The following is a 122102-nucleotide window of genomic DNA, read 5'->3' on the forward strand; positions in this document are numbered from 1 at the left end:
CACAAGGAGATTGAAACAAATATTTAACAAGATACTTACACATCACACATTAACTAACCTGCAGCAGAAATTCAGGGTCTTTGGCAAAAGAGAAAAACTACTGTTAATATGCAATCAGATCGCCTAGCACAGTAAGGGACAGAGCCAAGCCAGGCTGCTCCATCAGCTTTAATTGCCTTTTCCTAATGCTGCTGTTGCATTTTACATATGTAGTTCTCCAAGATAGAAAGAAGAAAACAAAAGCCTCAGCAAAATTGTCCCGAATGGATTTTATTGCTAGTGTTGCTGCCTGCTTCACAACAGAAGGATCTGTCCATCTCCTTTGCTGTATAACATTTGAAGGAGTGAGAAGATTAAGCTTAACCATTCAATTTCACTGCCACTTGCTAATTAGGAAAATGACCACCTACACAACCTTAAGAGTTCTCCACTACGTCTGTCACAACCCCAGTGCCACACTGTCTCCCTGTTTGGTTTGCTCCCCCAGAAGTCAGTTCAGTATCCATGCCAACTGCTGTTCATCCACCACACTCGCTCAATGCCACTTTCCTCCTCCTCTTCCAAACACAAAGCTGCAGACCTGCATACCAAGCCCAGCCACAGCTTTTACCAGATGTCCTAACCTGACCTATGCCCTCTTTGCTTCTGTAGCTCCTATACCTCAGCCTACTGTTTCTTCTCTTCACCATTAACATCTCAGGCACCATCTGTAAACTCAGAGTCCGACCAGGACTCAGCTACCAGATCCTACAGCAAAACCTATGAAGAATGGAACCTTTGGTTCTTAATTCCTTTCAAAAAAGAGAAACGCATTTTCACAGCGTTCTTATCAAAGACATGCAATTATTTTCCCAAGTAGAACGACCTTCACCTCCTCCAGCCTTGCTCTCCAGCAGCGCAGAAGTTAGAATATGTGGCTGAAGGAGATGAAAGTGAAAAACAGTGAAGTTATTCAGCCTGAGGTAGATCTCAGTGATACGGGCTAGTAAGTATTTTAACTGCCTAAGTGCTATTTGGTGATTTGAAAACAATGAAGAATATTAGTAATGGGAAGACCTTGTTTTCCCTTTAATATTAAAACATCATAACAAGGCTGAAGCAATAACAAAACCTATTACAAGTTATTCTGTCAAAAAACTACTACCTTCTCCTATGCCGGCGTATCTCATTGAGGGAGATCTGGGATCCTCATTCCATATATCCCACTTCAAAAAGACCTACACCTTTTAAAGGCAGCCTTCATCTGCTCAGGCAGCAAAAATCGCTGCCAGCATAAAAAAAACCACAACAGGACACCTGAAAAACGAAACTACCAAAGAAAACCAACCCCCAAAAACAGGCACCTTAGAAGTTACGTTTTTAATCACCATTCCTTCAAGCTCAACACACATTCCTGCCAACTTTCAGTGCGGGCATCAGCCCACCATTCACCGCAGTCCAATAGGAACTGTTTAAATCCAAAGGGTTTCTAAATACAACTCCAAGTTGGCTCACAATGCAAACTACTTCATACAAGGAATGCTGCACTATACAGATAGATACACAGGTGCCCGCTGCCCTGGGCAGCCATACATCCTCCTCCTCCTTAAGGATGCTCTCACAAAGCATACGGAAAGGCACGGTACTGAAAATTATAAATAGGAAGAAGTCAGCTCGTAAGAAATGGAACACAAAGTTGCAAGCAAAACAGAACAACACAAAACAAAAGCACAAGGGTAACGAATCTCTCCCTTCGGGCAGCGCTCCGCCGGAAAGAGCGAGCCCTCACGGCGAGGTCCCCCCGTGCGGCCGCAGCACCGTGTTGACAGGAAGGGAGCCGCTCGAGGGGCGGAGAGGCCGCAGGCTCCGCACGCTCCGCCCTCCGGGCCCGGGCCTGGCGCGGGGCCCCCGCCGCAGGGGAAGGGAGGGGCCGCGGCCGGCCCGGCGGAGGCGAGACACACCTCCATGCGGCTCGGCCCCGAGGAGCGGGTGCCCCGGCGGCCCGATCGAAGCGAGGAGCGCAGCCCCCCCCCCCCGGGCCCACCCCGCGCGGCCGTCCGCCCGCCCACCCTTCCGCCGCCCTAGCGGGGCCTCCGCGGGGCCGCGGCCCGCAGGCGGCGATTGGCCGGAGCCGCTCCTCGCCGGGCAGGCCGCGGAGGGGGGGGGTGTGTCCCGCTCGGTGCCGGCCCCGGGGCCGCCGATCCCTTACCTGGCGCCCGCCCCCAGCGGGACTGGCAGGAGGCGGCTCCGCGGTGCGGCGGGACCCGGCCCCGAGCGCGGTGCTCCTCAGCCGCGGGAACGACCGCCCTGAGCGACGGTTAGGGCCGCGCGACGGTCCGTCCCACGGGCCCGCCCCTTCCCGGCGCCAAGCGCGCCGATTGGCGGGGAGGGGCCGTTTGAATCGCTGCCGGCCCCACGCCATTGGCTGCCGGGCGATGGCGCGGTACTCGCGCCCGGCGCCGTTCCGCTGCCGGGAAGGCCGCCCCCTGACGGCGGCCGATAACGGGCCGGAAGAGCGGGGCGGGAGGGCCGCGGCCGCCGTCGGCACAGCGCCGGCCGTAAACAGCGCGGGGCCGGGCGGACGGAGCGCCTCGTTGAGGCGGGGATGGCGGGAGTTTGACCGGGAAAACAGCACGTCCGTAACGGTTACAATACGCACAGTCTGTGTACCTGCTTTAAAGGCCCTCCGCGTTGTCTGTGTGGTGACACGTGAAAAAAAGGCAGCTAAGTGAGGTTAAAGCCTCAGCAAAAACAGCCATTGAGACTGTTTGTTATCGCCAGGTTTGCTGGCAGGGTTGGAATATGGATATATGGATCGAACCATCTCTGCTCAGCTGTTAGATGGAACAAATAGGAAACCAGTTAGACCATCGTCTTCTAAATAGGCCTCTGCCCTGCTACCAGACAAGCTCTCTATGTCTGCACAAAGACCTCAGAAGCAGAGAAATCTGCCCACCAACACAAAGTGTCTTGTTCTCAACAGAAAACTGACTAAAGGCTTCTCCAGCTTTTCATATAACAATAAACGTTAAGCACTGCAGTATCACATCCACCTGAGAACACCAAGACAGCCCTGTTCCCTTCAGATTGCATTCCTTCCAACCTCTTGATTTCACTAAGAGACTAAGAGGGATCTGAGAGGCTATTGCTGCTGCTGGAGAGTGTCCCATGGAGGGTATCTATCTGCCACCTTCCCCTCAGCGTCATCCTAAAACGCTCCTCAGCTGGAGGTGGGAAGAAGAATGAGGAACTGGAGATTAATTGCAGGAAAGAAATCTAACTTAAATGTGACTATCAGCTATGAACGCCTCCATATACTGTGCTTGCTCACATGATTTTACTTACATATGTAGCCCTGGGAAGCTGAGATACACCAGCTGGTTTGGGTCAAACAGGGGACCTCTGTCCAAATACTGACTGTGGAACTGCATTCAGGTAGTATCCAAACCTGTCTGCTTTATTTAATGATCTGTAAACACTTCCTGAAACAAAGTTTTGCTACAAGTCCTTTGACCTTTAGTTTTCATTGCTACATAATAGCATTTAGATATACAATGCCTATCTTGCATCTTTTCATCTTGCACAAAAAAACCCAAAGCAAGTTGAGAAACATGACGATAAATGCCTTCAGCAGAGGCTTCAGAGGTGGGTGGGGTAATTGGCTTCTATTTCCTCTCCTGATTAGCTCTTTGCTTCTGTGGAAGAAAACACTCATAGGGCTCGCTGTATTACTAAAAAAACCCACCTTACTGTAAAAACATACATTTATAGAAAAATATGTGCTATATATGTAAATATTTATATTCATATATATACATACACTCACACTATACATGTGCATATGTTATATAGACTACAGAAGTCATATACCCGCTATGTTTTTTCTCTTTCTCTAGCAACGCATATGACCAAAACATCCCAGCTTGTCTTGTGAGAAGATCTCAGCTGTTTGCAGTAGAGGAAGAAACTTCACCAGTGGCTGCTGCCTTCACAACGTGCGTCTGGGAATTCAATACGTGCAGCGCATGTTTTGGAAAAAAGAAAAGAAAAAGAAAGACAAAGAAAAGACTGTTCTATGCATTGCCAAAAAAAACACCATCTCTTCTCCTCAAACTGCTGTTGGAAGACTAAGGTTGGTCCATATTTTTAAAGCTTTTGTCAAAATGAAGGCACGGGAACATGCACAGGCGCTTTGGGGGTTGTTTCGATCAGTTTATGCTGATTGTGACAGAAGTTTCTCGTTATGTATTAATTTTCAGTACATCGAATTTGAACTTCAAGCCATGCAGAGGAGCTGCACTCTAACAAACGGTGCGGATGGGAATTAATGAAGCAGAGCATTTGCGTTCTGGGAAGTTTTGCACAATGTTTATCTTCTGTAACAGCTTTTAAAGCACGTTCAAAACTATCACCAAGTGCTGTGCTCAGCAGTGAGGAGAGGGGCGCAGATACATGCGAACCAACACCAGTTCTCTAAACAGAAGCAGAAAAACAACACATTGAAACTTTGATCTCACAAACTTCCTTTTTGTATTGTCCGTGACTTTATAAATAAGGTTCGTTATTGAAGGGAAGTTGATGCAATTCTCAAAGCCGTCAGATAAGAGTTTTGGCTACCGTACCTTCTGTTGGGCTGCTTACCTTCCCATTTTCACAGCGTGGCTGTTAAATTACTCCAGCAATAAGCCCTTGAAACTGTCCATTTCTGAATGATTGTGAAAAGTATTTGTAAGGCACCTCAGGGTTGTAAATGTTCAAGCAGAATGTGGTTTGAATTCTAGAATAAAGTAGAAAACTGAGTTACTTAAAAATAGTCTTAAGGGCACTCTTGGCTTTCCAAGTCTCACAAGCAGATTCCCAGAAGGCTTTTGGCATTTTAATTTACGCCCCCTGGTTTTCAGTAAGGCATCACAGAGCAGAAAGCGACTAGGATGGGAGGTGATGGCCTCAAGCTGCACCACGGCAGGTCCCGGTTGGATCTTAGGAAACATTTCTTCTCAGAAGGAGTGGCGATGCACTGGCACTGACTGCCCAGGGAGACGGTGTCCCTGGGGGCATTCAGTATCTGTGGATGTGGCACTGAGAAATGTGGGTTGGTGGGCATGGGTTGGCAGTTGGACTCAGTGATCTTAGTGGTCTTTTCCAGCCTTAATTATTCTATGACTTCAGCAGATGCTGTAGTGACAAGTGACTTTGCTCTGGTTTTTGTGGGACAACCCACACAGGAGGAAGGGGAAAATTTGGCCTTGGTCCCCAGCTATATATAGACTTTAACCGTGTTACATCCCCAAATCATTAAGGCCCTGCTGGTACTAAGCTAACAAGTAGTGTGACAGTCTGCAAAGCTGCTTGTGCTGAGCCCCACAGGGCTGGACACAGGGCTGCAGACCAAGTTAGGCCAGGCAACAGAGACATTACACTCAATGACAGTTTTCAAAGTAATGTAAAAAACAGGGTTTTATGTTTCTAACAGAGCATAAAAAGAGAAAGCATTCTGCTTCTGAGGAGAAACACTTGAGCAGAATATTTGAGCACAGACACCAAACAACTGGTCCTTTTTAATACGCTGCTGATATTCAGGCTCTGTTCTGCGGTGCTCCTACTTTCCTCATGCCTCTCATCATCTTATTCTAGCAAAGCAAACAAACAAAATCCAATCATTGCAACGTGGAGGCCAAGCCAGAGACAATAAGCAAAGAAGTCAGCCTGGCGTATCTCACAGAAGCTGAGCTCACACACCTTGGCTTTATGAGCTGCTATTGCTGCATATCTGCTCTCAATTAAATTGACTTCTTTGATTTAAACCTGTTCAACTAGTCCTGTGTGTTACTTGTTAAAATACCGTAATTTAATCTTAATTAACTTCAACGGCTATGTTTCTACCTACATGTTAACATATACACACGTACATAGGTTTTCCAATCTGTGTTTCATCAAGATGAAGTGTTGAAAGAGAAATGCTGGCAAGAAGCAAACAAAAGAAAATATACGGGAGACTCATTCAAATGGGGCCACCCAAACTGTAAACCCCACGTGTGACATGTGGGCTCAGTTCACATTGTGCTGGTGGCTGCCACTGAAACTGCCCTAACCAGCTGGACAAAAGCTGTTCCTAAAAACCAAGCTAACATAGCCTGCGTAACATCACACGGCTGTAAGAAGCTATATTTAATAAATGTTAGAGCAGAGCTCGATCCATATAAGTCATCCTTCCCATACTCTTCTCAGTGCTCAACCCCTAAGACCATTATAAAAATAACCACAGAAAGTTAGTTTCATTAGGAACAGTTTCAGTGAATGCTTGCCTACCCCTCCCTTGTTTTCATAAATCTTTCTTACTTTCCTTCTTTACCCTTTAAAGACTATATCTGTCCTACCGCCATCACTTTCTATGGGGACATTTATAACTCAGAATTTGGATTTCCCAGTAAGATTTAAGTGAGCGTTGAGAAGCTAACCCCTGGGACAGAAGTGATGAAATAACGTGATAAGTTTCACTGAAACTTGGAAACAAGTAAAAGATGAGAGACTATAAAGAGACTTCATAGTCTTCTCTTTATTCCTGTTGGTTTTTTTTCCCCTCTCTCTCCCTCCCCATTCCTCCCAGTTGCAAGGCAAGCTGAGCCAAGCCCAAAACACGACCTACAGAGGCAAAGCTGCTGCCACACTTTTAAACAAAGGAGAAAAGGTAGTTAGGCAGCTCTCCAGCCCAACCTATACTAAACAGCAAATTCATAATGATCTCTGGCATTTGACAGGCTGCTTCTTCTCAGGCACTTCTGCTTTATGCTAAACACTAAAAGCGGAACCATCCCTGTCAGTGCGGCAGCCACTTGTACCCACCATGGATGTATAAGTAATGCTCATGTTTCCAGGAGCAGCCCCAGGCATTTCCAAGCCCTCCAGTAAAAGATTTCAGTTAGTCTCAAAATCCACGCAGTGCTTATTTGTTCTGGGCTGCTTAACCACATACACACAAAGGGAAACTACACTGTTCTCAAAGATAGCACCGTGCAGACATCAGCATGCTGGCTCGGTGTCCTGGGGGTGTTTCATCCCACAGATACCTCCCGCAGCCCACACTGAGCTGTGCAGTCACAGGGAGCTTTGGTGAGGATTGAGGGGCCAAAAGGAAATACAGCATCAAATGTAAAGCCAAACAAATCAACAACTACTAACGCTTTCATTGTGTAAAATCCAGGCTCCTCCCCAACCTTTGTGGTGGAGAACAGGCAGCCAACATTTTGCTGGTCATAGAGAATGCAAACCTGACCCGAAAGCACCCTCCTCTGCATGCACACAAAGCTGCTTCCTGCTTGGACATGCCTTGCATTGTTGCCAGCAGTCAGTATGACTCCGTTTAGTTTTCTTTCCCTTTAAAATGGCTCTTGCTAAGCTGCCCTGAACAGATGCTGCCCATCCAGCACCTTCCTGGGCTGGAGGACACACGCAGTAACACAGTCTTTAAACTAGCTATCCTTGCTTCACAAACACTTGGGGCAGGGGGTAGGGCGCAGCTTTCCCCTTCAGGGTATCCAGAAACAACATTCAGGGCAGCCAAGCCAATATCAAACCACCCTCACTGCACTCTCACCTTCCTTCCCCCCTCATCTCACAAACATCTATTTCACGAACGTACAACACACGGAGAGGCTTCTTGTATCACTTCAAAAATAAAAGCTCTGGGAAACATCTCTCTCTCTCAGTGCTTTCCCTTCTACGTACCAACTTTTATATCAACAAACTGAGCTGTAAGCTCGGCCAATCCACCGCTGATTTAGTTCTCTTTTAAAATCAAGTTTTGCTTTCAAGTTCAAGAGACGTTGATATTCTCTTCCTGTGCACAGCTGCCGGCAGCTTCGTGACCTTTCTCAAGTGCTGCAAGTTTCCTGTGAGAATTTCCTCTTCTCAAACTACAGGAGCAGGAGTTCTGCTTTGGGTTTGCTTTTCTCATCAGTCCCACTGCTGAGACAAGAACAAGCGAAGGTGATTTCCAGCAGCAACCCTCTTTTTCTTTGTGGATTTCAGCATACTTACCCTATTTCTTTTATGTGTTTCTATTATTAGCAGACATGCTAATCTGAGAGAGAACAGCAGTAGCGAGGTACATGAAGATAGACAAGATAGCACAGATCCTAAAGGTCCAGAGGAACTGAGTCATAACTATACCAGAGTCCTATCTGGCTCAGTAGTTGGCAAATGGTGCCAAGCAGATTAGTGATTTTGGCAGTAATTAACTATAAACATCTCGTGTTTATAAACACCAGGATGTTGTGTATACAAGTACCTGAGACACATATAAATTCACATGTTGCACCTCGTTTGAATACATGGTTAGTACAGAATGAGTAATTGCATACAGGTGTGCCCTGTTATCATATACTTAATCTATACTTACTGTATTTGCAACACATAAATACATTATATCTGTAACGTAAAGAAATTAATTCTAGAGTTAAACTGTACCTGGTAAAACTGGCTGAGCTTTCCCAGCAATTCTGGACAGCAGCTTTTGCTCACAGCCTGCACAACACCATTAACATCTATTGCACAGCTTCGCCCCGTTCAGCACGTAAGATCTTTGCTGTGAGCTTTTCCAGAAGCAACATGTCCATGCCTTGTTGTTTTGCTCCTCCAGCAGGAAAACTCCTGTGCTGAGCAACACCACAAACACATTTCCAGCCCAAAGTACCAGGTGGCTTTAACCTGGGATCATCCTCACTGCACAGCAGACAGGCTCATACCTGGGAAAGTGGGAAGGCAGAAGGCCTGGGGGATGCCCAAGTGAGAAACAGAAGAGATTTTCATTTCACTAAAGCACAATCTGCTCTCAATAAAAATACCGTGTCCAGAGCTGGTCTCAAGGAAGCCTCTGACACCAATATTGTGCTGAGCTGCCTCTGGCCATCCCTTTGTCATCTCAGGCACTGAATGGCTGCAAGGCAACTAGGAAAAAATGGGAGGAGGCAGATAGGAGAAGTTCTGCAGTGAATTATACATCTCTTAGACAACATTCAGCTTGTTTATTCTCAGACAAAGTATCTTCGCAGTCTGTCCCGCATAACCAAACCTGGGATCCTTTTGCTTTCTGGTATATACAATGCAGAAGAATAAAACTATCAGGGGCAAAATTAACAAACACGGTACATTAAGGAATAACCTTTACGTGCCAACTAGAGCAAGAGCTCCACCTGAACTGATGAATGCTAGAGAGCTGCCTAATGGGAGAAGAAAACATTTTTGTCCAGTGCTTATGCAGAATTCCCTGTAAATTCTCATTGTCTCTTGAAATTACAGTGGCAAATTCAGTCTGTTACAGCTTCAGTGACACCTAAAGGGCTTTCATTGCTCTCTCACTGCAGGGCAGTGCCCTGGGGTGGTTAGAAACACAGCCCAGTGACTGCAGTATTAACCTGTGAGCTGAACCAGGATGAGATGACTGCATGACACAATGGCTTTTTGAGCCCTGCATCTCAATACATCTACTTCTTTTTTTCCGATCTTTGAGGAAGCCATTTGAAAGTGATCTCAAGCACAACACACATTTCACACAGGGACAGACACGCGAGGGATGATATTTAGCAAACCTATTCTTCCACGGTCTATGTGGGATTGAGGATTTGTCACACTTCTGAGATGGTGCCTGCAGAGATGGCTTGAGTTGAAAAGGCCACCCTGGGTCAGTGTTACTGTTGTGTTATATCCCAGAGGGTACATCTCCATGTTAAAGAAGCCACTCCACGTTAAAGAAGCCGTTCCAATTCTCCATCTTAAAGGAGTCTGGTTTTAAAACCCCCAAAGGACCACTCTGCCACAGCAACTCTGAACAACGGCAAAAAGAACAGGTTCAAAACACAAGGGACTATTTGCGGGTACCTCTTGTGCAAGATAGAGCACGTGCTGTGAGCATTTGGCATTTCTTCTGGTTTGATGTGCTACAATTAGACCAGAGAAAAGCAGAGCAATCGATGCTAGGCTCTGGAGAACTGGGATGAATTTCCTCATCATCACAGTCACACTGAAGGAGCAGCTCTCAATCTACATGCAGTGCACAAACCAAAAGCTACTAAGAAGATGCTCACTGTAGAAGTACAGGAGACTCAGAGGTCCCTCATGGAGCACATCATTAACATGATGCAAAACCCCCCTGCTCTGGCAGTGCCTCAACAAAGTGAATCCTGAGAACACACTGACCCACATTGCTCTGTCCATACAGACACTGCCTTTAGTTACACTCTGTGGAAGTTAACACGCAGCCTCAGCTCTCACAACAGCAGCAGTTGATGCAGCATCATTAGCAGCTCTGGCAGCCCACCGAGAAATAATTAAGCACATAATAGAACCACAATAGCGATGACAGGCTCAGCACACAGCTGTGTAATCAGGGGAACATATAGATAAGAACAATACCAGCACACAGTAACTCAGAGGGAAACAACAAGCGTTATTACTGAAATAGGTCTCAAGGAGTAGGAAGAAAGCTGGGATGGGAGGGGATTGAACTGGCATTTCTTTTGATTCAGGATCGACATCAGCTATAATCTATATGTTTAAGGTCGCGTCCAATTCAAATCCCAATGGACCTCCCACCCACCCACATGCGCTTCATTTGCAGAACTGATTCAGCTCAGTTCAGATCTCAGCTTCAGGAGAAATACTTTAAAACACAACATTCCATAACACTCAGAAAGTGTTTAAAAAGCAAATCCTTCTTGGGCCATTTTTGCACTGCGAAGCAAAGGGTTTAAGAGCGGTTCTGCTTCTGCCACTTTTGGAGACAATTCTTGACAGAACTCTTCAGCTTCTTCATTATTCCTCAGTTACCATACAGCGTTTTAGGAAAAGCATTACAGGGAAGCCTGTTAGGTTCAATTTGCCTCTGGGAACAGCAAGATTCCAGTTCAGCAAGTTGGATGAAATCCTGATCTCCCACTCTTGGCATGTCTTGAAGCAGGAAGGAGCGCGCAGGACTCGGTGTGTAGCAGAAGAGCACACAGCCTGTATCTGTGCACCAGCTGCACATCCTGGCCTGGCGTACTCATCTCTGCACGTGGGCTTCATCAGGTCAGACCTCTGCACAGAGCTCTGTCTGACAGAAGGATTTGTCTACAACTGCGAGCGGTGGAGATGGAAACTAGGAGAACTACGGCTTGGGTTCAGTGAAAGTTCATAGAAAACACGATTACAATTTTCACGTGGAGTCAGACTCAATGCACGGCCAGGTCCTTCAGAAGGAAATGAATTTGTTTGGGTTCTTGAAGCTGTGCCAAGCAGACACACATGCTTATGACACGGCGTGAAGGTTTGCAGCAGTACTTGCAACCCCATTCCGTTCTTGCTTGCCATCAGAATGAGCCAAATGCCTTCAGAAAGGTGGGGAGGAAGCAGCAGGGGGTGGTTCTGTTTTTCATCTCTCTTTTTTTTCCACCGTGACAAACAAAAGCCTTCAGCAGCACACGCAAATAACTGCCCCAGCAGTGCGGTTTCTGCACTTCAGATCATTTCCTGCTCGCTGCCTTAGCCCGCTCATTTCTCCGTGCTGTTATGAAGCTCTCACAACAAAGTGAGTCGTAGTATCCTCAGAGTGGAATACACTGTATCAGAGCATCAGCCTGAGTTTCCCCCAGACCTCGGCACCCACTTAGGATCAATTACACTCAATTAAAATCACAGCAGTTTTTTCTGTTGTAGCTCTGAAACGTAGAACAGCAGTTCAGAAAACAGCTTCATTTACACGGCACCAAGACTAAGCACAACGGCCTTCCAAAAGCTTGAACGGATCTTTGCTGTACCTCACCTATTCACTGTTTCCTACCATAGAGAATAAGTTACTTGTACGTGTGGCTCTTGCAAACCTGCAGAAAAGAGTTAAACAGTACTTCTTTTTATATGCCTTGGATCTATACACCAACAACACGTTTCATTGTTCTCTCCTCTACACGTCTGTATCAATGACACACATTGACCTACAGGCTGCACACGTTGCACTGACAAGCCCCAGGGAACCGCTTACAAACAGCCAGTGATGTGCCGTACCCTCAGTAGGACTCAGGTCCTCTCACTCCTCCCCACTTCCTGAAGCTCTTCCTCCTGCCTGCATTTCCCCTCTGAGGACAAACTGTGCTCTTTGAGAACACTGCAATGAGAGACACCCATATTATCCAGCCTGAATAGGAAAGCATGGACACATAGGGCACGTTTTCCATCTATGCTGGACTTTGAAGAAATGATTTCAACAGGTCTGAGAGGTTCTAGACCTGACACCATTCTCAGGGAAAGCAAATCCCCAAATAAGTAAATAAAACACAGCAAACATGTCATAGTGCATGATATTTAAAACAAAGGTTTGAAGTTGTCAGTGCATCACTGGGTAATTACAGCTGAGCAGAGCCCGGGAGCCCGGACCAAGCAGCAGTTGACAGCACTGTGAGCTGTAAGGCCAGGCCTGCCCACTAGGGGCTTTAGATGTCCTTGATATGGCATTTTAAATAGCTCAAGAAAACATTCCTGAACGCCTGCACCAACGCATGGATTTCCAATCTGTTATCGCTGCAATCCCTGCAGTTGTAGGTCTTGCCAGCAGATGCCACTGCAGTCAAGTTATTACAAAACACACAGCAGCATCATTAATGGAAACTCCTTGTTAATTAGCACATCTTAGATGTCTGTTCTAGACATTGTACCTACCCAGAAACTCTACAAAATTACCTAAATCACCAAGTGGTCATTGGAATAAACCCCCCCACATCCCACAGCACTGCCATCCCTCCCAGAGACTGGCATGTTCTCAAGTGCAGCACAGAAACAAAAGCATAGCATTGCAAAGAGCGAAGGTATAGTCTGATGCCAGCAGAAAGGCTGCATGTGGCAGGTGCAGGCACTTCCTCTAACCCACCTTGAAGGATGCTCAGTGGACAACACCAGGCACTGTCGAGCACTGGGAAGCAGGGACTCCCTGAGTCACGGGCAACCTGCTGGCACTGAGGCAGCTTACTGTGTCTCAGCATCTTTTCCTGTGGGGAAAGGCTGGAAGAACTGACCTTAATGCCTTAGCCTATATTAGAGACAATTAGTGAGCAATAGAGGAGGCCCTGCTGCAACAAGATGTCTGCCAGCTGTGCTCCTGAGGAGCCCGATAAGGCCTATAAAGTCGTGTTGAGGCCTGGCAGCTGTGGGCTGTCACTTATCCGAGGAGCAGCTCCCCACAGCAGTGAGCCAGGCTTCACCACGCCCTGCAGAGGCAGAGAGCCTTTACTTTGCTTTTTAGAAGGAAAATATTGTTTCAAAGGGTGTGTAAAGACAGCAGGAGAGACGAGCTGTGGAGCCAGCGCTGTAACGAGACAAACGATACGGAACTGGACCTTCAAATCCTAGAACAACGAACATATCACCACTGCTGAAGACAGTTCCACAAATGGAGAGGCATGTAAGGAGACTGCAGGCCACGTCCGTGCCAGAAAGTGCTCACGCTGATGCAACAGGTGCCCAGCACCACCCGCCGTTTAAGCAACTGGTGGATTAGGCCCAGCATCCAGCTGAACAAATTGCGCTGCCAGGCTCCTCTAAGCAACGCCCGACTTTATGAACCCCCAAAGCTTTTTGCCTTACCAGTATGGTAAGACTTAACACCTCCACTCAAAAGGCACCGATGAGATTAGCTGCCCTACACAATGCATTTTGTTTGCGTGCTTAGATTAAATGCAGGTACACAGCAAAGAACTCGTTGCCTCATATCAGGAAATAATGCAAACCACAGAGCCAACATTTCCTTCTCTCTTTTTTTTTTTTCCTTGCAGTCTCAGTAGCAGCTTTTTAGGGTCAGCTCTTAGAAATACAGCGGTGTCAGGTTTTCATATTTTAAATACAACTTATTGCATCTCGTTTCTTTCTTCTAGTACAAGATACCACTACCACAAGTAAAGCCTGAATGCCTGTGCTTTTTCTCTCAGCTCCTACTACACAGCACCCAAAGCTGATGAGGAAACACATTAAAAATTGCCTAGTTTAACACCATGCATCCCCCTGGAGGATGTTATTCTCACTTGAACATGATCAAAGGCTGAGATCAAGGAAAGAGCCATTCAGTCACCAGAGAGAAAGGGATTCTTTCATAAAGTCACAGAAGAATGAATGGAACCTGTGTAAAAATACAACTAATTTGCACCAACTGCACATTTGACAAAAGGAAGTGGAAGCAGCAGCTGCAGACCCCTACCCCTTTACTCCAGCTACTATTAGTGCTCGACAGCACTCTGCCATCATCACTTGACATTTCAATTGCTTCTGCTGTAACACAGCTATTCTTGTGTGCTCAGTATGAACTCAGGGGCAAGTTCCCTGTGATACCAACTGCGTTGTTTGCTGGGATATTTATTCTAAGCATGGAAAAACTCCTTTTAAAAAGTCTAAGCCTGCAGACCTCGCGCAGGTAAAGCTTCCGCTTGGGATGAGAGCCGAGGATTAGACCCTCTACTCAAAACCTCTTTATTGCCACAGGCTACTTTGTGTTCCCACATGGAATTTCTACAAGCAAAGTTTCCATAAGCGTAACAGAAAGGTGGGGATGCGTTGGACCTCCAGGCATCATCCAATCAAACCCCTGCAATGAGGCATAACTGTGTAAGCCTCAGCCGACACCACTGAGATCCTGTCATAAAACCCTTCGGTGAAGAACACAAGAATTTTGTGAACTATTTCAGGCTCAAACTATGAAATCACCTTCACTGCATCCTCCGAACCGGTCTGAGCCATTACTGTAACAGCAGTGAGATTGAGACATCATTTTCCACTCCTGTGTGGTCTTGTGCTCTCAGAGCATCATTAAAGCTGAGATATAATCTTGATGTCTTTATCCTTATCAACCAAGCAGATGACCTCATTCAAGGAAATGGTTTGGACAGGTTTGCTCTCTTCAAGTCTGCGATTGCAATTGGTTTTGTTTTAAGCCAAATTACCTACCTTACAGGTGCTTATAATCACAATTTAATAACGTCAGCATCTCCCAAGGATCACAGGTCATAGAACATCCTGAGCTGGAAAAGACCCACAAAGCTCATTTGGCTCCTGGCTCCACACAGCTCCACCTAAAAACCAGACCTGAGAGTGCTGTCCAGACACTCCTTGAACTCTAGCAAGCTGAACACCATGACTGCTGCCTCAGGGAATCTATTCCAGTGCTGATGTGTCCATAGCTCCTCCAGTCTCCTTTTTCGAGCCTCTTCTCATTGGTGATGGGGACTGTGTTACCAAAATCCAGTGGTACAGACAGAGCTCTGAACAGCTGCCTGTGTTCAAAATCACGTATTTCTGAAGCCCACCAAACACATCTCACGAGATAAAGAGGCAGCGAAGCTATAATCACACTCATATTGTTAGCGTCAAGATGCCTTAGAAAACTCTCTTTAGGGAATAGGGGGGGGAAATGAATGAACTTCAGACGTCTCCTCTAACCTTAATCACGCTATGGTTCTGCAGTTGTTGGCTTTGTGGGATATCAGGCACCAAAATGTTCCTCTGCAATGCCAGTAGGGACTTTAGAACTGCAGTGTAATATTCTATCTTTGCTTACACTGAGGAAAAAGCTAAAATTCTGAACATGGAAGCTAGCACTGAAAACTCAGGAGCTGCTGTTAACAAGTTACCAGAAGTAGAGGCATTTAATAGGTGTTAAAACACATGCACCTTATTCCAGGGCTCCTGGACACAAGTGGCACAGACCAACCAGGCCTATGGCACAGCAGGGAGGAGCAGCTGCCATCTCAAAACAGTACATTATAGGGGGCAGAGCAGCCCTTTCCAATTCCTCTGCCCCATCCCCAGGTAAGTTCAGCCATTTCTTAATGCTCTAAAGTTGCTGTCATTGCTGCCTCATTACTGCTCTGTTACGATTTCTCTCTCCCTAGAAGCACTTTCTCCCTTTCTTGATCCCACTTTGCCAGTTATTATCTTCTATATCCCATAGATCATCATCTCACAAATTCCTTTACTATCCATTGGAAATGTCTTTTTTCCCCCTCCCATTTTAAACAAGATTTTACATACTTAAGGATAAGGAAACATACATGTCTTCCCCTAATAGCCTCACTGTAGTTAGCAGAGTGTAACCCCTCCATCGTAAGCAATACCTCTGTTCCCACAGGCCGCATTCTTCCTCTTCATTGACTCCAGCTATTTTACATGTTTCCCATGACACAGCACAATATTGGGCATTGTATCCGCAGTAGGACCGCCCCACGACTTGCTTGGGCAGCCGCCTTTTCTGGGTCATTTCACAGCAAATGGTTACTTGCTCATTAGCACACAGCCCCACGGCTGAGGCTCCAGCCTGAACCGAGCATTCTCTGGGGCATTCTGTAAATGCTTGAGTATTTGTACCATTGCATCTTGAGCTTTACTTATCTTTTACTTGCTTAAAGCAAACAGCATTACGTCAAGCAGCACAGGTTACATCACCTCCCCTTCCCCACATCCTCTACGACTGCAGACAGACCATTTTCCCTTTAATTGTAACATCACTTTTGTTGTTGTTAAGATATAACTGCAGGATATCTTGATCTGGTGGAACTCTCAGCTGCAGGGAACCAACACTACAGCAGCACACGATTGGTATTTAACTCACAACAAACTATGGTGAAGTGTAGATCTGGAACTTGAATCCAATGACTGTCTAACCCAAGTCACCTTAGCAGAGATGTTCAAGAGAGCTCCTGATTACAGAGACATCCTTTGATTCAAATGAGGACTGCCAAAAATAGATTCTAGACTCTGCCTTGAATAAAGCAGAACTCAGCTGCTGCAAGCTCAGTCACACTGAAATTCGATCCTTTGGTGCAGAATGCATCTTCTATTATCTCTCTCTCTATCTCTCTATGTATATATATAAAGAGACAGACTCTGGAGTTCATATATACGTTCTGTAGCATAGAAGTGCCTCTAAACTGAGTCAAAATCCTTCTCTGTTACAAAGCCACATGAATCTATCCCTCCAAACACACAACTGTAACACACACCACACAAAGGAAATACTGTCCTATACAAGAAGGGCAATTAGAGCGTCAGCAGACAAACATGGAACTCCACACTAAGTACAAAGGTACTTAATATCATTGGGAATCAGGTACCTAATGGTACCTAAGCACCATTGTGAAGCCAGGTATAAGCTCATTTACTTGTTTTCTTTTTAAAAGCTCATAAAGCATCTTCAACATGCATGAAACTCACAGCCAACAGCCAAAGAGCATCCTTAATGTGGGCATAAGGGACGGAAACGCTGCAGTAAAATTTGGGACAGCAAAGCTTCTAACAGTTAGAAATGACATTTATGTAACAACTGGGATCCACTTATAAAATGGTGGCAATTCTACAAACCCCTTGATTTCTGGCATCACTGTGCTGACCCTACTACCCGAAGGTGCTGATTACCAGGTAACAAGCAGGCACTGGTCCTGGGCCCAAGCTTTTACTGAGCTTTCAAAGAATTTAGGAACTAAGCTTTATTTCCTATCAGACAATTACAACAAGCTATACTAACTTTATATATATATATATATATATATATATATATATATATATATATTATATAAAGCTTATAAACCTAAATCAACTTTAACATATTGCCAGTCATATATCAATTCCAACACTCGTAGGCGACCATCCCCCAAAACTGAAGTAAATAGTTAACTCAAAATCAGCCCATACGAATGCCTGACAAAAGAAACACTCTTCCAAATGTGTAAAAGCAGTAATATATGTTGTGACAGTTGATTTAACAGTCTTCTCCCCCTCCATTAAGACCTTCTTAGATAGCATGTGATTTAGATTATTTAACCCTCAGTGTATCCAAAGACACTTCTTGAACAATTTAAGTGAATGATAACCCGTACAAGTAATACGCTCTGGCCCCAGCTTCACTGAACTCACCAACCCCTTTCTTTTTCATCTGCTCTTTATCAAAAACCCAACAGCGAGAACATATGAGGTCAGGAAAATATAGTCTTTCAAAGAACTGTTAAGCCTGGGTATAGAGACAGCTTTGGAAGCTTCTTCCTTCCTCCCCAACAGCTTAGTTATGCCCACCTACTAGAAAAGGTGTGCACCTTCTCATCATTCCGCAAGCTTTATGTGATTGTTGCTGAGGTATCCTGGCAAGTATTCGAAAGATGTGATAACGTCATGATCACCAGTATCAAATGCCACAGTCACCAGTTTGATTCAGTGGTTTTCAGACCACTTCTCTACTTCTACAACGTGCAGCTTCAAAGAACAGGCATCACACATCTCTAGACATCGATGGACAGATCTCACAATAGCATTCAGAAATTTAAATCACGAACTTTATGCGTGTTGCCAAAATGCTGCCCCAGTTCTAGCAGACTGCTTTATTACCCAGTGACAATTCGACTAAAACGAAGGAAGAACCCACAAACAAAAAACAGCCCAACCCTTGAACCATTGTTACATTTGGTGTCCAACCAGGCACTGATGTCAATGTTTGACAAGGTTGAATTACCCCATTTATTTATAAAACATCTTATCTTGTACCTTGCTGTAACCGAGACCACTTCAGGCTCCACGTAAACACAGCACAGGACTTGTTTTACCAGTACTGCATTGAAACTGCGTTTTGACTCCAACTCCTGGTGAACGAGGATGACCTAAAACTAAGCTGAAGGACTGAATAATGTATAAAACAACCAAAATACATTTGTAAACACTCCAGAAATTAACATCAGCCTTCCCTCTCCCTTCCCTCCAAATTCTCTGCGGATACAGAGACCAAACGGCGTGCCATGTTAGAACATAAATAAAATCCCATGGAAGATGAATTGGAGTTTACGTACATTATCATCCACGACCGTTACTGTCCCTGCAGTTACACTCTATGTGAGGTATTTCATATTCGTTATCAACTCTTCCAAAGGAAAACCAAAAACGAGTGGTGAAACCAAGGATTACGGAATTAGCAGTCGGTAAAGTGTTTGAGAATTTTAGTATTAAACGTAGGAGATTCTTCCATGAAGTTCCATAAATAAATGGTGGCCACATGTATATATTGCAATTTTATTTCATTCGCTCAAACAAAACGTTAGCATGTAAGAAATTTAAAATGACACAATATGGTAAAAATAGCAGAGAATGAACTGAGAAACTAAAAAGAAGGTAAACCTAAATGCATGAAAGTTCAACATTCATTAGTGATCGTCTTCAGTTTTCGATTGACACTTGATGCTTGATAACTTTTTAAAACAATGAACTGGAAATTATGACTGTCTGAAGAGATTTCAGCACCAGCACTAAGATTTTTACATTCAGTTTGTTTGTGGTTGACTTGTTAGCCACTTGTATATAGTACAGGTTTATCACAGATTAGATCACAGTGTTGAGGAAAGCAACGCTTTCCTGGAATCAGAAAGGATCCCCTAAACTGTCCTCAGTTTAAGACACCCATTATACAAAAGCACAGAACCACCACAATATGGTTATCAAAGAACTTAGTTACCAGTAGGCAAAATAACCTTAGCTTCTGTAGCTCATTTTCAATACTGAAATCTCTGGAAATGGTGCAACTGTCACTATGACAGGAAATGTTTACAGTAAACTTGAATTCAATCAGATTTTCTGGAAAGAACCAATTCAACAATTTGGGATTATAGAAAGTATGCATGTAGAAGCAGCACGAAAGAAGGCATCTGTTCCTTTTCTTTTGAACAGAAATCATGTTAATTTTAGACCAAGGCACAAAACGTTTAGTGCATAAGCCAGTTCCTTGCACAACCTAGTCGCTTCTCGTTTAATTTTGGACCACTTATATCCATTCACACTACCCCACTACGCTACTCCTCAACTCTCCTAAAAACAAACCCAACATGATTTCTGATGAGGGTAAACTTCCTTAATGCTGAAAATGTCCGTGTAAAACAAAGTTACAATAACAAAGATGAAAATGCCTCCTCTTATTTTGAGAAAAACAGTACTTTACAAGGTTACTACGGGTTCTTTTTCTTAATGCCTCCAAGAAATGCATGCAGAAAAACTGTTCTGTTTTTTTCTTTAAAAAAAAAAAAAAAAAAGATGGTTTCATGACTTGAATTAGGCAATATTCCCACTGTAGTCTTCCCTCAGGATTTGAATCTATAGAAACAAGAAACATTTGGAGAAAAAGAATGCAACTTAAGCCTTTCTAAACCAGTTAAGTGCTGTCTTACTTCGGTGTTCAGCAATTAAGACAGCGTGTTACTGAAAGCATCTGCTCAAGCGATGGAGCTGCGTGTACTTTTAAGCTGAAACATTATTCTCTCCAAAAGTTGCAAGTAAACTTTTGTTTGAGATCAGCACAGACCACAAAGCAAACATGGCACTGTTATGGCTCAGAAAAACTGACAGTGCAAAGGAAAGGGGAAGATTTTGACCCGCATTATTTTCCCAAAGCACTACAGGTCCAACTCACAGGAATTCTATGCCACCAAAATGCACCAGATCAAAACCATTTACAAACAAAGTCTGAAAACCTGGGGAAGCAGAAGGGTGGCATCCTCCCTGAAAACGATTCTCAAATTACTGACTGAAACCAACAGCAGAGCACAGCTGTTTTTCAGTTTGGACTCTGTGGAGTTTCTGTTGGTGGTGGTTTTGGTAGGGTTTTGTTGGTTTTCTTTTCCTTCTTTTCTTTTGGAAGGAAGGTGGCAGATAAATTAGAAAGGGAGATTTACTGTGATCTGATGCTCCGTCTTGCCTAATGTAATTGCTGTTTTGTTTCATTAACCAATCAAAAAAAGGAGTCTCAGAAAACAGTGAAGCAGAGGTAAAAAGGTAAAGATTAACGCACTGGTACAGGTGTAATTCAGTAATTTAGATGTCTAAATGTTTGTTCTCTCATCAAAAAGTGAGTTAAGATTCTCATGGGAGTTTCAGAACCATTATGGAAGAGTTACTGAATTTCAAATATAAAACTGGAAAAAAAAAGATACAAAACAGGATTAAGTACCTGGTTCCATTAACATGGTTACTGATAAAGTCACGTTTTCCTCATTATTACACATGCATGTAAGATGAAGAAAAAAGTGTAGAAAGCAATAAAAATGTGTCACCTTCCCCCTCCCTCATCCCACATTTTTTCTGGGCATAAATTAAGCCTTAAAAATGAAAAGGCTACTTAATATCTGTGACATGCAATTTTTTTTGTTTTTTTTTTAATTAAAAAGCTGTGTTGTGTTACATTACAAAAATGTCCACATGCATAAATCTAAAAAAAGCCCAAAAATCTACCGTAAATCTACAACATACTAATGATTTACATTTGACTGCTGATTCGCATTATGTAGAAGTCTTAGATTTGGTAAAGCATTGTAACAATGTAGGAAGGCATCTACATCTTTAAACTCTGGACTGCAATTGCTTTTCTTTTTCTTTTCTTTTTCCTATAAAATTGCATGAAGGCTAACTAGAGAGGCTTCCTATCATAACATCCCAAAGCCTTGACACGTGAACACTGTCTAGGTCATCCACTTACAAATATTGCCCTTTAGAAGTACATATTTCTAATTGTTTCATATTTTGTGAACTGAACTCACACACATCTGATCTTTTAAATTATTCATGGAAACATCAGATATGATAGGAAGACAAACCTGAGATACATTTGAAGTACAACAGTATAACTTGCTAAATCCTTCATTAACAAAGAAAACCTCTCTGAAAAGCCTTCCCGAGCTTTTCCCTGTTTTTGTTTTATTTTTTAAACAACAAATTCTGAAACATGTGCAATTTAATTTTGACATGAGTATATTTCAAAGCACTGTGATCTTGTCTGAAAGGTGTAGGAATTGCTGCACAATCATTACAGTAACCTTAAGACTCTTTTCCACCCTGCTGTAAAGGTCAGAAAAAAGCTGCAAACCAGGAGGGAAATAGCATATCACCAGAGTGATGCATCTGAAGCTTTTCAGAATACGATGTTTCTCCCTCCTTCCAAGCGTCTGTTTCCATTTTCTTCTAACAGCTCACAAACGTAGTCAGTTTTATACCAAGTTAAAGAGTCACATCGGCTTAGTACTAGTCTTTCTATGCAGTATTCGACTTGCTCAGTTCCTGCCTGATAGCTACAGAGAAAGAAAGAAAAATAAACAAATCATATGTTATATGACAAGGAAGAAAGCCAACATACAGTAACTAAACTCCTAAAGAAAGCTCATCCTTCTAAAACAGTCACAGAAAGTGAATAGCCATACATAACGCAGCTTCACATGGTTAAAGACGTGTGTGATTCTCAGCCAGGCAGTGCCCTTCTCCCTTCTGTGTTAATACATTTTATTTTTCCATCCTGTATCTCAATGGTAGACGTGCCAGCGATATCAAGAAGCATGTGCGTGGGCTTATTTGGTTTTAGTTTAAGGACAGCCTCTGGGCTGCACATTATTTGTGTATGCACATCATATTGTCCATTCGGCTGGAGTAAGCAGCATAGTCACAATACTAATAGAGAAAAAATCTCTTATTAAGCAGTCAGTGACTGAAGTATATGGGAGGACACTATGTCTATTGCCCCACACCAGCCAGCTCTTCTACCACATCAGCTATACATTTGCTATTTCATCAGCACAGCAACTGACTTTTTTCATACTCAGCTTTGGTATATTCCCCAAGGAAAAAGAAATCTATGCTAAAGCATTAAAAAACGCCACTACAGCTTACATATAGTTTTATTTACTTCTTGATTCATGGAATATTCTTTTTAAACATCTTCCCATGATTCCTATTTAATATCTTCTTTTAAAAATAAAATATTGTGAACATTCTTTTATCTGAATCTTATGCTGAAGACTGAGCATGAGAAGTGTAGGAGGTGGAAACACAACCATTGCCTGAATGCTATCAGATTTGAAATACACACTCCAGCAGCTCTGGAGTGTTTTAATTATAAAAATACCCAATCTACAATCACATGATATTAATGATAACTGCAAGTGATTCAAATACAGCACATATTCAAAAGACAGCCCTTGTTGCCAATACACTCTTCGCTTCTGCACAGCCTTTGCCTTTTTTTCCCCTCTTTTAGTAAACTGTCTTGTCTAAAATTGTGAACCTTTTTTTCCTCCCATTCCCCCTCCCTGTTCCTTTGAGGTGGTGAAGTAAGAGAGGTGCTGTGGAGTCCAACTAACCTTCAGGGTGAAACCACCACATGCACAATTGAAAGAAGGTCAATGGATAAACTTATGTTTACCAATACTTAATTCTCAGAACAGAAACAAATTAAGATTACATTTGTATTTGCTCTGAGACTCAATGACAACAAACTGATACTTACCATCAATGAGTTCTTCCTTTAATTTCGTTAACTCCTTTCTCATTTCATCTAAAATATCCTGTAACATAAGAGTAATAGATTAGCTTCGTAACCTTTAGTTTTCTACTACGAGAAATCCAAAATTATTCCAGTCTTCAATAAGCCTTTAACCATTCTGAAATTTACATTCCACAATCTCAGAAGTTCATCTCCCAAACCTGAAACATGCCTACAACATTCTCACTGTGGGTACAATTAAAAAGTAGATATATGTGTAGAAGTCCTATGGATTGATTCCAGTAGCGCTCACTAAGAAAGAGAAGTCAGAATATTGCACTAGCATAATTGCTAAATAAAATGTACAAAAAATTGGGCAGAATATTCAAAGAAAAACAGACAAGTTAGTCCCAGCCACAAACTGAAATCTGACATAACCAAAATGACAGTTAAATGCTAACATTGATTTTTCTACAGCCTTTTTCATAAGTGATTTGGGACAACTATTTTCTGAAACTGCTTTTGAAACCAGAGTAGGAAACACTGTCTGTTTCTGAGGAGCACTCTGTCACATCCTGGCCAAATCAGTAATCATCAGTTAACTCATCCAGAGGATTTCAGTCTCAATACTCAACTCTCTTTTCAGCCTTCCACTATGATAAGAATATTAACATGCAATACTAGACGTTTTTGAGGTGTTCCTCAAACACACATGCATGAAGTCAGTCTCCAAGTAACAGCAACAATCAAAGCTTAGGAGGTACCCTCTCCAAATTTACAGAGCCCTGAGTGCCCTGGGGTGCAGCTGTAATCCTCCTACTGGAGAACAGATGTGCCAACATGCTACCACAAAACACAACAGACATGGAAGGGCAATGTGTCAACTATTTCACAGCAACCGGCCATTTTGTCTCCAGAAAAAAAATGATCAAGCAGCTTGACTCAGACAGCTGGAAACCTGGGACATCTGAGAGCTTTATGTGATCTATATAGACTTAAAAGAACCAAAGGCAACTATCAAATCACCCAAGCTGCTGTCTGCAAGCTGTAGCACGAGTGTCAAAAATCCTCCCGAGCACCCGCTGAATCTCTATAACAGACACCAGAATCCCAGATGTGTGCAGCCAAAAGAGACTGTAAGATAAAGATGTCTCCTCTTAGGACAACAGCAAATAAATAAATAAATAATTTAAAAAAACAATCAGATTTGCACTGAGACTGTGCAGATCTTTACCTTTTGCATGGAATACTTATTAGAAAACAGAAAACTGCATTTCCTTGTAAAAGACTCAAATCTCAGGGTTGTTTTTTTTTGTGCTAACATCAGCAATATGTTTTTGTTTTTGACGTGGAAGGAATGAACTGAACATACTTAAATATTGGGAGAGGCTGTATGAAGTAGGGCAGACAAAAAAACACAGCAGAACTAACTTAAATGGAGAACAAAAAACACCTTAAAGAAATGTTCTTGGAGTCACATCACCTTAACGTCCCAGATATCAACTAGTCTCAAAAGAGAATCTTGATTTAATCACCCACAATTAGCAAAGATGATCATCTTACCTCAAAGGCAAACTTAGTAGCTTAAAGAGCACAGATAAAGTATATCCAGTTTCTCATGTGGAAGGTTCTATTAGAGCTCCCTCCCTCTACCACCGAAGGTCTTGGTCAGTTCAAGTACCAGTAATGTTGTTAACTTGTATCTCCTGCCCTGACACAAGTGACAGATCTGCTGCTGAAGTATACTGATTACAGCACACTTACAAAGTATCTGCCATGTACAGGTAACCCTTACCAAACATTTTCCAAACCATCCTGTAACATTTCACTCATCTTCAGAAAAGGCCCTTGACAATGTATCTATAGAAAAGGTGGTTATCATTGGATGCTGTCTCACAGCCAAGCCCTGGAGAAGTATTCAAGTCTGATTTCTAAAAAAAATGACATTTCTCCTGTAACTGCTCTGTCGGCTTTGGTTTGTTTGTTTTGAGAGAGAAAAGGTTATCTCCAACCAAACTGTTTTCCCTGTGGTATCTGTGGTATCAACACCACTTTGCACACTGTGTATTGAAAAAGCTGGAACAAGCATCTAGGAGAAAATAAAGGGGCTGTATAAGCAGACATCATACAATTACAGTTCTTAAGAGTTCTGACATAATCTTCTGTAATTTTGAGGTAAAGTAACTACTAAGTAATAAGGGAAACTTGAAACTAGGTAATAAGGCAGTACAAAGCTGGTATTTGAAAGCAACGAGTCCTAACACACAGCTTTTCTTTCTGCATGCGTACCTGCTTCAATCTGTCATAATCCAGACCTTCTGACTGTACTCCATTGGCACTGGGTTGCCCCGCTGTTGTAGATTTTGGTCTGCAGTACAAAAACAAGTCATTGAATTACTGGTCCATTTATTACTAGGCATATATAATTCTTCATCAAGCTTAGTTATATTCACCCATCAAACCAATATTAAATAACCGTAATGAAAAAAGAGTGGAAAAAAAAAATAAATCAGTTAGACCCAAAATACCACACAGAATGGGAATCAACAACCAGGAACATCTTCCACACAGTGGAAATATTAATTACCACAGGAATAGAGTATTAGTTGAAAACAAGAACTATTCATGTAGCAGACATATTTCACTATCAGTGGTTTCTGATTTCTTATAATGTATATGAAAAACAGATCTCCTTACCAAATACTTTTATTTTTCCCCTTTTAAACTACCTCCTTATCTCAGAAGAGGCTGTCAAAGAAGCACTCCCTCTAACCATGACACACTGCAAACTAAAAGCATGCTGTGGCATCACCCTTGGAAGGACAAGACTGAATAAGCTCATCTAATTCCTTCTTTGAGCAGGAGCCTGGCTTCCAAAGGTTTCTGTATTAGTTAATAAATCATTTTCTAAAGATTCTAAGAACAAATATTTTAACAGCAGCAGGTTTAACCATACAATATTTGAGATGATGTTCTCATTTTTAGGTCTGTGGAACGTTTAGGATATGAAACACTCTACGACTTTTAAAATCTGCTTACAGAGATCATTCTGCATTGTTAAAACACAAAATTCCACAATAAGAGAATTCTCAGTCATGGTGTTTCTGTTTTCCCGATCTCCTCCATCTGCCCAACATGCAACTCTCAAACTCATGTACGTAATACATTTTCAAAGGGCCTTGTATACACACAGCTAGGAGCAGAGATGGAAGCTAGCGGCTAACAGCAGGAATACAGAAATGGCTGTATAAAACAAAGCTGAATGATGGCATGGGACAAGTGGGGGAAGAACGTTCTGCCATCCTGAATTAGTTTTTACATCCCGTCTAACATTCTTTGTTAGTCTACAAAACGCTAAACAAACTAACAAAAAACCAAATAGAAGAATTGCTGGCAGTTAATTTCAAGATGTTTCCCCAACATTAGAATTACCTTAGTATGTTATACTTAAGGAAGGATAAGGTATTAGTAGAATAAACCGGGTCCTATTCCACTGTCCATGTATGTAGCATCACTGAACAAATAAATCCTAGTCTAAGCCCAGTTTCTCATTCATACACAGGAGGAAATCACCAAACACTGCCTTTTTCAAGATCTGTTGCCTGTGCAACCTTATTTGTTCAGGTGGAAGATGATCAGGCACAGCAAAAGATAAACCAGCAGGAAAGGTACAGTTCTGCATCTTATTTGCTTTCACACAATTATTTTTTTTCCAGAATACAGCAAAACCTGATGAACACAAGCAGCAAATCCACTGCTTTAAAAATACCTAATTAAATGGAAAAAATAATTCAGCTTGCAGACAAGCCGTGCTCTCACTCAGAAGAAAAAGAAGTGAGCCTCTTTGTATTTTTAAAACCAAGCCAATACCTTCAGGTGTCACTCACCTCCCCTTACAATACAGTAGCTCATCCCTGATGAAGCAGTCTAATTACACTATTTTTTCCTAGCATTAACAGAATGTCTTGATGACTTAAAAGTCTGACAGATTTTCTTATTTGCTAATCAAAGGAGAACAATTCAAGTGTGACTCACAACCATCACACTCAATGACACTAATCTCTCATTTTGGTAGTAAAAACCTTCCCCATGTGTCTGCGCCCTCCAACTTTCACCTCCTATTGGTTCCCTTTGTAAAAAATAAAAAGAAGAAACAACATGGGACACAAACACAGCAGATTTTTTTCCCTTCCAAACTGCACAGGGTAACATTAATTACACTGAAAGATCTGGCCCCATTGCCATACAAGCTCATAGCTACCAACTAATACTGGCGACATAACATTTTAAACCTGCACATCCGAATCCATTTGTACTGCTAACAAAAGCACAGTTACCACCAGTGCAGACAGGTGAGCGGTGGATCTCTCTCAGTTTTGTTTGTTTCATGTTTATTTCTGCGCCCTGAGAAGTTACTTGTGTGCAGCCCAGTGGCACCAGCCCTGGATTTAAACTGCCAACAGTTAACCCAACAATACAGTCAGCAGAAGCAACGTTTAACTGTTCCTCCGCTGCTGGACTTTGCATCAAAACAGATGCAGGAACATCTCATGTTGTTATGCCAGTTCTGTTCCTCAGATGGGATCAGATCAGAATAAACATGAGTTGTAAAACAGACACTGATAACATTACCTGACTTGAAACACACTGAAATGAAATATCTGACCCACTGATTAAGATAGAAAATGAAATACATCGTAGCTTTACAGGAGAAGCAGCTGGATAACAGATTTCACCTTGTAGCCACCAGAAGATCTACAGTGTGTGCTAATGCTATGAAAACAAACCACAGTTTGCAAACTTTTACAAAAATCTCTAGGTGCTGACAGTGTTAAGTTCCTTTTGAAAGGATAATTTAAAAAAAAAGAATTATTTATCTCTCTATCAAGATGGAAACTTTGTCAGTCGATGCTTCATCACACATCTGACTTTCAGAAAACTACTTTTGCAGTTATTATCTGACAGTTCAAGCACTGTCTGACTCCAGGCAGAACAGCACGAGCTTTTCAGATTCCTGGTATATTGTTTCTGATGATTAACTATCGTTTTGTTTCCATATACTACAGCATTATACTATTTACTGAACTAGACTGAAAAACCCACAACAAAAAACCAAACCCCCAAACCAGCAATCCATTTCCTCCCAAGTGCAATTCCTAACAAGCAATCCAGGAACAACAAGGATCTACTACTCTTCTCCCTGAGATCTCTACAATAAAAAGGAAAATCTGCCAATTGTACGCTATCTACTCCTACAAGTACCTGTCAATAGGCTCAGTGGGTAAACCCCTTTGTAAACTCTGTCACTCAGTTGTAGGAATGCATTCAACTTTCTCTGAGAAGTCTTGCAAGACTTCATTTTACCAAACACAGAAGATCATAATTTGTAAACTAGTAATTACTTGTCAGTCATATCTGCCTTCCCCCTGCACACATTATTCTTTTCTTTCCATTCTTCTGTTTGCTCAGAGGAAAGATAAATGGTGAATGCAGCTGCCATTAAGACACACGTTAGCTATGAATATTAGCAAATAGAACATCTCAACCATTAGCCCTGAGATGGCTACAGAGCTCTCCCATGTGGTTTTTCATAGCATCGCCAAGTAGGACAGTGAAGCAATCTTCATAGTTCCTAAAGCATCTTAAACCAAACATGCAAGATAAAGGTGACATTCCGTGCCAACATGCAGAATACACCACCCAAGAGGAGCAGAGTAGCTAGAAGTCGAACTTTTCATACAAAAGATGAAGTATTCACCACACTGAGTGCTTTGAGGAAAAACAAAGCCAGAATTTGACTGAATAATTTAAAGGGACTCTATAAGAAGCTTAACTGTGGAAAGCTTTTAAAACACCCAAAGGCTTTCAACGGCAGTGTTTTATGATCAGTGCTACAGAAACTGAAATTTACAGCTAGAAATATACAACAATATTTTAAAACTTGTGAATATTCCCCTGAAAGAAGCAATATTTTTATATTTAATGAGTTCTTTATTCTTTCACATGCTTAGGTCAGGTAAAATCTGCTACTTTTATTTAACCTGTGAAGAGCAGAAATGAAAAGTCATTTGGAAGATACATGGGAATAGTCAATTTAAGTAACATTTCTGAAAAGCTGCTTCTCAAAATAATGCAGGTTGCCCAAATCGTGGCACACCCAACAGAAACTATAAACTTCTTAGGTGACTGCCAGAAATCCAGCATTTATTATGAGTTTCAAATGGGTTCTTGAATCACCTCAATATGCCTTTGGAACCACCTGCTTTTAATCATTCCAAAAGAGAGCTCAACTGGACAATCAGACTGCAAAGAGGAACCTCATAATGTGGGTGGTGATTACCAATCAATGTACAAAAAGTCCAACCCTGAATTGGTCATAACAGTTATTACAAAGTCTCAAGTCCCAACAGGATGATACCTGTTTAATGAATCATAGAACCTGTTTTCAGAAACGAGGTTTTTCCATGGAGATTCCCGTCTATGAGGGGGAAGAAACACTACCTTAACAAGCTATAATAGAACTTAATTACGTTCAGTTTTAAAACAATGGAGTCTCATTAATTATGTTCCAAGAGCTTTATGTTGAATGTACCAAAACATGTGAAAAGCACATCGTTCAAGTCTTAAAAATCTGTGCTAGAAAAAAAAGCCCTACTTTTAAGTAGGATAGTACCTATTTCAAAACATTTAGAACACTCATTCTGAATCACAAATCCTTTAATGTCTTTTTGTTTGGAAGCTCTCAAAAGAAAACTCTGATTACTTGCCAGTAATCCCTGGCAAAGACCACATTCTGTTTAGTTCAGAAGCAGGTTTTCTAGGCGAACAGGTGAAAGATATCCCCTTTCTGGCAAGCTTTAAGAAGCACTATCTTTTCACTAAATAACTCAAGAAATTTTTAACAACCTGTTTCTGAAGTTAGACATGTAAATTGTAGCAAATGTTGTAAACAATGCAAAGATAATTCAGAGAGACTTTTATTAATAGCTTATTAATAGCTATTAATACCTTCTTCTTTCCTCAGTCCATGAAAGAGTCCTCAGCCTGGCACAGTAAACTAAGCACCACCTAGAAAACTTTACTAGCAATTCTAAAATGGATGCTATGGCACCTACCGGTAGGCTGTGCCAGTGCTGGAAAGTAATAATGATATTTGGTCAACAAGGAATCGTTAATTTTAAGTGCTTATGGAGAATACATTAACAGAGTCTCTGATCAGTCTGCATTCTATCAACATTTTCCATTGGGTGATAAAGACAAAAGCTCGCAGAGATTTTCTTAACGTATCTGAAGTGGTCTTGAAACGTATGTAATGTCTTCTAGGTCAGGAAACCTTTTAAAACAGACTACAGTAACCCTTCCATTTAACCAACTGAAAAAAAACATCAGAGAAATAGGCTGCAATGCAATAGTTCAATAGGAACCACAGCTGTAAGGACAGGCCAAATGAAGAGATAAAGGCATTCTGGACTTCCCAAAGCAACCTGATAAGTAAAGGTGCCCTGTTTATTAGGGCAACTACCACTTTCCCTTCAACTGTATATACACAGAACCTGTGTCCAAAGAGTCAAATCAGCCAATGGCTCAAATGAATGAAATCTAAAACACTCTTTCTAGGATTCCTTTCACAAGTTCTTTTTTTCCTGTGATAAGTTTCTCCTCCACACAATGCTTTTATACCTTTATGTGCTTGAAAATAAGAAAGCTCTGTTAAAAGCATGCAAGATCTACCAGGGTGGGGAGTAGATAGAAGAAACTAAGTCAAGGCTTGTAAAGCAGTATAGCAGAGTGGACATCACCAAAGTTATCAGCTTCAAGCTCAAAGACATTGTAAGTTACTGGAGTATAATATGCACAGAAATAGAAAGCAGAAAAGCTATTCGGTAGATTTATTACTGAACATACAAATGATAGCACCGAACTTGGACTCCATTGCAGGAAATTTCAGACTTAATGTAAGGGAATAGAATTAAAACATTTCTGTAGGCAAAGACAGACCACAGCAATTGTTAAGTGATCTTTTGGCTTTTCACTTTTACTACCAAAATTTCACTTATCAGCATTCCTCAAAAGCAACACTTTATACTTAGTTAGCATTTCTAAAATCAGTTTCATAGTAGCACTCTTCAACCCATAAATCTTGCTTTAATAATATTAATATGATTATTTTATTGCTACTTCAGCACAAGATCTTTAGCAGCATGAGCAAGGCAGCAAAAATATCTTTCTAAATAGCTACTGGTATGAAAAGGAGTACCTGGATATAACAGGTGACTTGCTTCCATTTACTGTGTTTGTTCTTTCCCAAGGCTTTCTTGTTAATTCTGTAAAAAATAAATTTAAAAGAAGATTAAACATTGTTGTCTTCTATTTACTGTACAGATTTGTGAGAAATCTTAAGTATCAGGCGAAGTCAATCTTTTGTTTAAAATTACATTGCCTTAGTTCCTTTACACTAAGCTACCTCATCTTACTTTAATCCTGCAACCATTTAAGTTGTGATAGCACCTTTATTTCTCACTTCAGCTGTACGCACTGTAAATGTCAGTTGAATGAAAACAGATGGAAGATAGTCTGCCTTACTTGATGTACTTTATTGCCTTAGATGTGGAACATGGAATTTTGGAACAATAACCAGTCAGCTCCAGATACTGGCTGAGTATGCTTTTAAACTAAGAATCTTCCTAGCATGTTAACAAATTATGTAACTTTATTGATTTGCTATAACACACTTCAGGATTAATCCTGCCTTGGAGCTGTATCTGCAAAATTATTTGAGGGAACTTTCACCATGACCACAACCTGCCCAATGATGAGAATTATTACCCAGCTGAAATAGCAAAACCATTCAAGTTTCACATGTCTGTAGCCTCCTGTATAGTTCTGAGCTTGTTTTGTTTCTGTTACTTAACATGTTTTAACTTACACAGTTGCATAAAGCTAAATAAAAAGTGTTTACTCTCCTGCAAGGAATATACAATTTGCAGAGATGGACTTATTAGTCTAATCGTGTCTGTTTGTTTCCTTGAGCCCAGCTCCCATCTCCCTACCCTTCCTCCCTCCCCTCCTGTTTTTTGGGGCCGGAGGGACCGCTCCCTTGTCATGGACATAGATTGATCTAGATAACTCCATGACAGAAACAATTTCAATCACGTTGTTAATGGCAATTAGACAAATACACAACTAGATCAAGCACGCATATGCCACAACTGAACAAAGAGTAATTGCTTAATGCTTTAGCAGCTTGTTCAAATTAACACTAGAAGCACTATCATGACAGATCTACTGTTCAGACTGCTCAGCATATGGTTGATGCAACTACTAGTAACTTATCCATAAAGAAACACTACACAGAGCATCTAAAAATCACCACAGTCCATAACTTGTCATTTCCTCATTCAAAGATACAGAACTCAAAAACGACCACCACTCTTTAACTCCACCAAACAGGGCAGAGAAAGGATTCATCTTCACAATAGCATTTTTTTTTATACATCTGTTTCATTCACTTCCTCCACTTGGTAGCCCTGATATTTCAATCGATCCTCAAGTTTCTGGAAAGCAAGGAAAATATTCTTCTTCCTTACAGGTACAACTCTTAAATACACTTCTACCTTTTGGCAACAATGTGATTAGGTTTTTCCATCCTTACACTTCAGACAACTGGCTCCTATGAAAGGTCAACTTTAACCACCATGCTAGCCACTATGACATTCTCATTCCCTCACCCAACTTCTGCATCAAAATCCTTTCACCAAAGGCTCCTCTACCAAGAGTAGACTGCTCTGGTACCATGATCAATTCCGTGATGTGGGGGAATAGGGACAGAGATGGCAATATCCTTGCATTTAAATTCATGATAGTAGCAATGAACCTGTTGTTCTAGAAGGCAGATCTACTTCTTCCTAAAAATTTAGGATCCTCGTTTCTAAGCATCTCACTGGAAATTCTGCATTTAATTCTTGTCTACTAACAAAACTTTCTTTGAACATGATTTGTACCATCCTGCCCCATAGTACACTGTTGCAACTATGTTTTTGAATTTTTTGACGTAACTGTTTAATATGTTAAAAAAAATCCTCTTAAATATTAAATAGACACATTCCAATGATGATGCATAACATTATCAGAATATTTTATACCACCAAGAAATGAAGTGGCATCTGTTCTCTGTGATGTAACAGTCACATGCCTGGATGCATTTGACATTTCAAAAAAGTTTGGAGGGGCTTGTTATCACAACACCTAAAGAAGCCACTTCCACTGTTTCCTTGATTTCCCAGTGTGTTTTGCCATGATTGAAAAGACAGCCTGCTTTCACATTCACTGCTGTTTCCATGGACCAGCCTCAGAGGTTAGACACAGGAGGCTGCTATATTAAACACAGAGCTGCAGCGGATGCCATTCTACAGTAAAATGCCAGTTAGTGCTCATGAGGTAAGTACCAGACTCCAAAAATGCAACACAGTTGATTCAGATTCATCTTTAAATTAGTATTAAGAGTCTCAATGTTCACAAATCTATGCTGCTTACCAGGTGTACTTGTTGAAGAAGCCTTAGAGGTTGAAGACTCTGATTCTTCCTGATTAAACGGGAAGAGAAAAAGATGAAGAAGAGAGGCAGGAGTGGCAGAGAAAAAAAAAATACTTTTGACTCTCATGTATTTAGCAAATGAATCTCAACAGTTCAATATTTAGAACAATTTTTATAGAGGTTTAATGGTGCTGCTCAATAATGTTACATGTGAGCACACGACATACAATTCACAAAACAGACAATGTATATTAATATGGTAAAATAAGGATTATCTTGTGTGCATTAGGATCTTTTTCCAATATCAAGTAAGGCAAAGTAGATAAAATTTCTCAACTCACAGTTTTATCTTCTTTCTGCTCTGGTTCTGTTGATCCCTTTTCAGCAATTCTTCTCCTACAGGCAGAGAAAAGAGTTACCAAGATCATCATGGCTCTAAGATGAAAGAGCGTTGTTCATTGTAATTAAAGATATATTAAAGATATGAACAGCTTGATATCTAGATAATTGAATATTAACGTTAAACAACTTCCAAAAATGTTTTCAGGGATGAAGCCCTCTTGCCAAAAAGATTTTGCAATTCCTTAAAGTTTGTAACCCCTACTGCTGCACAAAGACTTACAGAGAAGAAAAGTACTCACTTGTACTTGAGTAAAAACAGCTATTCACAAAATGTTCTCAACTTCAATAAACAACCACAAGAGCATGTAGATGTTTGTTTGATCTTTAGCTGGCTGAAAACAGACACCAAAAATCCTACCCTCTAAGATGATTACGCAGCTCCAGCACAGAAACTGTTACCTACCTCCTGGCCAGCAGGGCACTCATTTCTTCCATTAAGCCACTGCCTCCCAAGGGAAGCGGCCCATTTCCACGGCCACTGTCTGTTTTAGATGGAGCAGAGCTTCCTCCTCCACTCGAACTGGAGGAGTCTTCACCCTTTGTAAGACATAAAATATGTGCAAATGAAGTTGCAGCTGACAACAGCATAAGCTGAAATAAGCAAAGCTGGCATACTAGAAAGAAACAGTTGAATAAGGAATACAAAGGGTGAATAGCACGCCCTGTAATGCTTTTTAATAACAAGTTAAGCTTATCCACAATATATTTTACACTGCTATTAAGCTGAAACAAAAACTACAGCCAGATCAGGAACACAGAACTTAGAAATACAAGTTAGAAAAAGAAACAAAATAATCGCATTTACCCGTGATACTTTCCTAAGCTTGGCTCCAGCAAGCGCAGCTGCTAGTCCAGTTAGAGGGCGATTTTCTTCAGACACAAATCCAGCTGAAAACCCCGAAGCAGGAAGAGGGGGAGCAGGAGGTGGGAGAGGAACAGTGGGAGCTTGGCTGGGAAGCGGAGGAGGTGGTGGTGGTGGTGGAGGCCCTGATGGAGGAGGGAGAGGTGGCGGTGGTGGCGGTGGGCCGGGAGGTGGCGGGGCTGCTACTGAGGCCTGGGCTGGGCCTGGGGGCAGCGGGGGTGGGGGAGGAGGTGCAGGTGGTCCTTGGACAACACCTAATGCCAAAGAGAAAAAAAAACAAACAAACAGCCTATAGTGAGGATATTGAAGATAATTCACTTGCCATACAGGTTCTTTGTATATGAGAATACCGGTATCTTTTTTTTTTTTTTTAATAGGCAAGAAAAATTGCAAGTTTCAGCAGGGGAGACCATTCTTACTAATGCACTGGAAGTATTACATAGCACGCTGTAAGAGATAAGACAATTTCAGAGCCATTTAAAAACAATAACCTTCCAGTCAGGTTTTGTGCTGCAACCAAGAACCTTCTGAAGGGAAACAGGCAAAGCTTTTATAGATAGTCAAGTGAAGTAAGAATATGATACTGCAGAAGAAGTGCATTATTTCTCGAAATACTGCTGAACAGAAAATGACTTCTCATTTTATCAACATCACTTAACACACCACCCAAACATCTGAACCCTGGAAATGCACGAGTTCCAACACCTGTTTCTAAGCCTGCATAAAAATCTTTCCTCTAAAAAGTACCTCAGAAATCAACTTTAATAATTAAACACAGATACCAATTAGTGAGTTAGAAGACTGACATATTTGAAGCTGACAGGGACAGTCTCCTCCATTTTTTATTTATGAGTCCTTTAATCTTTTAAATTCACATACAAAATGTGTTTTGAGGAAAGAATATTCTGATTACTGCTGAAGTGCTTATTATATTGTAGGAACAATTTCAGAACCAATGATTAAGAAAAGAGCCCCACACATTCCTCCTGCAAACTGCAATCTGTAAAGGCAGGGATTATTTCACATGTGAGACTCACTGGCTTCCTAATATGCTAACCCCCGTGTACATTTAAACATATTTTAAACTCTTTAGCAGTCACTCACTATCTGAATACCTGCTTTCATCCCATAACAAAACCAAGGCCACTCACGCTACTGCCAACTCAATCACAGAGCAGCTCACAACTTAATGCAAGACAACAGTGCATCAACAGGATCAACTCTGCATGGTCTGCGTATGATGAAGCTACTTATTCCCCTGGATCCTCTCTATCCAAACCCTAAGCTGCTCTACTGCAGATTTATGTATGTACGACCTATGTCTGTTAATATAAAACAGGATTCAGATTTACTCCATGTAAATCACATATACTTGCAGAGTATCTTTTAAGACTGTCACCTGCTAAGCTGGTAGAACACTGTAAGACCACCTTAAGTGTGCACACAGCACATAACAACAAAACAGAAGAAAAAGAGGTACTGCAGTTGTTACACCCTACTTTCAAAAATTTAAGCTACGCTACAATTATCAAAGTGGGTTAAATTATTCCCCACTTAAGGTCATTCACATGTCCAAAAACCACATACACATTCTGCTTCAACTGCCATTAGGAAACTAACAATGCTGCCTATTAATACAATCATCTCTATAACCTGAAAGTGCAAGATTTACCAAGAAAGTATTCAACAAGCTCTGTTCTCAACCGATAAGAAACCCAGATTTTACTTATGATAGATCACAGTTCGCCGGCTCTTGACCCTTACCAGTTTCCAAATGATATTTCGTTGTGGTATTAAGATCACTGCAACTTTTGAAGCATTTCATTAATTCTTCAGGGCAGTTAAGGGCTTTGAAACAAATTGGTTTGGACTGCAATCCTCATTAGTGAATTAGTAGCAATAACAGAAAGCCTTACCCTGCTGGGTCGTAGGTTCAATCGGCTGAGAGGCTGCCTGCAAGACTGGCTCAGAAGCAGAGGAGTCTCCCAGCACAGAGTTTAGAGAATTCTCAACAGAGGCAGGGGTAGCTGCAGAGGGAGAAGGGAGAACACTAGGCTTGGATGAGGGAGTCGAGGCATTAGGGGAGTTTGGAGAAGGAGAAGCTTGAGGTCCAGAGAGTGACAGAGGCGGAAAGGAAGGCAGTGGTGGGGGAGGAGGCGGCGGAGGTGGAGTTGGACCTGAGGTAGAAGGTGAAGGAACCGCATAAGTCACATTCTCAGAAAGCCCATTAGAAGCTGTGGGAGATGCGGGCATTTGAGCCACTGGATTAGAAGCCGACACTGGGAGGACTGGTCTCGGACCGGTGGCTTTGCCTGGAGGACTGCTTATCATTACTGGAGGTGATGGGGGAAGCGGGGCAAAACTGGGCGCAGACCAGGCAACTGGCTTTGGGTTTGGAGGTAACGTCGCCGGGGCATTCACAGGAGAAGGGGGCCGAGAACTTTTGTTCAGTGGACGAGGAACCGTAGCGTAATGGGGAAGAACTGGGTGGAAAGCTGAGCCTAAAGATGTAGCAAAACGTGATGCAGAGTGCCTTAGAGGCGGTGTAGGGGGAGTGGAAGTCGGTGGTGCAGAAGTCACTACAGCATACTCCGGTGTGGCCTCTGACATTGGTGCTGAGACTGCTTTTGCATATGATGGAGGAGGTGCTGAAGGAGGCTGGCAACTGGAGTATTCAGGAAGTGGAGTGCTATACGGGGAGTTGTCGAAAGATGGAGCTGGACAGAAGATGGAAAGCAGCAGCAAAGGCAGGATAAAAAAAGGAGAAAGAGAAAAAGGGAGCTAATGAAGCAACAAAACCAGCATTCAAACAAAATGTATAAATGTAGACTACAGTTAGTACCAGCGGATTAGGCACAAGTGAATATACTGTTAGGAAAATTTTACATAACATAAACAGCTTCCTTTAAATTTTACCAACTATTTTTGTGCCAACATTTGAATTTACAAGTGTGTTCTAGGATAAGTTTTCTCAAATCCCACCTGTGAGATGGATTAGACACAGGGTTGATTAATCAAGTCTTATCAGCTTTCACCTTCTTGTTTTGTTGCAAATTGCAAGCAAGTGTAGTGATCTTAACTTTTTTCCTTTTTAAGCAATTCCACTAATACAAACTCATACCATAGGCAGCATGTAAATATTACCTTTCTCTCCCCTACAAAACACTCCATCACAAACTTCAAAGTACTTGGAATAAAGCTACCAATAAAATCCCTTTCCTAAAATGTTCAGCTTTTTACACAATGTATCCATTTTTACCATGACCTCACTTCTGTAAAATTGAGGTAGCTGCTGACAAACAACCAAGAAGCGCTTCACTAACGTTCTGTTATATTACCAATGTGAGAAAGCTTCCAATTGTCGCTTGATGCATTTCCACAGGCAGTATATTATCTACAAATACATCCCACTGAAATTTACTACAATCATAACGAAGCAAGACTTCATACTCGAAGGCATTTCTCACAGCACTAATTCACCTTACGTAGGTACGTACCCTCTACATTAAAATACTCAGCCTAATCATTTCTCGTCATGTTATGTGCTGAGAACACACCTTGTTTAAATAGAGAAGACAACAACAGAATATTTAGATATCTTAACTGATCATACTTTAACCAATGCTGGAGATGCCCAATATGATTCAAGTTCTTTAAGCAACCAAGAAGTAAAGCAATGGAGTGAACAAACAATTTAAGTATTTTATTTCAGGATTAATGGAACATTATGACAGGCAAGTCAAAGATCTTGGATTTCTTCCCTTAAGAAATGAAGCAATTCCAGCAACTGCAAGTCAGGCACTGACTACTCTCAAACAACTATACTCACTGCCCTTTGTCGTCTCTCACTCCATCACCCGAACACATAAGGAGCATGGTACTTGAACACACTCAGTTTTGAATTTCTTACCAGCGTTTGAAATTCTTCTCTCTCTTTCCCATTCCAATTGTTCCCTTTCCAACTGTTCTTGTCGTTCTCTCTCTTGCCTTTCCCGTTCAAGTCGTTCAAGTCTTTCTCGGTCCTGCCTCTCCTTTTCCTGCCTCTCCCTTTCTAGGCGCTCTTGTCGTTCCCTTTCTTGCCGTTCTCTCTCCAGTTGTTCCTGTTCTAGGCGCTCTCTTTCAAGTCTTTCCCTTTCTAGCCTCTCTCTCTCCAGCCTCTCCCGTTCCATTCGTTCACGATCCAGCCTCTCCCGTTCCAGCTCCTTCTGCCTTTGTTGCTCTTGCAACTGTCTACAATCGTGGGGAAAAAAAAAAAAAAAGGAAAAAGACTGAGCTGCAAAGTGAAAACCAGAAATATCAAATAACTGTTAGAAGGGAGAAAAAAAAAAAAAAAACAACAAAAAAAACCACAAGAGATGAAATAACAAACAGGATTTGCAACAGTGAGAATAAAACTGAAACATTTGCACCTACATAGAATGCTGAACTTAACATGCTACTTTTCACAGCTGGGTAAAAGGTACTATGTTTACTGTAAAAAAAGAACCACACAAACTGTTTCTTTCTAGCCAGTTTAGCATTCTGAGAGACAGCTTTCAGGGGTTAAGAATAGAAAGCTACTGGCAATAATTTAGTCACTGATACAATCTTATGAGCTGAGGATATGGAGTTACATTTGTTCTTTGCATGGTATTTTATACTTGAAATAGTAAATAAAAGTGAAATAGCAATAACACAAATCACCATAAAAAACAAACTTTCATACAAACTAGTCAACCAGTGCTCATCCAAATGTTACAGATGTGTCAAAGTGCAGACTTTATGTGTGCTTCTCTACTTGCTTACTACACATATTTGCATTTCAGCTATCATCCAGATGAGAACACCCTTCAGGGGAAAATCAGGCAGTAGTAAGAAATCTTGGGAGTGGGCACCAGGGAAGCTGTGCAGGTGCTTAGCGTGGGTTCCAGCTCCTGAAAGTCCTAGCAAAGGAAAGCAGGAGGGTGCAAGATGCAGAGAGAAAGAACAAAAGCAGATAGACAGGCAGAGGAAACAAATAATTTCCTAGGAGTAGGAAGTCCATGGGCTGTACAAAGCTACATTTTTCTTTTTATTTAATTTTTTTTTTTTTTTTTCTCCAATATTCGCTTTAGGTTTTTGCTATGTTGCTTTTTGTTGTTGTTGTTATGGGGTGTTTTCTTTTGTTGTGGGTTTTTTGAGCAGTCAACTAAGATGTATGTTTCTAGTCAACTAAAATAAAGGAACTCAAAATACAAGAAGAATTAGGCATGCTCTACTCCTAAGAGATGCGACCACTATGATCCTGTCAGTAAATATCACTGAAAAACACGTTAGTTATCACACACTATTTTAACTCCCAACTAAAAAAACACCCAAATATTACATTTATAAAGAAAAGGCTATATATTAAGCACACAGACATTTTCTGCTCCGCTTGAGATACAAACCAAAGATTTCTCAGCAAAGCACAGCCAGTTTTTTTAAATATACAGGGAAAAAAAAAAAAAAAAAAAAAAAAAAGAAGAAGAAGACCTAAAATTAGACACCTTAATCTATGGCATATGTTGTCTATAAACTGCTACTGGCCAATTTTATTTAGGAAGGTCATAGGTCATTCCCACATCATAGGCTTAGAGCCATGTAAAACTAGCCTGAAAATGAAGGGAACTTTAGCTATTTCACATCTATTCATGCTCAGAATATACTTGAAGAAATGGAAGGCCTAACCCATACGCTGTTACTATTCAGGTCCATCTTATCTCAGAAGAATGATCCTCCTTAAAAAAAAAAAATATATATATATATAAAAGCCACTAATACGATAACCGTTTGTTACAACAAGCAATGAAGTTCAAGTTATGCACAGGAAAACAGATTCTTTGCCACTGAATTTGTTACCCAACACTCTGAGAAACTGCAAAATAGTTCTGCTCCTGCATTCCCACACAACAAAATTGTAATGGCAGTCAGAAAGCAATCAATGCTGCATGTTAAAGGCTTGATTTTTAACCTCTCAAGTCTACCAAAAACTACACTAACATATTTTTGGTTCCAGTAGAGGGTTTCCATAAAACATCAAGAGAATACAATGCAGACCACAGAAACGTCATACTTTGGAAATATTTTTAGTATTACATTCCTACCTTCCTATGTTTTGTACAAAACTTATTTTCCTCCATACTCTCCTTCCCTTGGATAAATATCTGTCATCAGAGAAAAATGGGGTATCCATCTTGGCTACCTTCAGCCCAGCCATCTTAGGCTCTTTTATAAATGACAACTGGACATATTTTTCTATCTAAAAAAGGCTATTCAGAGAAGGAACCAGCATTTACACACTCTAAAGCAAAATGCAACTGGGAAACTATTCCAAATGAGTCTCATATAGTATGTTGAGGGCAAAAAAAAGACCTAGGTTAACTTAGCTCTTGCAGGTGAATGACTGAGATCCCCAGGTCTCTTTGCTAAAGGTTTCAATAAAATCAAAAGAACTGAAGTCTCAGGCACTTCCTGCAGAGGTGACCACTACCATGAGGGTTGAAGGGAAAACGACAGCTGTATTAAGAAACCTCACCTTTGCTGGTGAAACAATATTCAATATCTAAACAAACCTAGTGTACAGGGAGAGACCATTCTTTCATGAATTTTCTCACTTCTTTACTGCTTAAACATTAACTCCCATCCTGTCAAAAACAAAACAAGAACAGAACACTATAAAGAAAACCCTACAGATAACATTCATTGCAAAGCAGCTTGCAAAAGAAAATAGATGTCTGCTCTGGCAGGCCACCTCAGGTGGAAGTTTTCCCTGTACATTCACATAAATCTTGAATATTCTAAGATGGGGTTATTTTGATCTCAGCTGTGGGATCAAGCCATTAAAATTCTTCCTAGAAAGGTGACAAAACTGCACCAAGACCATGTATGCACCTGAACAACAGAATTCACCCACAAACCTGAAGGACTTCTTATCTTGGAGCCAGGTACATTAAAAACAGGTATTCCCATAAGCAGTAGAGACAGAAGAATCTTTATTATCACATCCAAAAACAACAGACACCGAGCAGATCAACATTCCAGGCCGATCAGAGAATAACTTGAAGTTTGTTTTTTTTAAGTCTCAATGAGATAACAAGGAATCAAGACAAAAGCTGCAGAAAATACATACATATATATATATATATATATATATATATATATATATATATATATATATATACAGTGAGGACAGACTGAAGAGATTGCTGCACTAAGTGGTCAGCTGCATGCAGCCAAAGCCTAGGGCTTTTTTTACCTCCTTTATGAGTGCATCGATTTCATATTCTGTTATTTCTTCTGAATAACTTATGAGTCAAAGGAGAACATCAAGTCACTGAGGAATAAGAAGAGGAAAACCAACCCTATTTTGTCTGCTTAATGCCGTGACAGTCACGGCAACCAAAATGAGAATAGGGAAGCACCACTTTAAGAGGAGTGTATTGAACAAAGACACCAAAAACATCACTTGATCCACTAAAACTTCAAATTAAGCTTCACGGCCATTAAGTTGAAGCACATTTACCAATTTAAGAAGCCCGTGTTTTTAGGGCTCTGAGCTCGTGTACTGGTTTCACTAACCCTGCCTCAGTATATGGAGCAACATACAAAAGACAGCAACATCTGGAGTTTTACTGTGAAACGCTGAAAGCCTAAGCATGTCAACAGAGATACCACTATCTAATCCAGCAGTCCCTGCCTACCTACCAGAATGCATCACATATGATCCTCCTCCCACCACTGAGTTACTGAAACAGAGCAGCTGGCTGCAAGCAGGCAACATGAGGCTTAGCTCCAGATGCAGGACTGACCTCAGCTTTCCAATGACACCTTTTGGAGTTTACCAGAGAGTGGCAAACCAGTGTCTCAACACCAGTTTAACTACATACAGTCAACCCAAGTTTATCGCTGTTAAGCTGTTTAGAGAAATAAACTGAAAAGTGTTTTAATAAGTTGATTATTCAGAACATAGCAATAGTTAACTAATTTAATCCTCTAATCTTCTTTTGCCCAGGTTCAGAATGGGAAAAAGGTGTGCCTTCCTTAGCCCTTCAAATTTGCTGGAAACAAACATTGGAGATCTGCAATGACTGACTGTTCAACAAAGACAGAGATATATGAAGTGAGTTTAAGTACATGCTCCACCTTTCTGGTTTCAAGAGTGGTGGATCACTAGATCCCTAAACAGTAAAGAAAGGTGATTATTCAATGATTGTTTTTCTCTCCCTGAAGTTTGTAAAGAACACCTGACACTTTAACACCATTTAATGCAAAATTATACAGGACTTCTAATTGCACACCTGTGTCATGATTTTGAAACACTAATCTAGTCTATTTGTCATCACAGCTATTTCCAATATTTAAGCAGCTTTCCCCTCAAATTGATGGCCACTGAATTCCAAAATTCCACTGTCAAATTTGATTTTACTAATATTTAGATATCCCAAACACTAGTAGTACAGGTGGCTTTTCCCTCCCTCCAAAAGTTTCCAAGAACAAGGCAGAAGCCATGCATTATTTCTCATTCCATTTTGATCACAATTCATAATGTAATCCATTTCGCTCCTTTGTATTCATGTACCTCAACTCCCATCAGCAGCAGGACTTGTTTCTTCAGGAAAACTAGATAAAATGTGATTGGCCTCAATCTGATGCAGGAGGAACTGCTACTTCTCACACTTCCTTAGTGGTCCTCCTCCCTTCCACATTAACTAGAAGCTTCCCTTTTGGTGTCTGTCAAATGCTTTACACTAAACAACACTGCATCAATTGCCTTTTGTCTTTCACAAAAGAAAACACTATTTGGCCACAGTTCACTCCGCTGTTTTATCTGGTTAATTATTCTTTCCTTAGAAGCAGTTTTAAGGCTTTTCACATTACCAAAGTCAAACTAATCAGCTTTCTTTTCCTTGATCAGAAGAGATTTAAGGTCTAACAACGAGCTTTTATGTCATAAGCTTTTCAAAACGCATTAGATGGAAAACAAAGTTTTTCATCACTCAAGCAATAACTGGTAACTAGCCATCACAATGCAAGACGTGAAGGCAACTACAAACCAAAGGATTATTAGATACAGAATTTCCAGTAAGGAAAGGGCTCTATTAATGAACTTTGGTGGAGCCTAAGCACAGCTCTCTTCATCTTGGTCTTTTAAACCTATCAAGTAAACAAACAGAACACTTGAACATAACTGCTAGAAACCAGATTGAAAGAAGTCCTCTGTGCATAACAGATTTTAATAAAAAGTAAGAATCTCAAATAGTAGAAAAAGCTGCTTTCATTGGCAAACCCTCAGTGGTATTTCCGTGAGTATGACAGGGACGGAATTAGCTTCATAAAATGGAATCAAATGAAAGTTTTGGAAAAGATGTGGACTATTTTCTTACCCTGATTTCATATTTTGCATTAAACAGAAAAATAAAACCCAAAGAACTGAAGATTTTGTGGAAATAGTAAGATTTCAAAGAGACATTTTCAAGAATCAACTAACATACTTGCAGAACCATCCTTCAAGCAGCATACATATTCAATCACAGCAATTAAGGCTGTAATTTAGCCAATGTAGTTATAGGACTGCTTAATGGAAGAGAGCTTTTCTCAGTCTGCTGAATACGTGAGTGCTGCCTGACCTCCACAGCTGTTCAGAGCTGTAACAGGCCTGCACCCCCATTACCCCTACATAAAATCAGTTATGTCTCTAGCCAGCCAGACTTGACAGACCTAACAAAAATATTACTGTGAATGGAAAGAAATTGTAAATGGAAATGAGGCACCAAAAAAACAAAGTGTCATTACCATATCAGAACTCTCTGTTTTCCAGAAACTCTGAGGGCAAAAAAACTCTTGACGCCTTTAGGATGTGACAAAAAAATGTTTTTGACTCTTTCTCCTCTCTTCCCACTATGCAAAGCAGAAGTTGTTTCAATCCAAACTGCCCATGAAACTGCCTCAACAAGCTCAGTCTGAGAACTAAGCTATATTGCTACAATTTCATCTCCCCAGAACCCCGTGCCTATGTGCTGCTCAAGAAAGAAACCACAGAAAGACACAGAAAAACCACACCTACCCTTTGACTCCACCTAAATGATGACTTCACAATGTAAACTTCATGTGGACTCTATAAGACACACGGTAGTATTCCACTGAACATTTATAAACCTAAACCAGGAAGATAACTACCATACTTAATACACACACATAACCATTTGCTCAGTCAAACCTAATCAGTTTGTGTGCCCTTAAATAAACACTACTTTTCCAAAATAAGTTGTCAGATAAATAAAATTCAAAGGCAGAAGAGAACTGGAAACAATATATACAGCTATTAACTAGAGAAAGGTCACGGATTAGGGGAAAAAAAGAAAACCAACAGTAGAATTCAGGCTATCGGGACAGAAAGTGATGGGCAAACTTTCTTTACATTACATGTACTAGATTCTACTACATTCTACTTAATTGCAGGATGCAGGTGTATTTTTTCTCAGTATCTCTGTATGCTTTTAAAATAGTTGGAATTATATTCAAAATGATAAATTTACCAGAAATGTAGACCCTTATAAGGTGGTTATAAATTAACCACCTTATGGTGGTTATTAATTGGAAAAAAAAAATACATTAAATATGTAAGATCCAATCCGTTCGTTTAAGCCTTTCAAAATGTGATAAGAACTGATATCCTTATCAGCCTCTGAACTTCTGCCATCCACTGCCAGAAGTCTCCCAAAAGATGTTATGAATACAGCAGCACACCAATGCTACTTTCTAGCAGTCACACGCCAAGTTCTCTCTAATAGCATCAAACAATCCAAGATACAAATAAAAGCTGTAAGCAAAATTCAAGTATTTAATAACTACCAAGAAAACCCTACCACTATTCTGCTACTGAGTTTTGAGAACTTAATATTTTTGATTACTTACGACAAAAGTCGGTCAACTTTTGGTCCATTACGTCCCTGAAAGACAACAGGTGGCTTGTATACCTTCATTATTCCTTACAACCTATACACTTCCTCTGTTTCTGATGCTCTTGGTCTCTTTATTTATGAAGCAGCGATGATTTTGAAGTTATTTATAAACATTAACTCAATAAATTCCTCAGTGTCATACCAGATACCAACTCAGTGAATCATATTCCTGACAATATATTTACCATGGCTAGAAGAGAAGGTAAATTTATACTCACGAGTAGCACACAGAGGCATGCCATGAACTCATCTTGTATTTTAAAATGTTAATCAACTCTGAAGCTATTAGCAAATACCTATGTCAACTGAGGTTGCTCATTACGAAATAACTAACACTCTGACAAAAGGAAAAATAACTCTTACAAAAGAAAGCCTTCACTTTTGAGGATCAAATAGAAGCTTATGTGTTTAAAGCTTATTATTGTTACATTTACATTACTGCAAGTTAAAAGTTAGCCTGAAATACTCCCTGGTTATTTTGATATGGAAAGCACACATCTGTCCTAAGGTTTCTTTTAAGAAAATGACGATTTAAAATTTACCAGGTGTAGCTGTTTTATCAACCACTCAATCTATAATCTTAGCCTTATAAAAATATCTGTGTTTCACACTGCATATTTGGTCCTAGTGGCCTTATGAACTGTTGTTCAATGCATACTAGCTAGTGCAAACATCCTGCAAAGCACAATTAATATTTTAATACTTTTATTCAAAATGTAAGACATCTAAGTGATTTCTAAAGCAAAAATCTCTGAAAAAAGATAAGAAATTTCTGTTGACAAAGATTTAATTCAATTCTTCAGCTCCCAGATTCAGTGAGATTCTTCAACAGCTATGAAAGCAAAGTATAACATTAGATGAGTTGAAGATCTCCCTTTAATATGCCATTCCTCACCAGCCACTCCTGTGGCAAAGTATTTGTGAGGCAATACTTGTGTCTATTTGTGTCTAGGGAAGTCCTGAAGTTACAAGTCACTGAAATTAGCCCTACTTCAAAAGCAGGAGGTTGGACTGGATGATCTTTACAGGGTCCTTTTCCAACTTCACTTTTTATGAAAGCAGATCTTTTATTCTCAAACCTAGAATCATCTAAAACGTATTTTCCTAAACTTCTTCAGTGTGGAAGCTGGTCAAACACTACTGGATTGAGAGATTTTTAAGAGAAGAGATATGAGACCAGCACTGAGAATTATTATCAAGTCAAACGTTAAACAGAAACCCCTCATCACAAGAGACATATTTCAAAAGCAACAGACCGCAAAGCTTGCATTTCTACCGATGTATCTCAACTCCATATTCCTTTCCACAAAGTGGCATTCATCCCCTTCTCCTGTGCCCTCATATCTTTCTGCTCCCCACAGTAGTCAATTCTGCCCACTCTGCCTCTACTGAGACTAGAAATGTCACTCACAGACCCGTCAAATGTAATAAGTACATAAGTACCTTTCTTCCCAACTATTTACTATTCTCTATCACAGGAAGGCTGTTGTTATCACAGTCTAAAAGCTGAAAGACTTAGTGCAAAAGATGTAGCTCAGAGTTAACTGAACTGCATTATAACTATATGTTTACAGGGACAAAAAAAAAAACCAAAAAAAACAGAGAGACTGCAGAATATTTGTGATATGTTCTGATAAAACTGTGTTTTTCTTAGGCTTGTTGTCACAAAAGCAGTATTTTTCCACAATCTGGCGATGAACGTAAGTACTCATTGTCATTCCCTATCTTTTTTCATGGGCAGAAAAAAAAAGAAATCAAAACCAGGACCAGACTTCAAAGAGGACATTATGTTAGATGAAAACAAGTAGGGCACACAGAACAAATAAAAAGTGAAGCCATAAGAACGGCACCTAATAATACAGCCTTTATGCATAAGAACTTTCAAGGGACTTTCAGAGCTCTTCATACAGGGAAGCACTTCCTTCTGGTGACTCCCATCTACAATGCTTTTCTGCTAAGTTTTTCAGCACTAGAAATTTCAATTAATAAAGCCTTCTAAAGGAACAGAAAGGGAAATAGCATTAAAAAAATATTACAGTGGAACAAAAAAGATCAAAAAAAACAGCTGTTTAAAAATCTGTCAAAAGGAAAGGAACATGAAAAGAGACCTTTACCATGACAGCAGGTTTACACGTAAACACCTTAAACAGGCAGATCTGTAATGAGCTTCTTGATGTTCATTTTTAAACAAGGGAACTGTCAGATAAAGCAATTCCTCCTCAGATTTAAGAAGTGTCATATACTGCCCGAAAGACAATTATGACCAATATTGATGTCAATACTTTTTTTCCACATGTGTAACGAATTCATCTAATATGCATTGTTTGTAAATTGGCCATCTGTTTTTGCTCACCTCTACATAAACTAAGAAAAAAGTGTAAAAACAGAAAAATCTTTGGTACCATCACCAATAAGACCCAGTACGTTAACAGTTTTCAGTGCTAACAGGAAAAATATTACGTGCATTACACTGTCAATCTGGGCCACTTACTTTCCATTCAAGGACCCCACTCCCTACATCTGTACACTGTGTAACCCAAATCACTCCCAGCATCCCTTCTGGAACAGTTAATCTCCTGGGAGTGGTTTGATGGTAAAATAATCCAGGACTGCTTCAACGGCAGTGAAGACTTTTGTTTTCCACTTTCAACTCAGTCTGATACCCCTACCATAGAATACCCTGCCATTTCACAGACCATCATCCCACACACTCTACAGACAGCACTAATCTGTGCTGACAGGCAATAAAAGCAGAAATATGACAGTTTGGAAGTTTGTTCACAGAATGTGGCCAAATGATTGACGCACTAATCATGAAAACAAACTGGAAAAAAAAATCCTACATGTTAAAAATGTTACAGGTCTGACCAAGTGGACATGGGACAAGGCTCAGAGGTTTCTCATTGAACAGAAAACTGCTTATAGGATTGCCACCTGGCCAGGGGAACACAGACTTCCCCCAGTATTGCTACAGTTGAAATTTACACTAATGGTTTTCTGGATTCATACACTAGAAGCTGAAAATGAAGGCTGTAGGGTATTTTGTTGTTGTCTAAGATAGTATAAAGGGAACAAGTTTTCTAGTTTTCCCATATGATATTTTGATCTACCACATCCACACCCAGTAGAAATAAAAAAAGCCATTCCCCTTGGCTATTTTATTATCTACTTCCAAAGGTTAAAAGTTACTTCCTTGCTTGCTTTTTGCTTTCTTCTTTAGAAGCAGGTGTAAAAACCTGAAGCTACAACAGCCACTGGAAAAAAAAAAACAGTCTCACTGAAGATAGCAGTGGTGAAATCTTTCAAGGTTTCCAATCTGAACATCAACTCCTTCATGACAGGCCAACAGCACCAAGCCTTGCAATATCAGAATGGCTGGAAACCAAGAACAAGTGATCTAGCTATGAAGTTTTTATAAAGCAAAGCTGTGCTATTGAAAATCACAAACATACACTGCTCTAGTGGAAGAGATCATAAAGTCCTCATCATTTAACTTCTCATTATCAGTGAAGAGCTACTACGTTCTTCAGTTGAACAACTTGCTCACTTACAGTACCATACCTTCTCTGGATGTCCAATTCTTCTTGTGATGGACCATTCTGTATTTGGGAGGGAAGCTGTGAATTCTGTCGAGGCAATGTAGGACCTAAAAGTGAGGACAGATCATAAGTCAATGGTTTGAACTTCTACTTTGTGAAAGGGGGAAAAATGTGCAACAATCAAGGAACATGGACAGCCATCGCATGACACAGAAGCTGTCTACTGCCTGCTTTATAAGCCAAACAAGCTCAACAACATAATACAGCATATAAAAGCTGCAACAAACGTTACCTGATCTGCAAAATGGATTTATTTCACATGGATGAAAATTTCACAGAAGCGCAAAACAAATTTTTATAGATGATGGGACTTAATGAAAGCTTTGAAAAGCACCCAAGTCCATTGTTTTCTTACAACAGTGAACAAATGTTCTTGAGGAATAGAAAAGGCTCAAAAACTATAGCACTCACCTAAATAGAACACTGGAAGTTAAAAAAAAGGAAAAAAAAAAGAAGAAAAAGAAAGAACAGGAGAAAAAAAGCCATCAGAAGCTTATCACCATAATAAAGAAGGAAAATAAAGTATGTTTCTACAAATTACACCAAAATTCACTCCGATTTTAGCTTCTCAACTTGGATCAGAAAAACTCCCTTTTGGGGTGGGCAAGTATTGTGTCAAGAGCAAAAGGCACACAGCAACTGCAAAAACTGCACGTTCTACTAAACACAAGAGATGTAAACGAGAAGGACATCACTCAGCCGTGACTTCTGACTGGTGGGCGATTCTAAAGGCAAAGAGGCTTTCCTATTTGCTTGCAAACACCTATAGAGTACAGAATCATTTAAGAACTAACAAAATTGAAGGACAGAAAATTGGAATCACATACAGTACATAGTAAATGCATTTTTTTCTCCAGAAATGGTTGGTAAAACAGGAAATCGATTAGATGGCAGCTACATCAAAGATTACAGAATTTAGAATCAAAGAGAATTAGAACTAATAAAAATTGATCCCCTTTTGAGGAGGTCCCAGAGCAAAACAGGAATTTCTTGCCAAGATTCCACCAAAGTAGTTCAGAGTGGGGGGGTTGTAATGAGATCTCATCCATCTCAAATGTCAAAATGAAGATGCTGTTTGCCATCTGAACTTGGGAAAGTCATCCAAAACATGAAGAGACCATGTGCAACACATTGAGACATCAAGGACAGTTAATCTGCCTCAGATTCAGCAAACAAGTGCCCTGCTCAAAGGCAACACAACAAGCTTTGCATACTCAAAACAGCACTGTATTGTTTCCACTGAGGTCACGTAGACAATAAATACTGAATATGCTAAAACTTTTCTCTATCCTACTGTTAGAGTGTAGCATATAAACTTATTTACAAAATACGGAAGCAGAAGTGTATTACAGAGGTTACCTTTCTTATTTATTCTTTTCAGCAAGCACAAGGTCCTCATGTCTAAGTGCACAACAATGCCCTGGATGCTTTACTTTTGCTCAGACCATCACTGAGAGCTCTCAACAAATGTGAATCTATATTATCTTTAATGTAAAAGATCTACCTACAATGATAATTAATAATAAAGTTGTCAGTAAGTGGAAATATACCACTCATCTGGAAAGCTTTGTGCTTTAAAACTTCTGGAATTACACATTTCTCTGCTCATCTCCCCTGCATGACAGCTGCCAGGCTTTTATGCCCATTAAGCTGTGACTGAAGCTCTCAGGCAGCCCAGGAAGCAGCCTGGCTGTCTGCACCATGCTGCAGCCTTTCATGGCCTTTTAGAATTAGACACTATCCAGGAGCAGCTGTATGGCTGCACGAAGGTACTGGGTGCCACTAAGTGCTGGCTATGTCTCACATACTCCTTTTCCTCAGACCTGTAATTTGTCAGAACAAACTACATAGGTCTAAGCATTAGAAAGCAAAGAACAGAAGTTAGAAAAAAAAAAGACTACAACTTTTGATGATGGCTACGGTCATTCACTAACTGGAACTATTTGGAACTAAAGCACAGTAGAAGGAACGTCATCAAACCTTCCCCTATTTTAAGTGCTCACTGAAGACAGAAGGGAAAGGAGGGAAATGAAGTAACACAGACCAGTTGTTGTATCTTGCTTTTGTTATTCTACACATAGAATTTGTATTTTAAATGACTGTGTTCTACCATGGATCACAGCTTCACGTCTCACTGCTTCAGACTTCTTCCTAGAACACATAGTGCCGAAACATACAAGCTAAGCTTGCAGAATCTAACCAACCCAGCCTGGAAAGTTCTGGTACATCATTTGCATCTGTACATGCAAGAAACCCAAACAGTCACCTGCTAACAATTAACACGGTTGGGTTTAGTACCTCGTATTTTTGCCATGAGAAAATGCAACCTGAGCATAACAAAGGCTTTTAGGAAAGAAATGGTGAGCTGCAAAGCCATCTGGTCTGTTAACATACCAGCAACATCAAGCCTGCAGAGAAGCACTCACAGACCCTGCATGGAAGAAGCCTGAAGCAGCTACAGGATCACTCTACATTGAAAGATCAGTACAAGCCAAATACAATGTGAGGCTGAACGGTCTACATATTTGGAATTCAAGGAAAACATAATGTCTTTCCATCTCTCGAGGATGTACACATAGTGCACTCTGGTATATTTTAACAGAGGATATGATTTCACATTCATCTGTTCACAACCATCTCCTTCTAAAGGCTTTCTGCTTTTCAGCCTGTTCTCACCTTTGCATCCCCCTTCCTCTGCAACAGTTTGGACAACTGACTAATGAGAGATGGACTGGAAATCCAATGCATCAGGAATCCCCTCAAGGGAAAAACCTGCCAAAGTTGCTTCCTCCAGCTAGGTCAGGATCTGTCCTGGTTCTTCCCACAGATGACTCTATTGGCACCACTTAAAGCAGGACATCAGGCTGCAGGCAGCTGCATGAGCCAAATTAAGCATCCTCAATATCACCTTTCTAAAATTGACTTCCTAACTCCGTGTGACTGTTCAAGAGCTGAATTTATTAATTCCAGTTGCATAATGCTAGGAAGGTACAGTTAGCAAGTTGGCAATACATGATTTTCTCAATATCTTTCAGTCTGTTTCCTCCCCATATCCCCCACCTCTCCCCCCATCTCTGCTATTATGCTGTCCTGCTTTGGAGTTTTACTTCAAACTCTCCACCTTGCCTCTTTTAATGCCCCTTGTCTTACGTTAGTAGCATTGACAAAGCACCTGAAGACATTACATTCCTGTAGGACAGTAACCCTACAGAACAGCAGGGTATCTGCTATTTGATATAGGAACAATCCACGAACTACAGGCTATTCAAGGACCTGTACAAGCTCTGTGCAAGTGCATCTCTTCATTTACCGGGACAGGCTTGCTTCAGAGCTGATCATACAGGGCTAGGTCAGGCCAACAAATGTGCAAAAATACGGCACTTTTATTTTGAGGTGAGGATATACAGAGAAGCGGTTATAAAAACAACCCAGTAATTAAGAATTCCCATTGCCTAATTTCTCAGTGTATCAGCGCCAAAACTATGTAACAAATCCATTAGGTAGTCTGATATTCCAATCCAAGTAGGAATGACTTGTCAAGGACACATGGAATGAAAGCAGACAGCAAGTTAATTTGTATAGGCATATGCTATAAAGGTAAGTGCATTAAGAATAGTAATGAAAGCCTTTTCCAAAAGGTCATAAAGGACAACCTGAATAGATCTACTAAGCAAAGAACACACACCAGACAGGAGTTCAAAACCAGAACAAAAAGATTCAATTCTGCTGTAGAATATAAGAACTCTTATAATATGATAATAAAATAGCGTATCATAAAATAAATGCATAACCTTTTTTAAATGAATGGAAAGCAGAATTCTACTTCCTACTACCAATTCCCAAAATAGGAAAAGTAATGACAGTGAAGTAAACTCTTATTTGTCTCTAATTCTACTGTTCAGAGTCTGTCCTACTACAGTGCATCACAGAATACAGCCCAGGGAGTGCTGCTACCTACTCCTTAGCAAAAGCAAAGCAACGCCACTCACCCAGATCTAGATTTGGATTAGGGTTTCATAAATAAGACTACAGCAGTCAAAAAACAGGGCATTAACAGGTAAAAAACCACTACTCAAGTACTTCTGTTCAAGCTAATCATTGTCCAGTTAAGACTTCACAATCCTTTCAATATAAAATCATAGAATCATAGAATTACTCAGGTTGGAAAAGATCTCAAAGATCATCAAGTGTTTCTTAACATCCAAACTAAACTTACCTTGGCGCAACTTCAGGCCATTTCCCCTTGTCCTGTCACTTGTCACCAGTGACAACTCTCACTGTAAGCACCTTTCAAACACTGAAAGAGCAATAAGGTCTCCCCTCAGCCTCCTTTTCCCCAGACTAAACAGCCCCATCTCCCTCAGCCTCTCCTCATAGGGCTGATTCTCCAAGCCCTTCACAAGCCTCACTGCCCTTCACTGGACCTGTTCCAGTACCTCCATGTCTTTCCTGTGCTGAGGTGCCCAAAACTGAACACAGTACTTGATGTGAGGCCTCATCAATGTGGAGTACAGGGGCAGGATGACTTCCCTGGCCCTGCTCACCACACCATTCCTGATACAAGCCACGATGCCATTGGCCCTCTTGGCCACCTGGGCACACTGCTGGCTCATACTCAGCCAACTGTCCATCAGCACACCAAGGTCTCTTTCCATCAGGCAGTTTTCCAGCCACACCTCCCCAAGCCTATAGGATTGCCTGGGGTTGTTGTGACCAAAACGCAGGACCCGACACTTGGCCCGACTGAAACTCAAATCTATATCTCATCTCTAACTCTACCTACATCTCATATCTACATCCTCATATGTGGCTCCCATTTCATAAGTGCCTTCAGTTGAGTTAATAGACTCTTTTTTATTCATTTTAGCAGAAAGGTAATTAGGTTACATTTCCTTTTATATAGAAAAATATATTTTTCTTTTTATATAGAAAGCCAACACTTTTAATTTCACTTCACAGATACTTTTAGTTGATCAAGGTAATAAAAAAGGGCCAAGAATAAAAAAGACTTTTGAAAATATATAAAAATACATTTGAATTTGAGTAGAGATAAGCCTTCTATCAAAGCTAGCACAGCCTCCTTATCAGCAGCAGCACAGCCCTGAAAATAAAACTGCTGGGTGTTACACTTGGCTTGGGAACAAGCTTGTTTGGAGACCTTAAGCTTGTGGCTTCTCTATCACCCTTCTACATAGGGGAAACAGAGACAAAAGCTTCTAGAATGTAGTGCTAAAGTCACTTAACAAAATTACAATGATCATCTTTAAAAAGAAGCAAAGTCAAAAGTTAAATACATAAATCTACTGCAAGGTATTTATTACATTTTTTTCCCCAATTCTGTCGAAATTTCTTGAAGTATCTATTTTATAAACAATAACTGTTTTTGTATAATGCTAAAGAAATGAACCTTTATAACAAAGTGATATTTCCACAATTACGTTCATGACTGTATGACAACACTATTTAGAAAAGGCTTCGGATTTAGTCTAGCTACAAATCCTACTGGGAATGTTTAATGTAACTCTCAAGAGAAAAATATATCAGTATCCAATGTTTATTAAAAAGAACTTCATCCATAAAATATACTTCTACCTATTGTTGCTATTCAGTTAAGACCAACTATCAGTTTTTCATGAAATACTTTGGGTTGACAGCCACACCTCAACACTTTAAATTAACAATTTGATGCAACACTTATCCTCAAGAGCCACATAAATCAGAAATATCACATGGGCAATTTTTAAAGGTGAGCATATCACTGAAAACTGAGCAACTCCCCCCTGCCCTTCTCAATATCAAGAAGTTGATGATGGTTCTGATAATCTTACATGGAACTCAAGCTTATTAAGCTTATTTCATATCAGTATTTTGGCATATAATTCAGGATTAGTTATTACAGAAGCTAAAAACACACACAAAAAAATCTCTTTAATCAATCCAATATACAAAAAACAAGAGGCAAGGCTTACTATCAAAAAGAGATATTAGCTTGCTCTTGACAACACAGGTAATACCACATCACATTCCTATCATTCTGACAGGGAGTGCTGACAGCCTGCTCCAGAGATGCCAAGAGGACAGGTACAGAATAATTACTCCACTGCAACAGAATCATTTCTCTCTTGATACAAGTTTCAGCGTGATGAGAAACTCAACAGCAAGAGGAGAAGCTCTCCTTCCCCCTACTTCTCGTGTATTTCTCATTTCAGTCTTCAATAATCTCTACACCTCTGATCTCTATATATCATGAGGCAAACCCCAGTTTCCAGCCCAGTTTGTATTTCCCAAAGATGCTAAACTATTCAGCCTATGATATGAATAGCATTTTTTTTCTGTAAAGGTTGGATTATTTAATAACTAAACAATCTAACTCACAGGGTTACTGACCACGTTGAAGTAATGCAATTTCCACTGTTTTTACTGCTGGGTCAGCAAAATAAAGATATCTTGGGAGGGAAAGTTTTTCCTCTTCTTCCTGATTTTCATATAAATTAACACATCACGTAAGGCAAAAATAAAAACAACAAACACACTGAATCTTACATGCATACGATTATATCAGAAAGAATCAGTATGGGTTTATTGACAGTTGTACAACATCTTTCAGTTACTTCTTCTTTCATCTTCTATCTGCAAAGAACTTTACAAAGCAAACTACAAATATAAGTCCCATACTTGTTTTCTTCTTCTCTTAGCAAAGCCCTCCTGGGACTAAAGACAAAGGTGCTCCAAAATAATACTACTTCCAAATACACTGGAATGTGCATTCTGCAGTAAAACTGAATGATATCTGTTCCTTCTTCCAACCTTCCAGCCTACAACTCCCTTTTCATCTGCTTTCCTTCATTGCCACTCTTCTCTTGTTCCACAATCACTTTGTATTTGTAGTGCAACGCATTACACAGCAAGCACTTATCTTTACTCAAGACAATTACGAGCAATTACTGAATACCTGGAACACACAGCATGCAACTTCTAAGCCAGAAATCCTCTTCAGATGACCTCTTAAACTGATGACATATTTGTCATCTGGATAAGGCGTAGTACCTCCTGACTGCCTGCAACAATTACGTTAATGAAATGAAGTCTATTGAAAATTTCCCAACTGAGTGCCAGAAACAACGTTTGGTTTACTTTTAATACATCTCCTGAGCTGGACTTTATAGCCTCAGTAGACTGCCTTCAAATCCCAGGATAAGGATTCCACCCTGCACACTGTCCTTCTGTTCTGGTGTGCAGAGAGCTGATGGTCCGCTCAGCTGGTCAGCAGAAGCACAGGGGCTGCTTGCACAGCTACTGCAGCCATGCAAAATCTAGTGAGAACACGTTAAGTTTTGCATTTATTCCAGTAACCAACGTTCAAATGTAAGAGAAATTGCAATAATCACATGATCAGCACTCCAGATCAGGGAGAGAGAAAAGCTAATCATGCAGCACATCTCAAACAGTTTCACTAACAAGGAAGGCAGCGTTGAGGAAAATGCTTTGGTTTTACTTTTTGAAATCAGAAAGTTGCTGGTTGCAATAATGTTCTTCTTCTACTCCAACTTCCAGTGCTTTCACTCTGCGTTCTACACACTCATTTAAATGACAAAAAGCCTGTTGTGCTCAGTGCTGCACGCACCCTGTCTACTCCTGCAGGTCCACTAGAGGGAGAGAGATCCTAAACTAAGCTTCCAGAGAGGCCACTGTGAGTAGAAAACAATGACATTTTTCCCATACATGCAAGAGAAGGAGATGAAGACTACATGATCTTAAAAAGAGAGAGAGCTCTCTAACAGCTCCCTTGCAAACCAAAAGCACATCAACAAAATAATCTTTAATATTCCCCAGAAGTCATTTAGATTTTTGTGAACCTTAGCACAAAGTTTAAAACTCAGCTACATCTTTATGAATTTCTTAACAGTGCACTCAGCTAGCATTAAAACTGATCTCCTCCTATGAATAAATATAACCACACTAATGAAAGGAATTGCCAAAATGAGAAAACACTGCGGGAAATAAGGATACTGCAAGAATCATAGCTCAAATGTAAGCAATTTTTGCAGAATTGAGGTTATCTATGCTGGATTTTATTACACCAATTTTAAATGCTCTCTCAGATACACCAAGAAACAGCAGTATCCTTTGTTTTACTCTGGAGGAGAGACAAGCTCTCTTCTTTAGTACACGTCTGAAGCAGTATCACAACAGCTAAGACTGCACATCATACAAATTTTTTACAAGTCTAGCAGGTGAATCAGAAGAAAAAAACAACCAGTATATAGCGTGATGACCTTCATGTACTAAAACAAATTGTATGTATGCATGTGAATGCTTTTACACGCAGCACTGTAAAGCTTGGTGGTTTGATAATAAACACCTGGAGCACATGAAACATTTACGATCAAATAGTCCTTAAGGAAGAAAGAACTCGAAGAGGAGAAAATATGCAGGCAGAACAGGATACGCAGTTTGATTACTTTAGGTGGCAAAAGACATCTTAATTCTAACTACCCTTTATTTTTTTGCCTCATATACAAGTACTGCAGAATGCATCATCCCTCTTAGGTGCAGACAGCTTAGATTCAAAAGGCAAGTTCTTGAAATGACTACCAGAATGAAAAGGAACTGAAAAGTCACCTTTTTGGGTTTTTTTTGCTGTAGTTGAGATAGCTGCGCTAAGGTTACCCGCAGCATTTCTTCTACAAGAGAAAGAAACCTGGCACAGAAGTACACTCTCTTGTTACAAGGGCAAACTTGAAAATTTAATGAGGACAAAAGAATTCTATTTGATTACATGAACACAAAAGTCTCTAGAAAGTCTTGTAAAATAAAACCTCCATCTGAGGGTGTCCCAATGCTATACTGATCAATTTGCTGTAATGTGCATCTAGAAAAGATTATGGATATCAAACAAAGACCGAAATCCACTAAATTCACCACTAAGAGTTTAAATCTTCAGCATCAATCTCCCAATGAAAGAGAGCAAATTAAATAATAGCTCCGTTGTCTAAATTGTATGTGCTAATCTCAATGTTACTCCTAGGATCCAAAGTTTTGAAGCTAAAAATTTGTATGGTAAGAACATTATCCTATTGTCAACAGGACAATCCCAATTCCAAAGTTCAGAGGCTAAAAAAAAGTCTAAGATGTCCATAATAAACAATTACTCCTTGGGAAGGAAAAACACTGACACAGATAAAAAACACTGAATAGTTTTAGAAATCCTGAAAAGTACCCTGATTAAGAGTAACACGTTTCTTGACGGGATAATTTTTTTTTTGTTTCCCAAAAAACATGAAGTCTGTAAGTTTCTACATATAAGAGATACCATGGAAATAGATTTTGTTTTTACAAACTGCATCCACGTGGACAGCATCAGGTTGAGAATCGCTGTTAATGAGCAGCACGAAACACCCAAATAAGTAAATGCACTGGAGGCTTAATCATGACTAGAAACAAGACTTACTGACTTTTCTGCATAAACATTCAAATGTTTCCACCCCTATTTGATCTACATTTAAATAAATAAATAAATGAATAAAGAAGTTGAAAGACTTACCAGCTTCCTGTGAATTTAATACTTCTAAGGCATGCATCATGGCACTTGCGAAGACGTTGGCATCTTCTTTGCTGCCAAAATTCAGACCATACACTTGTCTAGCATCACGCCACTGATGGAAGGTCTGTGTAGCCTGATTGTACTTGAGCCCTTTTGGAATGGCACAGTTTATTACCACCTATAACAGTTAACAAATGAATAAATAAAATTGCTGTTTCGTTGCAAGTTTCATTTAGATTTTATGGAGCAATATAAAGAGGTCTGACTTTTAGTAGCACAGTAGTTGTGAAAATGCATCCGGATTTCAGAAACTGTCTTGGTTTTCCATTAATCTCACATCACTTGTTAGAATACATGTATATTTTTCATGAAATTATCACCTTCCTCCTGTGAATGCTGCATCCCTTATCTTGCAGCGCTTTCAGCAGCAGCTTACATGGACTACTACTACGCATCATAAGGCATCATCCTGCAAGACTGTTACAGCTCACACAAAAGGTGATAAATTCTAGCCAGTACAGCAACCATTTTTTACCAGCCATCCATTAAGATCTCATTGCACTTGGATAACAATATCCTCTCAGTATTTTCCGCTAACAAAAAAAAAACCTTTCCTCAGATGAATACACAGGTATTATTCATTGCAACAAGTTTTTAGTGAGAAATCAGACAAGGTATTTTCAGACTACACCTCACGTACATGACAGAAGATCAACAGCAGATAATCATTTCATGAAATGCTGGGAAAGGGGTGATCTATAGAAATTTTCCTCAAACAAAAAGATAATTCCAGCCCAAGTTATCACAAAGCAGAGCAAATTTTAAGACAGAGTGCCAGTCTGCTATTTAATCAAGATCTATTAAATTCCTCATCAAGGAATCACAGTTTAATCATTACTGCTCCCTTCTCCAGTTCTCAGGGTAGTAGATGTTTTTTGGAATAAACTGACCTGAGAAAATGAGCAAGAAGAAGCAAGAAAACAAGTCCTTACATTTAATATTTGGATTAAAGAGAACCACATCACCTATATCTACACTACTATTCTTCCTCCCTACATTTCCTGTAGGAAGGAATGCTAAAGACTGCACAAGGAGAATCACTTTAAAGATATACAAAGTGCTTAGTTTTATGGGGAGAAAGTCATAATAAAATTTCATTATTCAAGTTAAAAATGAAAGTAAATTTACTATTTGTAGCTCCCAAATTACCAAAAATAGTATTCTTAGTGTTAACAAGAAGCAAAAAGTTAGCTTAAAGTTCTTATTCAGAATTTTCAGAGATTCACTTACCTGATGATCCTGAATCTTCCTGCCAACGACTCTGAATGTGTTGTTGCCTGTGTGATGATATATGTGAACTCTGCTGAATCCAGTTGATCCACCAGCCGGTACCCATTTCTTATTGGCATCATCATAGACCATTACAGCAGCTCGTGCTTGGCAGATACTCTGTTCACTGTTAAAATACAAGTTTATTTCAGATCAGAACATTAGAATTCTTTTCACTCAGAAAGTTAAGGTAGCGCTCCTTGCAGCTTACTCACTTTCCATTAATTCAAAACTGCTATCACTTTGACATTTTGCTAACAGGCAATCATTCTGAACATGTGCAATAAAGACAAATACTGTATAACTACTAATAAAAAAAGCATTTCCTTTCTTTGCACCTTTTCTTAGCAGTTTTCTTTACATATTTTCTTTTGTCCTCCTCACCAGCTATGAGCTTTCTAAGCAAATGCTGAAGTTCTATACAACATTTTGGACCAACAGTGAAGAACAAAGAATCTGGAGCTGTACTAGTTTCATACAACTTGCATTTTCCAAGGGGCAACTACTTCTACAAGAAGATTGGAAGGCCCCGGCTTCCGTTAATATGTATGAGGAAACAAATACAAATGCATGCATGCACACATAGATGCTAGGATGAGGTTCAGCACACAGAAGTTTATCTTCTCATAAACAAAATGCTTTTCCATTTGGATGTATTTTACATCAGTTAGCACCTGGAATTTACATTTCCTCCCTAAGGAAAGGTTCTGTTGATTACTGAAAACTGCAGTTTCAACATCAGGGGACTTTACTGACGTCCACAGCTAATCCTGATTACAGCAGTCATCTGAAAGCTAAGGCACAGCCTAACGTTAAAGGGAGAATACCATGAATGGCATCATAGCAGAAATGAAACTAAGGAAAGCAGAATGTACTATAAACAGGCTTTATTGGAGGGGTGTGGATGGGCCAACACAAGTTGTCTTTGCGGGAAACATCCAGATGCAGACAGGACATAAAAATAGAAAGGAATGATTTCTTATCAGTATGCCAAATTCTCTGAACGCTGCACTCCAGCAGACCCGACATTACAGAAAACACATGAGATGCCTGGCTTGCAAAGAATGTGGTGCACCCATTTGGAGGACGGAGAATGCCGAGGAGACATTCATTTATTTATTTCTTTTAATAAATCACAAGAGGATAGTCATGAAATATTTGTCCATAAAATACCAAGGTGGAGAACACAACTCCCCACACACCCCTACTAAAAAAAGACAAGAATCAAGAGATTTCCCTATATCTCACCTCCACCTCCTGACACAAGAAAACACAGAAATGTATCCAGCTGCTTTGCTAGCTTTCAATGACAATGGTTTTGACAAAACAATTTCCATCACACTTCCCCCACAGCTCTCCAGCTAACAGAGTAAATGCTCGACACCAGAATGGTGGAGAAGCGAGAATACAGAAATCACACTTCTTACAACAGCAACAGAATCAAGATCAGATGAAGAAATACACTCTCAATTCTAAAATGACACTTATTCCAGTCTCACAATCTAAGCTCATAACAGGAGAACAACCTTTCAGTGGGCCACCTTTTTTCCAGACAGAAATAAGGTAAATATAGGTAGAGTAAAATTATAGCCTATGAACTATACTGGGAAAAGAAGTGCAGTATACACATCTTAAAACCTACCACTTAGACCTAAAGGACCATATCTGGTCCATAGAGAAACATTAGCTGCAAAGACTCTCCTACTCCTGTGAATAAAATAAACTGCAAATTTCAGGCGCTTCGCAAGTCGTATTAAAAAGCACAGCACAGGTAGGATGGCATTCCCTCATCTGAAAAGAGTGCAATCCAAAAACACATTAGACTTCCCTTATTTAGAGGCTATTTTGGCAACAATCTTACCAATGTTCAGATCCAGAAATACTCAGCATTGATCAGAAAGCACAAAGTAGTGGTTTTCTACATTACAGAGTAGTTTTGTACAAAATTTAGACAGTTTCTGAACCTACAACAGTTTTCCTATGTCTGAATCTGGGTTTACCATAAGCACGATAAACCATAAGTGACAGCACCTAGATACTGATTTGGAAACAGAGCCACGTGGCCTGCAGAGTTCCCGTTAAAAAATAACTTCATCTCAGAGTCACAATCATGTGGCAGACAAAGAAAAAACACAAACATTTAGATCCTATTAAAAACGGAGACAATAAGCTGATACATTCCAATTACAGTAAGGTAGTATCAGAGAATGATTAGGTAATGGTACAGTGATCAGAAGGCTTAATTAGTAGGAAAGACCACCAAATTCAAACGCTCTTCTTCAGTGCTTTCTTATCCTCTGCCCTATCACAGTCCTTCCACATGTCTAAGCTCTGGAAAAGCTCCTTTTCTACACGATTTTTATTTTCCAACATAAGAAAAAAAACCTACTTATTTTACAGCTACTCAGAATTTAAGTGACACAATTCAAAGCACAAAGCGGCCTTGACTACTACTCCCAGCTTTTCTTTAGCAATTGTCCTCATTATTTTGAGTTCCACTTCTCAGGCTATGCCTTACAACTGGAAATACTATGCAAAACTCTCGATCACTAATATTTCATGCTCCATTTAAAATAAAATCATTTTCTTAATAGCAGTGGGTAATTCTTACCCGCACAAAGATACAGGATGATTCACATCCTTTAAAAAAGGCAAATACCAACCATTTCCATTTGACCTACTTGATTATTACAAAATAAGCACTCTGCCTTCATTGCACACAAGTCCTAAAACTAACATTTTCACATTCCGTGCCTATAATTTTCCTATCCAGGTACCAATTTGAAGGCAGCAAACTCCCCTCCTGCTAACAGCTCCCACCATCCATCACTTTGTTTACCAGGCTGCAGCATTTAAGATAGACAAATGAAACCATTGCTATCAGAAACAAATTAAAGCATCACAGCGTGCTAGGTTTTTTTCAGCGTTCAATAACTGCACTTTACTACACGGAGGGAGACAAATTCAATTTCTTTCTCTTAGTAAAAGTTCTACACTCTAAAACGACTGTTACTTATTCTGAAGAACAGCAGGAAGGCACGATCTCTTGTAAATATGGATTCTCAGGCCTTCTCTTTGATGCTTATTTGAGTATAGCAGCCAACGAGCACTATAAATATGTAAGGCTCCCTCCCAAAATTCTCATTTTTAAAGCAAGAGCCACAGCTGAGCTCCTGCCCTCAAAAGGCTACAGCAAATCAAACAGCCATGCGTGTACCTCAGCACCACGGCACTGACAGGTCTAACAAATAAAAAAGAAAGGCCTTGCTTTCTTTCCTTGTTTCACCTCCAGGGAAAGCTCCAAGTTTTATGGAAGGGCTGTTAACCAGCACCTCACCCATACTCTTCATATTCCTCCACTATACACAATCTTCAGTTCAAAAGGGACAGGAGCCAACTGAAACAGAAGAGTGCCTTTTATTGTATTCTTTGGTCTTCATGTTTATTTCACTTCCCTGCTGTATTTCCAACAGGAGGAAGGTCTTCACTCATCACGGAATTTATACATGACCCCTTTATAGCCCACAGAGGTTCTGTGAATGCCCATTTTCCTTTGACTGCAGGACCTGACCGTCAGATGTAAGGAGACAACTTCCTTCACTACGCAAGAGCCACTATGGTATGATTACAGGACACACTTTCAGACAGACTGGGAATGAGCAAGTTCTCTAATGCTGCGGAACAAAAGGAAAAGGGTCAGCACCTCTTTGCCGTGTCACTACATCTTCTAGAGCAGCCTTCATTGACTCACATCTCTACAGCTTTTCCTTCTTCTGGCATATTTACTGGTGTAACATCCCCAGGAGCCGTTACATTCTGGCCAGCCTACATCTTTCCAACAGAAGCTCTTGCTGGGTATGCAGGAAGACAAGCAAGACACCTCCCTCCAGCTCCAAAGGCTGCTGCCAAAACACGCAGCTGTTTCCAGGGGCTGACTGCCAGCTCACTGGGCCAGTGGGCTGCAGAACTAAAGTGACAATCTAAATCTTCACTCAATTAAATGATTATCTATTTCCAAGTAAACTCACTGAACTAGGCATGTGAAACTATATCCACAGGAGGGAAGATTCATACTTAGCAGCGCTTACCAAACCTTAGGAAACAAAGCATACGAGCCCTCTTCCCAAAATCCAGACTCGACAAATAGCTGGATAAATGCACATTAGCAACACTTCTATAGACATAAAGCTGTGACTGTTGAAGCCAACTATTATTCTGGATAAATCCACCTACAGCAATATTATATAAAGCTGAAGACAGGGGGGTTGGTTTTTGTTGGGGGTGGGGGAAAGTAAGGGGAGGTCTGGCACTCGAAAAGCTCACACAGAAAAATATAGTAGTAATGAATCATAAGATTGTTCTTAAGGGAGAATATACTTTCCTCCTCCGGTGATGAGATCATATGGAAAGTTCAAAAACCACAGCAAACTGACCCCTAACAGACATGATTCCTTTGCCCAAATGGAATGTGCTCCCTCTTTCACATTCCAAGTTCTTAAGCTCAGAGCACAGTGACACCAGCAGCCTGCTGAGCTAAGCCTCCCCCAGCAAAGGGGATGCTTGCTTTCCCTCCATTAAGGGATAAAAAAAAAGGATGAAGGCTGTAGATGACCAAATGCATATAGAATAGTACAGGACTGCAGCCACAGAAAAAGATAATTCAATATTCCAACAAAAGCAAGGAAAAGTTGAGACCGCTGATGTTCTCAAGCTTTAGTCTGTTCGCAATATAACAAACAGACTTGTGGAGTTTTGTTGCTTTTTTAAGCCATATCCACCACTGCTTCTTTTGGCTGGTATGTTCCCAATTCATAGAAACAACATTCTGAAATGTGCAGTCTCTCTAGGTCAGAAAGGAACGGAAAGATGCTGATTCACCAAATGCCTACTGAGGATTTTCAAACTGCAACACACAGCCAGAAAACCACAAACATCTCTAATACTGACGTCTAAAAATAGAATTTCACAAGCAGCACAATACAGGTCCAAATATCCAGTTCTGTATCTAGGTGGAGTTTTGAAAGATGATTTTCCTCAGTTGTTCCTGAACCCCTACTGGCATGATACAGTGAGAATGAGCGTTCTCCACTTTGCTATTAAAAGAAAATACACCTGGTACTGCAGCACTACTTTCTATCAACTGAAACAGATAATCCAAAAAGTTGGCATGTGTTCTAAGTTGCTCATTTGGCTTAATTCAGTAGCTATTTGCCAGCATTTTAAAGTTAATAAGATCTTTCTAGTGCCCTTAAGTTACTTTTCTCTCTAACTAACTAACCAACCTAGCTGAATATGTTGCCCCGCAGAAGCACTGGGTGCCTGGTACAGCAGAATAAGCTATGTCATCTTCTTGCTTGCATCCAACATCAACTAACGTGGCTTGGCCACTCCAGGACTTCAGACAGTACAGCATTTAACTCACCTTCTAAGCTTTAGAATAAGAGCAATATGAGGCCAGCTGATACACTTAATTCTGGCTTCTCACGTGGAATCTTTTTCTGACATTCTGATCACCCTGAGGACAAGAGTGGCTGCTGATTTCCTACAGCAGGTCAAACTCATCCACAAATTTACCATTCAAATGGGAGGTGAAAGCAGAGGGAGCAGCTCCAGATTGCTTCATTAACAGCTCCCCTGTAATGTGTTACTTCTTGCCTTTGCTCAGAAAAAACTTTTGATTGATAACTGAGAGATTCATTCATCTCCCCCACTTTTTCTTTCTCATTAATTACTTAGATCACAGACTAGCTGCAGTATCAGAAACCAGACAAATCTGCATGGGAAAGCCTCTACTAGACATAAAACCTACTACCACTGAGGAGTAAAGGAAGCTGAATCTAAATGCTGGGACTGAAAGCTTGCAAAGGAACAAAGCTTTCCTTCTGGCATAGTATTCTGCAATGCTATATTCAAAAATTATTGTTGTACAGCTTTTTTTTTTTTCTCCTTCTCTCAATAAATGCCTTCAACAATGGAAATTGCTTCTAAATTTCCATATAAAATCATTTAACATTAATTTAAGAGCAGCCTGCTTTTATAGTAACTAACAGAATAAACTTGCTACTTTGCTAAACATCTGTTCTCTCAGTTCTGCGGTTTTATCAACAGACCATTCCCTGGCAGCAGGTGGCTATTAGAGAGGTTAAGGAAATCACTGCAGGAAGAAAGCATCATCTAAAACAACAGCTTAATCTCAAATGGAAATATTTTTCACATAGAATTGCTTATTTATAAGCCTATGAATTCTCTATTTTTAAATACTGTTGCATATTACCACATTTAACATGAAAGTACTGCATAAAGTGACCACGCAGCCCCTGAGTTGGCCATTGAGTACCATCTCTAGGTTTGTCCTGATTCATATAAAAACACAGCAATTACTCTCGTTAGAAACTGCTATTTAAGTTTGAAAACACATGCTTGAGTCAGGCAAATGCTCACAGTTCAGAATAATATTTCAGAAATAGCAGATGTGAAAATTTCTGTACTAATGGTTGTTTGTTTTAATTGATAATAACAGAGAAAGTACACGCAAAAACAGTCTGAGAAATGGTAACGATGAATGCATTCTGAATGCAGACACTTCAGGGAGTGAAAAGCATCAAAGAAACCGCATGAAAATGTAAAAGAAATTGTAGCTGCTCTGTACACAAAAGAAACCTCTTGTCACTTTCTTAAGCAAACTATTACAGCAGACAAAAGGAATGACAATTTGATGTCTTATTTCTTATAGAGAAGGAAAAATTCCTTAATTTTGATCATCCATAGTACACACTGCATGTCACAGAACTGGAAACACTCGGAAGCATCAGCTAAAAAACAGGGTCCAAGTCAACACATCAACTGCACCACTCCACCCTCCACAGGTTAACTGCTTCCCTTCATTTTTTCCCTTATTTGTGCTAAAATAGTATCCATGTGTTAATCTGCTTTGGGGCTGTAAAGGAGGAACAGTTTTATCATAAACTGCACTTCAGATTCAAAGTCTTCCTTATAAGTAATTTGGAGTGGGAAAAAATACAGCACTAGAACCATTATGCATTCAAAATGTAAGCACAGTCTTGATACAGACAATACAGACAATACTTTTAAGAGGTGAGGCTTTAAATCCCAACAAAGAACTTACTTTGAACAATTAAACAGCGTACATTTGCCCAAGCCCCATGACCAAAAGAAACAGCAAGTTTACTTGAAATTGCAAGTTGAGAGGTGACAAAATATGAGTTTGGATAAACTGGATTTTAGCCACAAGATTTGCTTTTCACCTTGTATACAAACTTAAGAGATAACTTCAAGGAAATACTTAATAGCTTTCACCGTTTAGCTTTGAGACAATATTTTTCAACGAAGTAGCCTCTAAGCAGCAAAAGCAATCTTTCTCCCCCGATTTTCTACCTTCTTCTTCCTATCAAGAACCATTAAAAAGCTTTTGCTGAGTGTTTCCTACAGACATTTTGAAAAATATCTGAACCGAGTGCTGGCTGGCTGTTTCATTACAGCTTCTTTGCAGGAGGAATAAAATCTTTTGTAGACGCCTTTCTTACACTGCTAAAATCAGATCTTACGTTTAGACTCCAGAGAACCACGAATGGGATCATTCAGTTTACACTTCTGCTGTGAACTCACCCACATTATTGCTTTCTTTTATGCTGTTACACAAGGTGCTCTCTGAAGTGTGCTGCTTTTGGTAATTCATCCAGATTTTTTTTTTCCCTCTGAAAATATTCCACTCTTAAAAGCAAAGCTATTTTTTCCCCACACTTCCTTCACACATTTCATGAGTTTACTGACACTAAAAGGTTACGCAGAATCTAAGCGGTAATTTAAGTAGATTAAGATTCCTCAGTGCAGATCCAATGATTCAACGCAGTGGCATTACAAGCCAAGAGTTCTGCTACAGTCTGGCAAGCACTGTTTGGATGGCAGTCTTACTTCATGGTGGAACAGAAGCACAAGGTTGCTACCAATGATCTTTCATACAACTTGAGACTCTTTTTAAATCAAATATATCTATTATGTCATAACACTCTGAAAATCTGACAAAGCAAACAGATAACAAGCTCCATGACACAATGTAGGGACAAACCAATCTGCAAGCACCAGACTCTGCTGTGACTGAGCAAAGCTAACAGTCGTAAAATCAATACATTTACTGAAAAGGAACTACCACAGCTTTAAAAGTTCAAGTCTATTAACTAAAGACCCGTGCCAAAAGCCAGATGCATTACTTCCTTCCTATAAAGTTTTTGCTGAAGGTTTGTCACTTTCAGTGCTCCAGTTCCCTGAATCTGAGCCCAGTTGCACCATGGGAAGCTTTTAAGTGGGCATGAAGAACACCACCATCTTTAGCAACTAGATTGACAGTTGCTCATGATTTCCTGTGGGGAAAAAAAATGACGACTTAACACCCATTTCCCATCTTCTATCCATATTTTAACAGACATGACCTTACACCATTTCTTAAAAACTTTCAACATACGGCACAAATCACAGCTTCCAGAGTCCAGGCTCCCAGTGCAATCAGAGCTCTTGAATGCACTCTGCAACACAATCCATCATTATACTACCATCGCTGTGGATCACGTAACTCACTTTGCTTCCAGATAAAGGATACTCTGTTCCTCCTGGAATAGTACGATAGTAGCATTTCTACATTACTTATTTAATATAATGGATGCTTCCGATGTAGAGAGCTGTGTAAAGGGTTTGTGGCTGATCTCTGATTGAGACATTACAGCCCCAGTCAGTGTTAATACACAGATATGCAATTCACAGCTCATTACAATGATTCTTGTAGAAGTGCCTTTTTAAAACTCACTTCCACCTAAAAATACAGAAATAAAAAGCATACTTCATGCTCTTGCTTTTAAATACCGCATTGATATTAATATGAATTAGAGAAAACAGGGCTCCACTACAGAAACAAGAAGTATCTAGCAGCAGCGACCACAGAAAAAGCTGGAGTCAGCCCCAGTCTCGATCAGCAAGTTGCCTTCCCAAATCCACAAGATTCGTGGCAGTCTGGATGAATGGAGTACTTAATGCCTGTGTAAAGGGACATTAAGACCAGGTTGGATGGGGCCCTGGGCAGCCTGAGCTGTGGGGGCATCCCTGCCCACAGCTGGGGATTGGGGCTGGGTGGGCTTTAAGGTACCTTCCAACCCAAACCACTTTATGATTCAGTGATAGAGCAAAATACTCCTAAATGTCTTGGTGCAACTGCCTTGAAGTCAAGAAGGCAGCTGGTCACAGATAACAAGGATACTCAATGGTACCTGATCAAGTCAATTGCCTTCTGCAACAAGATGATGACAAGGGTCATGGAACTTGACTTCAGCAAGGCCTACAGCACAGCATTCCACAGTACCTTTAGTCAAACTAAACAGGGACTGAATGTGTGGGCTACAAAGCAGACAAAGAGAAGGTGGCTAGATGATGCTCAAATGGTTACAGCGAGCAGTTTGAAATTTAACTGGTAAGCTGTTACTGACAAATGACTCAGGTCAAAAGCTGATACAGTTTAATGTCTTCATTAATGACCGGGAAACAGCCTCAACAAGTCTGTGGATGGCCATTTCAAACAGGGAGAGTAGATATGTAGGACAACAGAGCTATGCTAAAGAAGTCTGCAGGCTGGACAAACCAGCCGAGGGAAACCTCAGGGGCAAAAAACTACACCTGGGATAAAGTAATCACCTGTCTGTAAGAAAGTGATTACTCCCCTCTGTTCAACACTTGAGATCATATCTGGAGCATCGTGTCCAGTTTTAAGCTCCCGAGTACAAGAAAGGCTGACAAACTGGAGCAAGTCAGACAGAAAACCATTAAGGGGATTAGAGAAAAAGATGCATGAGGAGCAGCTGAGACAGCTGTGTGTGTTTAGTCTTAGTAGAAGCTAAAAGGCAGGCACGAAATTGCCATTCTCAACTACTCCACAGCTCATTATAGAAAATACAGCCAGCTTCTTCTCAGAAGTGCACAGGGATGAGAGGTAACAGCCAAAGGTTACAGAAAAGGAGCTTTCAACCAGGTAAGACAAAGTTCCACCAGGAGAGCAGTTAATGAGTGGAACAAGCTGCCAGAGAAGCTAGCTCTGGAAGCCCCACCCTCAAAGACTTCAGAATTCAGCTGGACGAGGCCATGAAGCAACCCAACCAAACTTGAAGAACAGCCTGCATTGAGCCCAGGACTACAGCTGAGGAACTCCCAGAACTCCCATCGTGACTAAATATGCTACAGTTCTAAAAGGAAAAAATATCCTTTGAGGAGCTCCTACTGATTTGCAGACATCTCATCAGAAGTACCTTATTTATGACAATTACTGCCTTAACACCTCATTACACTGGAATGTTCTTCCCAAAAATAACATTGTGCATTTCACACTTGCAGTTTCAGCCAGCCTCTCCCGTAGCACACAAAGAGAGACCTTAAACACTAGCAGTCCTGCTGCTCAGTGTCTAAAGCTAGGAGGTTTAAATGAACTGCGCATTTGTATTACTGACCTGTTCTACAAAATAGATGTCTGTATATTTAAAACAGCATCTGACTAAGCTATTTGAGAATGTTATGATTAGCAGAGTAACTTAGTGAGTCTGAAAGGGAAACAACATACTACAGTTCTCAACTACAGATGAAACAAGCAAGAGAACATCAGAAAACGTGGAACTGAAGGACTTGGGAAGATCCAAGGGAAAGTAAACATCTCAATGCTTTTCCTTTTTAGATCAAACAAAGTTTTTGGTCTTTGTCAATTTATAGGTCTTCCTGAACTTCTTGGAATTCTATTATTAAATATATATGAACTATTAGAGGTATAAGGAAGTGAGACTGAAACGTGGGCACACCGTTTCAAATGAAACTCTGCTAATCAGGAATAAAGGGGAAGGATTACTCCAAACATCTTACATGCCACATTGACATCCAAAGTGCTTCTGTCTCTCCCTTTCTGTTTTTTTCTTGTTCTAAAAGTACCCAGCAAACACATAGGGAACTTGGAACTCCTACTCAAATAAGGAAGGAAAAATGAAATGTGTTTTTTAAAAGGCAGGTGAGTCATTGTTCTGCAAGTTCAGAAAAAGGAAGGAGGAAAAATAGTTTTAGAAGTTATGAGAAGTTTAGTTGAGCATTAGAAGAAATTAGTTACAACTGCAGTTATGCACCAGGACAGTTAACAAAGGAGTTGGTAGAACTCCCTTTCACATGAGATTCTTTTCCAAAAAGAGATTAGAGAAATACCTGTCAAGGCTGATCACAGCAGCCTTCAACTCATTGCTCCAATGAAAGTGATTACATCAGTCCTACCTTTATGTATGCCAGAGCACTTCACAACCATTTTCTCTTCCTCTTGTCCTTATCCAAACTTTTCCTATTTCACTTCTACTGATCTATACCCGCTGCAACCATCCCACTCTTTTACCTCCTCTCTCCTGTTCCTCTCCCTCTAGATTACAGTTCCTTGCTCCAGCAATTGCTTGTACATCATTCCCTCCACGAACATTATTTAACAGAAGGGAAAACAGCTGCTTTACAAGGGTGGATAGTAACAGGACAAAGGGAGTGGTTTTAAACTGAGACAGGGGAGGTTTAGGTTAGATATTAGGAGGCATTTTTTCACTCAGAGGGTGGTGACGCACTGGAGCATGTTGCCCAAGGAGGTTGTGGATGCCCCATCCATGGAGTCTTACAAGGCCAGTCTGGATGTGGCTCTGGGCAGCCTGGTCAACCCCCTGGGCAGGGGGGTTGAAACTAGATGACCATTGTGGCCCTTTTCAACCCCGGCCATTCTATGATTAACACAACTGACTCCTCCAACTCCCTTTCCGCAGACAGGTGTTATTCTCAGGCTTCCAGGTGAGGTACCTCTTCCTAGGCCAAGTCCACAACTAATTCATCCTCCTCACCACAGTCACTGCTTCTGCCTCTCTCATCTTCTTATCACACGTTATCCCTGGTACCAATTAGCAGCAAGACACTGCCATCCTCTACTGCTTTTCTGAACTGGCCTCAGGTCAAACCACACAGGTACAGCAGACCACAAAGGTACAGCTCACAAGAAAATGCACAGCCTGTTTCTATGGGAAATCAGCTCTCTAAGCTAAGGAACAATGGACAAGGAAGGCCCCATTTCAAATTATGCTATTCTTTTCCCAGTAGGTAAGTATATCCATCACGTTAGTCATCATAATGTTCTGAAAATGTATACCCTATACAGCACAATGGTACAGCACAGCAGCTGCAAATACAAAGCAACACAGCAATTTTCTGAAGTCAATCTTCAAATATCTCCTCTTCCCTCAAATTCAGGGACTGCTAGGAACTTAGTCTTGTGCTATATTTAATCTACCTGATTTTTCTTCTCTTTAGAAAGCAACAAGTGTGTATGCTGAAGTGCATGTAATGCTCAACAATCTTCTCTACTTCAAAAATGAAACAGAAATAACTTCCCTGATCTATGGGAACAGCAGGGTGAATTGCTCTAGCATTCAGGCCAGTTCATTCTTTCCCTGCCCCTCTCACACACTTCTCAATACACTCTTCTTTGATTCAAATTACTTTTTGGCAAGCCTAATTTAACCTTACTTTGAGCAACTCCTGTTTCTTCCCTACACCTTTTAATCTCTCAACATCACCTTTTAAACAGTTGATTATTTCTCACTCTTATAACCTATACATTACCGATGTCCTCCTTGAAGGGGTTAACTCATACTGCCATTTTAGAAGCCCTTCAAAGCAGCCAAGATTTCAGTCCCTAATTTATAAGTCCTGCTTCAACTCCTTCCCAATTCCTCACTTCTTCCAGCAAATTTTACCAATATACTTCAATCAAAGTACAAAGTTTTGTCTTTCTGAAATCCAATCTCTTAGATAGAAATCCATTTTTATACTCTAATGACATTCAACTTAAATTAAACTCTAAATCAGCCAGGCCTGTGATCATTTTTCTTCTGAATACCCTTCATATAGTGCTATTTAACAAACAGCAAAAATTCCAGCATCTCCTAAAATCTGACATTTGGCTTCAACTGTCAGTGATTTTGAAGGCAGGTAGAGAAGGTGATTTAAAAATTCTGCCACTCTTTTATGGTATTTGTGCTTGATTTAAATGGAAAATCCTTTGTCAGGAGCTGCTGGAGGGACTCGAATCTCTCTCCTGCAATACAGGCACTACTGTAATTCCATCAGAATAAGACAGGTTACTTCTAGGAGGCTCTATGCAAAACGTCCTTTTCTTCACCAAAAAGGCAACGAACAGCATGAGCAGAAATATGGAAATCAATGCTAGAACTCATTGTAAAAATATTTTGAGTCTCTCTGACCCACTTTTAGCTTTGAACACCAAGAGACGATTGCAGTAACTAATTCAATTTAGTTAATAATTAACACTAACATTTGTGCATTCAGTGCATGTAACGCTCTGTCCTAGAAATAGGTTTGAGCTGGATGCACCACGAGCCATTAAGTAGAAGCTGTTTGATTTTCTCAATGTCAGCTATTCCACATGTCTCTTGAAAGAAAGATGAAGCAGCTAGAGAGAAGCAGCAGGAGCTCTTCAGCCCCCTTAACTAAAGCATACCGGTGCTCTAAACACCTATTTGAAGGGGTTTTTTTTATCCACACTGAGAACCCAGTATAAACTGACATTGGAATTATCATGTCTGAGTAAGACAGACTATTTTTCAATGTGTCTTGCCTCAAATAGGTCTATTATCAAAACTCAACAAAAGATGGTTACCCGGTAGAAAAAAAGAACAATCTTACTCAGAGCACAAAGCACGCACATGGAGCAGCTGAGACACGACGCATGCTCACTCTAGTTAAAAATCAATCAACAGAACTTCTAAAACTCAACACCTTTGTGACATCACCCACAGCTTTTCCACAGAAAGCAGCTCTTCTACTATTTCAAACCACCACTTGACAACATAATTATTTCCTAAGACTGCAATGTTTCATTTTAGAAGGGTGGTTGTTGGCTCCTAGCAGGTCTCTTAGATCTGCCTTCAGACCTGAATGAGAGCTATTGAGTTAAGCAATGAGAAACTGTCTGCCTTCAGCTCCTGCTCCAGATGCTTGTAGGTGCTTGTAGGTGTTCAACTGCCTCCCCAGCTGTCCCCCCTGCTTTTCAAATGTTCATGTTTTGAGACAGAATCTGAATGTTAAGACTAGAAAGTTGCATCCATTTCACAATGACATTAACCTCACACATTTTTACCTGTTAAGCAGCAAGACCTACAGCAATCCAGTGACATACTCCTGTGCACTTGAACTTCTGTTCCATTACAATACTCACTTCTACCCCCACGTTTTAAAAGCAACTGCATCGCATCTACCAGTGATGTGACAGCAGCAAGAAGACAATATACTTTCTGACAGTCCTTTCAATTCAGAACTTTCAGTCAGGACAATTCATATCTCTGCTGAGTACATCTACATGCATGAGCACAGATAATTATTCAGCAAATCCATTTCTCTGCATGTAAATTTCCAATTGTATCTGGGCTCGAGATTCAGCTTCAGAACGGGTTATGCACACAGACAATATTACTCAAAAGACTACGTATTTTGATTTTTTATATTATGTGCATAGCATAAAACAATCTGCTATACACAATGGTATTACTCACACTGCTCAGGAAGTCCCCTAACGTTCTGACTAAAGTATTTTTTCCCTGTTAAGGCACAGAGAAAACTAGTTGCCAGCTTCCTTCAGTAGAAAAACAGGAAAATAAAGTTCTCAAGACAGTAATAAGATCAAAAACAGGCCCAGAGAGAGGGCACTTCTATTATGTTACTGTCAGAACTGGAAGAGGTGTTCAGCCATTTTTTCTAATATTAAAGTTACAAATGCTAGTTATTCTACCCCCCTCGTATTTAAGGAGTGGAATTCACTATACCTTAAACAGCATTGAGAGCAGCATGTAAACCCAAAGTACTGCACAGGCTAATAGTACTTTGCACTTTTTCTTCCTGTTAATCTTTTCTTACCTCAGTAAACTGCTGTAGGTAAATACATTTCATTAAATGTGAAGTATAACTTCAACCCAGAAAACATCACACAAATAGGTCAGCTAAAAGCCAGTTAAAGCCTTTATTCTGAGCTTGCAATACTGAAAGTATTAAAAATAAACAAGCTGGAGACCTGTGCCATTCACAATTCTCCAGCAACAAAATAAAACGGAACTCATTCACCAACTCCAACTGCAAAAAGCATATGCAAAGCCAAAGTTATGAATCCACTGATTATTTGCTCTAAGAAGGTATCTGGTGTTATAACTATAATGCAAAGGTGAGCTGAGGAACGATCTTGCCAGAAAATTAAGGCTCCTTATCAGCACCCTCATTGCTGAGGTTTGTGTTAACTAAAGTGCCAAAAAGCTTTATATGCACAAGGAATTCCAGTGGTTCAGCTAACACAGCGGTAATGATCAGAAAGTGATATTTTGCAGTATGAAAGCAGCACAACCCAGCAGGCATCCCACATGACTTTTTTATCATACAAGATGGCTGTTATGAAGCAAGAAATTTCATGTGGTTTTCCTAATTGTAGATCAGACCAGTCACTTTTCTACCTTTCCTCTGCAGCTCCAACCTCATTTTAGAAACCGCCTTTTCCAGGCAGTCCTGCATAATTTTAATTTAAAACATTACTCTCTGAAGCTGTTTAAGTGCTAAGATATTTTAGATGCCATGCCACAGGACAAAGTTCTGCTCTTCACAGCCTTTATTACTGGGCTGGGTTTTTTCCAGTCATACCCTTCTAACTGTCATAAGTTTAATCTTTAATCCACACAGGGAGTGTCTTGTATCTTCCCTCCTTAAAAAGCTTTGGGACTCCTACCCTCCCTCCCCCAAGGGTGGTTCCAGAAGACTTGCTGTGGTTCTCACTGGCAGTATCACTGGCATTGGCAGGTTATACTTGCCTATTAAATGTTGGGGGGTTTAGGGCTTTTTTGACTGTCTTTTTCAAAACTCAAACTACAGTTACAAGCTGCTACGCTTGCCCTGAGAGGTGGTGGATGCCCCATCCCTGAAGACTTTCAAGGCCAGGCTGGACAGGGCTCTGAGCATCTGATCTGCTGTAGGTGTCCCTGTTCACTGCAGAGCAGTCAGTCTAGGTAACCTTCAAAGGACCCTTCAAACCCTAAGGATTCCGCGATTCTATGAAACATACATCAGTCTGACAACAACAGTTACAGACTTAGTAAGGTGTAGTTGTTACCTGCCTCATAGAAACGATCCTTCAGGTAAGCAACACACAATTCAAGGCACTTCATTAAATACTGCAGTTTAACAGAATCACAGAACTGTGGGAGTTGGAAGGAACCTCTGGAGATCCTCTGGTCCAGCTTCCTGCTAGAGTGAGTTCCCTGCAGTAGATCGCATAGGAAAGCAGCCAGGTGGACTTGGAATATCTCCATGGGAGACTCCGCAACCTCTCTGGCCTGTTTCAAGGCTCCATCACTTCCACAGTAAAGAAGTTCTTCCGTATGTTAACACGGAACTTCCTGTGTTTAAGTTCGCACCTGTTACCCCTCATTCTATTGCTGTACATGACCTAAAAGAGTCCGCCTCCTTCACCTCCCCCACTGTAGGTATTAAGCATTTACCTTCTGCTAGAGTAGAGTATCCCACCCTGAGTTGGAAGAGACCCACAAGGATTAAGGAGTCCAACTGCTGGCTCTTCACCTCTGGTGAAGAACATCTTCCTGATACACAACCTGACAGTCCCCAGCCACAGCTCCATGCTGATCCCTTGGGTTCTATCACTGGCAACCAGACTATGTTGTATATTATTTTATCAACTGCTGCTCCAAAGGTAAGCAAAACAGGTGGGCTCTCCCCTTTATGCTACCAACCATGTCTGCAGATACAGATATAACAGAATTCTACCAGCTTTATGCCATATGTAGACATACGCTACAAGCACAACTCATCCTGTTGGCCCCCAGTAGATTATAATCCATCTTATGTGTAAACCATCCTCCAAGAACACTTTTTGAAAAATCATGTGATGAAATGTAACAGCGAGATCTGGTTATTGTAACATGAACCAAAGTTAACAGAGTGGAGTTACAGAGCATAAAATGAAGCAGTAATGCTCCATAAAACCCTAGGAAAATCCATTATTTGTATTGGCAAATGATTTCTTTTAAACATTTTTCCCCCATTACAACCCTCTCCAACACAGACACATCAGCCAGCATATCAGATTTTTTGTTTGGTTTTTCTCTTTATTACATTTATCAGCATCTTGAAGAGCAAAAAGGTAAACTGATCGCTCTCCCTCCTCCCATGCACAAAGGAAAGCACTCAATGCCTTTATGAACAGAGGCATTTGGTTTGGAAATAAAGCTCCTAAAGACCATCATGCAAGATTGGTGAAAGTAAGGTGTTCAAGACTTGCATCAGGGCCTCTTATGTACTACACATACAGTAAGTAGAGACTAATCATATATGTCAGACTGCATACTTGTGAATTCATCCACCAGCAGGCCAGTCAGGATAACAGGCTCTTAGCAGCACATGCTACACCAAAGCAGCTCTTCAGCTTCTCCTCCTCACGCACAGGAGCTTCACAAGAGCTATGCAGCCTTCAAGAACTGAAATTCAGATACATTCATAGCAGGAACAAATGAGATGGGCAACTGAAGGTTCTTTTTACCAGAAGGGAGTCCACAAAACAAAAACATACAGTAAGGCTGTTTCACAGAGAGAAAGAAGCTGCAGCTAACCAACTTGCCATGCTGTTAGTAGAATCCACTGAATAACCCAGAGGAAAACTTCTGGTTTGGTTTAGGAACTGGTTACTTCAGTTTTCATTCCCGCCATCAAAGGCTGCCAGTGACTTAGGCAGACTAATCCAATCCAGGCCTTGTTAAAAACAGTAGCTTAAATGTCAGTAGCTGCCCTCCTTACGGCAGGCCCAGCAGCATCTGTGCTCAGAGCAGGGCACTGTGTGTGCTGAAATCTAGATGTGGCAATGTCGCTCTGTCTGCAAGCAGAGACACCAGGCAGGATTCTTGAACTAACATCTGTTAAATTCAGTAGTGGCACACAGACATAGGCAGGTTTCAATAGTAAGAGCTCCCTTTAGTCTGGGCTGATGCCACCCAAGATTTTTGTCACAAATGACATTCATGGAGATAACAGTGAACCTTGTCTGTGCATCTCCACCCCAACTGAACTTCAGTAGCTGTTTTCAAGAAAATATCAAAATAAAAACCTACTGCAATAAACCAGCTTCAGCAGGGGGCTGGACTGAATGATCTCCAGAGAGATCCTTTCCAACCCCTACAACTATGTGTTTCTACATGATGCCATGAAAATAATACAGCTACAAGCAGCAGTAGGGAATCCTCACTCTCCTACTTAATAAGGGTCAGGAAATTATTAGGTATACTTTGTGCAAGTGTGTACTTGAAACAACTGGAGAAGTCTGGGCATGGACCAGATGCTGCTGACAAGACACAGTATACCATGGTACGTGGCATGAACATCAGTGTTTGCTGGAACACAAGAGGTAAAGAACAGTCAAAGAAGCCTTCCTAGAGGTAAAGCAGCAGCTTGAACCACATGAAGGAACTGGTGCACTGTGTAAAGGTGTCTAGTTAATGCAGCAGGCAGGTGAAAACAAAATATAGCAGCACAAACCAACTGGGAATACCTTCCTACAAAATAACAAAAAATATTAAACACTACTTTAAAAAAAGAAGAAAACATACACAAAAGGAGTTCCTGCAACTCCTTTAAATAACCAGCACTTACATTATAAGGTCTGAAGACGTTAGCAGGGGCCTAGCCAAACCCATTTAAACAGCATCATCATTACTACCAAATGACCAAGTATTACTTAAGGACAAACTAACCTCAAAGTATGAAAGATAAGCTTGTAAAAACTTACATTCCCAGTTATTTGTGGATAAGATTTAGCACTTCCCATTTTCTGTGACAAGCCAACTGATGAGTAGCTTGTCATGAAAGAGTTTAAAGCACTGGTGGTCATATGGGAACTTAACAGTCTGTCACTTACGAGAATATACACAGATAAGTACCTTGCTATCAGGACAGACAAGAGATCACACAGAACAGATAGGGACTATCTTTCATCATTACCCAACTCACACTGACAAAAGAAAAAAATTAACTGTGTATTTGTGGTATCCAAAACAGTATCACATAAGTAAATAGTGAAAGGGAGGTAGATAAAGGAAAAGGAAGAACTGCCATTAGCCTTCTAGAGAGTAGCTCATAGTACCCTCTAGACAGAAGAATGAGCAGTGAGCAACAGAAAAATTCCCCTTCCAGTAACTGCAATGAAACATTAGAAAATACTACTTAGAAATATTGTGAAATCTTCTCACAGAAGATTCTGAGAAAGTTAAGCACGTCAAGATAAATCTGAGTGTTGCTTCTCAACTCTGTAGTTCAGGAGTGTCTCTGCACGTAGGCAGCCCTGGAGCAAACATCAGAGAGTATTTTTGGTCAGGAGCTGCACGTACCTCTTTTTATCACATCTGCAGCCCTTTCGTATGGAACATCATCCCTCTAGTCAATGCTAACTTGCATCACTTATATAAAACAATTTTGGTTATGTCACATCCAGATAACAAGTATAGAGAACATAAACGCGATAGCTGCATCAGGTGGGGATCAGGTGGGGATCATATTAAGGTTCTTCACCAGAGAACAGGCTGCCCAGGGCAGTGGGCACAGTCCCAACACCAGAGCTCAGGGAGCATCTGGACAGCACTCTCAGACATCAGGTTTGGATTTTGGGTGGTGCTGTCTGGAGCCAAGAGTTGACTCAGTGATCCATATGGGCCCTCTTCCAACTCTGTCATTCTATGTTATTTCCTGATCAGGTTACCATTTAGAAGAACATGGAACAAGAACCAACCAAATGAATTTCATGTTTCAAATGAGTTTTGCGAAGGTGGCTCAGGTACTCCCAGGCCATGGCTCCACTCTTGATGTCTGAGGAATGCCAAGTCTGGTGACCCCAAGCAGGGCACTGCATCAGCTGAGTCTCCAAATACATTCTTTGCCACAGCACCCCAATATCTGCAGCAGTAAAAAGAAAAAACAACCAACCTACCACACTTCCATGATCAGAATATTCTAACTTCCTTAGGCAGCTGAGACACAGTGGTAAAACACAAGAAATCAACTGAGACAAAACCTAAACACTCACAGTAAATGCCAAGGAAACGGAAAAAGAGTGTTTGCAAAAAAAAATCCACGTTGAATTCAGAGTATCTTGTCAACACAAGACAGCTTTATAACCTTAGAAGACTGCTTCTGTCACACTTCTCCAACCAATTTGATACTTGGTGTATTTGCCCAGGATAAACAGTCCCTCAAACTCAATCATGCCTAGAAATGTATCCGGTAAATTACAAGTTGGCAACCGATTAATGCTGAGTCCCAGGATAATAAGTTATAGAATGAGTTCTTTATGGTTAAGAAAGCAGGATGTGCTGCCTCCTTAGATATGTCTGCCAGAAAATACACTGAAGACCTTCAAGCATGCTGGCAAATCAAGAAAAAAAAAAGGGGGGGGGAGGGAAGAGGGGGTATTATTTACAACCTAATGCTCCAGAGTATTTCCCATATGCTGACAAAGAGACTAAAATGTGTATTTTCAAGGTCAAAAAAGCAGCAGATTAGCTCAAAAGATTTCAAACAAGCTATCAGAGATAACCATTCAAATTCCAAGATTCAAACATTACACGGTATAATGCATGTAGAGGGGAGCTCTTCTGGGGAAGAAACAAATCTTTACCTTCATAGGAGGCACCTACATGACTAAGAACAACACAGGATGCTCCACACCTCACTGTATCCTTATAGATGAGCCTCACAAAAGAGGAAAGACTGGGAAAGGAGAAGAGCGACAAGGAATCACCAGCTTCAAACCTTTATTTCTAGAACCCACCACCATTCTGACAGAACCTTCCTTAAAATGCAATAACCAATCCCTGAATAGTCTAAGAATGGGAGCTTTGTTGCAGTTCCCAACATTTTTCAATACAGTAAAACTGATAAGTTTTACTTTCAATATTACTCTATTTAAGTTTCAGTTGCTTCAGATTACAAAGATCTGCAGTGAAACTCATTCCTCTGTGGTTACTCAAATGATATTTGATTCGGCTGATAAGGAAAATCAGGTTTAGCCTCAAAACAGCCTGGATCTTTATCTGCTTCTTTTAAAGCTTTGGAGTAGAAATAGCTCCAAAACTACTGAGCACACACAGCTTCTCTTCACATGGAGTACGCTGGCAATGCAGCTACTAAAATCTTCACAACATGCTGCTGTATTTGAGTTGTCACATGAAACCAAGGACCTCAGCCAGAATCAATACACACAGGTGCATTGCAACTATGGCAATTCAGTATCTGCTCGCCTCACCAGCACAGCTGAAACACGCATTAGCTTCGCAGATACTGCAGTTCACACTGAAGTTACACTCTGAGTTACAACTAACTTCTGCCAGTTATCCTCGAGCTGCCCATACTGCCACAGCTATTTCAAGCAACATCAAATGCTCAAGCAATTAACGTGACCATTGTCTCCAGAAACCGAACATCAGTTCTCCAGTGAAATGCCACAGTATCTGGATAAATCACGAACACCTTGTGACAACCCCAATAATCAGATTCAAACAACACATCAGTGAAGGCTGCGTAACTATTAACTTGCTCTTCCCAGAAAAAAAAAAACACAGGTTGTGACAGGTTGCATTTGTGGGATTTGGAGTTGATTTCAAGATCTGCTTTCTGCTCTCCAAGGTTCCAGCCTCCATGAACGACACGTGTTAGGCACGCATATAAAAGATGAAAAGAGAATGCAGAATCTCCTTTTGTAACAGGTTTGTCCAAATCTGTCTGCAAGAGAAGAGAACCGCATAGGAAAGTGAATAGGGCAGCTCTGTCTCAGAATCAAGTACTCTCCATGCTCTCCTTCTGTGTAAGTCATGCATTTGGAAACACTGTCTGATCCAAATTTAGACAGACTTGTTACTTGCATCCATACCAGCAGTGTTTCCTGACAGCAGGATATGTGAGGAAAAGTTAAGGCTCTGAAAGTTTTGACTGCAGCATACACAAAGGGGTAACGTTTTCAACAAATGCAATGTCCAAAACCCATCAGAAGACACACACAGCCTGGCTGCCCACACAATGCCTGCTCAGGTTGCTGCCCCTTGCAAGCCAACTGATTCAAGGAACAACCTGAAAGGCAACAGGTGCTTGTTGTTAGAACACTGACTTCTACTTACCACCTCCGAGTACGTGGCCTGAGTTTGCATAACCATACCTGCCAACAGAACTTTTACAAGTATTTGAAATACTTTTTGGTACTGTGACTTTGCTTGCTATGCTGAAGCAGTCTTCTGTGTTAAAAATTGTAAGAGTCTGGCAGAGGTAAGGCACACTGCAAAGCCCTGAGGTATTGAGTTTGAGGCTATTTAGAATAACTTTGCATGAAGTTACACTTTTGTAACTTCACATCCTGTACCTTAAAGAGCTACACTCAGTTCCTAATGTCTCTGAGTCATCTTCCACATTTAGAACTCAGCCTAAGCCTGGACTTCTACCCTTTTACAATGCTTCCTACAGAGCTAATAAGTGTCTTATTTAAATGGTGAGTTACTGAAGAATCCACTGAAACAATTTCCAGCAGCCTGGCTGAGCAGCCAGGGTGTGGCAAGGCTGAAAGCTCCCTCCAGAGCCATTCTCTGGCTGATAACACCTCTGCAAACAGCAAAGAACTCTTACGAGGAAGAATTTCAGTGCATCAGCACTTTCTCTGAAGAGGAAAGCCATAGCATGAAGTTACTATGTAATGAATAGTACTGTAGTCTAGACTTAGTTTACCTAAAGTCTCTAAGCTTACATCCATCTTACAGTCCCACCAGTCTGATTTTTATTGGAAAAATGCTTCCTCTTGGTTTTTAACAGTTTGCTTCCAATGTGTTTTCTCTACACCAACATACGATCGCAACAGCCAAGAACGGAGTTCTCTGCGAGATTTATGAGGCACTGACAGCCACATCTACATCCAGCCCCCACCAATACCCAACCCGGGGCACTCCAGCGATGACACAAAGCCCCAATGATTCAATTACCATAAAAGAATTTCATTTCTCATTTACAGTCACCAGCATGTTAGGAGGACCTTTGATTTACGGCAATATCTTTATATTTTAATCTAGATGATGGCATTATGTATGCCGATGAAAACAATCAGAATACTTACAGCCCATTCACGTCTTAAAAAAAAACAAAACCCAAAAGAAACACAAATTTGGGTTTCCCGGGGCGAAAAAAAAACAGAAGAACATACAAATTAAATTCATAACCCCAAGTGTAGACTAATTTTTGCAGCCAGTTGATTGGAAAGAACTGCAAAGGAAAATAATAGCTAAATTTAAGCATGTTCAATGGATGAGAGTTAATGAATTACCTCTATTACTTGCAATGTGTTTTAAAGTGAAAGAACAGGTAGATTTTTTTTTTAATGCATTAAGAAATTCATCCTCCTTAAAATGGAGCTCTACTCAAGTTTCTTTTAAAGACAGCCCCTGATGGTGAGCATATATTCCCACTATATGCCACTTCCTCCTAATTCCAATATACAAGACAAACAAAGCCTTTTCTGCATCATTTGCTGCTCCACACCATCAAAAAGAACAGTGTTTGGCCTAAATTTAAATCATATAATCTCTGCTTCTTTCTATGGGAGCTTTACAAATGTAAATAAAGACAGCTTTTGATCCTGACATGGAAACCTGATTTAATTTTGAATGAACTAGAACACAGCTACGTTTTCTTACACACAGCTACAATCACTTTCTACAGCTACCAACTGCCAGACAAAAATGAGAAGTGTGCTGCAAGTAAGCACACCTTCTGCGTGCCCACAAGATGTGAACTTCTTAAAACAGCACTTATGGTTCCCTGGAACAAAGCAGGAAGGGTTACTCATCACTTTCCTGCCTTCCTTGTTAACCTCTGTAATACTCACATTCCCACCTTCCATCACTACTTGCATTCACTGCAAAGGAGGACACAGGAGATAAATTAATGAAGCTTTCAGACTTGATGTCTAATTAAGACTTAAAATATACAGAAATTGATGTTAAAATTCCCCAAGGTAATTCTTACATTAATAATACACAAACTATGCCAGCCCACAAATACTTCAGTAAAAAAAACAAGTAACAGCCACCAAACAACTCGCAAGAGGAGTGATTCTCAAGCATTTCACTAGGTTTTGACTATGATACTATAAACCACGTGTGCTCCATTGTCTCCCCCAGGCTCCAGGCAATAACACTTGCACTGCAAATCTCAAGTAAAACAATTATGCCACCATAACCATTTTCTGAGGTCAATTTTTTCCTCCAGGTTAGTTTAATAACCCTTATAAGGAGAGATAGGCAAGGCAGAAGAGTTAACTGATTCTACTACACCTTAAAAACCTGTTTTTTTTTCCTGATAGGCAAGGAATCTGAAGTTGACACTTAGAGAAGACTTTGTAACATGCTTTCTGAATTACCGGTACTAACCTCGCAAATACAGCACCCCTCTATTTCACAGGATTTCTACTCTAGTTACATTTTAAGAGGAAGAAAAAAGCAAAGCTGTGTTGATCTGTGAGACGAGTAAGGAATGTAATGTGGTACAGCAGCAGAACAGGGACCTGGAGTAACAGCTCCAAGGGAGCTCTGCTCTTGCCTAGCATAAATTACACACAGGAGCTGTACAAATTTGAATGCTCAGGCTTTCCCTCCAGCCATACAAATTATGGAATACATACTGCCTCTCTGCTGCATACACAAAGAATACTTCTATGAAAATGATATCAAGAAAATACTGCAAACTACCGGAGCAATCACCTGTCAAAAAATTGTCAAAATGTTTAGAAACATCTTTACTTCCTACCACCAACCTGCATTTGCTCAAAGGAATAAAGAGGAAGGTGCTATTTGGATAGTCTCAACTGCTTAATCTGCACATCCACTTAATCTATGCTGAGGGAAGTTAATGCTCTTTTGGCCCTGAGGTACGACAAGCAACGGGATCGCTCTCCCTTTTCATTTCCCTAGCAAAGAAATGGCTGTGCGATTTTGTGCTGCATACCATGAAATAGAGCAAGAATGCATGAGGGGAAAAACAGAAGCTAGTTATCAATTGTGAACTTCTGACTCGACTCAACATCAGCTCCTATTGCCATGAAGGTTAAAGAGATCTACTTACTGAGTAAATTCGTAGCTTTTGTTGTTACAGAATGTTTTACAGGCAGACTAAAAAGGAGGAGGACCTACAGAGAACATGCAATCACAAAGGCCTGAAGCCTTTCCATTGCCTGGTATGCTCACCAGGACAGAGCACGGGACCTGTCTCCTTTGTGACATTACTGTGCTGCTGCAATCTCTGATGCTTCACACAGAACCCAGGCTGTGTCCGCAGACAGGGAAACCTAGAGCACTGACATTTGCATTGTTTGCATTATACATCCTGCTTGCTTTGCTTTGTTATCAAGGGAGCTGCATCTAAGATAGGAAGCAAAGTCTTTCAGATTAACAGTTGTTTTCTATTGCTTAAAATAGTCAGAAGGAAGTCACAGTTTAAATAAACAGTCGCACTGTATGGAGACCAACACTGCACAAATCTTAGCAAGCTTTTTTTCCCCCCCTTCTGCTATTAATTTTAGATATAACAGCTTTCAAGTCTATATGCATGATTTTAAATGTAACACAGCGCTACACTGCTTTTGATGTATTCTTAACTAAGATTTCATACCAAGCCAACTAACCTAAACCAAGTCCCTGTAAGCACTGGTCTCTGCAACATTAGGAAACCACCGCTTCATGCCCCTCTAATAGCACGTTATCTGATAGAAGAAATTCAAAAAACCACACAGAATGAAACAGTATTTCGACAGCTACTGGACCAGCACCAGCACACTCCACAATGAAATTCTGAGCTCAGTATTTCAACTGCAAAGTCAAAAAAAAGAGATAATTATTTTTTTCCTGTTACAGGTAGCAGCAGTGCAGCAATAATATCTGGTTTAGCAAGTGCTGTATTTACAGGCTGGATGGCACCAAGCTTGCCCTCAATCCTATGGCACACGCACACATGCAGACAGTGAGTACTTAATCTCAGCAGTGGGAATTAGCCAAGAGGAGCACTCAGACTTCCAAGAGACTGAGAAGGAGAGCTGAGCACAGTGAACTTTACAGGCTTCTAACGGCACACAGCCTGCAGCCCTCTTAAGAATTTAAAAGCCAAAACCAAGACTTTAAGTTCTGATCTCCCACATCCCAGCTGCCCCACAGCTACTGAAGTTGGGGCAGCTCCCCAGTGCCAGCACCTTCACCTACTCAAGCACCGCACAGCAGCGCAGCAGGCCTGGCTAGCTGACATCGAAAGAGAAAAAACAATCCTGCTCTCGCTTCAGCTGGAGAGCTAACAATAGATGTGGTGCATTCCACATCTCAAATAGAGCTGCAAATAATCCCAGCATTTTTCACCACAGTCACATGCAGTGCACAGGCCACGTCACAAGTCTTCCCTGAACTGCAGGAATGCTCATCCAGGGGCTTCCTGAAGTCACTTTTTACAACCTCAGAAGATGTGTTCTAGTACACAGATTCTAAGGCGGTTCAAGCTGACAGATTCTTACTGTAGATATAAAGCTAAAAAACAGAAGTTCCCATTTTAGGACCTATTTTGCAAACGAGGCCTACCAAGAAATTTTAAAATGCCAACTAAATTTAGCACTGATAGTTTGGCTGGCAATTACCCCGTTAATCACCCCAAAAATCTTTACAAGAACAGAACAGTATCTTCATCGTCATAACGGCATTCTGAAAAATAATATTCCGTTGTTCAAAAACGACATTCAATTAACTCCAGAATTGAAGACTATAACAATTAAAAAATCAGATATGCAGCTTTAGACAAAAAACATTGATTCTGCTTCTAATTTCCAAAGACTGCAATAAGCACAGCTTTAGCAAGTGCCAGACATCACTTGTCATTATTTTCTGCAATTTACGCAGCACACATCAGGTAATAAGCTCCATAAACAACATTTCTCTCAACCAAATATAATGAAGTTCCCAAACCCCAAAAGCTAAAACACAAAACAGGGAGAATGGCTGCATGCACCAACAGATGTTTAGAACCCAGTGACAATCAAGCTGTCTTGATTCCATTACATTTTTTGGTAGAACCTTCATGATGTTTGGGCTACAAACCCTATGTACAGAGACTGCCTTTGCATGGTCTGGAGACCATCTACAACAAGAGGGAATGGCCTTATATTGTTCCAGGAGAGGTTCAGCTTGAATATTAGGAAATATATCCTCTCAGAGCAGTGATGCAATGGCACATGCTGCCCGGGGACGTGGTAGAGTCAAGGTTCCTGGAGGGCTTCAAGAGCCATGGAGATGTGGCACTGAGGGACACGATGAGGATGGGTTGACTGCTGGACTAGATGATCTCAGTGGTCATTTCCAGTCTTAATGATTCTATCATCTACAGACATTTCCAATCCCAGAACAATCACCAGGAGAGCGCACTCGGCAGGTAGAGCGGACATCCACCGCAAAGCAAAAGCAAAGCATTTGTTTTGTCAATGACTCCACTGACAGAAGGTTAAAATTTAAGAGTGTCCTTCATATTTTCATGTGTCTCCTTTTGCTGGCCCTAACACAGGTGACAGCACAAAAGCAAGACAAGTTTGAATGGAAAGCCATGCTGTTGGAAAAAGAACACAGTACCACCGCCATCACTTTGCTCATACCTCTGAATTTTACTCAGTGAAGTGAGGCAAATCCCATACAGCGTTTACTGCAGCCTGATGAAAAGAATGGACACTCCACCCAGCTCCCATTCCCTTTCTGTTATGTTCTTTGTTATCTGAAGTTTTAAGTTTAACATCTGATAGACAGATAAGCAGCATTAAGTTACTCAACTAGAGAGGTACTCAGCAGTGTAAGGCAGATTAAAGGAACTCCACCAAGAAAAAAATATAAAAAGAATATTATCTTGCAGCAACACAAAATACAAGCAAAACTAAAAGGGTTCCACATTTTTGGACCATTCTGTAGCAAGCAGTTGCTACGCTGACAATTTTTAGTGAGAATTCAGCAAGTTTGGAGAAGCAGGTAATCCATGATTATTAGTTTCAGGTTTATCTACCACGTCAACCAACTAGCTATGCAGAACATTAAAGTTTGCTAACACAGCAGTAGTACTTCCAACACTTTCAGCCTGCTATGAAATGCAAATAAGCCAGGTACAAAGAAGACAAGCTGCTCCTATCTTTTCAGGCAGTGTTTCTGCTAGGCACAGAAGCCATGACTACTGCTAATTACATCTCAGTGAAATTAATTCTTATGGTACAAAACAAAAGAGCTTCAATCAGAAAATTATTTTCAAGTAAAATATTTTGCTCTAAGAACAATTAGCTCAAATTGCTTGCGAAGAATATACTGACTGCAAGTCATACTATACTCTTCAATACACTAGGCTTCTTGGAAGGTTTTTAACCACATAGATTGTTACAGCAATACACCTTCTTTTAAATGAAAAGCTGAAGTTTCTCCTGAAATGATGTACTGCAACAGACTGCAGTTTTGTATGTTTCACATCTGTATAGATATATAGATATATATACACACACCACATATATATACACAGATATATATATATATAAATAATTTTGTCCCCAATGAGAAAACCCCAAACATGGTGGCTATGAGCAGAAGACTGTACTTGCTCAGCTCATGCTGAACACATTCTATTCCAACCTGAGCAGAGACTCAGCAAAGCTTTACCCAGGATCACTACAGCTGTGTTTTCAGCTGGTGTTCGGAACCTCATTCTTCCACGGTCCAAGTGCAGGTAAGATTTGCAGATGTGTTAGATCCATTAGTGGTTACCTCTCTGAGGTCAGGAATGATGTGAGGCACTGAATGGAAAAGTGGATTCAGCTGTCAGGTTTGGAAGGTTCCTGAATTTAACCAGACCCCCCCCCCCCAAAAAAACAGAAGCACAAACTACTGGTAAAGACCTGCTAACATAACAAACAAATCTTCAAAGTCACTTAAGAACTAATAATATCAAAGAAGTAATTTTCTATTCTTAAGTCCTATACTATTTACCATGGAGAAGTAGCAGATGCAATAGTATGACTTGGTTCCAAACAGAATTTACATCTGTATTTTATTTCTCATGAAACATCCTGCATGCAGAAATAACTATAAGGAAAGCAGTTTTAGAAAATGAATTCAGATACAAGACACAGTACTTGGAAAAAAATGTATCAAGTGCCATTTTGTGAAGTCTGTGCTGCATCAGAATCATGAGGAAATGGAATAATATGCCTTCCTACCTCCAAAGAGAGAAGCCGAGAAAATACGTGAACTTACAAGGAGGATGGAGTAAAAAACTCTGAATGACACCAAAATACTGAAAAATAACTCTGCGAAAAAAAGTTCAGTTTTACACATATGTATACCCCAGGGTACAGATGTAAGATAGCAATAGGACAGACCGGGTGGCAATGAGACTAGGCTCTGGAGGACATGCACAGCTAGAGGAGAGTAGAAAAAGTGGCAGGAGGTCTTGGGGAAAAGCAGCCTGCAGGGAAAGGTAAATGAGACCAGCTATCTTAATCTTGGAAAGGACTTAGGGGAAAGCGTACACTAGAGGTAGCTTAAAAGAGAATAAGCTGTTGTCTATGTCTACAGCTAGCAAGTATAGAAAGCTTAATTCAGAAAGTGATTTAAGCCACACAGTAAGAGAAAAAACTCCTGATAAAGGTGATACCACGTATTTAACTAAGGTGCTCAGACTACAGTCTACATGCCAGACTGATTCTTCTTGCAGACTGTCTGCCCAGACTGCCCCCAGCATCACTTTTCCCCAGTCTCCCAAAATAAGGCCAGTGTTATTTTGAAAACCCATTCCTTCTTGCACTGAGAGCACCACAACACCTCCCTCCCTTAATAACCATGTTTGCACCTGTCAGATAGCCAAAACACATGCAAAGCGACCCACTCCATCATTAATTATAGAGCAGTTGCATCTCTAATTATCTAGGAGTCAGAGTGGACTGTTCCATTATATAAGACACATGAACACTACATCTGCCTTTCAGTTACATGGCAAAAGGAGAGATCAAGATAGACAAATTCAGAGCATCACCAGATAAACCCACATGGCCTGACCCACACAAGCACTGGGAATGAGTGCCAAGGTTCTTCCCAGCCCTCCCAGAAACACTGACAAGTAAACACTGATGTGTTTCAGTTTGCTTCAAGCTCCAATTATACACAGCATGAGCAGAACACAAATTCCTTGTGTTTCAGTACTCCTCTCTGCTACGCATACACTGCTGCAATCACAATTTTCAGCTTCCTACAAGTGCATCGTCTGCAAACTAAACAAGGACCACTGAGAGTTATGCTGATTTCAGGTAGCATGCAGGGGTTTATATCAAGCAATTCCAAACCTCCTGGCAACCTGCATGCTCTATTTGGCTTATCAGTCCTATTTTTCAAGAGCCCGAGAAGTCATACTAATACAGTATTTTGAAAAGTCGCTTCCAAAGTTTAAAAAGTACAAGAAACAAGAACTGCTGAAATTCAGGCTGTGTATATGTAAGAGGAAAGAGCGATTTACAGCTGTAAAATCACATACAGTCTTAGTTACATACTTACTCCTCTCGCCCTTCCCACCTCTTTTCACAGACTACCTCTCACTAAGGAGAAACGGACTGACGAGTGAGTGAACAGCTATGGTTCTTCTCTTCACCGTTTTAATGCATAGTGACTTTTTCCACATTAGCCAAACCTCATTCTGAATACCAAATTCAACATTTATTTGTGGTTTACACACAACATCATCAAATATTGCATTTGCACAGTTCTAACTTGAACCCCGCTATTTTAAAAATGCTCGCAAAGGTTGGGAGAGAAAGTTGTTTCCAGCACTGAAGAGCCAAAGGATGGTAACTGCACCAATCTTCTGATTCTAATCAATTGAGGATGCTCTTGGTCTCTTTCCCTTCAATGGCTGTATAATGCTTTCTCTGCTATATCACTTTTTCTGTGCTTTGAAGGACTAGGGGATGTGCTAAATTATTTAACGTTTTGAAAGATTAAGCCCCACAGCCTCAAGTTAGTCAATAAGTAAAGAAGTCAGGACAGAACTAATGAGCATCCTGACAACTCTGAACAACTCATCCAACACCAAAGGACAGAATTTCTTTAATGCAGAAGCAGCAGTCGGTTCTTCCAGAAAACACTGAGCAGAGACCATGAAATCATCCTCTCTTCCAGCAGTCTCCTTTCATTACAGACTTTCCAACCTCTGCAACGTAAGACAACCTTAAAAAAAAAAGAAGGCAAAAAAGCAGCCTTCAAACCACAGCCTTTCTTTCTGCAAGCCAGAAACCAGTCCCAGCTGGGGGGAGTGGAAGCTGTGGGGGGAACATTCATGTGCTTCAGCACTGTTTTTACACAGTTTTGTATATGCATGCTAGTACTAGTGAACAAGAGCCAGTAGGCTAACATGACAGACCACAGACATGCAAAGAACCCACCTTATTTTCAACAGCTGAACAGAACTTCAGGCTACTTGTATCAAGTCTACCAACCTGTCTCAATGTAATTTCACTTATCGGAGAGAAGACAGAAAAGCTGACTGTTTTGTAAGAGCCCTACTTAGAGCAGCACAGCACCTGAGCTGCAGGAAAATACCAAAATAGCATGCACCACACATACTATGTTTTCATCTGGCAACCGTTAATACACAAACAAATGGCTGAGTTGCTTTACAGATGCATCTTTGTGTTCCTTCTGGATTGCTACTCCATTACACAATGAGGCATGGTACTACAAACCTCTCAATGAAGAAAACAAGGGAAAAAAAGCATTGGAGGGAACAAAAGGAAAAACAAAACAACTGATTTTGAACATTTGTTCCTAGTTGTTAATTTTTAATCTCAATTGTTTGTGTCCTTTTCCCAAAGTTACCCCTGGAAAATTCCTGTGCAATTTTTCTTTAGTCCTTGGATCAGCAAAAATCACAGCTTTCACCAGACTGAAGAGAGAAAAAAGGAGAGGGGTGGGCTACATGATGATAGCAGCTAAAAGATTATCCCAACAACATTATGGTTAAATTTAAGGTCACATACTAGAGAGGTGCTTCAGACACCTCAAGATTAAAACAAATGTTTCAAAACATGAATCCATTGAACTTCAAGCACTGTCTATTGTACATCCAGAGTAGCTTTAGTAGATCCATTTCCCAACTGGAGTTCCTCTAAGAGTTACCTAAATAACTTACCTTGCAACTCACATTTCCCAATCTCCTGCGTGTACTGGAGACCTTCTCCATCCTACACGTTAAGATGAGGTAGTTTAATTAAAGTTACAGATCAAGTAGATCACAACTGAACTACTTCCCCCACACAATAACACACACTGCATCCTCAGGAAGAAGAAGCAGTTTTCTCAAGTTCCTACAGTTTCTCATGCCAAACACCACTAAAAAAAGCCGTTACGATGTTAAAAACCACAGGTAGCACTCCAACTTGTATCAGATAGATACGGAATAGAAACAAGGGTTCATCTTCCTAAACAGGGCCAATAAAAGTAAAAAAGAAAGAAAATGAAGCACCTCCCCTCGTGTTGTTATATCAGTTCTCTATGAAAGAGCTCCAGTTTAGCCTCACCAAATATAGATTGACACGAGAGTGTTTTAGGTTGCATCGTGTTCTCTTTTATGCACACTAAGAAATGGTTTGGCCTGGGAGCACAACCGCAATGCTCAAGCACCAAGCCCTGAATTAAGCAGTGGTCCACAAGGAAGTAAATGGTATTATTAGGGGCCACTTGCTCCATTAGAGGCACCTCCTTGGAAAAATGAGGCAGAACAGCACTGCAATGTATTTCTGATCTTTCCTAACTTCATTTTGACTCTTGCACTTACCAAGAAGCCAGATACGCAAGTCTGTAATATAAAAACTGCACTGACAAACCTGCTTCGGACTGACAGTTTAAAGAGATGTTAGGTAACGGTTTATTTCAATTCTAAGAGCAGAAAGGACACTATTTGACCTGCTTATTTTAATATCTAACTTAATTTCAGGTTCATATTTTATAAGCTGACTTTCAAGATCTACAACAAAATTCCCAGAATTTCGAAGGGCAGGTAAAATTAACATCCTTCCAGTTCTCAAATATTATTTTAGCTTCTTTTCCTCTACGAAAGTCTAACTTCATTATGAAACAGCGTCTAACCAGTTGTTGTCATTTACCCATTACTTAATTACTGCTTTCGGTCACAGAACATAATTTTGCCAAGCACGTCTTAAACATTTACTCCAGAATCCATCTAGAGTGAATGCAAAGAGGCCAGATGCTGGAACTGGTTGGCCTCAGTGCTGCAGATGGAACAGGGAGGGGGGGAATATGGCTGTGGCAGTGAAGGGAGGTGTCAACATTTTTAAATATCAAAGATAATTCTAAGGAAAAAAAAAAACAACAGTTCATTTTTAATGAAGAGTCATGTAGTGCTACCTGCATTAACTTTCTCTGTATCACGTTTAAAGGCTTTTAGAATTCATAGCCTGAGGTTTTTCCACAGCAGAAATTTCTCCCTTTTGAAGTCTTAGCATGTTGCTTGGCAATATCATCCCACCCCCGGGAACATAACCATCACCCTTTTTGTCTGACTGCGTTGCACAGGTGCCCCATGCATCTAAAAACAAAGGCAGGCTATGCAAGCACGCTGACGTATCCACAGTTACAGCAAGCACCAGAATAGAAGCTCAAATATATGCTTCATACTACAGTCCTACAGGAAGTCAGAAACGTACCCTCCTGTTAAAGTACAAAAATGAGCGTTCGGAGATATGTGCAGGGAATACAAATTTAATATATCCTGCACTAAGTGACATTCTGTTTGTTGCATAGCAACAGGAATCCACTGCAGAAAAACAATATGGAACTTCTTTTTTTTTTTTTACTTGCCAAGCTACAATTAACCCCAGTCATTCTGAGAAACAGAATATCCACAGCATAAACACGGCCCTCGCCACCAACCTAACCAAGGAGATGAGGCTCAGTACCAGGACTCTTTTACATCAAAGCATCTCTGTGTATTCAAATGCTTGCAATATACGGTGCTGCTGAGAGAAAATACAGCGTGTGAGGCAAAGCACTATTTTAATTCCATAGTCATGTCCATGCAAAAGCTCTTTAGTTGCATAAGACCTTTGTTCTCCAGCATGGAACACTTTCAGCACTTTATGTCAGATTTTTGCCCTACTATATACAGAAATAAAAGCTCTCAAGTTCTAGAAGAAAAGCCTACAGCTTTATTTCCAAATAGCTTTGCTTCATTTTGCCCGTGGGGTTTTTGTTTGTTGCGGGATTGGTTTTCAGAAAGATGAAAATGAGCTTGGACTAAGGTCTTCTTAAGGTCTGCTATGAATTCTGAAGCAAAACCGTGTGCAAACATCTCTAAATTGTGCTCCTCCTTGAAGTTTTGGGTAAGATGATATGAATTGCATAAAATCTCTTCTCCCCCTCCCCTAAAAGCGGGAAAATTGTGATCACCGATCTGGTTGGGAAACAGTAACCTCATAAGGAATATTAAGCTAGGGAAAAACAATTTCCTCTGGTATTTTTGGTGCTGGTGGTAGGTTTTGTTTTCTTTAAAAAACCTTGACCGTTCCCAGGAAAGGCCATGGCGCTCCCCTGAGTTACAAACCAAACTGCAGACATATGTGGAGCTCAGCTCAACACTGAGGGTAGAAATGCAAGAGTTCAAACATAGGGATGCTGACAGGGTATAAATAAATCATCCAAACTGGAGGGATTCCTAGAAGTTACACTTAACGGCACTGTCTTCTACTACAAAGTAAGTGCAATTTACCTAGAAGTTCAAGAAAAATAAGGCCTCCAGGCCCAGATAGCATAAAACATACCATTAACAAACAATCTTATACACCCTCCCCAGTTCATAACAGCTAAGGACATCCCATACAATACAGGGCAAAAATAATAATTATTAACCATCAGGTAAGTCTTAAGATCCAATCCTTGCAACACAATTCACTCCTTTTTACCTGCAACTTACAGGTTTATATATATATATATATATATATGCAGTCATACTGGTGGCCACCCCTGGATTACCATCTCTACTTCCTTTATGCAGACATTGTTTGCAGAGAAATTGGAAAAGCAAATGATAATTTCAATAGGATACTACAGACATTTACTTGCTTTTCATGTTTTTTAGCTAAGAACTCCACTAAATACTGCTATGAGGTTTTACATCAGAATTATGAGCTACCCATAAAAAAAAAGACCACAATGGTATCTACTTGTACTTGCAATGTTCCTGCAACAACCCCTACAATACAAGATCTCTTCATGCTGTCTCCAAAGAACTGAGCAACTTACCCAAGAACAGAGCACCTGAATGTGTGTCCCACTGCCCATCAAAGCGGCAGACAACCTAATAAAAGATACTGCCTCTCCTTATAAAACCTTTTGTCTTGTTTATACACTCAGAGCGACACAGCTACAGCAACAGCACTCAACCTGCAGAACAACCTTTGTGTTTATCTTAGTGCCATCCATTTGTGGATGATCTATTGCTGGAAACAGTGGCAGCAGCAGCACCGTCTATCACTTAAGAAATGTAAAGCAAGTACAAAACATACAGGAGTATCCAGCATTTTCAAAGCTGCCTTTAGAGTACACCAAACCAAGAAGTCCAAGACATGCTTTTCTTCCAACTCTATATAAGGACTAGTCTAAGACACTGGCAAAATACACAGTGAAATCCCAGAACACAAAAGTAGAAGCTCCCTCAACTTATAGCATAGGTCTAAGGTCAGACGGTAGGTCCAGCAGCAACGGGTCTGGGAGCAATGCACATACAAAGCAGTTAACTGAGTTGGTCACTAACCTAAAGGCTACTAAGATTCACCATGCTGTACTGTGGAAAGCGGAATGAAGAAGGAACAGTGGCACTGACACAATCCCTCACAACATACCACTGCAAAATGCAATATACCTTTTATGTACTATTTCTTCCTTTTCTTCTTCCTAAATCAAAATGCCAAAGTTTTCATCTAAAATCCATGACCGCAAATCTAACCAAGCCACTTAAGGCATCTCAAGGCCTCATTCTCAAATATGCTCCAAAATATGTAACACTGAAGAAGAGGTAAAGTGCCTGATACAACTTCTGCTTTATTTTATTAGCAATAAACATACACGTGCTCTAGTCATTCATCTCTTCTTCCTTCTACTCCCGCTTAGACATAGATTCCCAGCTATCTTTCCAAGGTTAACCTCTTAATGTACTCCTCTGGCCTTCCACCAGCCAGAAGAGCAGTGAACTAGACAGGCCTTTCACATCCTCAGAGGTCCCTCGACAAGGCTACAGATTGTGATACGATAATAGTTTCTCAAATTCCAACTATTGTCTCATATTTTCTATGAAAGCAGGAATATTGTGAGAGAAAAGAAAACCTCTAAACTTAATTGCCAATGCCAAATCAGTATTTTCACTAGAGAAGCAGACAACCATGACCCAACTCTTCATGTCCCAATCTAAGTAAGTTTACTGGATTGGGCATACACAGGCAAAAGCTGCAGGGGTCAGCAGTACTTTCCTATCAGTGCTGTCATTCACTACTTTATCATCTCTGCCACAACGAGGTTCATCTGGACTACCTTTCACTGTTCTGTAAGTTCAGCCAGACCGTTTATTTCAGACAATGGATAACAGTGTTCATTTTGAAACTGTAAAGTTCATTTTCACTTAATCTACAGTAGCTAACTGCGGTTTTCTAAAAAGAAAACGTGCTTTGCAAATGTATTTAACAGCAAGTCTTCCAGCAAAGTTCACTTAAGTTCAAATTCAAGGAGTTTAAAAGAAAAAACAAAAAACTGCTCCACTACCTTCAACTGAGTATTTATATAGAAGAGAAAGATGCACACGTCACTATGCACTGTTTATAAAAGACTCAGCTTTTTAAGAGAAAGCAAAAGGGAGAACGGCTTTTGTAAAATAAGAAAATAGACCACGAAGAAAAGCTTTCAGAACAAGTAACAGTGTATACTACTCCATCATAAGCATCACTGACACAAACGTCACCAGCAGCTGGAGCAGAAATCCTTTCTGGTCTAGAGTTGGAAGCGTGGCACCTTAAAATGGCTTGTTCTTTCAAAACATTCGGTCAAGAGCAAGCAATTTAGAGAAGCAACACCACCAGGTGAAAGGCCCCAACTGACTCCAAGCATATAACTAAGTCAGATTTGCAAAGAATCACTCAGAAATGTGAACGTAACCTAAAAACCAATGCCAGTAAAACAAAAAACAAACAAAAAAATAACATTAATAAGCAGTATTGAAAGTTTGGTTGGAAATGCACAAAATACAACAATCTTAATCACCTTCCCGTGTAGTACTTGCATTTTTGATGCTATACAGTAAGAACCTTGAAACTTAAATGGAAGTCTCCACATATACACAACACTAGTAGATTGAACCAGCGTGTAAACACACTGGTCTACAGAACTGAAATACTAAAACATTTACCAGTAGCTCAAGCCTGATGAGACCAAGATAAAACACTCCTGTAACTACACGACCTTCAAAGCGTTTCAGTTACAAACCTGTTGTCTGCGCACAGTAACCTGCAATAAAGTGAGGGAGGACAGCAGCACATGGTCTAAAGAAATCAGAACCTGATTTTCAGAAATAAAATACTTTTTTAGCCGCTATAAAACTGTAATTAAGGTATAACAAAGGCTTCAGCAATAATGATTACTCTTGTAACTACATTATTCTATTGAATCCAGTTCTTAAACTACTACTTTCTTCTTTTTGAAGTAGGTGGTTAGTATGCTGAGAGCACAGAGCCAGCAAAGCTCACCTTCTTTATATAATTTGCAATAGGAACAGATCACTTTGCAATCTGGTTCCAGAAAACGAAAAGAGGTTCCTGTTCATGAACAACAGAAGAATAACAGAACATTTGAAACAAAATCCCTCCAATATTGTCTGTGCTGCAAACAGGGAGCTGAAAGTTATTTCTGGCAGCACATCAGTCCAACAAAATAACGTTTTTGTATCACGCTCCAGAGGGCAATCAGTTTCCACTTCCCTCCCCCATACTCCACCGGGTATCAGCACCTTCACCATCATTTGAAAAACAAAAACATGAACAAAGCAAGAAAACAAAAGCCACAGCACCAACCCACAAACTCCACAGAGAAGCATCCTAGTTTGGGACTGGACTGCAACAGTAAGTGAGCTTAGCCTGCGGGATGCTCAATACATGACACTAAGAGCAGATTTTTTTGGCCTGAATATTGAACGTGCAGTTGGTTTGTTGTTGGGTTATTTTGTCTCCATAAAGTTAACCCTGTCTATAGATTAGATGGAGGGTAATGGGACCTTACTTCATCTCCTTGCGCTGACTTACGCACTGATTCCCAAGACATACTTAAAACTAGCAGTTCCACAGGAAAACCCCATCCAAAGCAAACCGACAAGCAATCTAATGTCCACGTGAGATTCAGAGCAGTGCATGCATGATGCTGTCAGAAGGCAACATGTAGGATTTTCACTTCTCTTGAGGAACTCTGTCTTCATCCACTGATAAACAGCTATAGGATAGGAATACCTGCAACAACTGACGCTGGGCGGAGGTCACGGGAGGTTAGCAATTATCAGGATGATTAATTAGAACTAGCTGAAATAAAACCGAGCATTTTCATCTAAAGCATGCATTGGCATAAAGCATTTTAAAACAAGGCAAAAGTGAGTCCATTACTGAGATAGACATTTTTATTCTTTAAGTTAGAAAAAGTGAGAGCAAAAATAGTGTTGCAGTCATTTCTAAGAGGGGAAAAAAAAAGATTCTGTATTCTACTGAACAAAAATAGAGCTATACACAAACTTGGTTATTCTCCAGGTTTGTGAGAGCACACGGGAAACGAAGGCAAGGAGGGACACTGGAGACACAGCACCAGATCTCAGCAGTGCCAGACAGAAAAGCGGCTGTGCCCCCGTGTTAGTCCCAGGGCAGATGCCAGCAGCACAAGAACACAACAGTGCTGTACAATTCACAAGGACTGGCAGGGAAAGGGAAGGGAGAGTGCTTAAGTGGAGGCAGGCATCAGCAAAAGTTACTTAAATATACTGAGACTACTCAACAAGACTCGTAAGAAATCTCCTCTATGTTTACTTTTAGCTACCATGAAAAAAATATATACTTTTTTTTTTTTTTCCTTCAATCCAACATAAAAAGATCATATCTTTTGCATTCTCTAAGCACTAAAGCACTCTTAGAACCTAAACTTGTCTGGCTGCTCAGGGAGCTGGCACATGTATTTCTACCCCGCTGAGTGGAAGCAGGCACGAACTGTCAAGAGCAATTCCTGAAGAAAGGTCACAGTAAAGAAGAGAATAATATCAGTCTCAGAAAATACATTTGCTCTCTAATAATGAAAGCAAATGACTCTATCCAGCAATTCAATAACCTGCTTCTACAATAGTTCTGCATGAATTGCTCTGGCATGGCAAGAAGCACTCCTCATTACTAAGTACTTCCAATCCTATGCCTAACACAGGGCAGATACGTCACTTTGGGCATAAGCGTGTTAGGAAGGCATTCACTGAAGCAGGTTCTGAAACAGTAATAATTCATTGTACGGGAGAGCAGAAGAAAGGCTTCCACACAACACCAGCCTGAAGTAGGACACCAAGCGACCTGGCCTCTGCTAAGAGCCAAGAGGAAGCCCTGAGTGAGAGTCAAGACAAGACTTGTGTCTATTCCCTTCTAGAGAGCATTCCTGAGTCCTACATACTGCCAAGACCATTCCTAATTTTCACACGCTGACAACATAATTGGTAAGATGGTCATAAATAGCTTTTTTGAGGGGAAAAAAAAAAACCCTGCATTCTGATTCATGCATCCTCCATTCACACAGTAATCTTTTAAAGACTTACACTTTTACTATCAAACTAATTCACTGAACTCGATCCATAGACCTTGAGGGCAAAACAACTGTCAGAACCCATAATCAGGTGGGCAGAAACAACCAGTCCAAAAATGACTTTCTATTGTCACCAATAAAGTGCTAGCTACTGTCTGCACTTCTACCAGACAGATGACTCACTCCATCTGGTAGTTTACTTAAGAACAAGGAAAGAAACCTGAATTCTTGTATCCACCTGAAACAAACTGCCCACACCTTCAATTTGGATCTTGACACACAAGCGATTTTAGGACCTGTACTGGTTGCAGTTCTGTGCACCCAACCTAAATTAACTGCCTGCTTCCACTTCCAACATTTTGTCAGGAATTTCTGAAGCAAATTCAGCTTTCTACTTCAAGTACACTGCTTGTGCAAGCACCAAAGCTACAATAAAGGCAACATTCCAAAGTATGACCCCACATTGTGATGTGTAACATTCAAATTGATGGCTTCTTCCACGCTGGTATTTTACCTTAAGTAACAGCAGTTGCAGTAGTAGTAGGAACGACACACTACTGTCACCACCAATAGTGTGCTCTCATATACTTGTTTTTCTAGAAAGCCCATGAAATGTACACGGGATTCTTGAAGGATTCCCAGCTCTAATGGAGGTACATGTTTTGTTACTTCTGCCACGCGCTCTCACTCATATATAAAGGATGATACTGAGAATGGTATCAGACATCTTAGCACAACACTTAAAGCATAATGAAGGCTTACTAACCCAGGCACTAAATAGGCTGACTTTTAAATAACATTAATTATATCCTAGAGCAACATACTTGAGCAGAAAAGCTACTCGATGCGAGGAGAAATTTCAATATGAAAGCTCACAAATTTAACTTTGTATTTTGAAAACACAACTGAGGATATGACATGATTTTCTAGAAAGAAAAAAAGATCTGCAGTAATTGAGCTGCTTGCCCTATCTAAATATAGAGCGAACATTCACACATACAATACGCATAATAGCCCATCGTAAACACAAATGAATATACTGAGCTCTGGAAACACTCGGATTTAAAATTCTAAACAAAAAATGCTGTTTCTTTCCCACTTCCCGAAACTTGAGTAATGAAACCAGATTAAGCAGTCTGCTTTCTGACTAGCACACTAATGAAAAACAATTCTTTCCCACACAAAGCAATGGATGTGGAAACCCCAAGAGAAAGCTGTACAGTTTGATTAAAAAAAAAAGTCAGCATCTTGGAAAGCTCATTTATTTTTATTGGAGTTAGCGTACAAAATGAGCAAGATGCCAAACAACAAGAGAGCATCTTTAAAAGCATTCAGTGAACCTCCGCTGCAGAATCCCAATTCTACACCATTTTGTTCATCAGCTTCCATAATACAGATTTCCACACATCTTTCAATGTCATCTTGTTTACAGATGAGCTTCTTGTATAAATATGATGGGAAGTTATACTATTCTTAGAACCAGGGCACAAAATTCTGCTGTTATTTACATTTTAACTACTTTTTCCCCCACCACAACCCAGCTGGATCAAAACTCAAACCCCACCAAACATACCTATCTCTGGACACCTATTGTAAGTGCACTCAGGAAACTATATTCAGGGCAGTACTCAGCTAACTATAATACATTACGAGGAACAAGCGTTAATGAAAATCAACTGTTTACTCAAAGCTAGGGGGGAAGCTGCTAGTCGTGTCCCAAAGCAAGTAACTTCATATCGAGTTCTTCATCTCTTAACTGGAATACTAACATTAAAAGTTTGTCAGCAACCAAAAGCCTCAACAGGTACTGCCCAAAGAGCATTGAACTTTAATTCAGATACAGAACAGACTACCACAGGAATTCCTCTGGTCAACTTGCGCTGATGGATGTTTGCGTCCTACTGAGTTGTTGGTCACTTTATGCTATGAAAATGCTCTCCACAACTATATTTAGTTTGATTTAACACAAGGAAAACTAGTTTGCTCTTTGGTAACTGGTCACCTGAGCAGCCCAGATAAAATGTGAGATCTGCACGTGAAATCATCATAATTATTTCAGGCTTGAGATGACTGAAGATTAGGCCCTCACACATGTAAAAGGCCAAAGAACATAACAGAAATGAAAGTTATGGGGTGGGGGAGGGCTGCAGCTTCCCACAGGATTACTTCTGGCATTTATTTATTTTGATGTTAACTGGAGCACCAACTGCATACTTACCTACAGAACAGCAATAGCGGAATGCAGTTTATGCATTTCAGGAAACCATCAACATCATGTAAAAATCTATTTTCAGCAATACCTACAAAAATAGAAACTACATCTGAAGCACTGGATGCTTTTCCTATTCACTCTCTCGCTCCTCCCCATCAGGACTTACCTTGACCAGCAAACACCCATTAAAACACATTGCCCAAGCACAGCAGGGTGTGCAGATATTGGTTTGAACATGTCTCAGAAATACAGCGTCAATCCTAGTCTAAACAAGTCCAAAGGGAGAGCGCACAGTGAAAGCCTGCTATTGTACTGGAGTTGGAGCAATTAAACAAAACCAAGACAATTTAATAGTGCCTCTATAGAGAGAAAATGCTGCTTTAACCACATCATTTTCTTAACTTGTGCAGTTTAATTGCTACAGCTTGCTTTTTTTCTTTTTTTTTAATAGAAGCCCTGCAATCAAGCCTTTAAAGTCAGATTTTTCCCAAATACCCAATGACAGCTCAGCGTGCCCATTCCATTCCCCAACACTGTATCCCTCCCACCAGCTTCACCTTCTGCACTCAGGAGCAGGTAGAATGGTTCAAAGCACAGGATCATTAGAGGACATTAACTAGAAGCTTGAAGTCAACTACTCATACATCTGAATAAGCAACCTAAGGGTAGGTTCAACTTAGGCACTTCCCGGTTACTCCGGTTAAGAGAAATATCTGCACTGCCTCTCAGCTGGCAGAGGTCCCTGAGGCAGAAGCTTCAGCAGCAGCAAGGTGCTGGGACAGCTTCCCTTGCTCCGAGCTGATCACACTTTGCCAGCATAGAAACTGGATTTATACATGGTCCTCTCCGAAGGTTTACGGTGGAAGTCCGTGCTTATTACTGCCCAAGGAAGTCCAGAACACCCCCTGTTTGAAGGGTCCGGGTGTGAGCTGTGAGCTCAAGTGGTAACTTCGTACTTGCAGGGCACCCCACTTTTGCAGAGTGATGCAGATGGGTGACAATAAATCAGCACAACGCGAAACGAGGGCAAAAGGAGCATGAAAATGCTTACGGCTAACAAAGAGAGTTAGAGGGAAATACGGAAATGCATTTTCCAACAGAACAGCAGGGACAAACCGCGTCCCACCGCTTCCAGCTGCAGTGCTACCCCTGGCATAGAAGGCAGACGGGGAAAAGGAAAGAAAAAAGCCAAAAACGTTGAAGTTCAGATCCGCAATTAGGATTTTGCATGAACGGACACAGCCGCAGCAGAGGGATCAACCCGTTGTCACCCTGCGGACCTCTCCGCACTCGGAGGGGCCCCCGGCCTCAGCAACACAAAGCGGGTGGAAGCCCCTGGGGGCTGCAGGGCAGCTGGGGCCGGGGCCTGCGCTGCACGCCGGCTGCTCCCTCACCGGTGCCGCCCGGATCCGACGAGAGGACGACGGAAACGGGAGGAGGAACGGGGCGGGAGCGCCGCGGGGACAAATGAATGGGGCGCACGGAGCCGGGTCCCGTGTGGGAGCGGGCAGCCCCCGCCCGGCGCTGTTTACATCGCGGATCCCCCGAGGGGGGATTCCCCCTCCTCGCCGCCCGCTCCGTATCGATCTCACAGGGAGCAGCCCAGCTGCTGCAATGCAACACGCGCCGGGAAGGGGCAAAGAAAGAAGGGGGGGGGGGGGGGGGAGAAAAAAAAGAGAACGAAAAAAAAGGCACGGAGAAAGAAAGGCGCTGGGCTGGGCCGCCCCGCCGGGGCCGTGCGGGCACACCTCCGCCGCGGGTAAGGGCTCCGCGGCCGCTCCCCGCCCTGCCCCGGCCCCACCGCCACCCCCAGGCCCCTCAACTTCGCCGCCGCGGGGGCCGGGGCCGCCCCTCCCCCCCGCCGCCGCCGCGGCCGCCGCTAACAATGGGCCCCTCCCCCGCGGGGCTCCCCTCGGCCCGCCGCCATCCCCCCCCGCCTCAGCCCCCCGCCCCGGCACCGCGCCGGCCGCTACGGAGGGGGCCCCGCCGCCCCCCCACCCGGCCCCGGCCCCTCACCTCATGGTGCCGCCCGGCGCCGAGAGCCGCTCCCGCCGCCTCGCTCAGCTCCGCGCTCTCCCCCGCCCCGCCGCGCTCTCGCCGCTCCGCTCCGCTCGCCGCCGCTCCGCGGGGGCCGGCGCCTCAACGGACAGCGAGAGCTCCGGCAGCCGGCGCCTCCCACCCGCCCGTCTCCGCCGCTCCCTCCGCCGCCGGGCCGGGCCAGACCACCGCGGGGCGCCGGGGGTGGGAGGGGACGGAGAGGTGGGGGAAAGGGGCGGAGAGGAGCGAACCAACGCGCGGGAAGGGCGGGGGGAGGAGGGGAGGAGGGCGGGAGCGCAGGGGAGGCCGGAGACACCGGCGGGGCCGCGGGAGGGCGGGGCGAGGGCGGGCACGCCCACCCCGTGAGGGGCTGCGGCACCCGCGGCTGTGCGCCGCCTATCGCCGGGGGGCGCGGAGAGCGCGGCCAGGTGAAGCTGGAGGGGGGCCGTTCTGTTGTGACATGCCACGACATAAAACAGACATCATTGTGTTATAGGGCACCCGAAAGGGGGCAACAAAGATGGGGAAGGGTCTGAAGGCAACGTGTGTGAGGCCGCTGGGTTTGCTCAGCGCGGAGCTGAGGAGCTGAGGGGAGGCCTGACGGCGGCTGCAGCTCCTCACAGGGCAGCGCTGAGCTCTGCTCTGTGTGACAGCGACAGGGCCCGAGGGGACGGCGTGGAGCTGGGGTTTAGGGGACGGTTCTTCCCCAGAGAGCAGCAGGCACCACCCCGAGCTGCTGGAGTTCAAGTGGTGACTGGACGATGCTCTTAGTGCTTTTGCATCACCGATTTTCTCTTTCCTTCACAACTGCCATTGTTTTCTAGGGTTTAGTTATTAAAAACATATAGGATATGAGAAAGAAAAGTCAGTAGTTAGAAATACTACTTCAGAAAAAAAGGACAGGCTCTGAAATTCAAACTGATGAATACCAATTTTGTGAAGGAAATTAACATGTTTTTACTGGCATAGGGATGATGTCAATGAAAATGTATCTGTAGAGGTGAATCACAAAACGCAGATGAGTAATCAGAAGAAAAGCAGCATCATACACTTAAAAATCGAGTGGGTACTTTTGACAACAATGTGTGTCTGAAATAGGGGACTCAAATGAATCCTGCTAAATGCATTTCTCTTAATTGTTTCCATTAAGCGCTCGGGACTGACTGTGGATCTTAAGAATCTTGACAAGTCAGGGATTTTCTAAGGTCTGTGGTTACTGTATCACCAGAACGTCCTCCAAATAAAAGGTTTCAAAAGTAAGCCATTCTGACGGTGAAAGATAACTCGAAGCAGCCAAATATAAATGTGAAGATCTATATCCAACTGATATATCTAAGCATCTATATAGATATATGCCAGATCTATATCCAGCTGGCTGCAGTAGGAGATCAGTAGAAACAATGGCAGAGCTGTTGGGACAAAAAGGAGTCTTTTCCGAGATCCCAATTGCCCTACACTAGAAAATATCAGGATGGTAATGCAGCTGTTCTGATGTGACTGTTCGGTCACATTAGTCACATCTAAAGGAACTTTGGCTGTGACAGGTGTATAAAAAGCACTGAAAGTGCCTCAGCAACAAGTCTGCCTGGGAGGGAATGAAAAGAGACAGAAGCTGTTACACGCTGAAAAAAAAGGAAAAGAAAAACCCAACAAAAACCTATTAGCATTATTTGTGTTATACTGCTTGGTGTTCTTGGCCAAATCAGATATGGTCATAGCTTGATTTCTCAAGACATGCGGTGTAATACAACAGAATTTGTAAAAATGCCAGAAGAAACATTCTGCGTGCCGGTATCACCCGTGTCACCGAGTGCAAAGTCATGCTGCGTGCTACCATTGAATTAAGCTGTGACAGAATATTCAATCTGCAAAAGCTCGTATTAGCGGTTATATGAGAAGGAAGGGAACCAAAGATCATAGAGGGCAGAAATCAATTATAAATGTTAAACGTCTTTTTGTTTCCAGGCCCATTTAGCAATGTTATTGTCAAGAAATTAGAGCAGTTTAGCAGAAGAATGAGTTAGCACCGTGTACGTCCTTGTAGTTCTGAGTTATGCACTGAGGAATCTGTAATCTCTTGTAACTGGCCTGCGTGTTCCCTAGCTGCGATCGTTAGATGCGTCCGAGTCAATTTGTGCAGTCCTACCAATCATCTTTCTCACTGGTGGGATCCTCCAGTGCAGAACGTAGGTGTTCATGGCCTTGACAGCACCTCCCGCCTCTCTCCCTAATTGCAGTGACAAAAAGGATGTGGTAGAAAGCCTCGGTAGCTGGTGGTGTCATTACTAATAATGTAGGGCCACTGATGGCTCAAGAGGCAGAAGCATGTAATGGCTCTTACGATTTGTGTCAGAGTGCTGTTTGTACCTTCCATCACTGGGATCCAAGCAGATCAGAATACCCACAAGCCACTTTGTATCCTTCCCTTTTGCATTTTCTGCTGCTCAGCTGCAACTGAAGACTGGAATTCAGATGTGCCTGCTCAGGTCGGGCAGTATGGTGTGCCTCTGCTCCCAGCAGCTCAGTGGAGGCTTTCTGAATGCTAGAGAGATGGCTCAACCAGGCATTAACCAGAAGAGAATGTGTTTCTGCTTAGCATCAGCCAGATGCAAGAGGTTTGGCAGGCTTCTCCTGAGCAAACCCAGCTGAGGCTGGTCTCATATCGTCAGCATGGATCACCCTCAATACAGGATGAGGAGGATGCGTGACTAATGTTCTGGAGACACTGGGGGAATCCAAAAGCTTCAAAGAGCAGAATAATCCATCGTCTCACTATGAGGTTTCCCCATCGTCTCTGAAACAGCCTTCCATTTTGCAGCCTTTGTTTCTCCGGAAATTCTGTATTTAAGACAAAAACTCAGCCCAGATCTTCAGATCTTCATGTTTCACGACAGCCAGTATCCTAAGGCAGTAGAGATTACACAAGATCACTTTGGCATATTTCAATGCTCTGAGAATAGCATAATGCAGAATGCACATCAGAGAGGTTTCTGGAGTGGGAGGAAGTGGTTTTCTTGGTGGTTTAGGGTTTTTTGAAGGTTATTGTTCATTGTACTTAATGTGTCTGTAGAGTTTGGGTTTTGAAGACGTTGGAATTTTTTTTGCTTTGTTTGTTGGAATTATTTTCTGTAGAACCAATATAGAAAGAAAATGCAATTCACTGCATGATAGAAGTGAGAGAATTGCAAAAACAAGGCACTTTCAGAGAGAAAGCTAATGCCTTCTCTGGTAGTAGCGATGGGATTTCCAGAAATAAATGGTGGGCTAAAAGAAAATGGCTGACAACGCGCTCCTCTTAACAGTCCTGTTAACATTATCAAAACAAAAGTGAATTAAATGATTTAACATATTATTCTCATCACTGATTGTGCTAATCTAATTTTAAAATACATGTTCTGCTTTAGACCAGACGTGGAGCTGATGTCTGTACCAACTCCATGGGATTGAACAAGATGAGGACCAGACTGTTTAAAGGACAGATAACGTATATTGACTGGTATAATTCTTTCTGTTCTTTCTTTCCCTTACCCCCAAGTCATTTTCAGTCTCAGGCTGCCACGCATCAGCTGGCTGTTGAAGTCTTGTGCAGCACACCATTAAAGAAAAGCCTTTCAACCTAAAACTCTTCAGCTCTATTTTCTTTATGACATTTTGCAGTATTTCTCAGCCATCTTCTGTGGGAAGGGGAGGAAACTACCTCTAAAATTCTTTCAGAATGCTAAAATAAACAATTGCAATTACTGGGATGACTCAGCAGATAAATGCAGCAGTAGTCAGTAAGGTCTTTCCCTAATGGAATCATAGTCTGGTTTTGACTATGATCGGAAAAGGAATCAAATCCTTCATTATCAGACACAGTCTTTTGAATCCTGAATGTGACTCTCAGTCTTCCTGCCAACATACCCTGCTCCTTGTTATACAAGTAAACAATTTATAGATCTTCCATCAAGCACATCTGAAGAGGAACAAAAACAGCAGCTGAAGCTTTTCACAGTGCCTTTCCACCAAGGTTCCCTATAGTGCCCCTTATACTGACAAACAGCCTCATCAAATCCAACCACAAACCTCTGTAGATGTGAGCCTGGAGTATGGTATCTGTCTTTCGGTCTGTTCCCAGTATATTCATATATTTAATCCAGAATTCCTCGAATAAAAAGGGTTTGTTTTTTTTCCCCCTAGTATTCTCATTGAAAGATTTTGTGTTGTGCTGCAGTGAGGGCTGAAGCCTCTTTTTGTGTAGGGACTATCAAATGTAAATCAATGCGTTGAGTACTAAGTGTAAAAATGCCTTTCTGACATTCAGATGAATTATGATCGTTGTTTTGACCCTTGTCTGTCATTCACCTCCACTCCACTGCTGACTTCTGTGGTTTGTGAGGTGACGTGCTGATTTAGGACCACTGTGGCAGACCAATCTCATCTCTTACTTTCCATCTAATTTTATACTTTTATCCCTTAATGGTCTTATTTGCCACCAGTCTGCATTCTCCTTATGCATTACCAATAAAATTTATTCATTATGTTCTTTGCTCTCCCTTGCTAATGTCTTAGAACAAATTGTACTCTGCTGCTTTATCTTGTGCTGGAGGAAAGTCCAGGCACAAAGCTGGCCCAGGGTTTAGTTAAGATGGTTTTGAGCCATCTTTTCTTACAACTCCGTATGAGTTATGTTTTAAGTTCCTTAACTACAGCCAAGGATTTGAACCATTATTAATTAGCTATTAATAATAATTGCTAAGTGCCTACAGTGAGCTTGTAGCACGAAGAAAACAAAGACGCCTCTTGCCTAGAAGGACTATTACTCTGAAAGTCTTGTCTACACAGCAGCCTCCACATCCAAGCTACTTCTAAAACACTTATATCAGATAGCTGCTGTCAGTTACCTGCTACATTCTAGCTGAAACAGCACTGAGGTGTGCAAACAGATGCTTACCTTGCTTTTTGGCCCCAATGCTGCCCGGGATTTGGCTTAACAGGGCATTTTTGGCTTCACCATTCCCTGTCCTTCTGTCACAGTTTAAGTAAACAGGTGCTAAAGGAGTCAGAAGCCTGTATCAAATTTCATCAGTTTTAAGCTACTTTGTAGTTTATCTCCAATGAGCAAACAAACAAACAAAAGGAACATATTTGCAGTAGATGCTGTGACACAGTGGGAATATCCAACTCTGACTTCATTGCAAATGCGTTCTGTCTTTCAACCATCTTTCTCCTCTCTCCTCCCTTCTATTTTAGATGACTGACAACACACTTACTATTGCTGGTTAGCTTCCATTCACTGCAAAGTTGGAATAACTTACGATAAAAGTACTGTCCCAGTTATAGATGAATGACAACACTTTTACTATAGCTTGCTACTTTCCACTGACGGCAAAGTTGGAATAACTTGCAACAAAAATAATGTCCCGATTATAGTTAAATGACAGCACTTCTGCTATTGTGAGTTAGCATCTGTTGACTACAGGGCTGGAAGGAAGTCACATTAAAAATATTGTTCCAATAAAGGTAGAAATTTAGTAAGATGATGATAACCTCTTTACTCCTTTCCAGCACTGCAGATTATGCTTTCTGGCAATAGCTAAAGCCAACTCCATAATTTGGAGTTCAAATTTAGTAAGCGATAAATCATGCATCAGACCCAAAATATACAAAGCAGCAGTTGCAAAGATATTCTTCTTCAGTATTTTAGAAAGAACATCACAGAAAAGCTTGCCAAATGAATTAACAGCTCTATAAAAAGACAAGAAATGAGCTTTTAAGAGATTACAACACTAACGCATGCCGTTATTATTACTATAACTAGTTAGCAGCAATTTCAAAACTAAGATACGCTCTTTTCTTAACTCCAATGAGAAGGAATTCCTTACAGCTGGCCCTAAGTCACACGCTCAGGACTATGCGCCAGTACCAGCAACATTCACTGTCTGCTGTGTGTTTGTCCTCCACTTCCTCTGTTAGTTTAGCTCCCATGTTTCATAAATACAATCACATAAACAGTGATGGATGTTTTCCTGCTTCCTCCAGCCCCGGACAGAACAGAACCATCTTGTTCCCTATTTCCTAGTGTTTTTCTGAGCCACTCATACTGGTTATTTGCCAGACTGGCGTGGTGCAGTCAAGAATTTGGGTACTATGGTCTCCTCACTGCCTCCTGAGCATATCATTCACTGGGAAGTGCTGCTGGGCAATCTAGGTTCAAGAAACAATGGTTTTCATAGGGCCGCGGCCTTTGTCAAACACTTTCAGAATGCTGGGGTTTCTAACTGACTATAAGAAAGCTTTACTCTGCTTCTGGAGAACATCTAAGTACATAAATAGAGTTAGGAAAAACCTAGCAAAGGAACATTTCCTGATAAATTATTTCAAGGACTTTGCTTAAAAACCAGCCTTACAATGTCTGTAATACATCTCGCTATCAGAAAGTTCTTCCTGGTGTAACCTTCCTCATTTCTCCCTTTCTGTTACGCTTAGGTAAATGCAACCTTCCCTGTGCTTTCACCCTCTTAATAGTTGCCAGCTTCACGTTGAGCTTCTTCAGACGTTACCTGTACCTAAAACACCAACCACTCTATGTCACTAAATAAGACCTGTCAATGTTCCCATAGCTCAGCTTCTCCAAGGCCTGCACTATTGTTCTGCAGCATTATCCAAAGCTCCCTCCCATGTTCCTGGTCCTGGGTGCAGAAACCCAGCCTCTTCATTCAGTGTGCAGCCAGCTGTGCTTTGCTCCTGAACATGCAAACAGAAAACACATCTCACTTGACCGTTTCTACTAAGGTTGTTGCTACTCTAAAAAATTCTGTGGGTATATAATGAAAAGCAGGTTGCACCGACTGTGTGAAATGAAGAAAGGCTGATTTATAGCAAGGCCCGAAGGGAGGCTCAGACAATCATTTTATTTAATTGTTATGATTGGCTGAACATTTCTAACCCTTTAATTGTGAATAGAGGTTGCCTTGTGCAGTGAAATGATTCTCATAACAATGAGCCATTCATTCTGCTGCAACTACGCCAGTGGGTGGAGGGGAAGTGCCAGCTTTGTAATGTTTGAAATTATTATTATTAACACAACGTTACAGCCAGGATATTGGCGTACCTGCAAAGAAATGACAAGCCTTCCCTCTCTTACCTGTTTGTGCTTCAGAACCTCCCTGCGCTGAAAGCAACCATAACCATTAGCATCTGATAGAGATGATGTACTCATAAAATCATTAGTACTATGAGCTGATGTGCTGTTGAGAGAACATGATCAAAGAAAAAAAAAGAGAAGTTTCTCCTTGCCCAGGATGTTAAGAAATGCTCCTGCTCTGAAAGAGTGGTCAGGCAGTGGAATGGACTCCACCAGGGAGGTGGTGGAGTCACCAACCCTGCAGGAGTTCAAGGAGCATTTGGACGTTGTGTTGAGGGACATGGTTTAGTGAGAACTATTGGTGATGGGTGGATGGTTGGACTGGATGATCTTGTAGGTCTTTTCCAACCTTGGTGATTCTGTGATTCTTTTTAATGAGGTGGTCAGTAGGGTGAGACCAGTGCAGAAATGAGACAAAATGATTCCTTAGAATCATTGCCTGTAACTTTTACAGAGAAGGAAGATTTTTTGCCCTAGCAAACATACTTTTGGTTGCATTCATATGTTAACTAAGAGGTGTTCTTCCTTCCTCTTATATATGGACCCCTGAGAAATTCCTGAAGTGGCTATTTTTTTTCAGGAAGACCAAGCTGGTGCATACTGCAGGAAGGTCTCAGACATGAGACTTCTGCTTGGGCATTTATATGATCCTATTCTAGAAAGCTTTTCAGGTAAATTTTTGGATGGATCTTTGAACTCATAGAAACAAGGAAATTATCCTCATTGTATGTACATGAGTTTTCTGAATGAGCCAGATCTTCAGCACGTACAAATGAGGCTGAGCTGACCCATATAAACACCTGCCTTCCAGCGGGACGTTTCTTCTTTCCTGTGGCTTCAGACACAGCAGCACATTACTTCCATTCACATGAAGATCTTTTTACATCAATTACATCTGATTCTCATGCTATAATTAAGATCCCTTTGCATGGAAAAAGTGGTTTGAAAATGCATCACTTAATTAAATTAAATAAGCACACAAGGGACTGCCCCGGAGATTCTGTTCCTCCTCTAAGAATATTGTGAAGTTCGCTGCAATTCATAAAATTGCTGAGCTTCATAAACATTTCTCCTTCACATTCTCTGACTTTCACCTTTGGTATATCTAACTGGTTTCCGTGAGGGCTCACTGGTAAGCCATAAGCATGTTTCTGTTCCTATATCTGACTATATATGTTTATTACAACCTTTACGAGAGGTTTTCCTCAAAAGCTAATAATTTTCTCTGACCTTGTTATCACCTACCAAATTCTGCAGGCATACTCTCCTGAGATTCTAGCCTCTCTTGTCTAATGATTTCTACCCAGATATTGCATTCTCTTTACAGCAGCTATACGAAGAACCTCTAAGAACCAGAAAAAAGCTGGTGTCTGTGTATTCAAAGAACTTGAATATAAGTAGAGATCATTCACAAGACAATAAAAAAAGATCCACCTTACTTAACTGTCCAGTGCTCCATCTCATTGTCTCTTCTTCTGTCACTACATTAAAAAGAAACCCAAACCTTACTTATTTAACATCGTATTTATTATTACAGATGTAAAACTGGATAGGAGTCTTAGGTAGGAACAGAAACTATAGAGTAATGGCACAGCAGTGGCCATTAGTAGGGCAAGACAACAAAAGGAATACTTGGATGGGAACAGTGGTATTCCAGGTGCTACAAGAGAGTTCATCAAACCACCAAGATTTCTGAGTGGTCGCCTCAAAGGAAAGAACCTTTGCCACTATCTCGTTTTACCATCGTTTTGTCCAAATGGGAGTATCACGTAGACTTCTGCTTTGCAGTTTCCTGGCATCTTTAGCACGCTGGAAATAAATGATAAAGAGTGCCTGTGCTAACCAAACACTGTTTGAGAAACTGACTGGGAATATTTGTACCAGAAAGGGGAAGAGTTAGAAGCTGTGATCACACGTAATACCAGTAATAAGCTGTGTTTTGAATGCATGGTGACAGAGTTCACACAAAAGGTTGGAGGAATAGATCTGATGATACTGTATGCTGTGTTCTCTCCCTACACTGCCTGCTGGGCTGCTTGAGGCGGCAGGACAGATCTTGGCACCCATCGGTTTCATGCCTGTCATTACCATGACACTACCATACGTTCCCTTCAGAATTGTGTATGTCTTCCTTTACCTCTCAGCAGCAGCAACATCGGTTTCTCTACAGGAAATATCCTGAAATAAGCCTTTTATCTGAGGAGTCTGCCAAAATTAAAACACATTTAGAAAGAGACAACTGATCTCCTGAACAGAAATAAATCTAAAATTAACCGAAACCAAAATCACATGTCTCCCCTCTACGCCCCCACCCAGGTCTCCGGGTTTGGGGAATTTTAAGCTGTACTCCATTCTGAAATGAAATCAGACCAGCAGTCTGCAAAGGAACATCAGATTCAAAGTTTGGTGGTGCGGGCTGAAATGATACGTTCTATACTTAGACAGAAGCACAAAACTCTAGGACTCATCTGGACTCGGAAGATGTTTCCTAGAAACAAAATCTTATGATTTCGGTTCAATTAGATTGTGTATTTTAATTAATTCTCTACTCTTTCTCTGGAAGTAATTCATCAAACACAAGAGGCATCTGCACTGTTCTAATTGACTTAAATTCAAATAATGAACGCACAACCTTTGGGTCGATTGGACACCTGGATTATTTCTCACTGATAAAAAATGAAACATCTGTCCACAAGCAAATTTGGAGAGGAGAGGAAGTGGTAATTTCAGCAGCAGAACATCAGAAAAAAATGTGGACTACAATTACTCACGTTTATTAGGGAGCTCCTCTACTCAATCCATTGTTAGGGCTTCAATTTAAAGCCTGAAATGGAAAAGCAACAGGTTGTTATTTTCGGGCATTTCTGTAAATTAGGAGAGGACAGGATATGTTTCACGTATGTAGCCATAGACTATGGCTTCAGAAACAAAAGAAGATATGGGAGACCATGTCTTCTGAATAAAAACCAGCAAGAACTGAATTTGCTACCTGTATTCCCTCGGACTGAAACAATCTCCCTGAAATATGCATTTAATTTATTTTATTCCCCGGAGAGAATGGGTTTAAATTTTCTTAAAAGGATAATGCTATTGTTACATCTAGCAAGCAACAAGCCTTTCAGAAGAAACTACCTTGAACTAATTCTTACAGAATACAGACCATTTACTTGGCCAAATTAATCTCTTGTACATGGAATTTCATGCACAAAACACAAACCTCGTGAATGATTCCCATAAGGTCTCATTTAACAGGCTTCATTATGTGGAAAGGGTATAAAGCAACCAAAGACCTAAAATGGCTGCTCGGCATTGCACTGTTCTGTGGCTGCTAGCGTGATTTACAACTATACGTTTTCTACTCTCGTTTTTTTTTAGCATAGTGCTGAATTATAAATGAACAACTGGATCCTGGGATTCTTCTAGTCAGAAAATAAAATTAACCTGATTGTGGGACGGTTTTCTAATGCAGTATGTCAATGAATTCTTTATAAGGAAATACATTATTTGGGGGAAAAGAGTCTAACCACTCAGAGCTGGCAGTTTTACTCTTCAGCAACGAATGAAGAGGACAAGGTGCAAAAACAGACCACACCACTACAGAGAGGCTAGCTAGATACCAAGTCAGTAATTGTACGGATACGCAGTTCACAACGTGTTGCATGAACAAATATTTAAGCAACCAAAAAGGTGACTCGTATGCTTTGGCTTGATTTCAGCATACATGTGCAGTATGTTTGACTACTGACGCAGTTATGGGACAATACATGCATGCTGAGGCATCACCTTCAGCCCTCCTCACAATAAGCCTGCTTCACAACTGTGCCCCGTGTCTGAGGTTAAATAACGTACACAAACGCTGCAATCTCATGCCAGGAAGAAATCATAAATAATTACTGAGCATTTTGTTTAATAGATGACGCAAGCCCTGTCTCAGGGGCTTGCAGTCTACTCAATAATGGGCTGAATTGATTGAAAATATTACACGAGGCAGAAATTAGAAGGGATCTGGCACTGTTCAATACTAAAAGGCTGAAGAGAAGACATTTGTACGAAGACAAATGGGTGAGACAGTGTTGAAGTTCAAAGTCAAGAGGACACAAACACGGAAAAGCCATCTCAGTTTTGCGGTCATACAGCACACAGCCCCAAGACCTACTGGAGGGAGAATGACCTCTGTGCACATAACTGGAAGCACCTGGATTTTAGATTCAAACTGAGACCCTACTTACCTAAGGGATCCTGTTGAGCTTCGTGGTTGTAGGAGAGCACAGAGATGTACTGCATTAAAGCAAATTCACAGCCACGTGACATAGAAGGCCCAGGCCTCAGAAGGATGCATGGATCATCCCATGTATTGGGAGATCTCCAGCACATGGCCATGCTCATCTCTGCAGCCAGTCCCATGGGTTAGGGCAGGCAGGGGTGTTTGTGCTGGCCTCGTTCCTCCTGCTTTACATCTCCATGCCCACAGACCACAGCAACCAAAATAGCTCTTGGCCTTCAACCAGCGTCCTGTGCAATGGGGACAGTTCTTCAGCTACTTCCTTGTACCGTAAGCACAGGTCAGGTTAATTTAGCCTTTTTAATTTCTTTTCTATTTTTTTTTTTCTTGTAAATAAGGAACCAGCATGTGCCAGCAACATTCCTCTCATTTTATCTGATCTCATAAGGATTATTTTTAGTAAGAGCTAGTTTGCCCTGGAAGAAAGCTATTCTCTAAAAAAAGCTTTGTATAGTTAAGACATATGGGACAGAAGGAAGCCTGCATCTTGCGTTACGTTACTTTTTTTTTCCAGTCACCAGAAAAAACCCTGAAATTGCCCTTTTTAGCAAACACAAAAGATAAATGGATTCATTCCAAACTGAAAATAATAGATGAGCCTTGTGCCATTCTTGACAACCTTTTCTCATTAGCTCACAGAACAGGAGCGCAGTTCTTACCTTTTTTATAACAAAGTGACACAGGTACAGCTCTACTGAAGTAACAGCTGCATAGCTTCAGTTGAATGGGAGCTATTTCTACCACTTCTGTCATAAAAACTAATTGAAATAGATTACAGCAGCAGCAACATCGGCCATTCTCTTTTCTGACAAGCTTGCAGGCACTACAGATGCTGCTTAGGGTCATCATTCCCTGTATTTTTGTACACAGACTCAGTGACTGGAATGCATGATATGCTTACTAAGCTACTTTGGATAAACATGGAAAAAATCTAGTGGTGTAGTTGTCACAGACCAGAATGGTTGCATGTGCTGTGCAATTTGAAGGGAGATTCCTATCCGCTGTGTCATTTACCTTTTAGATGTTGCTGTTGCCTGATATTTCATAACCCTTAATTCTTTAGATGCTCCACTGAGATTGTTATATACATATATGCATAAAAAAAAAATGAGAGCTGTGCATTCTTGCATGACGTCATGTTATAGCCCACAAAGAGTTCTATTGCTCCTTACCATGTTTGGGAACAAAGGGCAAGGGATGCTGATGACGTACGCTTCGAGTCAGATTTGTTTCCCTTTCACACTTGGAAAACAGAGCTCCTCTGCTTTACATACATTTTATGTACACATGCATAGCCTTGAGGTGTCACAACAGCTGGAAAAAAAGCACTCTTCTGTTTTGGACATAAATCAAAGACAGCCATGATCCTGTGCTAAATGACAAATCAATTGGTGAGGTGAATTCAGCAAATACTGGCACGAGTTAATTTTTAACTTAATCTTTTAAGCCACAATCCTCCAAGTCTTCAGGTTCTCTGAGTAGGCTGGGCTTTGTCATGCACGAATTGATTGCTGGCATAAATGATACAACAGTAAATGGAGTCCCGAGTCGTAAAAGCCTTTGGGAAAATAATAGTGTGCGTCTGCGCAATGTATATCACAGGGAGACCTTGCTGATGGCTGCATTCCCTGGCACAACTGGAACTGTACACACTGCTCTTCAGTTCCTGCTAATTCATTAAACCAGCAGGGAGAGAATGATGGCATTAAGCATGAAACTGGCATCCAAGATACCACAGAGTCTGCTGCTCCCTCCTGCTTCCCATGTGGGATTCTGAATGCCTCCTCCCACGTCCTGAGAACTGCTGCTGTGTGCCTTGTGGTAACCTCACCCTCCCAGCAGGCTGAGAGAGGGCAAATGCATTTAGGATCAACTGTGGTCTTTGGCTGGAATGTATGAGGTAAGAAGTGTACATTGTGACATTATCCGTCATGAACATTAGGCTTTCTGTAGCTGAGGTTTTTAGTTTTTCTTCTAAGTCACTGTTTTCAGCTACTTAGAAAGTTGGCAGGAATTAATTGCAATAATATTGTAGTTCAGATATTGACCTCATTTCAATATTTTTGGAAAATTCTACCCTAAGTAACCAACTCAGGAGAAAAAGATACCACTTTGCCTTTAAATTTTAACATATATATATATATATGTTATATGTGTTTTATATATATATGCTAAATTGTATATATGTATATAATATAAATTTTATATGTGTATATATATGTTAAATATATAACATATATATGTTATATATATTAACACACACACACACACGTAGGAAATCCTAGTGTATCCTTAACCTAAAGTATATACACTGGCATAAAGGAGGTACCTTTTGCTGTCCATGCAATGAGCCTCTCAATTTGGCCAAAGCTCTGAAAATTGTTTTGCATTTGTTCAGTCAAGAATGGACAAACTCAGATTAAACTTGTGCTATGTGACAAAGAGCTGGGTAGGAACTGACATTGACCTTGCAACCATTGCTCATCTGCTTTGACCACTTGAATTTTAATACAGTCTTTATTTCTGCCACTTCATGCAGAGGTTCCTCCAAGTCGTCTAGTGCATAGGAATTACCTCAACCTTTTATTCTTAGTGTCAGTAAGCATTCATGCGGTGGTAGTCCCGAAGTCAGGGGGTGTTCTGTAAGCACAGAAGAGAGCCAATCTATTCACTTACAATGCTGCAATCTAAAGAATCTAGACCGTAATTCAATAGCTGGAACTTTTCTCTGCAGTGCTGGAATTGAATTCAGTCCCAATCTCCAGCTTATCTCACTTGTCATCCTTCTTTGTCTTCTTTTCTTTTTCTTTTCCTCCAATCTTTAGGCTTTCATTTCTTTCATTTAGTTTCACACTTTTCAGTAAAAGTGAGTGCTCTGTATTTCTCACCCTTCTCCATGCCTTCTTTCCTTTCCTCTTCTACTTCTGTATTTTTTTTCCCACAATTAGTTCTTTCCTTTTTTCCTTTTCCATTTTCATTTTTATTTTCCTCTTCTGTCACGAAGAATGAATCTTGGATCTCACGTTATCTTTGAAATCATTTGAACCTGTATGAGGTATTCAGACCACCTCTATAGTCACAAGAGCTCAAACTTGATTCTTTTAAAAGGAAATTTTTATAAGAAGGGTTTGTGGGCAGCCTTCCAACCATGACATCAGTCCTACGACATCTGCCCGAGTTTGCTGACATCCTCGAAGAATGATCTCAAGAGCTGAACTCTCCTGCCTGAGAGGGCCAGCAATGGCACCATGCAGTCAGTAATTAGGGAGCCGACAGCTGATTATCTAGGGGTTGGAATGGTAGAGGGGGAGAGGATGAAGCCCGCCAAGAAGCAAGATCTGGAAATGGATGAAAGAAGGACGTAAATGAGAGGATGGTGGAAAAGCTGAGGAAAAATAGAGGAGGAAGAAGAGGAATCCAGAGGCAGGAGCAACAGTAGCCTAGAGAAGAGATTTTCCTCATGTGATGGAGAAGAAGAAAAAAAGTACTGCTTAAATATTAGTTAGAACGTGATTTTCATCTATGAGCAGAGCTCCCGGTGATATCAGTATGAAATCCAGTGATAACTGCAGAGATTCCAATGGAACACGATAGCCTGCTTTCTATTCCTGTCAGCTCTGCTCTATCATCTTCCCGATCCATTCCTATTTTCTCTGTCTAGACCTGCCCAGCTCCTGCTGAAACAAATAGGAGCTTTGCCATCGACTTCAGGAGGAGCACAGTTGGGCCACACTGGTAGATTACCACAAATTGAGGCCAGCCTGGGCAATGTGCTTGCTGAAGGGCCGGTTCCACTGCAGGAAGCAGGGGACATTTTACTGACAGCATTAATGCGCTGTGGAGCAATGAAACTACCAGGTTCTGCCCTGCTATGGAGCAACATGGCAAAAACTGCAGAATCCACAATATTACCCTACCCGCAGTTTTCCATTGACCCTAATTATAGCTTTGTTGCTAAACCTATGTAATTCGATTTTCAGCAGCACAACAAAAAGACAGGAGCTCAGCAGTTCCTGGAGCAATTGCACGCAGTCTGCTGGACAAATGTATTTTGCTCGTAGCCAGGAATAAACTGAATAACGAACTGTGAAAATACATGTCTAAACATTGGGTCTCCAGCTGGACTGAAGGGCAAGAAGGAACACCAGTTAGTCAGAGCCGCCCTGCCCAGAGCTCAGCATCAGGCCCCAGATGTTTAATGCTGATGACTGCTTGTTACACTAGCAGCAGGCGGTAGATTCAGCTTAGGCCACAGCCCGCTCTGTGCCATGCTGAGAACTTGTAGCCCAATCAGCACCAATATCCTACCAGGACCCGGTCAGAAATCAGTAAGCCACTTCACAGCAGATACTGCACTGAAACTGTAGCTCTCCAATAAATTATCATTTTATTCAGCACAGGAATTTTTCTTTGGATCCTAATGCATGCTGTTATTCCCACACATACATATCCTCATTGACTTTGCTGCTCAAGGCCCTGCCTCCATTCTGGCCTACCTTACTGTTGCCACGCAGGTATCACCCTCCAGCCGCAATGGATGAGTACTGCTGGGGAGCACCAAATCCCTCTGGCTGTTCCATCCTTCTCACAGAGGCTCTCAGCAGGCAGCAGGGTACCCGGCAGGAAGGCCACGCTTCCACCTCAAAGCGGTGCAAATCCAGTCATGAATCCAGTCAAGGTGAGTTGAAGTGGGAATCTGGGCTTTCCATGAAGCAGCTGAGGTGTGGATGAGGTCCTTCCTGCCAGCTCATTCCTCACCACCAAGAAATGTTTGAGGAAACTGGGCATTCTCTGCAATGGTGAGAAGAAGCAAAGGACACTGTTTCAGATCATAACTGCTTTTGTTTTGCTTTCTAAGGCAGCGTGGCTGAAACTTGGATTCTAATTATCTTTTTTCTTTTTAAGTAGTGGTGCTGAACCAATTCCCACCAGTGCTTCTCCTAAGATCAGAAGCACAGCTACCTTTAAAATGTATTTTTCAGATCCCAAGCCACTTATATTAGAACAGTAACCAAGACAAATCCATTCCACAGCACTCTCGTTCTGTGTTCAATAATAAATAGGGGGGAAAAATACCATTGAAATACTAAATCCTGCAAGGTGCTGAGAAATGCAGACTATTGTCTAAGCTTGCACTCTGACCCCAGCTCACATTTGTTGGCTAAAGCAGAGTAAGCACACGCAGTACCCAGAAAGCAAATCAAACTCAGCTTAGAAAATACAGCCAGGCAGATAGAAGTAATGAAAGGTTTCCCACTTTGCAAAAAGGATACGTTCAGTAGGAGACAACCCCTTGGAGCCCGGTATGTGTCAATGTAACACCTTCCTGTGCTTCCATTTACTAAACTCCGTAATACACACGTTGATAGGTGTGTGCTTCAAATGTCAAGAAGCAGATGATTGCTTTTTCTGACACATTGATGGGGAATAACGTTCATTGTTTATGCATTTCCTCAAGCACTGGAATTGCACACGGCATAACGTTACTTCGTCAGATGTGTATCAGTTTAAATTAGCTCAAAATCCATCCTAATTTTCATTTTGAGATGTCAGTCTTTGGAGGAGCTGATTTATCAGCGCAGTTACATCCAGATGCGCTACCAATAAGCCGGGGAAGACAAATAACCCTCTTGGTATAAAACAAATGAGCTGAGGGGAAAACAAAAGAGCTCAGAGAAAGTAAGAAAAGAGAAAACCTGCCAGTGAGAAGAACGCAGAGTTTCAGATCCCTTCTGCTGTCCTGCTTGGATTTCCTCACACCCCACTTTCTCATCAGCCCTTCATTTCATTCCCTTTCTTTTCACACTGCTTTTCGAACCACCTTCTCTGCTCCCATCCACCAGCTCTCCACCTTTCCATTTGCATCCCATTTTAAATCACTTCTTTTTTTCCCTTTTCCT

General features: G+C 41.0%; 2 protein-coding genes and 1 long non-coding RNA gene across 9 annotated transcripts in view; all 3 read right to left on the reverse strand.

Annotated features, from left to right (window-relative positions):
• Window positions 1-2325, reverse strand: part of LBR (lamin B receptor) — a 15549-nt gene extending 13224 nt beyond the window's left edge. For both annotated transcript variants that reach the window (XM_072333276.1, XM_072333275.1), the window contains exon 1: window positions 2189-2325. The gene's annotated coding sequence lies outside the window, so the exon portion shown is untranslated. The remainder of the gene's footprint in view (window positions 1-2188) is intronic.
• Window positions 2326-3856: 1531 nt separating this feature from the next.
• LOC140250811 (uncharacterized) lies at window positions 3857-7750 on the reverse strand. Its single transcript, XR_011903285.1, has 3 exons — window positions 7705-7750; window positions 4621-4756; window positions 3857-3980 (listed from the first exon to the last, which is right to left on the reverse strand). It is a non-coding gene; the product is annotated as an uncharacterized lncRNA (long non-coding RNA).
• Window positions 7751-20032: 12282 nt separating this feature from the next.
• On the reverse strand, window positions 20033-105061 carry ENAH (ENAH actin regulator). 6 transcript variants are annotated; one of them, XM_072332363.1, is made up of 15 exons: window positions 104774-105061; window positions 60452-60617; window positions 59162-59339; window positions 49580-49664; window positions 38968-39287; window positions 36974-37774; window positions 35001-35311; window positions 34599-34732; window positions 34135-34189; window positions 33794-33842; window positions 31518-31584; window positions 29679-29738; window positions 25550-25628; window positions 23285-23342; window positions 20033-22076 (listed from the first exon to the last, which is right to left on the reverse strand). In XM_072332363.1, exons 1-15 carry the CDS (start codon window positions 104776-104778, stop codon window positions 22039-22041), a joined length of 2406 nt encoding a protein of 801 aa, XP_072188464.1. In that variant the 5' UTR covers window positions 104779-105061; the 3' UTR covers window positions 20033-22038. The 6 variants fall into 6 exon arrangements, with proteins under 6 accessions (XP_072188464.1, XP_072188466.1, XP_072188465.1 ...); XM_072332365.1 differs by having other exon boundaries at window positions 36974-37084; window positions 104774-105060; XM_072332364.1 differs by lacking the exon at window positions 29679-29738 and having other exon boundaries at window positions 104774-105060.
• Between the last annotated feature and the right edge of the window lie 17041 nt (window positions 105062-122102).

Source organism: Excalfactoria chinensis, chromosome 3 (assembly GCF_039878825.1).
Source record: "Excalfactoria chinensis isolate bCotChi1 chromosome 3, bCotChi1.hap2, whole genome shotgun sequence".
NCBI lineage: Eukaryota > Metazoa > Chordata > Aves > Galliformes > Phasianidae > Excalfactoria > Excalfactoria chinensis.

Excerpts from the sequence above, each read along its gene's own strand:
- ENAH (XM_072332363.1), bottom strand. Across the intron at positions 39,288-49,579 it reads GAATTGGACATCCAGAGAAG|ACAGTTGCAAGAGCAACAAA; the intron begins GTATGGTACTGT and ends CCACGATTGTAG. Across the intron at positions 29,739-31,517 it reads AAGTCACCTGTTATATCCAG|ACGGGAATCTCCATGGAAAA; the intron begins GTACTCCTTTTC and ends TCCCCCTCATAG.